The sequence below is a fragment of the Pholcus phalangioides genome, unplaced genomic scaffold, assembly GCF_987345545.1.
Source record: "Pholcus phalangioides strain wild (caught in Gottingen) unplaced genomic scaffold, Ppha-v1.0 ptg000004l_1, whole genome shotgun sequence".
NCBI classification, from domain to species: domain Eukaryota; kingdom Metazoa; phylum Arthropoda; class Arachnida; order Araneae; family Pholcidae; genus Pholcus; species Pholcus phalangioides.
This window is the reverse complement of record NW_028301597.1, coordinates 3,503,914-3,606,163: the sequence shown is the minus strand read 5'-3', so window position 1 is coordinate 3,606,163 and position 102,250 is coordinate 3,503,914. Positions and strand designations below refer to the sequence as shown.

The 102,250-nt window shown below is 37.8% G+C and overlaps 3 protein-coding genes, 2 long non-coding RNA genes and 1 other non-coding gene across 7 annotated transcripts; 3 read left to right on the top strand and 3 right to left on the bottom strand.

Moving 5' to 3' along the window:
• Positions 1 to 3,956: 3,956 nt before the first annotated feature.
• On the top strand, positions 3,957 to 4,029 carry TRNAV-CAC (transfer RNA valine (anticodon CAC)). Its single transcript has one exon. It is a non-coding gene; the product is annotated as a tRNA-Val (tRNA).
• Positions 4,030 to 7,166: 3,137 nt separating this feature from the next.
• On the bottom strand, positions 7,167 to 67,963 carry LOC149086449 (uncharacterized). The gene is made up of 6 exons (XM_089255562.1): positions 67,694 to 67,963; positions 56,110 to 57,076; positions 17,014 to 17,160; positions 14,306 to 14,458; positions 9,389 to 9,531; positions 7,167 to 8,038 (listed from the first exon to the last, which is right to left on the bottom strand). The coding sequence occupies exons 2-6, from the start codon at positions 56,264 to 56,266 to the stop codon at positions 7,883 to 7,885; spliced, it is 756 nt and encodes a 251-aa protein (XP_089111688.1). The 5' UTR covers positions 56,267 to 57,076; positions 67,694 to 67,963; the 3' UTR covers positions 7,167 to 7,882.
• A 1,485-nt stretch (positions 67,964 to 69,448) lies between these two features.
• LOC149086448 (ribosome biogenesis protein BRX1 homolog) lies at positions 69,449 to 81,762 on the bottom strand. The gene is made up of 10 exons (XM_089255561.1): positions 81,599 to 81,762; positions 79,071 to 79,182; positions 77,347 to 77,390; positions 75,283 to 75,353; positions 74,674 to 74,723; positions 73,598 to 73,671; positions 72,052 to 72,102; positions 71,320 to 71,452; positions 71,005 to 71,099; positions 69,449 to 69,696 (listed from the first exon to the last, which is right to left on the bottom strand). Exons 1-10 carry the CDS (start codon positions 81,695 to 81,697, stop codon positions 69,508 to 69,510), a joined length of 918 nt encoding a protein of 305 aa, XP_089111687.1. The 5' UTR covers positions 81,698 to 81,762; the 3' UTR covers positions 69,449 to 69,507.
• Positions 81,763 to 81,974: 212 nt separating this feature from the next.
• Positions 81,975 to 89,617, top strand: LOC149086446 (uncharacterized). The gene is made up of 4 exons (XR_016196090.1): positions 81,975 to 82,204; positions 85,324 to 85,410; positions 86,522 to 86,600; positions 89,505 to 89,617. It is a non-coding gene; the product is annotated as an uncharacterized LOC149086446 (long non-coding RNA).
• LOC149086447 (uncharacterized) lies at positions 85,917 to 89,502 on the bottom strand. Its single transcript, XR_016196091.1, has 3 exons — positions 89,381 to 89,502; positions 88,892 to 89,121; positions 85,917 to 86,095 (listed from the first exon to the last, which is right to left on the bottom strand). It is a non-coding gene; the product is annotated as an uncharacterized LOC149086447 (long non-coding RNA).
• A 1,029-nt stretch (positions 89,618 to 90,646) lies between the features above and the next one.
• LOC149086445 (zinc finger CCHC-type and RNA-binding motif-containing protein 1-like) lies at positions 90,647 to 101,320 on the top strand. Of its 2 annotated transcripts, none has more exons than XM_089255559.1 (6): positions 90,647 to 91,961; positions 94,508 to 94,679; positions 95,125 to 95,344; positions 95,892 to 95,992; positions 100,191 to 100,284; positions 101,007 to 101,320. In XM_089255559.1, the coding sequence occupies exons 2-6, from the start codon at positions 94,567 to 94,569 to the stop codon at positions 101,142 to 101,144; spliced, it is 666 nt and encodes a 221-aa protein (XP_089111685.1). In that variant the 5' UTR covers positions 90,647 to 91,961; positions 94,508 to 94,566; the 3' UTR covers positions 101,145 to 101,320. The 2 variants fall into 2 exon arrangements, with proteins under 2 accessions (XP_089111685.1, XP_089111684.1); XM_089255558.1 differs by having other exon boundaries at positions 91,349 to 91,528.
• Positions 101,321 to 102,250: the final 930 nt, after the last annotated feature.

The window sequence follows — 102,250 nt, the reverse complement described above, 5'->3', positions numbered from 1 at the left end:
TGAGGCAAGGAAAAGTAAACCTACTATTAATCAAGTTCTTAAGTTATAATCACGGAACATCGAGCGTGTGCATATCAACCAATCTGGGACTTCCATTCCCACCCACCCCCCTTTGGCGGCTTTGTTTTCTTACTCTTAATTGTATTGCTTTCTCTTCACTGTGAATAAGAGATATTGAATAAATAATACTGAAATGAATATAATGTTGAATTCTAATGGCTCGCTTACATAGCGCATGTTATACGTTGTACTTGAATTATTTGCTGAATTTTCGTTAAGTATATACGGGACTTCAAGCATTAATTCATTGCACCCGAACGAAACAAGACTAGGATATCTGCAGCCCGGACCTCCGCTCCCCCACAATTAAGTTGCAGCGCTTCACAACGCAACGTGGCTGTAGTGTACGCGGCTTAATATCGATCAATAGTGGGTTCAGTAGTTTTGCTTTCGCAGAACGCGTATTCAACTTGCGCGTGCTCGCTCGTGGAGCTTGTTTTGGAAAGTTTCGTCTTAGGTGCCGAAGGAACTCCGATACGACAAAAACATGTTGGGGGTGGGAAGTTTAGGGTTGCCAGACGTCCGTATATGCTACCCAAGGGCGCATGCTGGGATGAGCTGTATTGGATATTCATGATCTACTGAGGGCTTAGGTGACCTCGTAAAGTTGGTTGAAGGCATGGGTGGGGATACAGAGAGGGAAGGAGATAGGGACGATTCTCCCCTCCCCCGATTAAAAAAAATATTGGCATAGGCAGAAGATGGACATTTTTGTCCCGTCCTCCCTCCCCGTTCGATAAACAACACCTGTAGCCGCATATACTTTTGCGGGGGCGGCTTGAGCCCTTAGGGTTCCGTTTCTATGGGGTATTGTACTTAAATTTTCAAATTTAAAAGTTTTTAAAAATTGAGTTTTTTTTACCCACTTTATTGTGGTTGGAGAGGTTGTTCCCCACATTGTGGTGAAGCTCAACATCCAGCACTATTGAGAGGCTTCATGGCAATGTTTTTATGTGTGTATATGCATTGACATCATTCTGTGCGGAAAGTTTCGAAGGATTAAAATAATTGATTTCTTATTTTTTATTTTGTAAATTCATTCCATTGGCGGAGATACGGAGGGGGGGATTGCCTCTCCCCAGCGTCAAAGGTGGAGTCGACTGATCTATTGTATATATGAATTGACATCATCATCGTGCCCCCCCCCCAGACTTCCGAGTCTATTCCGCCTATGATTCACTCGCGTTACTCCTTTCGTTAAGACCCCTATTTTATTAACACCGCCCCATTTGTCACTACTCACAGCTTGGAAACCACTGATATAAGAAAACAGTCTAAAGCCCCTATCCCACGATTGCTTGGTACCTTAGAGGAGAAATAAAAAATAATTCTTTATTTCTCCTCGATGCTTGGTACGTGACGCAGGGTAAGATAATTAAAGTAAAAGATAATAAAAAGTCTTGGACACGCAAAAACCACAACCGGCGTGAAGGAAATCCCGCACTTTTGGCTCCCTCATCGTGAATAGGAGTTTACTTTAAAATAAAAAGGATTGTAAGAAATGGGGGGGGGGGAAATAGACTGAACTTAATGGTAGGAAGCACCCAGTTACATCAAAATTTAAGTTCGCAAAACAAAAAAAAAATTGTATAACAAAAGATAAACTCGTTGTTGAAATATGAAGTTTCACAGGGGGAGGGGTCCCATCTGACGGAAGACTGACGGGGGGGGGGGGGGTCATGATTTCGAAGATTCTTTAGTGGTGCATGGACTGAAAAAAGGTTAGGAACCACTGCTCTAACTCAAAACTTAATTATTAATTTTTTTTATCAATCCTTTAAGTCGAGGCTTTCCTCCCTGAGGTCAAAATAAAATAGTATTCTACAGTGAGAAAAAAAAAGGAACCACACGCTACATTTGTGTAGCAAAAACATAGACATAAGATTAATTAACGGTTATATTACAGAGTGTTTCAAAAAGAATCATCCTATTTGAAATGCGTATATTACGAAAAATATTGGACACACATAGACACTTAAGATTATTTTATATAACATAGCTAATCAAAGTTTTTTCACAAACCAAATTAAAGGTGTTTAATATGTCTGTACTTTAGTCAAATTCGTCTCAAACTTTTGCAAGCATGTTTGCATTCACTTGCTCTTCTTTCTTTCAAACCGAGCACAACTCAGGTCTATCGCCATAGGCAATTTACTACCTAGTGAGTTGTGCCGGAAGTGTAACTGTGTCCATACCTAAAAGTCTGAGTGCATATGTAGTGTTGAGTTTGATTTTTCAGTGCCGCCATTTATATTTCAGAAGTGAAGTGCTGATATGATTGAATTACATTTGTACTGTTTGTTGGTCTGTTGCTCTCTGTGGCGAGACTTTTTAAAGGGAAATCGGCTCGCATTCGCGCCTTGAAATTGGAAACCACAGAAAACTGACTTCAGCCGACCACCACAGTGACGACGGTTTGCATCCACGGCTGCTGTTATGCGTATCTTCAGTTCTGCTGATGTAGCTGGAATTGGAGGCACATAAACGTAGTCTTTTATAAACACTCCAGAAGAAGAAATCATACACTATGAGGTTGGCGATCTTTGAGGCCAGTCATGTCAGGTCCCGTACTGCTGATTCATCGTTTAGGAATGCAATTGCTCAAAAATTCTCGACCGTCCAAGCTCCAGTGTGGGTGTGCCCCGTCCTGCTGGAAAATGAAGTCATCCGAATCGGTTGCTAACTGTAGTTTGAAAAGCTAATATTGACAAACACTCAAGTGGCGGCCGAAGGAAGAGCGTTAGCGCTACCAGTCGGCAACTGCGTGAAACTCGAGATTTCTCTCTTTCTACCTATACATTATTCGATCAAAACGGATTAAAAGCTGAATGGTTATGAATTTTTCAAATCGGATGTGTGAGATTCTTTTTGAAACACCGTCTGTACACGGGCACCGGGGTCTGAAAGTGTTAAGAAATTCATTAACTCCAGGAAGTTGCATCCTAAGTCCAAGGCATTAGAGCCCCGAGATTTAAGAAATATTGATGCGATTGTAATGCAAAAGCCTATCTGATCCGGGACGAGTGGTGCTAATTACGCGAATGATTATTTCTTAAGTGTAGGAGTTTTATTTGTAAGAATTATTAGTCTATTTCTTGTGGAGTGTGCGTGCGCGAGCACGTTTCCATATAAGGCCCCTTTCACACGGAGTGGACGAAGGTCCTGATCCAACGCGTAGCGTGATTATGTAACACGTTTCTGCCGGCGCGAAATTAATTGTCTATTTCGGTTCACGCGGCGCAAAAGACCTATTCCTAGGAAAACCCGGCTTTAAAGCCTTTAAACGTTTTAATCCGGCGGCCCTGAAAGAACGCCGTACGTGGATAACGTTGTTTAATAAAAGTATTTAGTTTAAAAAAAATCAAAAGATTAAAAACTTAAAAAAATATATTTAAAATTAAAATAATTGAAATTTTCAATTAAATTTAAAAGTTATTAAAGTATTTATCAATTATATTCGTAATGAATTACAGAACGGCTTATAATATTGGTCCTGTCAGTGGCCGCCGTTGTTGGCAGGTTTTATTGTATAAAATTGTAAAGTATGGACAAAAAGCAGTTGAGAAGTTGCTATATCTCAGAAAGAAACGGAGGGATGGATAGACATATTTGATGAACAGGGACCTTCACAACCCTATATCGAAGCTGTACCGAAGGAAAAGATGGCAAAATCTATTGTTCTATCACATTGGTCGTCCCCCCCCCCCCCCGAACGAAATTTCTGGCTACGCCCCTGGACCTTCATATGGTGTTTTTAATGGTATTTATGGCAAATATATCGAAAAAAAGCTGTTCTTTATTAAAACTTCTACCCGCATCCACTCCGTCCGGAAACGGAGCGGATGAATTTTATATCTGCAATGTAGTTTAAACTTAAATATCCAACTTGAGGACATGTTTCCGTGGTGTAGTGGTTATCACGTGCGCCTCACACGCGCAAGGTCCCCGGTTCGATCCCGGGCGGAAACAGGATGCAATTTTTTTTTTTTTTTTTAAAGTCCTTTTACTTTTATTGAATACTTTAAATACAGTGAAACTTCACTACAGCGACTGCCATAAATCCCTCTATAACGATATTTTTTCAAGTGTTGTTAGGGGGAATGCGTGTAAAATCCACGAGTGTCGATTTCCACCTCTTCTGTCGATATAACCTCCCACACACAGCGATATTTCTGTTCGTCCGCAGAGTATCGTAAAATCGAGATTTCACTGTATTATAATATGTATTTCGCATAATCCGATAAAATCATTTTTTGTTTGAATCTTGAATTTGCGAAACACTCTTGTAACGTATTCTTTCACTATTATTCATTAATGCGAATAACGGTGATTCATGGGTTTTCATGATTTTTTAAAATGATTTTTAGTGATGAAAAATTATATACAGTCAAACCTCGTTAGTGCGTCATCCGGTTAACACGTCATTCCGCTTAACGGGTCACGTTTTGGAAGTCCCAATTGTCCTCAGAATTGCTTACTCCGTCTGTCTATTGCTTACTCCGTTTAACGAGTCACTCCGCTTACTAAGTCATATTTTTGCTTTCAAGAGAGTGACTCTCATTAACGAGGTTTGACTGTATATATATATTTTGTCTTTTCACGCTTCTCAAAAGTTTAAAAAAAAAGAATTTTTCATTAGAAAAAACGTATTCTAATGTGCTACGTGGCTGTAGGACGGAATTACGCATTGAGCTAACTCATCGTTCCAGTGAAACCATTTGACCCATTTCTTCATGTGTGATCAACGAGCTCACTTTGAAGTTTTTTAATCGTCAATTCGGTTAATTAACGTGAGTTTTGCGTCATTGAATCGAAGCGGCTCGATCTTTATACAGCTTTGGTTTGAATCGATTCGTCCGAAGAATGTGCTGCCATCTATTGCAGATTCTTAGAAATTAGTTATTCAATAGATGTTACCAAAGCTGATTGTTTCAACTAGGGAGTAGGGTCACCAACCGCCCTCCTTTTTTTTTTTATGTCATTTCAAGTGTCCTCCTACGTTTTGGAAAATTTGCCTTCTCGTCCTCCTTTTCTGGTTTCCGGAATCGTTTTATTTTTCTGGGGAAATTTTTTTTCCCACTTTGAAACACATTTCTTCATTTGCACCAAGGGGCCATTCAAGTATTACGTAAGCAGATTTTTAGTCATTTTTGCCCCCCCCCCTCCATACTGACGTAATACTGGAATGACCCCCAATAGCCTTCGAAGTTCTCAGAATTTTTTCTGTTTCTGCTTTTTTTTAGCGGTTCTGTTTCAAGTGTGGGAAAAATTATTGTTATGGCTGGTTTTGTTGGTTGTAATAGTGGCCCCATCTATTGGAAAAAATTAGGATGAGTGACGTATGAGCAGACGTCCTCCTTTCTCAGTCTTCAGATTTGGTAACCATAAACCAGAGTGAGTGTATGTGCCGTATTTCCCGGGACAGTGCCGGTTTTTCTGGCCATCTCGACTTTTTATTTGCGAAAATGTCCCCATTTTCTAGTTCGGAGTTTTCTTGAATTCGTTATTTTCATCAAAAACGTTGATCACAAAATTATTTAATAACTATGAATCGATTATCATTTTCAGAGGAACATTTTTTTATTCTGTCTGGATATTATGCACGTATTGGCAACGTGTTCGAGTATCTTGCACTAACGCACCCCCTCCATGTAACGCACCAGATAGATTTTATATTTGACGGGCGCTATACGGGTCTGAGCAGTGTCAGTATACAGATACATTCAACAGATTTACATACCTTTCATTCCATTAACGCCTAAGCTGTTGAATTAATTCATTTAACAGATTCAATTCAACATCTTAGGCGTTGAGAGTAACATTAACATTTATTTTTTTACATAAAACATGGGCCCGTGAGTTTCACCAAAAATCAATTTAAGTTTTCCGTTATAAATTCCAAAGTGAGTTTTACTGTCAGTTCTCTAAAAGGCTAAGAATAATTTGTGATTTCTCAGGAAGTTTCAAGCTTAGCGACTCCCTTCGCGCGTTCGCAACTGACTTCCACCAACAGAATTCCCGAGAAAAAAAACATTTGCGACTATTTTTTTCCCGGATTTCAAGAAATTTCGATTTCACACATTAACAACAGATTGGGGAAGGGCGGACTTTCATACTGTGTTGTGTTCACCATCAAAATTCAATTTTACTCCTCCAAATTTTGTCGAGGAATAAAAAATACTCCTTTCAAATCTTGGGTAATTTTTTTAATAATCTTATATATTTCGCTGTGTTTTTCATTAAAAAAAATACTCTTTTACAAAAATACTTCCTCAAAATTTTGTTTGAAGAGAGAGGAATAAAATTACTCTTCAAAATTATTTTTTATTATTCGTGTCCTATAAGGGCGGAATTATACTATAAGAGTTTAATAAAAGATCTTTTAAAGAACTTGAAGAAAAACAACCAATAAGCCTATTGTTTGCATTCGCTTGAATGCAACAAATGCTATTATGGATTGCATTTTTCAAGTCTTGTAAAAGATCTTTTATCAAACTTTATAGTGCAATCCCGGCCTAACAGATGAAAATGATCCCTTCGCCAAGTGTTCGCCAATACGCATCAAATTTCATTGAGGAGTGAAAATACTTCTTCAAATTTTAAGTAATTTTTTTTGAGGCCCGGATTGTACTGTAAAATTCCTTTTTTTTCAAACTTCAAAAATGCAACCAATAACCACATCGGTTACATTTGAGCGAGTATAACCGGTGCGCTATTGGTTTTTTTTTTGGATCTTTCATCAAACTTTTACAGTGTAATGCCAGCCTTAGGCCGGGATTACACTGTAAAAGTTTGATAAAAGTTCGTTTATGAAACTTGTGCTTATTGGTTACGTTTTTCAAGTTTTGTAAAATAAGTTTTATAGTGTAATACCGGCCTACTAGACTTATTTTTGTATTTTTCATTGAATATAAAATACTCTTCTTTTTACAGAAATATCCCTTAAAATTTTGTAGAAGAGTGAAATTACTGTACTCTCCAAAATTATTCTTCTTCGGATAATACTGCCTTCGCCAAAAGGGGGGGGGGGAGAAGAAATCCAGTGCTTGCATTATTCACGCGCTAATGTTTTTAACATTTAAAAACACAAATAAAACACGTTGAGCAGCATTTCAATGTGAGTACTTTATTAGGATCACGAATACAAAAATACACATTCATTGAACAAAAATTTTTAAAACAATAAAAAAAAAACTCTTTTGTATAGGAACCTTTCTCTATGTCTAAAGCCGGGAGAAGTTTGATAAAAGTTCTTTTATAAAAGGGCAAAAATGCAACCAATAAAAGCATCTGTTATACTCGGTCAAATGTAACTGATGCTATTATTAGTTGAATTTTTCAAGTTTTGTAAAAGATCATTTATTATACTTTAGTGTAATCCCGGCCTATAAGGATTATTTGTTTTCACCGGTATATAGTTTCACATATTTCCAGTCGATATTCATTTCCCGAAGATGTACATGTAACACACACACACACAGTGTAGCTGCCGTTCATTCGTAACTTACAAAATCCCACTCGCGAAATTTGCGGATGAAATAAGGCACATTTTAGTCCATCATCATTGATATAAATGTGCACTACATACTCCGCAATACTTTCGGATGTTCCTCGACCTTACACAAAATAGAATTCGAATTTCTTTGAAATTGCATCACTCACACACAGACGCGCGCGAAGAAGAATAGTTAGTACTTGTAACAAAATAAAAGATGAACCCTTTTCCCCGTTTGGATTATAATTTTGAATGGACGAATCATCACCGAGATGAAGTGTTGTTCCCTCTTGTCGTGGACGTTCACAAATTGTGGCGTGCGCCCGATCATTTCTCGTTCCGCAGCGGTTCCATCTCGGCTCCGTCAGACGTTTTCTTGCCGTTCGTCGACGAAGACTTCGAATAACTGGAATGCCTTCGGACCTTGTTATATAAAACCACGTGCAAACCCGAACATGTCAACCACACTCCGAACAGACTGACCTATTAAAACGAAATCGTAAATTAATTTCGATACTAATTACTAGAGCCCGGATTATATGCATTTGCATATTTCGGGCCTTCTTTAGCATTAACGCATATGAATGCATAAAATCAAAGAAGTGCATATTTTTGAAGGTTTATTTAAGCTCACTCAATTTTTTTTTATAATCTTTCAAATAAATATTGTTCATAATGTTTTCAAAACATCGGGTTTTTTTCCCGCCGGTGAAATTTAGTGAATTATTTGTGAAGTATTTTACGAATATATTAACTATTTTATTGTAAGGTTATTTCTAGAGAAATGTCAAAAGAGTGCTAATTTCTTTTTTTTTTAAATAGTGTCGAAGTTCTTTTGTTACTGGAATTTTCGTTATTGAGCAACTGCAACAAACTAGAAATTAAAAAATTTGCAGAAGTTTTTTGCATATGCGGTATATATATATAAAATATATGAGAGGATATGTTTTTGTAAATGAATACATATGCACGAAGAAATAGAAAAGATGCATTTTATAAGCACGTCTGTTTTTTCTTTTTTGCATGGTAATTTTTTTAATGCATATTTTCTCATTTTTTGTACATATTTCGGAATTTTTGACTTTTCAAGATTTTTAATTCATATTTTGGGATTTTTAGTGCATATTTTGGCATTTCAAGTGCTTAACTGTACATTTTGGTAGTTCAGTCGGACCGTTTTCATATTTTGGCATTTTAAGTGCATTTTTTTTGTATTTTTAAGTGCATATTTTCGCATTTTTAAGTGCATATTTTTGCAGTTTTACGTGCATATTTTTGCATTTTTTAGTGCATATTTGCATATTTTTAGAGCATATTTTGCCACTTTTTTAGTGTATATAATCCTGGCTCTAGTAATTACCATGGCCCCGATGTTTTGACCTAAAAAAAAATCTTTAAAAAAAATGACAGTAAAAAATGCTCCGAAAACTCGAAAAAAGCTCAAAAAGTAAAAATAAAAACTTATTCAAATAACAAAACAAATTTCATCAATTCGAAAGTGATTTTTTTTTAATCCGGGGCAACCTGGCATTTTGGCGTCCATTGTAATGTAGAAGATGTTAAAGGGGTGAATTCGGCCCCTTCTTCTGGTTCAGCACCCGGGGCACCAGACTCGCCTACTCTCCCCAAGCTGCGGCCCTGTGTATGCGAGTTATGCAAATGAGCAAGTCGGAGCACCAAATATGAAATAAATCTTTTTGCATCGATAGGTATATGTTACTAGATTAGGTAATTATTACAGGTGAACATTGCCTTATAAGTTTTATATTAGGCATTTCTCTGGATATTTATGAAAGATACAAACTCTTTGAAGATTTGATATAATTTGCGTACCTGTAACCAATAGGCCCAGTCGTGTGCGTAGGTGGACTGAACGCCGACGACGAGCAACAACCCATGCGCGGCGCTCAACTGATCGACGAGCTCTGCCATATTGCCCGATATGTACGCCAGGGGAATGGTGAATAGGATCGCTCCTGAAATTGATTCAAGTGAAACAAAATAATTTAGACAATGATATCGATATAAATACGACAATTTGTTTAGTTACATACTTTCACAACGTTTAAATTGCGATCACGAGAATATTCATTCGTTACTGGTTTCATCTTTAAAAGATAGATGGCAGTACATGAACACATTTCTGCGGTTTCATGAATTTGAACCGATGTCCGACGTGGAAAAGTTTCTCTGTAGAGTTTCAACGTGTGGCGGTACGAAAATTCGGGGAATCTGCCATTTAACGTAGCCCGTCATACGAGCTTCGCTAGGAGGCCTTCTGCCATATATGGTGTTGGATGGGTGCACTGGACAACTAAAAAGCCAACGAAATCCTATTTACTTATAGCTCGTGTGTGCTGAGCGGTGCCGTACGTGGACAGCCAGACATAATTCAGGCCAAAACCCACAATCTCTGAATTTGATGAATTCTTGAACTTTCTTTTTTGGATTCTCATCAGCCAGCTGTCGGGACCCTTCAATATATGGATGTCAAATGGCAGGATCAGTGTAACGCAAAACGAGCTCAATTCCGTTTGGGCCACGCATACACACACAACACGATCCTGCATGTAACCAATTCGTTATAAATTCCCCAGTGCAATAGGTACGAAAATCATGTATTAAGTAGTGGTACTGTACTAGCCACAGAGGCTAAACATATGCGGGCACGGTTTTGTTCGACAATAGTTATTTCCGACAATGTCATTGCCAGGGTTATCAGACAGTTTTGTTTTAATTGGAAAACTATTGTTGCTTTTTTAGTCAGTGTAGTGGCGACATCTGCTGCTGCTGCTACAACTACTAAACCGCATATGTGTCCTCTGAGGCTTTTATTAGTATTTTGATGTTCCTCTGAGGGACTTCTAACGAACTGGTGCATGCGGAATGTGCAGTGTAGGACTTCCAGATTCTTAAATTGAGAATGGAGGAGGATGCCTTAGTGACGTGACTCATCCCAATTATTCCAATAGATGGCGCCCCTACTCCGATCAATAAAATCGGCCACAACAATAATTTTTAAGCACGCTTGAAATGACATCGAAAAGGGGAACTGTTGGTAACTCTAATCTAACGTGAATTTTTGTTTCTAAGGAATGCTTATTATGTGTACAAAAGTGCTGCAATCTAGCTTCAGAATTCGTAAGCAACAACGTGGCATGTCATTTTGCCGTTTTTTTTGTATTGTGCCTGAATTTTTAATTTTGTAAGCCGGATTGCTGTCTGTGGAGAGGCTTTTTTAAAAGGCCAAAAATCGATTTAAAATCTCGCACCCGTATAGTGTTAGAATGATCGCGGGGACCCCCACAGTCACCACGGTGGTGGTCGGCTGAAGTTTGTTTTCTGTCGTTCCCAACTTCGAGGCACAAATATGAGCAGATCTCCCTGTTAAAAAGTCCCGCCGCAGAGGGAAAACAGGCGTACAAGAGTATGCTATTCATATCATTACACTTCATGCATAGTTAGAAAAATTGATGGCAGATGGCAGCACTACACATAACAAGCATTACGCAGAAACAAGCTTTACGTTAGGTTCACAACACGGACACACATTCCAACATGCACCAATTCGTTAGAAGTTTCGCAGAGGAATATGGACGAGGTGCATGTCTGGTTTAGTAGTAATAGTAGTGTTAGAATGACCTCATTCAAACACATGATAAAGTACAACATGGAGAAAGAAAGGGGGAAAAAAGAGAAATAACTATGGTTTCAAGAACAAAGAAGCTGGAAGAAAGAAAAGAGAAGAATGTGAAACGAAGTTTTTTTTCATGGATTCCACCATGAAGCGCGAGAGGCGTTGAGTAGCCGACTGTTATCATTTTTAATGATTTTTTTTGTGGTTTTAATAATTGCATTCCACCGCTAATTATTTGTTTCTCGGCGAGATGAAAGATCTTAAATTTTTTCATAATTTTTTCAGGAAGACACCTAGGGACCCTCTCCTTGTCATACCTATGCAGATCCTGTTCTGGTGGACATATTTCGTTGAAACTTGGTGTATAGGTTATATTCTTCGAGGCGCGAATACGAGAGCCGTTCTCCCCGTTAAAGAATCTCGCCACAGAGAGCAACAGGCCTACAACGGTACAAATCTTCAATTATTACGTTTCACTCATAGTCCAACAAACTGGTGGCAGATGGCAGCACTATAACAGGCATTGCACAGAAACAAGCTTCATGCTAGGTTCACAATACGGACATACACATTCCAACATGCGCCAAGTCGTTAGGAGTTCCACAGGGGAATGCGGATGAGGTTCATGTGTGGTTTAGTTAGTGCATAGGTTTTATGAACCATGGGGGAAAAAGAAAACTGCAATAAAAATTGTTCAATTCTTGATCAGCAGGTGAAAAAGAGGCGATTTTTTATTGCAAATTTTCTTTTCTCCTAATGGTCTTTCCTACGTATCCCCAAGTTTCATCGAAATACGTCCGCCAGAACAAGCTCTACAGTCTCAGTTGAAGTAAGACAGTTCTGAGTAGTGTCATCGAACTCACACCTACTTGGCACCTGTTGTGGTGGACGTATTTCGTTGAAACTTGGTGGATACGTAGCCCATGGATAAAATAAAATTTCCAATAAAAAAGCGCCCCTTTTCACCTGGTGGTAAAACATTGGACTATTTTTTATTGCATTTTTTCTTCCCCCATGGTCCATACAACCCACATAAGTTTCAACGAAAGACGTTTACCAGAACAGGCGCTACGTAGGTCTGAGCAGTGTGAGTTCTATTATAAAACCACCCCGTTTAGTAAAGTGAAGCGGAAGAATTCAGATAGACACACCAACGAGACAGGCCGTTGATTGGACGAAACTGGGAGGTCTTATTCCGTTGATTTTATATAACTTCGCGGTCTTTTTCTTTTGCGTTCATTAAATCATTTCATCATTTGCTTTCGTGAAATCACTTTCAGTAGCGTCAATTATCTTGAAAAGGTTTTGTTGAAGCATCTCCGTGAAGATGATTGGTTCTGGCGGGAGAGGTTCGACCAAGAACACCGTTTACAGGGTGGTGCCGATGCTTTGCGTCAAAGAATTGCAAGAAGATTTTATGTCTTGCTGTTAAATCGCTCTCTCCTCCACGTAGTGTAAGTCGATTTTATAATAGAGTCTTGTGTAAAACACACGAGGAAAAGAGACAAATGAAAAGGCGTGGGAAGGAAATCCCATAATTCAAATGTTCAGTATAGAAAAGTTAAGAACTGAAAAAAGTCTCAGTTTTGTCTGGAGATTGGGCTCCAAGGACTGCTTATACTATATAAATGCTCGGTAGAACTGGCGTTTGTATTGACCCCAGGGGCGTATCCAAGGGTTGAGCTTCTTTTGGTCGAGTTATACTTTCCTCTATTTCTCTTTAAATCTTCATTTCACTATGAATTCCTTTTTTTTTTCCTTACGAAACCGTAAAAAAGAATCGGCTGACCTCGGCCGTGTTTCTTCCAGATAAAGCTATTTAATAAGCTATAATTCCGAGATTGTACAGGGAGGGTCGAGAAGTTATGAGCAGGAACATGTCATGCGAGATACTCACCGAATGTGTGGTGTGTATATACATTTCATGTGTGTGTGGGTTTGTATCCGCTTTTCACTTTCAAGAAAATGGAAGAGTAAAGAAATTTTGTTCACTGAGTTTGTACGGGGACAGGGCCACAACTAAGGGGAGAACAGGCGGATTTGATGCACTGGGAGCCGGAGCAGAGGAGACGCAAATTTCACCATTTAACCTCTTCTTCAACATTGAAATGGGGACACCAAAATGCGTGTTTGTCTGGCTGACCAAGCATCTAGTTGCGGCCCTGGACATGGGCATGTTCGATTTAACCGAACCATAATATGGCTTTCGAAGAAGCGATTAATAGTTTACAAGGCACGCTAAACTAGTTCTGGGCAATTGAGCCCAGCTAGCTGGAAGAAAGTAAATACATCCATGGTTTAGCCATGCCCCCCCCCCCCAAGGGGTGGGCTGGCAAGGCTCCAGCCCTGGGGCCCGGGACGATTTTCATTATTTTTTGTTTTTTCACGCTGTAAATCCATCATAAGAGGGCCCGTGAAAGTCTGGTCGGGGGCCCGCAAAAGATCCCAGCCTAGGGCCCTACTTCAGGATGTGGGGGTCATGGGTTTAGAACCTGTGTTAGTGTTTCACAACCTGCCCCCCCCCCTCCCCCTGTGGTTCTAGGATATTTTGGGGCCACGGGTAAAAATCAATTGCCAAAGAGAACTGTGAAAAAAAATCCGGTCGTGAAGAAATAGTTTGAAGTGATATATGGTGGAGAAAATTGTATCTCTAAATTCAGAATCCAGGAGAGCACCCCAGTAGAACCAAGTCAATCTTAACGCATGTGCTCATACAAGCACAAGGCGTAATGTCTATCAACGGCCCTCATGATTGGATCTGTTCTATGCTTTTCGAGAGTGAATATGTAAGTTGCTACTTCCTTAGTACGAGAGTCCATGATGTTGAAATGCGCAGGAGTAGGTCTACATTCCCCACAAAATTGAAGCTCACCACTCTAACTAAGGGCCCAAAGACAGACCTCACTTAAAACTTCTGTTTATAAATTTACTGAAAATTCAATTCAATAAGTAGAAATCGTCTCGCTCCTGGATGAGGTGGAAGGGGAGGGGACACGAGGCGGTTGAAGGTTAAGAAACGACTGGCCTATACGATATTGCATGTACGAAGACGTCTTTTGAATTTTATTTTTTCTGAGGGGAGTACGAAAACAATATTGCGAGAAAGCATTTACCTTGAAGCAGGACGAGAGGTAACGACACGTTCCTTAATATTTTCCTCGAACGTTTCCAGCAGGTAGATACAAAGGTCACTACCATAACGACCACGGTGACGGCCGCATCAGCTACGCACAGCGCTGCCGTGGCTGTCTTGCAAGCCTTTCCAACTGCAACACAACAAGTCAAAAGAGAATCACCGTAAGAAGATATACATAATGTACTGCATGTTTATATTAGAGAGAGATAGAGCATCACGAAATTCGTCGTTATCGTGAAATATCATGAAAGAGAATTCAATGAATTAATGAAATCGAATGAATATTCGAGGCTCGAAACGAAGAACTTTGATTTTATATTTCAGAATGATAAATTATGTTTCCTAGAACATTGATGAATGAGTTCGAATTCTGTTGCCTTTTTCTCGTTCCAATGTTTTTTTTAGAAGAGAAATACGTATAAATATCGATTGAAATAGAGAACTTACTCCTGGTGCCACCTATTAAATGAGAACATTACTATTTGTTATAAATTCTCCAAGTAAAGCTGACTGTTGGGTTTTATACCAGTGTGCAGCATGAAATAAAAAATATTGTGGTATCATACCATTTTCACGCTGGCCACCGATTGATCAACAACAGATTTTACATGAAGAATTCTAACAAAGTTTTGATTTTATTTGATAGGTGGCAGCAGAGGGATCCCTGCTAAACGATGTTTCTCGAAGGATAAACTGTAATTATTTAGAAAGAGCAGAGAAAATTTTCCTCGTATTTATATATATTTTTCCAAAAGGTTCGCAAATTATTTCTTCCCTTAATGCCTCTTGCGAATGTGGCCCGCAGATTTAAAAACTTGTGTGAATGAGCGTAAACTCACATTGAACCCCATGGACTCGAACTCCAACCCCAGGGCCACAACTAGATGCTTGGTCAGCCGATTCAAGAACGAATTTTGGCACCTCTCTTGTAATGTTAAAGAAGAGGTTAAAATGTGAAATTTGCATTCCCCCCCCCCCCACCCTGGTCCGGCGCTCAGGTAACAACATGCCCTGTCCAACCCAATTTATGAAACGTCGAGAATGAATTACAGTTATTTAATTTATTAATAATTAATATTTGGAACTAAAATTTCTGTCCTAAGATTTCACTTGAGACTACATTAAGTGCCGTATATACCTCATGTGTAAGCCGAGATTTTTTTTTTACAGAAATTTCTTCTTGTATTGGAGAAGGGTCAGCTTATATACGGGTCAGTTTTTAAGGAGAAAAACCACTTCAGAGCAGGACTTGAATACGGTACTTGGAAAATGGATATTTCTCTTCGAAAATAAATAACAAAATTGCTCATTACGTTACGATGGGAGAAAATGCTCGAGATAAATTTCACAAAATACTCCACGAATCCAAGTAGTGTACGTAAATTATTCATATACGTACGGTACAAATATTCTGATCCACGTTTTCTCCGTCCAGGATAATTTACGCAGTGTGTGTTTTCTTTCAATTTTCTCTATTTCACGGCGATATTAACACTGGAAATCGACCCTAATTTGTCTTTAGTCAGAAATGTGGACGGTGTCGATGTTTTCGAGCTCGACTCTGTAAGAGTTGGTTGTTTAAGATGCGAAACTGGTTTCCGAGGACTGGGAAGGGGGGAATCGATCGCATCCATACCTCACATGTGATGGGACGTTAAAAATCAATTACCAACAGTTTCGTTCGAGTTGACTAGCGGAAAATTCACCGTCAACAGCAATGCTCCGATAGGAAAATTCACCGGCGACAATTCGTCACCAGTGAGTGAGTGATTGACCGAATGAGATAGCGAAAAACCACTTTATGGATCAAGGACGTAATATTGCATCCAAACGCCAATGAAATAAATTCAAAAAAGTTCTCTCTGTTTTCTTTTCTCTACCCTTATCACCGCGAAGCTTTGTTACAACCCTACGTAAAGAAAGAGTTATTTTTATCCCTCCGTGATGAATCGTTCTATTATGTACATCTAATGAATAGGGAATTGTTGACGATGAATTTCCAGCACATGGTTTTAGTTCAGCTTCTCACAGATTTCGTTTCGATTATTTCCTTTCAAATTTCTTTTTCTGATAATAACACCGCTCAACACTGATCTTGTTCTCATTGATATTCCAGTGATTTGAGTATGATTTTGGAGGGCTGATTTCGAATCTGTCATTGGTTTTGCCAAATTAGCTCTAGAAAATTAAATTTCAATGGTATTACCATAAGCAGTGCACAAATCGCATTGAAACTGTGCGTTATAAATAAAGTAAATCATTGGTAAAGATATTTCACTGGTTTAGAACCATTTTGGGGCGCTGGATCTCGAATCTGGCATTAGGTTTGCCGAATTTTGGCTCTAGTTTTCAGGATAATGCATACTTTCAACAATGTGATTTGCATGCTGCTTATGCATTACCATCGAAATTTAATTTTTACTTCATCACAAAAACTAGAGCCAAACTGACAAAACCAAGGCCATATTCGGAATCTGCACTCCCAATATACCCTAAAATTTGCTTAAGAGCGTGAATTTTTTTTTTTTTTTGTTCAACAGTGTAATGGCAAACAAAATTTTAAAAAAATAAATAAAAATGTGCAAATGTGTGTGTGTGTTATGACATTGACTAGTCACCTTTATGCTCGAGAATCTTATTTTTATGTTTTACTTACAAGTACTTGCATTTCGTTTCCGTACTTACAGGTGTAAGGGACGGAAGCGTTTCCGTTCTGGTAGTTCTGGAAGCACTGGTCCGACCTTATCTCGGGATGATTTCCGTCTTTATCAGCGCTGTAGACCTTTATGCACCTTGACCACAGTCCAGCGTGGCCCTGAGATACCATTTGACCTGCGAAAGCATATATTTACCAGCCATTGATTATAGGTGCCATGTTTACATATCAGCAAAATGCTACGACAGAAAATAAATAAATAAAAAGAAGAACGCATATTTTACGTTCTATGGAAGTTTGAATGTTTGATGGGTTTTGAATGAAATGTATTTTCCAATCTTTGATTGGGTAATAAGAAATGTTCATCTGATTCTAAAACCTAAGCGAAGTGTTTGTTGTTTTCACTTCTTTCTTTAAAATTTTATTTATCCTACGTGATTTGCACAATTGTTACTCCATGACCACCACTATGCCATCGCACGCATGGGGATCATCATGGACTCGCATCGCGAGGACCCCAGGTTAGATCCCCGCCGTCAGCACAATAGTGGTCGACTGAAGTTGGTGTTTTCCAACTTATTTTTTCCCTACAAAAGTAATTTCATGCACGCGATGACAAATTTGACCGTTAATCTGGGAGATAACCCAGGCCATATTCCCATGAAACGAAAATCGGCTCATTGTCCTTACGAACTGGATACTTCTGGCAATTTTATTCATGCACGGTATATCTGAGCATAGCTCACACTTCAACCGCTTAACGATCATGGACGAGATGTCCCGTTCTAACACAAATGGAACGAATTCATTCTAGTCTCTCCTGATTTTATGTACCTGTTTTCTCATCACCGCGAAGCTTCATTGTAACCCTATGAATTATTTTTTCCTGTCCCCACACTTTCTACATCCCTGTTTAGTTATTTCCATCCCCCACACATACAATGTACCTTTCTACTCTACATATAAAAAAAAGACTCGCATATGAAGAAAGAGATTATGAGGGCGGGAGAAGCAGAGAAACCTACAGTATATTTTCCCCCCTAATTATTCCCTTTCTATTTTCCCCTTCTATTTCTAACAGGTGAACAAGGAAACCAGTTGTTTTAGAATTATTAACGATACATCAAATATATATCGTCCAGATATGTTTCCAAAAGCCTGCACGTGAAAGGGGTTTAAGGTCGATTTGAACAGCGTTTCCCCCCCCCCCCCCATGTCTTACGTCATATATATTTCGAAGTAATGTTCCGCAATGGATGGAGAGGGGGATTCAATAATAATAAAGCGGTAAAATTTTTCACCGTTGTCCCATTAAAAATATCTGTTTTCGATAAATATTCATGTTGGTTTATAGGTTGCGTGGAACAGTCTCTCAACAGGTGTCGGTCGATTGCGACAGCCTTCTCCCCGATTTCTAAGGATTACAATACACCCTTTATCTGCCTTGAGGGTGATCGACCAACCCGCCCCCCCCCCAATTCTCTCCCAAAACCGTTAGGAATTCCGCGCGAACCAAAACTTCATAAAACTGACGAACGGTGATCACTAATAATTAAAACCCAACGTAGTTTTGTGTTTTCATTGTTGAACCGATGGTAACAGCGCCAACCTGTTTTCGTTTTGACATCGATATATTTTTTGGATTCGCCAGATCTGTATATAGATAGCAGCAATAAGACTGCTTATGAAATGTTTATCGTGAAAGCCGCCCTTACACACAGACTATAAGGAACATTCCAATACTTTTCGGCGCCGGTCAAGTTTGTGGGCGAAGGAGGAACCCGTTTACCTTCCTAATGTTCATGTATAACATTTTTTCTTGAATTATAATAATTTTTTTTAAACTATTACTATTATTTTGTGAATGGATGGATGCTTATCCAACGCCCACTCGCAAAATTCCCTTGTTTACGAACGGAGCCGTAACCATGCTAAAGGGAGAGAAAAAAAAAAATGGTTCTATCGCCACATGGTCGACATGGGGAGAATGTCGGCCTCTCTCGCTATTTCTCTCTTGTTGTTTCCCGCGTGAAGATGATTCATGTACACGCCGCATTTATTAATAGGCGTTCCTCGAAAAAAATAAATAAAACGAATGCTCATGAAGGAATGTAATGTAATACACAGTGAAAAAAAAAAATTAAATTTAAACAATAAATAAATTTTGTAAAAAAAATAATCTGTTGTAGATTGTACGTTGGATTTATCTTTAAAAACTGAAGCCAAAAACTTCAGTTTTAACTTATTAAATAAATTCAGTTTTATTCTTCGAATTGAAATTTCGTATTCTTGCATAGGCAATTGTGTCAAGCCTCCATAATTCAGATGGCCGACAGGGTTCTAGCTTGTAGGCTCGAGAATCGAGAGTCTATACCTTTTTATACTTTTAAAATTACGAAAAGGCGGCTCGATAATAGCCTTTGCAGTCGTGAGATCGCGTAGGTATCGCGAGGGACCTGATTTGATCGTTGCAGGTGATGTTAATCGGCTGAAGTAGCTTTTCGGCAGTTTTCCACAGAATGCGCAAATGCTATCACGCAATTGTAAAAAAAAATCTCTTTATAGAGAGCAGCCTTAGCAACATACAAAAATCCAGGCATCTCTGAAACTTTCACTTTCTACCTGGAAGATAGATGACATTTTATTAACATAATATTTTTCTCATCCCTTTCCGATTCAAGCTGATCCATAGGATCCTGTGTCACATCCATAGTTTCTATCCCTCCCAAGGCGTAGCCGAAAATTCACAGGCAACAATTCACCGCCACGCAATTCACCGACATGACAGTTCACCGCTAGGAAAATTCACCGACAAAGTTATAGTGACGGACTCGCGATGCGAGGACCCGGGTTCGAACCCCACAGTGGTGGTCGGCTGAAGTTGGTTTTCTGTGGTTCCCAACTTCAAGGCGCAAATGCGAGCAGATCTCCCCGTTAAAAAAGTCTCGCCACAGAGAGCAACAGTCCTACAACGATAAATCATTCAATCATAACACTTCACTCATAGTTAGAAAAACTGGTGGCAGATGGCAGCACTACACATAACAAGCATTACAGAGAAACAAAAAACTTCACGTCAGGTTTTACTACGCGTACACGCACATTCCCGCATGTACCGATTCGTTGGGGGTTCCGCGGGTGGTGGGGGGCGTGGGCGGGGTGCATGTGTGGTGTAGCAGTAGTAGGTAGGGCCTCCAAAAAATGGCTCGGGGATCCATGATGTTCTTAAGTCAGCCACCTCGTTGGGCAATTTGCCTGTTGTGGCGTTGTATTTGTTTGTATTGTATTGACATTGTAAGTGAATGGATCAGCAGGTGAATGAGCCAGGGAGTGATTGATCAATTGAATTAGGGAGTTGGTGATTGAGTGAGTGAGCAGATGAGAAGGTGAGTCACTCATACGGTCACTCACTCACTCTTTCACTACTTGGTAACTTATTCACTCACGCACTTCCCATACTGTTAGTTTTACTCACTTTGTGACTCAACCCCTTACCTGAGTACTCATAAAGTTACTCATTCTGTTGTCACTCATGTGATTCATTCTCACTCACCCAATCATTCGGTCACTCACTCGGTCACCGAAAGTTACTCATATGGTCACTCACTCGCTCACATATTCACCCACTTTCTCAGTCGCTACGTCACTCACTCGCTCACATATTCACCCACTTTCTCAGTCGCTACGTCACTCACTCGCTCACATATTCACCCACTTTCTCAGTCGCTACGTCACTCACTCGCTCACATATTCACCCACTTTCTCAGTCGCTACGTCACTCACTCACTGGTGACGAATGATGGTCGATGAATTTTCCAAGTGGCAATTTTTCCGTCGATGAACTGCGTAACGGAAAAATATTTGGTAAACCTTCCCGGGTCGGGGCTGATACTACACCCACTTTGGGAAATACTTGTCCACAGAAAAACAGAAGCTTGAACAAGATCACGACGTGACCTTGAAATCGGCAATTTAGTTTTAGGTGGAATTTTCCTCTGTATAACATCACATATGTGAAGGGTGTATTATAACCGGATATTTCGAGAGGTTCAACGATTTATGGCAAAATATATGTTTACATGTTCTCGAACTGTCCAGTATTTTCCTATCCACGTGCTACGATCGGCAAAAATAAAAATGTCTGAACGAGAAATTCTGCCCACAAGGAGAGAGAACTCTCGACCCCATCTGACGTTTCATGTTTGTCAGGAATCAACATCATAATAAAGATTTGTGTGAAGAGAGGACGAGGAAAATAAAATTCTCTCACAGAGAGTACGGACGGGTTTTTAAATGCATTTTGAACTTTTCTTCCTCCTCCTATACTCATATTTTTTGATTAACTGTGACACTCAAATATTGTTTGAAGTTTAAAAAAAGGGGCAAAAACGATTTTTTTTCTTTTCCGTTCTCTCTCGTTAGCATTCATTATTCACGTGGTGTTGCTCCTTCCTTCACATTCCACTACCGAAGAGGAGGAGAAATATGCCTGCTGGAGAGAGAGTGACATCTTCTCTCGGATCACGGTGTCTTTTCAAAATGGACGTGATAAATGGGATCTTCTTTTGACTGTCGTTTTCATGCTCCATCTTTGGGGGGAAAAATAAAACACAGCGTGATTTTTGTTCTTGTTCTTACGAAAACATAAAAGAACTTGTTCTTATATTCCTAGAATTCTAGGCGACCGACGGCTGGATCTCGCCACGTCTGTCTCTCGCGAAACGTGCTACTCATAATGATAAAGAAAAGACATTTTGATGGCAACGAACGAATGTAAAGCATTTTAAAAATTTAGATCATCAAATGCGACTCAGTGACATTCGCGATACCACGACTCACCGAAAAAGAAAAGATTAGCGGTGAATTCTTGAGATTCTTCTTTTTTCCGAAATGTCTCTTCGAAGATGAAGGACTGACACCATGTTCCTGTGAATGTGGCACTCAAAATGGGGTGTTTTTTTCCTTTCTCTAGTACCATCGAAGGATGATAGCCGAGCTTACTTCGTCATGTTTTGAAAATATTATGTACGTTGAAAAATGCATTCATTCCAGTCTGAATTGTTTGTTTACCTTGGGAAACTTATCTTTCATGAGGTACACAAAATATGTCTGTCGAAACTAGAAGTCTTCAAAACTTATATGGCTCATTACACCCTCCCCCTGTCAATGTTTTATTCTTCCCTTCTATATTGCACGGTCTCAACATCATGCCCTCCCCGAGCAAAGTAATGTTCTGGGCCCTCGTATTTACCAACTCACTCTAGAAAATCACAGCACTGTACCAGATCTCACTGATATGAGGTTTCCTGGGCCATGCTTGGGTGGGTTCATTGCGTTATGATGGACTTGGCAATTCTGCTAGATTCTGAAAGCACCATATAGTCACACTTTCTCCCTGCCATATTTCAATTTGAGAGCCGCTGCTGTACATCCAAAGCCTCATGATGATAAAATTCCGTACAAAGATTTTCGAGAGTAAGCATGCGAATTGGTTGGTAGGCACCATTGGCTAGGTAGGAAGCTGCAGGACATCACTTTGCTGTAAAGCCCATGGTGTCCTCCAGACGGCCCTGATTGTACGTGCGTTCCTCGCAGCTGCACTGTTATTACGCGTGTGAGAAACGATTGCTCTCTCATCTTTTATCAATAATTGACACGTGTATGCATTTATTGACGATTGGCGCCGCTTCAGCGGTATCCAAATCTTTCCTTTTTTGGTTCGATTTCAGTTTCGGTTTTCAATATTCCGTTAATCGCAGTTTAGACACGCTCTGCCACATTTACGAGCATGTTTTTCACCAAACGTTTCTCAGATGTTTTCAGACGTCCGAGATGAAAACATAACGTAACACGAGTCATAGACAAAAAAAAATAAAGAGGCAACAAAAAAAAGAAAAAAGCTAAAATATAAAGGAAGGCGAGGTCGAGATGAAAGGTAAAGCCGCCAAGTTCACCCGGATTCCATCGCCAGGTTGTCTGTACACGTCCTTCTTGCACGCAGAAAAGGGAGGTGTGGCCCACAGTTCAAGGCGCCATCCATATTAAGATTACCTCCCTACCCCAACCTTCTTCTCATTCCTCCTCCTTGCAAAGAAATACTCTTACCCGAAATTAGTTTAAAAAAAAGAGAGAGAGAGAGAAAAGTTTGTCTGAAGTATTTATCACTCGTATGTGTATATGTTACGGGGCAAAAAAATGAACCGCGTAGAGAAAAAAAGGAGACGAACCACAGAGAGAGAGAGACAAAAGAGAAAATCCCTCGGCAGGCAATATGTAAATGAACCGAACTCACGTGGGGAGGGGATAAATACGTGTACGTGAAGGGACTTCACAGTAAACACGGATCTCTCTCCAGCGTGTCATTGATCCGCGATTATCACATCTGTTTCACTTTTGCTGCCGCTGCAGTCATTACACGAGCAATTAGGGCTCACGGGTGAAGACGTTTTTTTCCTCCGGTGCAAAAGTGAAAAAACTGAACTCTCGTCACGTGAACGTCGAATAGAAAGTTCTTCATTTTTTGATCCGTAACGATAAATTGACAAGTAAAATAATCGCGATTAACAATTAATGAAAATGGAGTGAGCCGGCTTTTTTTCTCAGCCCAAATACATCAAGGAAATATAATTTTTAGAGGGCAGAGTCATGGTGTACTGTATATCAGGCACCTTCAACACACTCCTCGCGAGCACCACGGTGCTCCTTGAAGCACTCAGAGAGCTCGATGCTTGCGTCTGATTGGGTGCTCGCGAGCACTTGATCAACGTTCCAATTATAACAGCCTTGTTCAAATTGCATTGAAGGATTGAAATCATCCCGATTCCACGCATTCGTATGTCAAACTTGTCAAAGCCAATCAGTAGCATCTTAAACACATTACTTAACCATACAACGCATCTCGTTAACATTCCTCTGGAGAATTTCTAATAAATTGATTGTATACCCCGGAATGTTTTGCGTGTGTGTGCATAAGAGTGCCCCTAACGTATTGTTACAAAAATTATGTAAATAGTCCTAATTTATGATTTATTATTCCATTTTTCATCTGTAAATAGTCATCAACGCATTTCTCTGTAAATCTCGCCAAATTGACGACAAACTTGGCGAATTTAGAAACAGCTCCGAAGATTTGGCGATATCACGACGCCAAAGGAAAGGCATGGATCTCGCAAGAATGTGAGAAAAATTTACGGAATTTTTCCTTTTCGGTATATCAACGCAGCCAGAGCGGAACTGTAAGCAGTTTGTTGTGTTTTTAAATACAAGATTGTTTGTAGTGCTGCCATCAATTTTTCTAATTATGAACGAAGTGTAATGATCGAATAATTATATCGTTGTAGGCCTTTTGCTCTCTGTGGCGAGACTTTTTAATGGGGAGATCGGCTCACATTCCGATCTACTCGTTAAAACGTCTCGCCATAGTGAGCAACAGACCCACAAACAGTACAAATGTAATTCAATCATAACACCTCACTATCTTCCCTTCTGAAAAATATAGATGATGGCACTGAAAAATCAAACACAACACTACATACGAACTCAGAATGTTAGGTATACACACAGTTACACTTCCGGCACAATTCACTAGGTAGTAAATCGCCCATAGATGGTGATAGACCTGAGTTGTTCTCGATTTGAAAGAAAGAAAAGAAAGAGAGCAACACACAGAGGCTTACAATGATACAATTACTGGATCATTACATTTCGTTCATAGAAATTTGGTTAGGCACAGACATTTCAATCCATCGGAATCGCCCGCGTATTGGTGTCGCCAAAACACGGTGACAACCAGGTGCGCATCCAGAGGGGCGATCACCCCTCCAAATATTATTGGGAAAATTCGCCTGTCTAGTAAAATACGGGATGACCTGTTGCACCTACACACTTAGTCGCTTCTCCGACACATTTCTGGATCCACCTGCCTCCGCTCCATTCGTAGCTGTAGATGTCTGCCTTCACTAAAGCGCGGATCCAGGATCCAGAGGTGGCGAGGGGAACGACCGCCCCCTCCCCAGAGCTGAATAATATGGGAGAACTTTTCTGTCCCTTAAAATACGGGACGATCAGACGAACTTAAGCAATTCGCCCCCTACCGTCACATCGTCCTGGATCCGCGACTGGCGACCACATCTTTTTTTGAATACTGAGCACGTGGCGAAAATAAAGTAATTCTTCCATTAGAAATCTTTACTCTATTTCTCTTCCCCCTCCATAAGTTTGTGCGTGTGTGCACACCATGTTACATTACATCTATGAGTATTATATGCACCCCTGGGACGTGGGGCCAAGCAAAGCATGCTAGGCTTTCTCTCTCTCTCTCTGTATAATGTTTTGACAGTACGTACTTGCATGAGTTAAATGCCTATAATCGACCAGAATTTGCTGTTCCTACGAGTATAAACACGAGGCGATGATGATGCAATTACAGGGGAGGGCAACAACTTTTCCCCGTCCATCTAAAATAATAACAATAATGATGATGATGATCAGCTTCATTTTTTCGTCGCATCATATTTTTGGCCTTTGCCTTAAACTGGTGGTGCCCCCCGACTACAGTATTTTTCTACCCCTCGTAACCGTATTATGCGGGGTTAATAAGAGTCGGACGCGTATCTTGGTAACCCCCCCCCCCCCCTCCAGTTGTGTAAAAGATTGTTTTCGGGGATTTTTTTCTGCAAAAAATGTTTTTGCCCCACCCTTGGTGATGCCTCGCGGTTGTTTCTTATGACGCTCGCGATGCCGCTCTTTATCCCCCGTTCCTCCATTATAAGGTACGGGCGTACGTTAACCCTCGGATTCACCATCCGCTCGCACTCGTGTGTTTGCTTCGAGTCAATAAAGACGCTGCAATGAACTAAGAATCCGCGTGAGAAGTTTTCCCATTAGTGCCGGTGGAAACAGTTCAGCACCTTCTGTACACGATGCGCCCATTTCTTTTTGTTTTGCTTGCATTTCTTTTTTTTGTGCCGTGAATCTACCTCTCCCATCGTGGTGACAAATGTGTTCGATATTTCCGTCGTATTATTCACATTACACACTCAATGGCATATTTATGGGGGCGGGGGGGGGGGTTTCAACAGACTATACCCGGAGCGGTAAGTTAGGATGCTAGCTGAGAAAATATATTGAATGGGAAAAGATGGCAAAACCATAAATCCGCCTCTGCCTAGAGAGTGAGGGACCAGGAGCACTACCTCCTATATACACATATGTATATAGGAGGTAGTGTCAAGAGTGACCAAACGAGTGGCCTAGAGCGTATGCAAGCGACCAAAACAGTGTGCAAGCATGTGAGTGAACAAAACAATGTGTAAGCATATGAATTACTAGCTGTTACCCGCGGCCTCGCTCGCGTGTATTTGGTAATCAGAAAATTGCTTGGCGATGATTCCTTCCAATAACATTTGAATCTCTCATGAGCCCCTTGGGTGTTGCATTTCCAGAAATCCCGTCTTGGCGAGTCTCTATATTATAAAATATAATACTGACCGAATTTCATATTTGTAACTTCCAGCGGTTTGGGCTCAGCGATGATTGCCCCCTATAACTTTTGAACCCCCCCCCCTATGTCCCCCTTACAGTACGAATTTTGAAAAATCCATCGTTAGTGAGTTTTCACATTACAAAATAAAACTACTGACCAAATTTCGTAAATATTGCTCCAGTAGTTTTGGCTCGGCATGATTTCCTCTGTATAACCTTTGAACCCCCTTAGAGGTCAAATTTCGAAAAACCCTTTCTTAGTGGGAATTTACTTCATGAAATGAAACTATTAACCAAATTTCATATTAATAACTTCAGTGGTTTTGGCTCGGTGGTGATGAATCAGTGAATCAGGCAGGACATATTATGTATTGTATATACTTTATATATACTGTATACCGGTATATATAGATAAAAATTTAATGTGCACAAGCATGTGACCAAAACAGTGTGTAAACATGTGAATGACCAAAAGAGTGACTTAGAGGTTCTGGCGTATCTACAGGAGTGGGGAAGGGGGCAAGCGGATTATAGCACGGGGCAGTGAATCCGAAGAATAAGCGGTCAAAAAAACTGACTATAATGGGAAATGGAACTATGATGCAGTCTGCAACGGGGAAAGGGCAGCAAAACCGTACATGCACGTACGGGTACAGGCACGTACAACTCTGCACAGGAGCCGGAACTGGGGGGGGGGGGAGGGCTATTTGAAATGCCCCCCTCCAATAAATTTTTTAGAGGCTTAGTCCTCTCATCATTCATCCATAAATATAATTCAAAGTACCCCCTTAACTACCTGTCTACGAGTACGAGTCCCATATTTTTGGATGTCCGGTACACAGTATCCCCCAATACTCTCTTCATGTCGGCGCCTCTCGTAACTTTAACTCTAATTAACCAACTTTAACTCTTTTTTCACCCATGACTCCCTTCAAACAATGTTTTCTTCTCGTGGCCTCCCTTGTCTTATCCAGCGCCCCGCCCCCACCTCATCCATAAGCGAGACCTTTTTCACTAATATTGAATCGATTAAAGTGAATAAATCGATTTAAAGTGTGCCAAAAATTATATAAATAAGTTTGATCTTTGCACTCTTGGGCTTGAATAGGGGTGAGCTTCCCTCTTGTGCAAGTGCTGTGTAGGATCGTCTTAAAACCATGGGGGGGGGGATGAAAGTGATGTTCTAGGGTTCTCATACTTAGCTGAAATTGATGATAGCTTATATGTATATTATTGACATACTCTAATATTAATAAAAATTACATAAAAATAAAATTATCAGATCTCGTAATGTAGATCCACCCCTAGGGAGGGCCGCAACCGAGAGAAAGCAGAGGAGGGTCTTGTGCCCCGGGCGATGGACCAGGAAGGGCTCTCAGTTTGCTTTTTTTACGTTCAAACAAATTTATATGCTGATGGTTGCCAAAATGGGTATCGATAGTGTATTTTTTATATTTCAAAATAGATATACAGTAAAACTTTGCGTCTCTTCCCCTGGTCCATTCTCAGATGAGCCCATGCGTTAAACTGGTCCTGGTTTCACGGAAACATTGGATTGGATCATCCTATATTTTACGGAACAAACAAATTTCTCCCACATATTAATCTTCCATCCATTCTTCCATCTTTTTGGGGTAAATCTTGAAGCTATCCGTTCTTAGATAAGACAACCATAAATATTTTTTATGGGCATTGTATTATATTATATGTATATAGTATTAGATTTTATTATTGCATTTTTAATTGGGGGTTGCTGCATTACAGGAAATATATGACATCCATATTTGTTATGGGCATCTTTTTCTCAGCCACCTCGTTGGGCATTTTGCCTGTTGTGGCCTTGTATTTGTATTTCTCTTGGGAGCCCCCATCCCCCCTTCCTGGATCCGTGCTTGTTCAGTTCTATATAATATGCATGCGGAGAAAATTGCGCAGTGCGTATTTTGAGAACCCCGGGACCAGTGGGTTTGCAGGTTCAACCAAAAACGGAAAGAAAAACCTGAAAAATCTTAATATATTATAGTACACGTAGTTCGAGAGTTACTTTCATCCCGCTGAACTGTGGGAAATCGCTCCAGCTAATATAGCATTCATAAGTTATAGGTGGTGTCAAGCGCGTCATTTCCCGCAGACCTTATTCTTCGCCTTCGGCCCCGATGACCTCTACACACTGATTTATATGCTGATGATGACCATCGCTAAAAAGGAAAGACGATGATGATGATGAGTCATATGAATGCAATGCTGTGGAGGTTGCCGGTCGACGAATTCCTTTGACGTGCTTAATTTTTAAGGGTTGTCTCTCTCTTCGTTAACGTTTTGGGGCCGTTCTATCAATACTAGTATCAACTACATTTAAGTTTCTGGTTTTTTTTTTTTTTTTGTAAAAATTTTTTTCAAGTGTAAAAACTTGACCTACTGGCTGTTTAACTATGAAGGGGTCATTTAAGTATCATGTCAGCATGCATGGAAGGGGGTTCGTGTTTGCTGACTTTTGATGACAAGGAGTTGGGGGGGGGGGGTTTAAATTATGCTTACGTCATCAACCACCATATGGCATCTTACTCAGTATGCAAAAAGCGAGAAAACTTTTCCCTAGTTTGTAGGCACCTGAACTAACATTCTCCCTATTGATAAGTCCTCTACAGAACCACTTTAATGATCTCTAAATGTTCTGCGGATCCTTCAAGTGATCTGGAATTGTGTCAGGTCCACTGAAATGTTTCAGAAATGTGTCGCGGGACGCCTAAGTGCCATGGAACTGTGCCGCGCATCACTCAAGTGATGCGGGTAACTTGAGTGACGTAGAACTGTACTGCCGTGTGCTTAAATGCACTAGAACTGTGCCGCGTGTCACTCAAGGGATCTCTAAATGTGCCACGGACCTCTTAAGTGTTCTGAAACTGTGCTGTGTGTCACTCAAGTGATCAGTGAATGTGCCACAGGCCTACTTGAGTGATCTGAAAATGTGCCACGGGCCGCTTAAATGCTCTGGAATTTCACCACGGGTCACTTAAGCGATCTGTAAATGTGCTGTTAAGTTCGTTTTACAAAATTAGGTTTGAGATAGCGGGCTACGTCAGATAACCCCGAGTGCCGCATTTGGCAAGCGGGCCACGGGCTTAGAATACATGGCTTAGAGCAGGGGTCTTCAACCTTTCTGGAGTCGCAAGCGCTGCATATATCCATCATCAAACGAAGAGCACCCTCAACGGCAAATTTTATATAGGTATGCCTGAAATCTGCAAAATTGTAATCTTTAAATGCAATTTTTGCACGATGTATAATCGAAGCGTTGATCAAGTGCTCGCAAGTATGAAATTGGACACGAGCACTGAGCACTCTTGGTGCTCGCGAGTAACAGGTTGAAGATGGTTGGCATATATATGTGACGGTAAAAAAATGCATTCTTAGACTTCAAGCCTTCAAATAGCATTGAAAAATTAACAGAAAAATATACCATAATATTATATAAAAGTATTTCCTTCCGAAATTTTAATTTTTTCAAAAACTTTTTTAATCGTCTGTTGGGGCAAAGTTTTGCTGACTTTGCCCCCCCCCCTCACGTACATCTCTGATCTGAATATGCGTAGGCGGTAGGGAGCAGAGCTGACGAAGTGTTGCTGACGGGGGGAGGGGGGGTCAGGGCCGTCTTAAGAGCATCATGGGGGCCCCGGGCCAAGTGACTTTTCTGAGACCCAACCTGGTAAATTCTAGTAAATTTTAATCAGATCTCATTTTTATGAGGCCCTCCACTCTTGAGGCAGTGCCCGGACGGCGTTAAGACGGCACTGGGAGGGGTCAGAGTTTTGCTGACTTTTGCTAACAAGGGGGGGGGTCAATAATGGCTAAAAATCTGCTGACGTAATACTTCGACGGCCTAAACCGCATTCAAATATAGATTTCTTCAATTTTTATGAATTCTAAAGTATATACGAACTTCTGGGACACCCTGTGAGTAAATAACCATTCAAATTAGTATTTTGGATTCCCAGCGGCGTACTATGATTATCCAAGATTATTAGAACTCTACCTGCATTCATTATAAATTGATGAATCACAAATGTTTGAAAGCACGACAAGCATTTTCTAATTTAAGTTTTAACACACATTTACGCCGGAAAAAACCTGCAATTTAAAAGCGTAACAATTTCTATACGGAGCTTCTCTGTGTCTACCTTTTCATGAAAATAGAAAAGCAGAATCTCTCTCTCTCTCTCGTCCATTTTTATTTTTACGTGAGAATATCTAATAGCGATCGTCAAAGTTAAACTTAATCCTCGCTTTATGGCGATAAATCAGCTTAAACCTGAAACGGAGGCAAGAGTCTCGGTTCGGTTCATTGACCATCGCATCGCCTACATCTTTACGCAGGTCGAGACCTCTCTTCCTCCAGGTGCACATAATATCCACAACATAATACAAATGATACACACACAAAAAGTACACCACGATTACACGCTCATATACTTTACATTGGTTATTACCATACACTTTTGTGTTTTTGATCCCGAAGTGTTTGACAACTTAACAGTAATTGCGACAATATAATCAATTGAAAAGCTTTCCCATCCCGAATGCCATCCGATGTATCGATTCCTTGTGTTTTAAAAATTATAATAACGTAATTGATGGGAACTCCGAGTGTGATGACAAATAAACAAACCCAACATTCTTGTGCTTGTCGTTTTATTTAGTAGAAGGACAAGGGAGGAAGCTAAAAATGCAGTAAGCGCAAAGCTTAGAGAATGAATGAATACAGGACTTTTATTCCGTTATCGAGGTCTCTTTCAGGCCAACTTCCTTGCAGAGTCTGGAACAAAGTGTGTGCACCCAGCAGTCTGAGTGCGTATCCAGCGTTGTGTCCGATTTTTTTCAGGGCTGCCACCTATATTTGAAATTGTGAGTAGAAATAGTTGCGTTGGGTTTGTTAGAGAAAGGCAGAATGTTCCAATTCTCGTGAGAAAGCATCTATATCCGTGACAAAAGTAGTCTCTTCTGTTCGTTGGTATTCTTATCTAGAAATGATGTCCACGTATGTTGGCTCGTATGTCCATAATATAGAAGAATGGTTTTCCGATTGGCAAGAAAGTCATCCGGTGGATTAGTTTGCACCATACGTAGTATTTTCAGATCTGCGACCATTCTAAGCCGTTCCAGCGAATACAGTCCCAATAGCTCCAGATTCCAGGATTTCACGATAAGATTGGCCATTGATACCAATTATAATCTTGGTAAAGGCAGAGTAACCCTTAGTTGTGTGAGACAGATGCGGTCGCACCGGGCCCGCGGTTTGAGGGCCCCGCACTCACAGTAGTAGAAGTGAAAACAAAAATATATTACACATGTCAAATATATTTTTTGTAGAAAAAAGGAAGAACAATATTTTCCACAAACAACGAGAGTGCTCGTGTCCCGTAAAAATGACGGGACGAATGGTCTGCGTGTTTAAAAACATAGAGTGGCACGCGCATCAAAATAGTCTTGATTATGGCACGGCTCGGAAAGTGGTAGGCCATTCCTGGCTTATAGTGTGATTATATTCTGTGACGTGCAGTTCGAGCTTTTAGCTGGTAAGGGGTAGAGATCCAGAAGGAGCTTTATTTCTTCTTTACAGGTGTTTTAGGTTAGGGTATTTATGTGTAAATTTATATAAATAAAGGGTCGGTTATAGATTTTGAAGACGTGTTCGTATGAAAAAAAATAGAAGAGCCAAGTCGCCTTCTTCGAAAAAAAGAAAGGAAAGATAGAGAGGATCTCGGAAAATTTTGAGACTCGGATTTTCGAAATTCCGCTGAATCAATTCCTCGTCAGGTTTTCGTCTAAACAGCTTTTTCTTTCAAGAATATGCTACACGCACATTATTATTATTAACAATGCCTGAAGGTAAATATGCTTCATGCGGTATAATATTTCTTATCGGAGTCATAAACGAGTTCGAAATTGGAAGCCGCAATCTACGGAAGAGGGAGGAGACTAAAGCCGGCAATGAATTCCTCCCCCCCCCCCAACCTAAAATTAATGAGTTCCGGGTAAAAAAAGGTGACACTCCGTAATTTAATAAACACATTTTTTTGGCTCTAATATTCCTTTTTTTCCCCATAAAAAACATAGAGACGACTTTTTTACGAACCGATTTTTCTTTCATTATTATCATCATTATTATTGGCTTCTCGGTACATATATGTGAGGAGTAAAATGTTCGAAGTGGGGACAAAAGTGGCCAAATTAAACCTGTTTTCTAAAGTCGTAAATGGGGTCTCCACCCATTTCATGATGGACGAGAGGAACAAAATGAAAAATAAAATAAATAATGATATTTATAACGTTCATACAGCTGGAGGAAAAGCAACATCCGTAACCGAGTGAATATTTATCTATGCATTATAAGACCCATTGAGCGATTTCCCCCTCCCCTCCCCCTGGGAAAACGATTCCAGGGACTATCGTAATATTACGAGGGCCGAGACGAAAAAATTAGTTCCGCTCCATGATGATAAAAAAGAGGTCTTTCTTTCTTTCAAACCGAGCACAACTCGGGTCTATCGCCATGGGCAATTTACTAGCCAGTGAGTGTGCCGGAAATGTAAGGGTGTGTAGCTGTGTAGCTAACAATCTCGGCGAGTGTCTGATTTTTCATTGCTGCTATCTATATTTCAGAAGTGAAGGTTGAATATTTGTACCGTTTTTAGTCTCGTTGCTCTCAGCGGCGAGACTTTTTAACAGGGAGATCGGCTCACATTCGCGCCTCCTAGTTGGGAACCACAGAAAACCCTTTTCAGCCTACCACCACTATGGCGCCAGTGAGGTTTGAACCCGGAAAAAAGAGGCCTGTACCAGAAAAAAATATTTACAGGCTGGACAAATCCCAGTCCTCAGGTCGCCATGGCGGCCAAAAAATCAGTATTGGCGCATAACATTTTCTTTGTGTAGTTACTAAAATGCAGCATAAAATGTTTGGAATTTATAGCAGCATATCTGCTAACATATGAAAGAGGGTCACTATGACCAGAAAAAGTCAAAAGAAGCGTTACGTTGGATCTTCTTCTTTGGTTAAAAAATTTTGGCACCTCAATTTTTTTTGCGATTTGCGCCCAGCCCTGTGTTATACATACATAAACTATTTTTCGATCCAAGGACAAAGATTTTTTTCTGAGATAATATTCCGAGGTGAACTCGACAAGGAAAGTCTACTGTCATCGTTGGATGGCACACTGAAGTACAAACTTAGCTGCCGCCTCTCCAGCAAATATTCCGCAGCAGAGCGAGATCATTTCTCTCAGCCCAAATACATCAAGAGACATTTTCAAGATATTATGCCAAGGTGAACTGAAAAGAACCATCTCACTTTGATACCGCCACCTGAGGGCTATTTGTTGAAGTTAAGGGAGGCTGGTCCTTACTTCAGTGTGTCATGCTACAGTGCGTGTTAAAAAGTTCGTCTATACTGTATATGCGGGCTGTGCGTTGTCCGTGAGTGGTTTGCTGAAATTTCCCATCAAAGTGTACGGATGTCACGAAATAGTTCACGAATATTCGTCGTTTGACTCGCAACGCACACTAGAATCGCAAAACGTCAAACTTTCAAACTTGGGAAGACGTCCTGACGGTTTGTACATCAAAAGCCCCGTTTACATGTGTAAGATTGGGGGTTGCTTTGGTGATTATTATCTGCAAGGCAACTTTTTATCCCCGTAGGGAAAAAAAAGAGGGACGGAGATCCCTCAGAAGTAGCCTATCTTTTTTTGGGGGAGGGAATGGTGGGTGACTTCCCCTTCTGTAATCTTTTGTGCCGCGAAAGCTACTTTTTAGCTCCTTTGTCCGCCGTCTTGAACCAACCACTTCCGTTCAACCCCACGTGACCAGTGGTGACTTCCGGAAAAAAAGTGGGAAAGCCGGCATAAAGAAAATTCCATGTAAACGGGTTGTAGCGACCCGGTAATTTCCCTGGATACTTTATTTCCCGTGTAAACGGGGCTAAAGGGACTTCAGCTTCGTATATAATATTTTGCACAGTGAAGGCTGTGGCGCTGCGACCACGGCCAGATTGTGTCATTGTTTGGGTCCACCTTAGGTTGTATTGGTCTTGAGCTAAAGCAGCTGCCCTGGATTGTGTCATTCTAAGGGGGGGGGGGTCCATGAAAGGGAAAGTAAGGGACAGTAGAATGTGTTTCGGAAAAAAAAAATGAGGGAGGAAAAAACTGAGAGAGTGGCCATCGCTTAGATCAGGGGGATTTTTGTTTCCGTTGGAGTTTAATATCCTCTTGTATAGGCCTCGGCCAATCAATATTGAATAAATAAATAAATAAAATAATCAAGGGGTGCTCGGGTCAAGGTCGCCGTAAGAGCATCATGGGCCCCTGGGCAAAGCGTTTTTTTTATCTCCTACCTATGTGGCTAGAAATTGCCGCCTACCATTTTACATGCTTACTCTCGAAAATTTTAACCAGACATCATTTTCACGAAACCCCTCTGCACTTGATGTGCAAGACGACACTGCCCACGTCCTTTTCCTCGTATGGGCAAACGGAGCATGTAAGGGCCGAAAATATATCTGCCTCTCGTACTTCAGGCACAGCCCACATTTCCTTCTCTCTCCCTGCGTACGCCTTTGCCTAAATTCTATACAAGAGGCCCCAAAAATTGATATTTGCTCATGGTCCAAACTGAGAAACAGGCAATGAAAGAGAGACACAGAACCTGGCACTGCCTTGGGTAAGTGTTAATTGAAAACGCTGCTTTATATATATATATATAGAATAAAAATAAATTTGAAAATACAACCTCTAAATTAAAGTTTACTGTGGGATTGGATCGTGGTATGATAATGAATGGTAATTATGTGTGAACAACCTCACGCGTGATCAATGGATTGAAGGAGGAAGAGGGGACAATCGTATCTCACGGTCCGTTTCTATTCATCGCCGACCAATCGCCGCGCCTTCGATAACGATGATGGAGGGATGGTATCGTGTTGTTGTTGTAATTCGTTTAATTATCTTTTCCCACCCAGCAAGAAAGGGAAGAAACATTTTGAACATCGTAATCAGGTGACACAATCGTTGACGTCCTTGTCGTTAGTTGACTCCGGTCACGTGGGAGCGACTCTGTTCGGGTACACGATGATCAATTTCTTTTCTTTCGATACCTGTATCGACTCGCCCACAGTGAATCGACCAGCGACGCCATCGAGTCCACACGTAATTGTCGAGGCACTTTCGATAATTATTTATTGTTGTTCTAATTATGCGCTTCTGCTGTTTTTTTCCTAGCTATAAATAACACTTAACTGCTATTATGGAGATATTTACTGGATTTCTTCCCCCCCCCCACTCCTCTCTCAACAACGTGATAATTAACTTGATCAACGAAAAAAAAACTTCAAGAAATCGGTCACATAATCAGCATGATATTCTGAATTAGGTATCTTTAACCGGTTGCTGGCAATCACTGAAGTGTTTTCGATTTTTTACTTCACTTGTAAGAGAAATTGACACTCCAATTATATATAAACACCTCATTCAATTAGCATTGGAGGATTCGCGGCGTCGTGAAAAATTGTGTTTAAGTCACGTCAGAGTTATAGGTGCTCTTTTTCTGATGATTGGCATAGACCAGTGGTACGAAAACTTTTCGGGCCAGAAACTTGCGTGACCATATGACTTCTGTTTTACCTGACATTTTCGTAATTTCGAACGTCTCACTATTTTTATAAAATCTCCCGCGTTTTCTCTCTTATTTTCAATGAGGCTTACTTGAAATAAACAATTAAGAATTTTTTTCATGTCATAATTATCATAAGATAATTTATATCAATTAATTTTGGTCATATGTAAACAAACATATTTGTCAAACATATACGTTTTGTTTGGTGAATAACACAAATTTTTACCCATTGTATTTTGTGGAAGCTCCCTACTGCACGCCATCGGCGATTTTTCAACAATTTTAGCGATAGTTGGCTAATGTGTAAAAAAAACAACTAAATTTCATTTTTAACTAATCAGAATCTTTTTGTTGCGAATAAATGCTCTTAAACTCATTTTATTTTGGTACTAACAAGGCCAATCCAGAAGAGTTGCGAACAACAGCATAAATTTGGCGGCGACTGATGATTAAATGTCTCCTCTCAATATAACGATAAGTCCTCTACAACGATATTTTATCTTCGTCCGAAAAGCATATAATATCTACTATATATCGTTATATAATACCTCAATTATTAATGTTCAATAATAATTATTATTGTTATTTTTGTCTTTTAACGATATTCTACGGTATTTTTTACCACTAAATATAGAAAAGTATCCAAATAACCTTTAGTATTCAAATACGTCATTCATGTTGCAAGGGTTTGCTTAGTTATTAAAATTGAAAAAAAAACCACTTTTTATACGAGCATCACGTCCTCAAACACCTAATTAGAAAGTTGTTGCCCTATTTCTCTTGATGCCAAAAAAGAAAAAATCCACGTTACTAAGTGCAATGTTCACTGAAATGCTTGAATTAAAAAAAAAAAGGAAAAAAATTGGGAAAAAAACAGGATAAAAGGCGGGTAAAACGCGTTTTACCTCCCATTTTTCCCCCAACTTCCCAAATCAGCTTCTAGAAAAATCACCGAAGCTTAACAAGAGCAAATTACTCTTAGGTACTTAACGTATTTTCAAAATTATAAACGGAATATTGCAAATGTCTTTCGCCACCGAAATCAGTTTGAGATCGATCTGATAATACGATATTTTTATATATTGTATCATTCCATCGCCGAAGACGATTTCTTAGTCGATTTTTCGAGACATTCTTGTCTATGACACGTAAAAAATTCACTGACGGTTTCAAGATTAAAGACTATCTCGATGCTGTCGATTTGCTCGTTTGGTTTCAATTTCTTTTTTTTCCTTCCTCTTTGCGTACGTCTCAGATATTTACGCTCGAATACGCACCATAACGATCATGCATACATCTCTCGCCGTAAATGGATGTTAGACTACGATATTCAATATTTAAAAGGAAAAAAAAAGAGGGGTGGGGGGAGAGAATAGATAAATATTCAACTATATAACCTCAAATACTCGTGTATAATCAGAACGAAATTTCTCACATTAAATTACAGCTTTTAGGACGATATCCAACTTGAAATATACATATAATACATCTCGATTCGGAAGACATCAAAAGGAGAGAATGAATCGAAAACGAGATGAAATCTCTTTTCGTATGAAATTAAACGACGTATAAATAGAATACATCCTGGAAAAGGTCCGATTTTTCCGACCGATAACACAGAAAAAAAAAAAAAAAATGGACGTCTTCTCGGTGTTGTAGATCGAGAAGGGGGGGGGGGAAGGGGTTACCCCCAACATTTCTTTTTACTTATTTTGTGCCTGCCATGAACTTTGGCGGTCGGGTTTGAATAATAATAACAATAAAAAGAGCTGCAGAGTCTGGCAGAAGCAGCTCATAAACATGCTAAAAAGGAACAGGTTCGTGCCTATAAAAACCGGTTATTAATGGAGATTGTGAGTTATTGGTTCCAGGCAAATGCGACGTTTCGCTAATTTGACAGTGTTTTCCCAATAGCCCTCTTATTATTAGTCCGGCAACATTACCTGAGACTTCTCTCTCTTTTATTTCAGATTTCGTTTTCAATTGGTGAAAAGAAAAAGTCTTCATTCTCTCTGGTTTTTTTTTTCTTTTCTCTCTGCCGCGTTACGGTTATATTTAATTAATGACACTCAAACTGTGACTGTTGCTCCGACGGACGTGTAGTCATCGCAGTTTGTATTTCGATGTTCGCGTGGGCGGAAGCGGAGCCTCCCATTTCTGCCCATCTATCTATCCATGGACCACACACGCAAGCAAGAAAAGGATCGTGGCTGGGATCCGTCACGACAAAAAGTTTCTTTTGACTCTTTTCCCTTTTCTTCTCGTCTGAGGTCGATTCCGTGCGGCAATTAACGACCGCGCTCTTTATTAATCGTCGGTTTCATTTCAGTTCTAATGGGCAGTAAGATGTTGGAACTCGTCGAGATTGAAATATTTAATCAAAGTTGGAAGAAGAAAATAAAAACAGAAACAGTATAAATATGTAAGTGTTTTGATTCACTTTGAATACAAGCACATTGCAAAAGGAGCGGATATTATGGAATAGTCGGGTAATATGGATTACGGGGTTTACTCTGCTTTCAGGTCGCAAAATGGAACGGTGATAAACTACTTCAAGATGTCCCCATGCTGAGCCGCAACTAGATACTTTGTCAGTCGGCACCCTGGACACCTCACCCGCCAGTTCCTCCCCCCCCCCACCCCCCAGTTACGGCCCTGTGCTCTACAGTAAATGGTGTTCCACCTTTAGAAGACTGCGGACGAGATTTGAAAATGTATCGCGGGCTATCTAATCAAGTGATTTGGAACAGCATCGCAGGTTACTTGAGTGATTTGTAAATGTGCCGCGGGCCGCTGGAGTTATCTATCTGGAACTGTGCCGCGAACCACTTGTGTTATCTGGAATTGTGCCGCGAGTATTTTAAGCGATATAAAACTGCATTGTGGGCTGCTTAATGGCTCTGGAACTGTGCCACAGGTCACTCAAATAATCTACGAGTGTACTGCAGTTCACTAAAGTGATCTAGGTATGTACTGCATGCCACCTCATTGATTGAAAATGTGTCGCAGGCCTTTTAAGTGATCAGGAGCAGTGCCGCAGCCCACTGAATTGATCTGTAAATGTGCCGCGGATCTCTTAAGTGATCTATGAATGAGCCACGAGCCTCCTGAGTAATCTGGAACTTTACCGCGAGTATTTTAAATGAAATTTTGGAGTATTTTCTTAATCATTATTACGGTATTGCTGAATTGTTGAGCGAGTATTTTGAAGGTGAACAACGTTTTTTTTTTAATTTGGGGAACATTCTTTCAGAAGGGTGAACACACAGGATTACAAGTGCCTGACAATCCTCCAGCTAAGATTTGTATGAAACGTTGGAAAGCCGACAAAAGTTACTGTGTGAATTAAATATAGAACGTTGTTTTTTATCTCTAAAAAAACCACCGAATTTCTGTCATGGACACTTTTTCAGCAAAAGTTGAACAAGAACCGCAAATCGTCAGCAAACAAAAAAAAAAAAAAAATTCTGCTGACCCATCCCCAAATTAGAAGTATCCAATGTTGAAAGAATCTGTTGACAAGCCTGCAGTAAAAGGGCGGGGGCGGGGGGGGGGCAGGAAATGGAGGCTTCTTCTTGAATTGCTAGGTAGATTTTTGACGTGGTAAGAATGAACGTTGCACTTATCGTGTATATTATCATTGCCACCGTGACACCATGTGACTTGTGTGTGGGTGTATATTTTATTATAAACCCAACATATTTCATTCAGAAAATACAGGGAATTTGGAGCTTAAATATTGTAGAATACGGAATGTTGGCAATTTTCACCAAAAACTTGATTGAAAGACGGCGAAATCACCAGTTATTGCTCATAAATTATTAATTAAAGGGTAATGAAGAATTTACTGGAAATTGCAATGTAGTCCACGGGTAAAAAACTTAGAACACAACAAATATCTTCAGATGAATATTTATATTTATACGTCATTATCATAATATAATTTACAAGTGATGAAAATTATCTTCATTCATAATTTCAATAGAGAATGCCGCTTGAAATATGCTTCGTTGAAAAAAAAAACAACAGAAAATAGTACAAAAAAGTGAGAATGACCAAAAACACGGGAATATCACTAAAAATACGGGACATTCCTGTGTAATATGGTCAAATATGAATTGTTTCAGACATTATGCTGGTACGTCAATCACTGGCCTTTCTTCTCAGTGTGAAACCACGGGTTGTTTTATCTTGATTAACAGTAATCCAGGGAAGTGGGAGGGGAAACAAGAGATCAGATGAAACGGGACTATTTTGACCTAAGGATGAATCGGGAAAGGACGAAACGGTACCTAGCCCGAACTGGCAGTTCGAAGCATCTACCCTACCGATATGGCCCCCACAAAGGCAGAGCCGACGACCCTATCTTGTCCCGGCCCTGTGGCCCGGAACAATTGTCATCACGTTTTTGTTTTTTCATGCTATAACTTCACTATAGATGGGCCCGTGAGATGGCTGGCTTAGGGGCCACCAAAGATCCCAGTCTGGGGGAGGGCCCTTTTCCAGGATGTGGAGGCCATGCTGCTAGCCAGGCCATGCCTACCAATTATTGTATTTACTCTCTAAAATCATAGGATAAATCGGATTGGCCCAATGCATTGAGACAGGGACAACCTTGCAGATAATTTTTATCATAGGTGTTTTGGTTTTGTTTTTAATTTGAAAACAAAAGTGTGAAGGGGGAAGAATTAGGGATCTCTCTCTCTCTCTCGGAAAGAGAGGCTTGGTTGCTAGACGTCTCATACGCATGAAATTCAAGGACGTCCCCATGTATCAATTGTATATTAGGGAATTATTGGGGAAAGGGGAGGGACCTTGAGCATTCGAATGCCGATGCCTATGCGCAACACATTGTACATAAAATGAGCTTCTGTTGATGCGCGTACATGATTTGCATCATGATTATCGAATTTGTTCGGAAAACCAGAACGATTTTGCTAAAAAGGTGACAAAACAAGAATTTTTATGGGAATTAGAAGGTAGCCACAAAAGATGTGTTGAAGGTGCTATATCTTGTAAGAGCGAGACGTATGGTCTGCATGTTAGATTTCTCAAGCGCATGCGAATATTAAAAACATTTTTTTATAGTGTCACGGCTCAGGAAAAGGTTGGCCACCCCTGCGTTAGAAATAATTTCTGTGGTCAGATGGCAAGATGTTACGTCACTTTTCCCAAAAAAATGAGTTGTTCACATTCTGGTGTCTCGTTCGTCAAAATTTTGTAAGGTGACAAAATTTCGTCCATCTCTTTCGGTTTATGAGGCACCAACGGAGGCAAATTGCAATAAGTCAAAAAGCCACAGTATCACATTCTTGCAAAATATTGTTTACAAATTTGCCCTCGTAAAATTTTGAAAAAGTGACTTATTACATTTTGCCATGTGTGCGCACAGTACGTATTGCTTATTCCGAAAGTATAGGTCATATAAGTTCCAGGTGAACATTAGTGCTCCCCGGTGAGCTTATCAAAAAAGTGCTCCGCGAGCTAAAAAAGTTAGAGAACCACTGCTCAATGGAATTTCCAACGAATGAGTACATGTTGAAGTGTATGTGTTGTGAACCTAACGTGAGGCTTGTTTCTGTGTATAATGTTTGTTACAGTGCTTCGATCTACCATCTATTTTCCGAACGATGAGTGAAGTGTAATGATTGAATATTTGTACCGTTGTAGGCGCTTCCGGTTTAAAAATGAAATGCTGATACAGTATTATGAGGTGTGCTTTCTTAATGCAAAAGTAATTTTGTAAAAAAAAGGAAGTGGCTCCAAATCCAAAAATTTCGTTCGCTCTATGTCCTAGAGAAATACGTAATTGATTAATAAAAGGAATGCGCTTCAATGTCATATATTATAAGGAGGAAAACGTCTCTTGTGAAAAGTGCTTTCTTTATCTCATAGAAACGAAACAAAAACCACGTAAATAATGAAAACCAAAGTTTCTTGAATAAATGGGACGTGGGGGGGGGGGGGGCGGTTGAACACTCCTCTCTCTCTATGAAAGTTCTTTGGAGTTACAACATCCTTATAAATAGCAGCTGACCATTAGACGACTGACTGCGTGCCTGTAAACACTTCACATAATGACGCTCAGTGATGAGGGGTTCAACAGTTTCGCTGCAGCAAGAAAAGAAAAAAAAAATTGTTATGCCTCCACAACGAGAGAACCACTTAAATCGCTCATAATACGAGGCACATATAAAAAAAAACATGGAATAAAAGACGAAGAATGCACATTATCGAGCTAATGTAAGTAATGACCGGAGTATAATTACTGCGAAATGTAATCGGAGGGGAACAATCTACCGATAAAGAGCCTTGCATTATGTTATATGAAGATGTACAGGGTGGTCATAAAATAACTTTGCCGATATACCAGCCTTAGCGGCCGCAATAATCAACGAATGCGAATAAAATTTGAGATATAGGTGTTTCTAAGTATGCGCTCGAGAATGAAGAGAAAAAAGGAAACCTCTGTCGTAGTTACGGTTACAGCGACAAAATTTCTTAAAATTCAAATGGCAACACCAACTTTTATGTATTGTTAATTGATCGGCGCCACGAAAAACCATAAATGGCGTTGGAACGGTATCTTTAGGCGTTTTGCCCCAAGGGTGGGGGGAGTGATAGGATTCGGGGCTCTAGTCCTGGGTCCCGAGACGATTCTTATCATTTTATTCTTTTCCAGACTATAAATTCGCTGTAAAAGGGTTTGGGAAGAATCAGGGAGCCCATTAAAGATCCTAGTCGGGGGTCCTGCAGCAGTGGGCGGGGGGGGGGCATGCCTGTAGAACCATAAACGCCGGCGCACGATGCAGACAAAGAAAGAAGCTCTCACCAAGGGGGTTGATGCACTAACTTCTCTGTGGGGAAATTCCAGCGGCAGTAATGTGATAGCATTGATCGTTTCCTCGTGTTTCTTTGTCTGCCTCAAGGTGCCGTCGTTTATCATGATACAGGTACCGTTGCAACGAAATTTATTAACATTATACAACGCACAAAAGTGAGTGTTCCCATTTGAATTTTTCTAAATTTTATTTCTGTATCCGCAACCGCGAGAGCTAGGTGTTTGTTTTTCTATATATATATATACTCATGCTCTAAAACATCTATATCTTAAATTTCATTCGCATTTGTTGATTCCTGCCGCAGCTAGGGGCTAGTATATCGGCTAAGTTATTGCATGATCACCCTGTATGTTCTTCGTTGTTTTAAGACACAGATTATTTTGCGGCTGAAATCAGAGTGGAAAATGGACGGACATTGAATGAACAGAAAAGCCGGTCGATTGACATTTTCGCCGGCGAAAATCTACCTCAGGAATTATAAGACCTTTAATTACGATTCCCGAAACTGGTTTTCGCAATTGTACAAAGACATTATGTCCGTAAAACGTTGATCTGTCACTCATTAAGATATTAACGCGGTCATAACGGTAATACCGATGGAATGCAAATAACTTAATTTCTTCGCGTTATACGCTATTAATAATTCATGCGCGTATCGACATTAAAAACACGATTTCACGCGCAACGGGGCGAAATTCCATGTGTGTGTGCCCGTATAAATTCACTCCGAGTAGTCGAATTGATACCTAAGCCTTGAGGGGGAACTCCGCTATCTGGATGGAGAGATCTCTGGAAGACATTACCAAAAAGACAACATTTCTTACGAAAGTGTTAAACTGATTACAGTGAAAGAAAAGACGGAAGAGAGAGGGAAAAAAAACCCAAAACTTAACAGGTAATTTCTGAGAACATCAATAAAACTACTTCCAACAGCAACTTGCATAATAATAACAACAACAACATTTGCAAACTCGCGCTGACAGCATAAACAGGAATGATAAAAAGAAAGGCCGTTTCATTTTCTTAGGCCCATTTATTTATGGTGCAACATTCCAGCGGCATCGCCCTTGTCGCCTACCAAACAGAATAACCAAAGACAGCAGCCATTATTTTCTACAGACTTGAGGAGGAGGAACCGAGACTTTCTTCACATTTTTGATGGGGTCAAATCTCGGAACAATAAACAATAAATAACAATCTTGCCGATTTTGTTATTTTTCTTTACGTTAGTGCCATTATGTAAAACAGAAACACTTTTGCGTAATACTCGGAAGGGAACGTTCGGTTTTCTTCTACTATAATGAGTACTGCATGAAGGGTGGCCATGTCACAACATCCGCATTTCCCAGGACATTTCGGCAAATTTGCGGTCCCACTGCCCCGAATTTTATTTTTCTCGAGGAAGTATGGTCAGCCTAACTGCGAATATTTTCTCGCGTTTTCAATTTTTTCCCGCCTGCCCTAAGCTGGGAATCTTCTCAGATTGCAAGCACCGAAGCACTCAAAAGTGCCCAATGTCTTGATCGCAACTGAACTATCCCAATTAGTTAGATTCAATACTTCACATTATGTTGTGATGCTTAGTTTAAGAAAACTTGCCGTATCTGTGCTATTCTTCTGATGACCATACATAGCAAACAAGGGAGGCTGGAGAAAAAAATCTCTACCAGTGCGAAACCTATTTTTGGCGCCTCCCGAGTACGTTTTTTTCGGTCAGCAAAGCTTTTTTTTGCCCTTGCAAATCGGCACTCCTCCTAGAGTGGTACCCCTTGCACCCACACGGCCCAAGAGTCGCTCTTGGTAGTACACAAATGCAAATAGTGAGAAAGTACTTTTCGTATTAATTCCTTATTTCTGAAATTTGATTATACCATGGGCGGGGACTAGAATTTGCCCTTCTAAAAATATAGGAGGAGAGTAGAAGAGACGCGCTTAGCATAGGATTTCACCATTTTCACACTTCACTCAAAACTAACTAATGAGTCAGCCTGGGGTTTCAAGGAGCTATAGCTATAGCAAATTTCCTCGGAACATGAACTGGGCCGTGTTTCGGTTGGTCAACCGTAACCGATTGCTGTTCCCTATCTTGGTTTTTTTTACGATTTCTGATGTATCATTTGAAGCGGCAAAACTTGTTTTTCTGTTCAAAAATGAACGACGAGACCACACTTCTTTACAGGTACCTGGCGTATTCCCATACGGGGGATTCGTTAACATTTCAAGTTCTCGGAACTGTCATTGGATCTCGAGGAGTTTCAGTGGCACTTAAAGTAGTAGACCCACATCAGTTGGTAATGGCTGACTCAATTACTATTTTCAATATAATTTTGTCTGAAAAATATTTCACGACAAAAATGGTCAATCTTGTGATACTCTCTAGTGTAAGGGTGCTCAACCTTTTATAGAGTGTGGGCCATTTAATTGGTTTGGAAATGTGTCGCGGGCCACTTCAGTTATATGGAAATGTGCCGCGAGTGACTCGGGTGATCTGAAATTGTGTCACGGGTCACTTAAGTGATCTGGAAATGTGTCGCGGAACACTTAAGCGATCTGTAAATGTGCTGCGAGCCGCTCAAGTGATTAGAAATGTTCTTGCGTCACTTAAGTGATCTGCATATGTGCCGTTTGTGTAGTTTAAATGATCTGGGTATGTGCCGTTTGTAGCTTAAATGATCTGGAAATGTGCCGCGAACCACTGAAGTAATCTGGAAATGTGCCGCGAACCACTGAAGTAATCTGGAAATGTGCCGCGAACCACTGAAGTAATCTGGAAAAGTGATATGATAATCTTTCGTGGAGAACTTAAGTGGTTTGGTTATTTGTTGCGGGCCACATCAGATGACTCCGAAGGCTATATTTGGCCCGCGGGCCATGGGGTGAGTATGTATGCTTTTGTGCCAAGGCAAGTTTTGGAATAACTGGTTTAACGGAACGACAGTTTTCATAATTAGCAATATCTGCGTTTATGAAGATAAAAACAAAAGAAAATTGTTTTCAGAGACATCACATCCAAGCATTCGTTGAAGTATTGAAACTTCTCCAATCAGTCACTCACTCTTTTCCGGGTCTAGGTCAATTCGTCGCGATCAACTTGTCGCACGACAATTCGTCGCAATCAATTTGTCGCAGCGTCAATTCGTCGTGCTACAAACTCGTCGCGGTACAAATTTGTCGCAGAGTCAGTTCGTCGCGGTACAAATTTGTCGCAGAGTCAGTTCGTCGCGGTGAAAATTTGTCGCAGACTCATTTCGTCGCGGTACAAATTTGTCGCAGAGTCAGTTCGTCGCGGTACAAATTTGTCGCAGAATCAGTTCGTCGCGGTACGAATTTGTCGCAGAATCAGTTCGTCGCGGTACAAATTTGTCGCAGAGTCAGTACGCCGATCAAATAAATTTTCAAAATTAAATTTTCACCGTATAAGCCGCACTCCCGCTTTCTGGCGGGATCTCCATTTCTCGCAGCGAGGGGCGTTGGGCGAACACACCAAGATGATAAATTACGATAAAATAAATTTTCAAAATTAAATTTTCACCGTATAAGCCGCACTCCCGCTTTCTGGCGGGAACTCCATTTCTCACAGCGAGTGGCGTTGGGCGAACACACCAAGATGATAAATTACGATAAAATAAATTTTCAAAATTAAATTTTCACCGTATAAGCCGCACTCCCGCTTTCTGGCGGGATCTCCATTTCTCACAGCGAGTGGCGTTGGGCGAACACACCAAGATGATAAATTACGATAAAATAAATTTTCAAAATTAAATTTTCACCGTATAAGCCGCACTCCCGCTTTCTGGCGGGATCTCCATTTCTCGCAGCGAGTGGCGTTGGGCGAACCATAGACTTAAGATATAAATAGACCGCGCACGCTATTCATAAAACTTGTCGAACGTGAAGAAAAGATGAGCAGTATTGTCGGGGAAAGAACAGGTTCTGCGCTATTACATTTGGCGCGTTTTCGCAGAAGCTAGGATGTTGCTGTAACGAAATTTGACTCAATTCGATCAAGTTGATGAAAACTTTCCTTCATTTTTTCAATGAATTTCACTCATTTTTATGTGAAATATTTAGGGAGTATCAGATTTGAAAAAATAAATTCTATAAAATAAACAAATATTGGAAAACGGAATTTATTTATTTTCCATTAAGTGATAATTCTTAATAATTTCTTAACACATGGGTTTTTAAATTTTAATTGAATATATAATATTTGAAGGAAGTGAATATAAACAGTATAAATTTCATGAAATAAATTTTTTTGGCACAGTTTTTAATAGCTTTCTAAATATCTATACACACACAGGAAACAAAATATTGTATACAACAAATATATAATGTTTATGTTACTGTAAATTTGATAAATCCGTAGTGCGCGTTATCTTCAGAAATTATGCATAATAGTTGGTAAATATATGCATAATTACCAATATTTTTAGTAAGTTTGATGAATTTCGTAGCATTTATCACTTTTTACGAATGAATCGAATAATTCTCAAAATGAAGTTAGTAAGTTTAATGAATATGGAAAATATCCATGCTGAAATATCACTTTATTTCAACAACTTAGTTCTGTCCGTATGAGATGCGTGCACTACACATATTTCGCCATAAAAATTAAATTAATAATAAATGCGAAGATAGAGAGAGATTTTTTTTCATCGGCTTAGTTCATGTTGGCTTTTGCTGTATTTATCAGCATATGCAAACATAACCGTTACGAAGAGGGGTAAAAATACTATTATTTTTAGAGGTTGTTATGCATTTTTATGCAAAACTGCAATTGTCTAGAGGGGGGGGGGAAGTTTTCCTCACATTCTATTTAAATAGAATATTTTTCATAAATTTCTCCATCTGAAAAGCATATTTTCTTCCAAGTTGAGCAAAACTCGAATGAACTCACTAGCTCGCCAAATCTCGCCAAATCTTGCGGAGACGTATATTTCAGTTAAAACTTCATAAAACTCACAATTTCAATCATTTATTGCCAAAAATTCTATTAAAACATTTAATAATGATTCATGCCATTTGAATTTTACCAAAACTTGGAACTTTAATTGAATTAAATCCAAAATGGAGTCGTTAGAAACTGAGATTACGTCAGAAATCCATTGCATCGTCAATTTAATATTCCAATTTTTAATTTATAAGAAGGGGAATAAGCAAAAAAGTATTCCTTTGTGAAAGGATAATGTTCCTCCTTTCCTAAACCGTTCAGAACATCCGAAAGCTGCACACGTGGTGACCATTCTAATGAAAAATAAGACAGCACTTGGAGATCGTCATACGAACAGCCATAAGGAAAGCATTGCCAGCGAGATTCCCTGACCAGCCTTTCGACCGGAATCACGTGACTCCGGATCTTTGCTTCACATTGTAACCCCTCGCGCGCACTCTATAGTATTATTACTCTGTGGGGCGAACACACCAAGATGATAAATTACGATAAAATAAATTTTCAAAATTAAATTTTCACCGTATAAGCCGCACTCCCGCTTTCTGGCGGGATCTCCATTTCTCACAGCGAGGGGTGTTGCGGGAACACACCAAGATGATAAATTAGGATCAATGCCCATCCCAAAGCACAATTTGCCTAAGGGGTCATTCAAGTATTACGTCAGGATCGGGGAGGGAGTTTCGGATTTGTTGACTTTTGATGGCGGGGGGGGGGGGGGGGTTGAAGGTCGCTTACGTCATCAACCACCCCTTTTTGAAGATATGAAATATTCTAAGCTTCTGGTGAAATTTTGCTGACGGGGGAGGGGATGGGGGTCAGTGTTTTGCTGATTTTTGCTGACAAGGGGGAGGGGGTCAAAAATGGCTGAAAATCTGCTCACGTAATACTTGAATGGCCCTAATTCACTATTGAATATGTATCTGCCATGTAGGGAATACATCTTTGAGGAATTTTTTACCGACAATATATCTAAGGCTAGCATTACACTATGAAAGTGTTCTAAAAGTCCTTTTATAAAACTTGAAAAATTCAACCAATAAGATTATCGGTTGCATTTGCTCGAATGTAACCTATGAACTTTATTGGTTGGATTTTTTGAGTTTTTAACTTGAGCAACTTATCCGGTGCAAATTAAATTTTGAAAATGTATGTGATCGCAATTTATCATCTCGGTGTGCGCCCCAACTCCCCTCGCTACGAGTAATGCAAATCTCGAGAGAAAGCGACAAGTGTGGCTTATCCGGTGAAAATGAAATATTAATTAAATTAAATTATTAATTATTTCAGGTTCTTGTGGAGATACTGTAGTGGTTAATGTTGGTGGGAGTCTCGATTCCACATGGGACAGATACAAGTTTACACTTAAAGACAGCCTCCGCTGTACTGTAATTTGGGGAATATCATAAACACCGACATTTTTTTACAGAATTTTAAAATTTTATCATAGAAAAAATGATTTTTTTAACATTTACAATAATTAAATAATAAAACATTAATATCAATTGTAATTTTAATTTCGATGTAATTTCGATGATTTTTTTCGAAATGACAAAAAAAAAAATTTAGTAAACTGTGTGCATTTCTTGATGGAAAAAAACTTTTCTTCATGTTTATTTTTTCACGTATGAGACAAAAAAACCTACATACAGATCGCGTGACGAGTTGACTCTGCGATAAATTGACGTCCCGACGAATTGGTTACACGACAAATTGTCACTGCGACGAATTTGTACCGCGACGAATTGGCTCTGCGACGAATTTGTACCGCGACGAATTGGCTCTGCGACGAATTTGTACCGCGACGAATTTGTATCGCGACGAATTTGTACCGCGACGAATTTGTATCGCGACGAATTGGCTCTGCGACGAATTTGTACCGCGACGAATTTGTATCGCGACGAATTTGTACCGCGACGAATTTGTATCGCGACGAATTGGCTCTGCGACGAATTTGTACCGCGACGAATTTGTATCGCGACGAATTTGTACCGCGACGAATTTGTATCGCGACGAATTGGCTCTGCGACGAATTTGTACCGCGACGAATTGGCACTGCGACAAATTGATGCGCGACGAGTTGAGCGCGACAAGTTGATTGCGACAAATTGACCGGCTACGCTCTTTTCCAACCAACGAGCCCTATAACGTTATTCGTGTCTAAAAGATAGCGGCGGCCCATCGAGGCGCCAACAGATGCTGACACGTCTCGAATATGCTGCACTGCTAAGTGAAATTCCATCATCTTAGAGATTCAAGTCATCCGCTTAAATTGTTAGTCGCTCATTTGATGACGAAGCACGAGCTCGTGGTCGGTCATCTTGACGGACGCGAAGGAATTCACCAACAGGGATGCAATTTCAAGGCAATGGACTCCATGTGTGTGCGAATTCTTTCTTATCCTTATTCTTTGTTGTTATTATTATTTTAATTTTCACGCAGCTGCTTCTTCTCGTCCGTATATTAATGCTTCATCGGCGATAATAATAATAATAAAAAGTCTTTTGTGCATTTTACGAAACGCATATCTAATTAAATCTTTCCACTTCATTTCTTCCAAAAAGGGAAATAATAAAAAAATAATAATAATGGCAAAACTGAAAAGAACGTCGAACAACACTTCATTAGCATTCGTCCTGCATTCTGTTCTTTCATTAAAAAAAATAATAATAATACAGGGGGGGGGTGCATGATTCTGGGTGCTTATAGAATTATTTCAACCCTTTCGTGACCCACTGGGGGCAGATGAAAAGAGTGTGCGGTTTGGTTCGGGCTAACCTCCATTTCGGCTATATAATACGTTTTTTTTCTCCTAGTTTTTCTAAAGACCTGATAGGAAAAACTTTTCTTTTTCCTTTCTTACTTTCGAAAGCTGTTATCCAGTTTTAATGGTTTAGGTCATTACGACGAAGAAGCCGGCATACCAAATGCACCACCCACAGGTAGCGAAGTAAAGAAGCGGATATTCTTATACATATAAATCCCCACACACACATCCAGCATCTTTTACTGACGATCCACCGAAAGCTACACACCCAATCGGTGGTACAAGGCATCCATCTATTTATACGTGGGAGTAGAGAGAGACGGAGATATATCTATAAAAGCGAAAGAAAAAGGTAATGGCTCCGTTCGGTAATTGAGGTTCTCACAAATCATCGAAAATATTATTAAACGCTTTCTCCCTCCACCACTTTTTCTTACCTTGCCCTTTTTTTAACGTTTGATGGCTCTTTGCAGATGAAATCCAACTATTCTTGCGAAGGATAGAAGGTTCTCATCGTTACGATCAGTTCGTTAACGATGGCGCGAAACGACTTCCTCTTCCGGTGTACTGTGTGTGCCAGATAAGTACTTTTTTATTGTCATTCGGACACATCCGTGTTCCATAGTATCATCATTATTATTATGAGATCTGGACACTAAGATATAGCTCCCGAAAGCTTAGAGTTATCTCGGTAACGAGGAGGTTGTAAGTATCGTAAACCACTAGTTCCGCGAGCCCTGAATAGAAAAACGCTAGTGAGAGAAACAATGTGCCTTAAATCACCGGTTTGGACATTCGCTGTGTTTCTTTCACCATCGTATCATAATGCACAATGGAGCTTGCTTACATGACAAAATAAAACGTAATGATCGTTATATGTTGAATGGAGGGAAAGGATGCAGAAACGGCAGAAAATTTTAAATTCAAATTGCTTAGAGAAGAAAGCTTTTCCGTGACCAGCGACGACGGAGACGAATTTAGCGATGATAAAACGCAATTGACTCTACAAGAAGAATTCTGATCAAGGTTGTCCGACCGCAGTTCTCTTTTACAGAAACCAATCACGTGATTATTATTATTATTTTATACTGTTGCGAGAGAGGGTCATTTTTTACATTTGCTCGTGTGCGTGCAATGTTTAAAAAACACATTTTTCTTCGGCAAACGAACAGGACAAAAGAAAATCCCCGCATTTACCGTAACAATATTGCTATCGAACACGGAAAGCTTGACCAAGAACAACATGCAATATCATACCGCTCAGGTATTTACTTCATACATAAATATGATTAAACCACCGGATGAATCACGTTTCTTGCTGTGTCTTCATGTACGTTGAATCACAATCTGAGTATAATTCAAGGTTATCCAAAAGTAACGCAATCCGTTATGAAATATTTAGTTTTCAAAATTCTACTGATTGTAAATGAGGAGTTTATTTTCAACGGGGAACATTCCCACAATCATTAAATTTGCAGTAAAAATAAAAAAACCTTTTCTTTCTCCGGAATTGGCTGCTTTACAAAAGGGGGAAAATACCCCAACAGGTAGCATACGCGATTGGTATTATAACAATAAGTAGTATTAGAATAAATGGTATTATATAAGTGTTAATATAAGAATATTTAAATATTATGTTTCTTGAACAACATTCAAGAGAGTTATCTATATTTATATTTCAGAAATGTTGTTCAGTTTTGGAAGAATATTGATGCTATTGTTTTGATTAGAATTGGAGCTGGTCAAGTCTGAAAATTTTTTTAATTTCCACACGCTAACTGTTGATTTCAAAAGGTTTCACCTAACCAAGGAAGGTATCCTTACTACTATCTCGTGAGTGACATAAAAAACACGATCATTCTACAGCAGAACCTCCCATAACAAACACTCTTTTTGCATCGACGGGACTTAATGTATTTTACTATCCATTAACGGTCACTTCGTTAGCGGACAAAATTTTCGATCCCATGGGTGTCCGTTATCGAGAGGTTCTATTGTAAAATGTGACTTTCAAAGCGCTTCTGGAAAATGTGCCGTTTTGAAAAAAAATCCCTCATCGCCAGTAGGACAACTCCTTTGTTACGTTCCCCTTTTGAACGAAAAATACCGAAGTGATTGAACAAGTTGGATATGCTCTCTTTTGGTAGAAACAACCAATTTTACATTGTAATTTGTACCAAAAATATTCTCATTGGAAATAACCCTGTTGCATAATCTGACAGAACTCATAACAAAGATTCAGGAATTGCAGAAAAATGCATTTCGAAAAAAAAAAGTGCAAATGTTCTCTTTTGAAAATAAGCTCCTCAAATGGTAACACACTGTACTGTCCGAAAGGGAATATATCTTTTTGATATACTGATATTCTCAAAAGCTCTTAGTCTCATATGTATCAAGATGTTTTTTTTTCTTCAAGAAGCAAAGAATGTTATGTGATTGAGCAATATTTTCAAATTTCCTCATTTGAGGCCATTTTTGAGGCATTCAATAATGAATTTCCTAATGTTTCTGCACCCAACAATTATCCGATTAGTGTGTATCATGTTTCCGGAAACTGGAGATGTTGGAGACCGGAAAAAAATAAGCGTCCGTCTCTATTAAGCCAGCTAGATTTCGAAAAAAATTGTAAACTCGCCTTCAAAGCGGGTGAGAAATCTAGCATCACAGATGGATTTGTCATATCCTCTTCACATCCGAGCCAAAACTGACAGTTAAAAAACCCGTTTTTTTATTGATTTGTATTTATTGTGTAAAAATGCCATTTAAAAAAGAAAAAACAAATTAACTAATTAATTTAGGTCGATATATTTACTAAGACCATTTGAGCTCGGTACACATATGTATACCTCAGGACTCAACTTGAAAAAAGGAATCATTATAAAATCATTTAAAACCGTTAAAAAGAAGAATCTCTGGAGCGATATAGGGTACGGGAGTGTCCACAGAACCCTCAAGATATTGAAGTTGATCTTGTTTGAGTTATTAAGGGCCGTATTCACCGACATGGTTTAAACCTGTAGTTACAATTTTTGGATAAGAGATCAACATAGATTGGTTAAAACCTTGAATTTAACCAATCCGCGTTGATCTCTTATCAAAAAATTGTGGCTATGGCTTAAACCATGTCTGTGAATACCGCCCTCAGGAATTTAAACTCGGGAATAGAAATTAATTTTGATTCAGAGCTGACGACTCTCAGAAAGTACAGAGAGCCAACAGGCAGTTACATGCAGTCGGTGTAGTCAACATTCTGTATCAGAAATTTGAAAATCAGAAATTTTTAAAATCAGCATCTTGGACCAGAAAAATTGAAGTCCGTCTTCAATTTTTGGTTCTCCCACAACCATTCAGAATCATTGTACGTCCTGGTCTAATTAACCCATCAGAGTATTAGATGATCAAGCGAAAATTCTTTGAGAATGAATGAGAATTCTTGAAATGGAATATCGCTGTTTCGAATGATTAATAAAGACCAATATTTATAGGTGGGCGTGGTAGCCCAGGTCGATAAGATACTCGCCCAAAGTACCAAAGGATGTTTAGAGGTTTTGCGAGTTCGATACCCGGTTTGTCCTTGTCAAAAAACTTTCCTGAGACAGGGGTATAACAAAAACGGCGACATAACCGCAGAAAAAATTGCTACCGCCGGGAATCCCCCATCGAGAGGTTAGCGCACCAACCTCTCGATGAGTATAATTAAATCAAGCCCGCGTTCGGAATCGGCAATATATTGTAGGTCGCAGTCTAAAATTAGCCCTTGTGTGCAGAAAATGACCGTGGTGCGACAAAAATGATTAAATGATATTTATAGGTCTCACGTGGTGTTTCGTTGAAGCAGTTGGCTAAAATTTACGACGAAAAAATGCGTACACATACTGTATATTGGCCTTTCAAGCACTCAGACAACATTTTATCATCACAAGAGAGAAAGAAGAACCGCTGAGGTAATATCTAGGCTTAAAGAGCATCAGTCCCATTTTTACATAAAAATCTCATTCCATTGAAACATGTTTCAAATGCTAATGGGATATAAGCCGAGTATAAACATAAATATACTACTGTATATACGTATAACCGAGATCACCTTTGCTTTCCTTTAATGGCCATCAAGTATACGGAAGAAGAAGAATATATTACACTGCAGATAGCCTGAAAATCGCTTCCAATAAAAGAAGAAAGAACAGAGAGACAGAGAGCCAACATGCTGACGTAATATGAAAACATGCGCGGATAATATTTTAACCTTGCGAGATAAAATTTATTTTGTGCCTCCTTTTTTTTAAGTGATGAGATTTTTCAAATGATGGAAAAAAACTGAAATTTTCTAATATGTTCTTGTTTTCGCTGGCATTTCTAGTTTGCATTGATTGACTTTCTTTCGTATTACAGCCAGGTGCGGATCCAGGGAGATGTGTCAGGACCAGTGTTGCCGACCTGGTCATTTTCCCCAACTAGATCTGGTCTTTTTTCGGCCGGTAGGAAAAATGATGGATAAAATTAATCCTGGTTGTTCAAGCCCAGTTTCTAATTGTTTTTGATGAAGAATCTAGTTGGAAAATGTTTTGACTGTTATCAACACTAGTCGGGAGGGGTGACTCGCTGTGTAGGTTCATTGGATCATCCCGTATTTCACGGGATCGATGAATTTTCCCTTATTATTCGACTCTTGGTAGGGGCGATCGCGATCATCTCTTCTGGATCAGGCATTTTCAGCTGCGAATTAAACTGATTCAGACATCTTCAGCTTCGAATAGAGTGCAGGCAGGCATCTTCAGTTGCGGATGAAACCGATTCAGGCATCTTCAGTTGCGGATGAAACCGATTCAGGCATCTTCAGTTGCGGATGAAACCGATTCAGGCATCTTCAGTTGCGGATGAAATCGATTCAGACATCTTCAGCTTCGAATGAAGTGGAGGCAAACATCTTTACTTTTGAATGAAGCGGAAGCAAGTATATTCAGCTGTGAATGGAGTAAGGGCAGGCATCTTCAGACGAGAATGAAGCCGAAGCAGATGCCTTTAGCTGTAAATAGAGTGGTGGTATACATCATCAGCTGTGAATGGAGCGGTGGTAGACATCATCAGCTATGAATGGAGCGGTGGTAGACATCATCAGCTGCGAAGGAAACCGATGCTGACACATTCAGCTGCGAAGGGAGCAGAATCAGACAGCGAATGGAGCAAGAGCAGGCGTGGATCTAAAGTGATGAGTCGAGGGGGGATTTTACGGGACAAACAAATTTGTCAATATTATTTAGCTCTTGGGAGAGACAATCGCAACCCCCCCCCCCCCCCCCTTGGATCTACGTCGAATTCCAGCGGCAACTATGGGAAACGCTGTTTCTAAAAAATGGGGAAAAAATAAGCACTGTGCATAAGTGGTTTGGAAATTTGATATAAACAAATAGTTACTCACCATCAGGTGGTGGTCTACGGCTGCTCAGTTCGGCACTAGTTCGAGTCCAGCTGAACTTCAAGTCCCAAGACGTCCAATACGTGCTAACGAGAGTCGTGATCTGTCCGGCAAGGAGTGCCGCTTGCACGAGCACAAACAGGAACGCCAATAGCTTCATTTTTCGCGAGAAACACCAGAGGTCTCGTGCTCTAAATACAGTCAGTGGATAACACTTTGAAAGATTTAATGGAAGCAAATGTTGTGAAGAAAGGCGAACATCACCGGAACGGAATTTTATTTTTTTTCCCTCGTGTAATTCCCACCTCCTTTCAATCAAATTTCGGAAGGTAGTGCCGACAACATTTCAATGTCAAGGAAAGTTCTGCAAGAGTAAGCACCACCACCACCACCGCCGTTTAATGCTTTCGCAGTGTATCTTCAGGTGACTATTAGACTCGAAAAAGTAACATTTTTGATTCCGATTTCATAAGAGGGCTTCTGGTGCACAGGCCGTAATTACGTTCCCTACCTTCTCTTCACAGCTCAGGAACGTCTTCTTTTTTTATTATTTTATTTTGTTCTCTGGTAAGATTGGAGGGTGGACCCCTGTTCTATTCTGTGTGTACATGCGGTACCCCCTTTGTAACGGTTGAGCGGTAATTTGTCAACTGATGCAACAAGAATGCGGACCTCTATCTTCGAAGCAGAAGAAAGAAAAAGTTTCTGAAACAGTGGTCAACACCTGCTCTGCAACTTTTCAAAGTTCACTCGTTCGCATGATGAGTGTGTTTTTGAAGCAAATGCCGTAATCATTTTCTTTTCTTATTTCTCTCCCTTTTTCTTAGCTTTCAAGTCTCCTGTAACTTCAGAGCACTTCTTATTGTCTCGTCTCTCTCTCTCTCTCTTGAAAAGTTTTTCTGATTTTTCTCTTCTATTTATTTTTTTCCAAACACAAAACTTCTCAGAAGAACCGCCAATCTTTATTCTCCTTGAAATGAAAGAGAAAAAAAAAATTATGCACACAACACATACATATAATCTTCGAAACATCGAACTGTTTATTTTCTTCCATATGGTTTTATCTATAAAAGTATTGCTCTTGTTAGGGATTTATCAGGGAATCTCGAAGATTTCTGTAAACACACACACATATTGGGTACGAAAGTCGGTTCACCAAATGAAAATGACTTCATATATAAGTGGGTTGACTTATATAACGAGTAATCCCAATGCCCTAGTTATGCTGACAGAGACGTGTAAAAAAAAAGTGATATTTATAGGCGAGACAACGTTAAAAGTGGTTGCGTTATAACGAAGTCTTACGGTAGTTCGTATTTTCTGCGAATAGCGTCGAATGCTCTGCAGACAGTGGCGTCGGAGTTGGGGAGTGCTCGAGTACCCACTCACGATCATTTTTAGCACGGGTCCTAGCACCCCGGAATTGATCCCGAATCAAAATATCCTGCATGAAGCTGAAGACGAGCATCCACGGGTACGAAACGCTTCTGACGCCTTTGTCTGCAGAGCTAATTTTGCAGGAACAATGTGCAGTCTTTCTATCCCTGTATGTTCAGAACAGAACTAAATATCGACTATTTTATTCAGTTTTTGTAAGCAAAAAAATTCTGATGATTAGAATGTGTGGAATATCATAATCACTTTGTGCCTGATTAGAACAACACAAGCGTGTGAGAACTAACTCCATTTTCAAGATGAAACTTTGGGCCCTCCGGAAATATCAGGTCTGAGTCGCAGCCTTAAGTTTTTTTCGTACGGTGGGCAACTGGTATTTCGGGGAGGGAGAGGTAGGGACTATAGTGATAGAACTTAACCATGTTTTCACAAGTATCAGTCAGTCTCTCACATTCAACGTTTTCATCAAGGCATTTTTATTCCGACCTGTCTGCATTGTTCCTTGTGGTCCAGCATCTGGTGGAGCCTCTTTAGTGTCGATACCATTAAAAACAGCTGCATGGTAAATATATGCAGTCACATATCCACAGATACTGTTATTATTGCGAAAATCCCCTTTTTGAAAAAAAAATTGATAGCAAACCCAGGGCCGTCTTAAGAGTATCGTGGGCCACCCCCCTGGGTCAACTGATTTTTCTGAGGCCCTACCAAACAAATTCTCGAAAATTTCAACCACATCTCATTTTTGTGAGGCCCCCGGACCGTGCCCGGGTGGGCCCATGCCTTAAGATGACACTGGGAAAACCCCCCTTCTGTGCATAAAAAAAAAGTTATTGAATTCTCAAAAGGGAAAAACAATGAATGATACTTGCCTTTTATGAAAATTACAGAATATGAAGGTTGTGTGTGTGTGTGTGTGGGGGGGGGGGCGGAGATGAGCGGTCACAATGTATATTTAGTGTTATAAGGGGACGTCGCGTCGAAGGTGCGTCTCTTTTCCGTGAGGTGGCGGAATATCCATTAGCACTTAATATTGGAGGGGTGTCCAATTAAAGCACGAAGCTACGGAGCTTAACGAAGAAGATTTTATTTCGAAGCCCACTCAAAACAGACAACCGTACAGAACGGAAGCCACATTCCAACTCACGTTCTCTTCTCTTGGAAGATAGATTTTCTCTTCTCACCTTCTTTTAGCAACGCATAAACAAACAAAACGCATTAGGTGCTGTAAGGCCACAGAGAGTTAGTAAAAATATCTATACTGGGAAAATAGATTTGTTACAATCTCCCCCTCTGGCTCCGACGACGTCTCGGCGAGGAGCCAGTAAGAGCCATCTTTCCTTTGGGTGTAGTTCCTGACGAACAGAACGGGACGCTCCGGGCAACTGCTGACACTCTTGTCTCAGGTCGAAGTTCAGTCCTCGAGTCACACCGGTTCTGGGGACGTCGACTAAGGTTCTGATGCACTTTTGAAGCACGCCACTCTCTTGGGGTTCGGGTAACCACGGTTGTGGTCTCAGCATCTCGTAATGGAGTCAACTCCCTTTGGAATCGGTACTGCTTTGCGGGATTCAAGACGAGTTCTTGTTTCCTCCCGTTCAGGAAATCTTCAGCTTCCTGGGTAGATTCAACGTTTTCACTGATCTTATCCAAAACATCATTCCCACTTTGGGACTCGCGGAGAGTCCGTAAACTCTTCTCCACTACAATGAAGTTCAACAGCTCACACTGCTTGGCTCCTTTACCAATCGGGCTGGATAGCTTATCAGCGTGGCTGCCTGGACAGTTACGGGCAATATGACCACGATTTTTACACTGGTAACACACTATCTGATCCCAACATCTTCGGGCAACGTGTCCACGTCGACCGCAGTTATAGCAAGCATGCCTTCCTCGCGAGGTCGAGCGAGAATTTGAAACACGACACTTTTCGTAGTCTTCTCCAGGGCCACCTTTGCAGCGGTATACCCTGTCATCACCACTCTTTTTGATCTGATGCTTGAGAAAAGGTCTTCCTCCCCCTAAATTGGAGCATCTATGGGATTCTTCTGAGAAGGAATAAAGTTCTCGCTGCTCAATGAAAGATATCGGGCCTCCCCCTGGCTTAAAGCATCGCTTGAACTCCGGCGGGAATGAATCAAGTTCTCGTTGCTGAGAAGTAAGGTGGGTACCTTTATCTTCACGAAGTCGACACGAGGGTGACTCAGCAGGTAGTGCCAGGAGAGCACTGCTTTCAGATGGGCTTTCGACGAACGGATGTCGCTTCTCAGGAGCTTCAGAGAAGTACCACTTTCCTTGCTGGACATCCAGGACGATACCAGCATCACTGAGAAAGTCGGTACCCAGAAGGGTTCGGTTTTCTCTGGCCTGTGGTAGCACCATCATCTCGGTGGGAATCACTTTACCTTGGACGTTAATGTCCACAGTCGTAGTTAGGACTTCGGCTCTACGAGCATATCCATCGGCTAGTCTCATAACGATAGTCTTGCTGTAAAAGGGCAAACCATGTTCTTGTAGGAGATGATATAGCTTCTCCCCTGCCACCGAATGTGTGGCACCCGTGTCAGCACACACTGCTCCACGCTTATGACAGATCATGACTTCGATAGCATTTCTTTGACGTCTCTCAGTTGAGAAACTGTAAAAGTCCAAGGCGTCGACACTAACTTCTGGGGTGTTCGTGGCAGGACTGCACGTTCGACATCGGGACTTGACGACACCAGGTTCTCCGCACCCGTAACATCTTAGGATATGACTGCTACTGTCATCTTTCGATTCCGTATTAGGATGGGATGATAAACTGTATAAGTCCAAAGCGTTGACACTGGGTCCTGGTCTATCCGTTGGAGGATTACACGTTCGGCATCGGGACTTGGTAACACCAGGTTCCCCACAACCATAACATCTGAAGACAGGATGACGTCCTGCATCTTCCGATTCCGGATTCGCACGTTGATTAGAATGAAAGTCTCTTTGTCGCATTGGGGACCTAGGGGGTTCATGTTGCTTTGACTGCAACTTCTTCCTCTCACATTGGATGTCGCTCTTTTTGTTTCGAAGGTTATCATAAGCATCCAGCTTCTCCACGATCTCTTCAGGGGTAGTCCACTCGCTCCAAACATCCAGAAAATGTTCTTTAACTTCAGGTGGGATCCTCTTCTTCATCTGATCCGAAATCATTAGATCTTTCAGCTCGTCAAAGTTTCCAATGTTCAGCTCGGACAGCCAGCCTTCAAAGTAACTTTGGATCTCGAAATGATAGTCCTTCCAGGTACTTCCAGGTGCTTTTCTGTGAGTAGAGAAGAGCTGCCGGAACCTTTCCGCACTCAGCTTGAAACGGCGTAAGAGAACCTCCCGGATGTGGTCGTAATCATGAGCCTTATCTTCAGGTTCTCGAGCAATGAGTTTAGCAACTTCATTTGGCAAAACTCCCAGCAGATACGCAACCCAGTTCACCTTCTCCACTTTCAAGAATTTTAGCTGTCTTTCAAACAACTTTAGGAATAGCGACATATCATCTTCACTCGGATTGAAATTCGGGATCAACCTCTTCACGTCGAACTTGGGCTGATCGATGAGAGCGACGGATGACTCTTCTGCCGGTTGCGAGAGTCGTTGAAACTCAAGCTGCAACCGCATCTTTTCAAGTTCAAACGAACGTTCTAGTGCGATTCGTTCTTTCTCTCTTTCTTCGGCTATTCTGGCTCGTTCCTTTTCTTCGGTGATTCTAGAGCGATTTTCCTCTCTCTCTCTTTCTTCGGCTATTCTGGCTCGTTCTTCTTCTCTTTCTCTTTCTCCGATAATAGTAGCCAGCAGGGCTTTCACGAATTCTTCCTCATAACCGGAGGACTTTGTTATTATATGCTTGAGATCTACTACACGCGAATCATTCGGAACTTCCTCTCCTAATTCTAGAGCGAGTAGGATCAAATCACGTTTCTTACCTTTGGCCAGGTAAGCCATTTCTTCTAGGCACTATCAGGAACCTCACAACCGAGTTCGAATGTCCGTTTCGTACTGCCTTGAGTTCGAGCCACGACGTTGGGCGCCAGTTTTATAAGGGGACGTCGCGTCGAAGGTGCGTCTCTTTTCCGTGAGGTGGCGGAATATCCATTAGCACTTAATATTGGAGGGGTGTCCAATTAAAGCACGAAGCTACGGAGCTTAACGAAGAAGATTTTATTTCGAAGCCCACTCAAAACAGACAACCGTACAGAACGGAAGCCACATTCCAACTCACGTTCTCTTCTCTTGGAAGATAGATTTTCTCTTCTCACCTTCTTTTAGCAACGCATAAACAAACAAAACGCATTAGGTGCTGTAAGGCCACAGAGAGTTAGTAAAAATATCTATACTGGGAAAATAGATTTGTTACAGTGTCATGAATGCTTAAAGTTTTCACCACAAACATACTCACTATTTCGTATGTACGGTACTATATGCAAACTGTTAAACTTGTAATCTTGATTACGCGCCGATTCCACCAATAACAAGGGTGCTCAACCTTCAGGAAGGTGTGGACAACTGCATTGGCTTGAAAACGTATCGCGGGCCACTTAAGGGATCTGTAAAAATGCTTCGGGTCACTTAATTGATCTGGGAATTTGTCACGGTTTACTTAAGTGCTCTGGAACTGCGCCATGGGTCACTCAAGTGATATAGGAATATGCCGCGGGTCACTTACAGAGTCATGTGGAAAAGTGTCTGGAACTGTGTCATAGGTCTCTCAATATGTCGCGAGTCACGTAAGTGATCCGGAAATGTGTCACGGGTTGCTTTTAAGTGCTCTGGAACCGTGCCGTGGGTCAGTCAAGTGATCTGCCAATATGCTACGACTCTCTTAAGTGATCTGTAAATGTACCATTTCAGCTAATTTTTACGGAATTGGGTTTTAGGTCGAGGGACACTTCAGATAACTTCAAGAGTCACATTTGGCCCGCGGGCCATGGGTTGAGCGTATAAAGACCTATAGTGATTACTTCTGCATTATCGACAATTATCACACAATTTCAGGTTAAGAAGTGTGTCACAGTTTGCGTGTTCATTTCACAGATACTTTGAACTTCATTTCATTAAATTGTTGTTCGAGCGAACGAAGGAAAAAAAAAAAGACGAGAGAAACGGTCGAGAATCAACCGTACGAGAAAGCTCTAGTAATGGAAGAAACTATCTCCCCCCCCATCGATAATAGTGTTCGGACTATTAAGATTAATATCAAAAACACAACGTTCGGAGCACTTTCACGATGTTCGCGATCGTAGACGGGACACCATACATGGTTATCGGTAATGATTGTGGACTCGGATGATCACCTGTTCCCCCTAACTCACAACGTGACGCAGCATAACCAGTGCCATTAATTAATTCCTGAGAAATCGTAATTATACTAATGACTTATCACTCCACTTAATAACAGGCTTTCGCTCTGGAATGCATGTTCGGCCCGAAACCGAACGATGGTCGAGTCGAGCAACGTCCAGCGAGAGAATAAATCACGTATAAGAGCCCGAGTGGCGCGGAAAACCCAATTTGAGCAAGCGTAAATGCACTTTAATAAATTACCCGTCGATTGATGATTGCGTATACCACATACTGTTGTCTCTTTGCTGCATTACCGGTGCAGAATATCAAACAGATAGCATACGTATGGATATATACGTAGGCTATACTTTTCCGGTTTCATTTCATAAATGAAAATCAACAAGATGGCTATCTCTGATACAGCAATGAAATATGCCGTTCCGATTATTTATAGAAATTAATTATTATTCTGTCCTGAGGAATGAGAGTGAATGCACGGGGACATTTGGCTGTAGCAATTTATACTATATAATTAAAAATTAAATTCCCCTAATTCTTACATGGACGTTGATTATATAGAAGAACACAACTTATAAGAGTGTACTATGTTAAAAGGAATTCATCTTGTGAGCAGGGAGTGCACAATCTCGGGCTCGCGGGCCAAATCCGGCCCGCCAAGAAGTTCCATCCAGCCCGCGAAAGGTGTTCCGGTAGAAGAGTATCAATACACACACAACACGATAAATGCCTAGGCCGGCCATATTTCCTTCATGAAGATACGGGAAATCGCGATCAGTACGAATTTATCACCTATTATCACCAACAAAAATTGTAAAATGCAAGTGAAGTTGCTAGTTATAGCCAAGAAATTTTTCAAAAAAAAAAAGGTAAGAAAAGTTGAAAATTATAGCCAAAAAAAGGTCAAAGGCGGAAAAGACAAAATTAAATAAATTAATAAAAGACAAAATTACGAGAACGCCAGAGTTACGAGAACACACAAGTTTTATGGCCCGCGTGCGGTAGAATTACAGCATATATATCTGATCCGCGGACTGAAAATGTTGCGCATCTTGAGTATCTTATTATTCAAACAAAAAGTTTATTGCAATGTGACAGAAACTAAAATAGTAATTTGTTCAATGTATTATTTGCTTTGTTATCAGAGACGTATAGATACCACGGAAAATTATCACTAAAAAGAGATTCGGCAAAATAATGATTATGTATTTGAGAAAGTAAAATAGAGAGAGACGAGAGAGAGAGAAAAATAAACTTTTCTCTCTCTCGTTTGTTCACACGACTATTTCCTCTTTGACTGCCCCAGCTTCTCTTATCACGCTCTTCTGGTATAGGAACAAATATTGTGAGGTACATTGCACAAAAGAACGAACATTTCCTCGAACTCACGGAATTTCGTTCAAATGCAATCGTGTACTCGGTTTGTTTGCACATCTGAGGAACACCAAGAATGCAAGACCGGGGAGAAGCTATTTTAGCCATCAGTAGATATAAGCGCCCGAGTGGAGTGGTGGTAAAATGCTCGTCTACCCAGTGCCGTCTTAACGCATGGGCCCACCCGGGCGCGATCGGGGGACCCACAAAAATGAGATCTGGTTGAAACTTTCTAGAATTTACCAGGTAGGGCCTCGGAAAAACCACTTGGCCCAGGAGGCCCATGATGCGCTTTAGACGGTCCTGCATCTACCACCGTGATAAATATAACAAGATATTTAACGAACTTGAGACGACCACCGATAGATGGGGCCTTCATTTCCAACCCAACACGTTAACGGCAGCGAATTGCAGTATACAGACGTGGCTGGAGTTGGTGTGCGGTTAAGAAGTAGAAATAAGTACTACGCACAATCATTGCATATCAATGCTTACGAGAATTTGTGAACATGAAATGAGAGAGAGATCATATCTATATATATCAATAAAAAAAAATGGGGAAGATTAGGTCTATGGGCATTTTTTTCCCCGATGCAAGGGATAATTTTTCTGCTCTGAAACACTTATCACAAATGTTTGAACTGAGTGTGTGGCACTGTGCATTAGACAGCTGAAACTACGTAATAGAAATTTCGTGTTTCATCGACTTTTTACCACCACCACTCTCAAACCAGAACATGGCTCTCACTCTGCCCCATGTTCATCATTCGACACGTTAATAAAAAACGAATCACTGATTCGAATCAAAGAATCATAACAGTTATGTTTTTTATTTCATAGATGGCAGAAATGGTTCCAGTTTAAGGATTTTTCTCAATATAATACATATTGTACTGTATAATTATTTCCTAGAAGGCATATTTTGGCTGATAAAATTTTATTTTTACCCGTTTTTTGCTGCTAGACAAAAGTAACAAAAAATTGCACCATTTTTTCATGGTGTTTACAGAATTGGACGTTTATAGTCTGAGAATGACTGAGAATCAGTATTATCCTAAAAATATAATTGTAAAGATAATTTCACTCCCATCCAAAGTTTCAAGGAGCGATTTTGTAGAAAGAGGGATATTTTTTTTTAATGAAAAACAGAAATATAACTCAACTAAAAAGAAATTACATAACATTTGAAGGATTAGAGAGATATAGATGGCTTTTTTCTCAGCCAGAGATATCAAGGAAACAGTTATTTTCCGGATATTATGCTGAGGTGAGCTCGGAAAGAAAAGTCATCACGTCTCCGCCGGGACTCGAACCCAGGCCCTCTTGCATGCTTGCCCGGTATGCAAGAGGGCGGTTCCGTGGCGTTTGATCACGCGGAACCCCAGGGTTGAGCGGAACACCAGATGGAAATCCGTGACTTACACCATGCGTCCGGTATTTTACAGGACGTTCCAGTGCTTTTGTCCGTTCTGATTCCATACGATTGTCCTGTTTTTTTTCAATGAAGGTTATTCGAATTTGTAATCTTCACTTAAAAATGGTGAATGAAGATAACTTTCATAACATATAAATTATCCTATGATAATTATGACTAAAAATATAAATACTCATCTTAAATTCGATTCACTGCGAGGCCCAGTTGTCCTCCACTTTTCCATTGATTCATAATTATCAGCGATCTCACTGCGATTTGTTGCAGCCCTTTATTTCACCGACTCTTTCCAGATGTCCAGTATTTTCTTCGACTACATAAAATTACCCTAAGCATGATGGTCTAATTTGGATTTGAACCCATAAGAATATCGCTAATATCAATAAAAACATTTTTCATTTATATAGAATTAAAATAATCAAGTCTACCTGCGGACCACCTGTACCATCGTCGCGGATCATAAGTTGAGAAACGCTACTATAAGGCCTATTAATAAGTAAATTTGATGAATAAATAAAAAAAGAAGTCTATACGGGGCTCCACCATAGAAATTGTAAACTGAAAAGCATGAATCAATGCTCAGTACTATAATTGAGTGACGTGCCTGACTTATTTTTTACCTATTTTGATTCTTATTTTTCATCATAGTCATAATGAAAAGCATTATAATCTCGTTCAGTATTAACCGGCTGAAATTTTTAACCCTTCGCAAAAATACTGTTGATACAATAGAGAAAAGATCCTTTCTAAAAATTTCAAACATCCCTTTTAGTTAAATTCGAGCCCTACAACGTTTATACGCGTCCAGGAAAAAAATTACTTTTTTTCAGTCTTTTCAAAAAAAAATTTTTTTTTTCTTTGTTAGAAGCTACGAGTATTTATTCCGTTATTAGAAACAACTATTACAAAATATGAAATTTTAGGTAGATGTTGAATTAGTTATCAATTAATCCGGTTGATTTATTATCTCTCTAGAACGAAGGCATTATTATGAATATTGTGACTTATTGCATTCAAGCAATTACGGTGCATAGTGCCTTATTTGCATCTGGAGATGGTAAAGCTTAAACTAGTAGGGGAGAGATGCTATTTATATACTTGAGGCTTCTGAGGTATAAAATAACGAAAGTAGCTTAAAAAAATGAAGAAAATACAAAGTTTTGTACATTATAGAGTAAGATGACATTTTGGTCTTTAAAAAAAACGATACACTTTACAGGGCATTATCATTTCTTCGTACATAATAAGCACGTTGAAATACCACAAAATTCGCATGGATAACAATTGATATGCACGGTATATTAAATTCATAAATGTGAATTACATGTTTATATGCACCCAGATTTGATTTATCTAAAAAGTGTTTATTAGCATCTAAAAAGAATTAAATATCTTTCCGAAATATGTGTCCCATTAATGCTCGAACATTATTATTAAACTCGTGTTTATCTGAATCTACAATTAACAAAAACACACACACACACAATGGTAATATTATCAATTACAATACTCTTTCATACTCAAGTACGAAAGTGTTCTTTCCCAAGAACATTGTGTATGTTATGAAATTTATGTTTCGATTATATGTGTTACTTAGTTCGTAATTCAAGAGAAGAACATTTGACTAAAATATGCTTCTACAAACTTTAGTAACAACTTCAACAATTCATAAATATATTTACTTTTTCCTCATGATGTTTGTAGGATTCTAAATGAAAATATTAAATTTCTCATGCAATATTCTTGTTCCTATTACAAAATTTGTTCTATCATTTAACAATCCGATATTATATTCCCTTTTACCCGAATGAGTTATTTAATGTAAAAATGAACCAATATAGAGATAAGGGTTTTCCCCCTCAGAAAGGAAAGATGCACAAATTTCAGACATTCAATTTTAGAAAAGCTACATTTCTTTTTCAAATTTTAAAAATATATACTGTATGTATTTTTGTCCAAACTGATCTAAATTTTTCTGCTCTCTTCATTCCGAGCTACGGAAAACAATTATGAATATATCTGAATGGTTTACACTCCCCGCGTAAATAAAAACAAACTGCAACTAACCTGAACGAAGCCCTTCTTTCTTCAGGTGTTTCAAGGACTTTCCTTCGCAGGTGAGTTGCGCTCGAGTTGTTATTAAGAAATGATATCACTACTCGAGGAATTTTCCGAAGAAAAAGATGCGGAGTTTGGAAGAAAGGGGAGGGGCTCGCACTAGTGGGCGGGAGGGGGGGGGGTGTATCAGACAGCGGCCAGTAGTTCGACCAACAGATTGTCTCGGCCGTAGTAACATGTGCAGACGCTTTGATTCTCAGCCTGCACGTGTTTTTTCCTCAGATGCGGCTGGCTGGCAACAAGCTGTTCAACCACTGATTTCGACGACCCCTAGCGAACGACGGCGGTTCTCGCCCGGGAATCGTTCCTATTTCGTCGATGCACATGTATCATATCAACATGCAACAAAAAGCTGTGTGTGTGTTTCAATAATATTAATTCCCCTTTTACAAAAAGCACAAGTGGCATTGCATCTTTTTAAAGAAAGTCGATCTTTCTTTCGATGTTTCACGAATTTTTATGAATAAAACGAGCAACAACCGAAATCAACATTTCATTGGGAGTATTTAATTCAATTTTAAAAAAACCGAAGAAAATGAATTTTTTGCCGCTCTAACCGAATATATTTAAATTTTTTCAGAACAAAAATATGTTTCTCTGCTATACGCAGCAGTTTTGCTGCTTTTTAATAATAGTGAGGTAGCTACAAACTGCTAATGCAACCATATAAAGAGGCATCATTTGAACTAATTATGTATGAGTAGAAGTCTAACCTTGATAGCTGAAATTAAATGAAAGAAACCTAAGTTTTTTTGAGCATTTACCAAAGCCCAACTTCCGTGAAGGTACCGTATTTTCCTATCTTCGACTAATTCACAAATTAAAATTGAAACATCGGTATTTCTTAGTGAGGGTAACCATATACCGTGACATATTATTTGCAGCTTTTTGAAAATTAAGTATTTTTAATAATTATTTTATGATAAAAATAAATTTTTATAGATAACATAGTCTAGACAAAAGTAGATTGTAATATTTTTATGCTAGAATGTAACCAACAATCTCATATTTTTTAAGTTTTCATATTTAGTTAATGGAATTTTTGCACATACACTGCTTAGGATAGCATTTTTTCATGTGGTAGTGAAATTTGCACCTATGGATTATACAATAATGAAAAATTAGTTTGTTATATAACTGCCCTGCTCACTATTTTTACTTTTTTATTTCCCACTGAAGTTGGACTTCAAATGTTAATTTGTTTGGATTGTTATAAAATACGATTTTGTAAATAAGGAGGCTTTAGTAGGCTTCAAGACTTTGTCTTGTTTTATCTAAGGGATAAAAGGATAATTTGGGGGTGGGAGGATTGAACTGCCATTTTTATTTCATCCTGTTTAATATATCTTTGGGTCATGAAATTAACGAACGTATATAACGAAACATTCTGGCATCAGAGCCAGGGTGCTCAGCACCCTCAGTAATGTGTGGCAAAAATTAACCCAGAATCAAAATTTCCCTACATAAAGCTACAGACAGGAACCCACAGAATCCAATGCCCCTGATTCAATGATTGATTCACATTTGAATTTGGTTAATATTTTGTCAAAAAAGTTCAACACCTCATTTGAAGATTATGTAGAAACATAGTTACACAACATGCAAGTGTTAGTTCTGATCCCAATCACTGAAAATTATGAATGAAATGACAAATGTTTATCAGAAAAAACAAAACACGTGATTAACTAAATAAAATGATGGAAATTTTTCATAAGCACAAGTTTTTATTAAATACATTCTGGTATTTACAAAAAAAGAAACCCCTAAGTTTTATTGCGATAGAAAGTCATCTTTTGAATTCCTTTAGCTTCTTCTGCAGGAATGGTTTGAAACACTTCATCTAAAGGATCGAGTTTATAAGAATCCTTCGGTCTCCTCATTGCAAGTGATTTCTTGGCAGCTAATTTATTTTTATACCGACTGGCAGCTTCTAGCTTCATCCTCCGACGATGCTAAAAAGTTACATGAATATCAAAAACTAAATGAGCTTTTCTTAGGAAAATAAGTATTTCCAAACATTTCAAATGAAATTTTATAGAAATTTCAAAATGGACATGTATCGATGCTAATAAAAAGATTACATGTAAAATCACATTTAACATTAGCCACACAGTCATCTGAGCAATGTCGATGCTTGTTTTACAAATTTTACTGCCTTGAATTAGTAGCTTCAAAAATCAAATGTTTGTTACTGGGGGAAGACATTCAAAGAAATGGCATATTGCTTGGAGCCAAAGGATTAATTCATAAAATCAAAAGTCAACTATACTTGAATTTTCATAGTGTGGTTCGTGGGTAAGTATTCAAATGCATAAAGGGTGCTGTTTACTGATTTTTTTAGTTGAATTGCTTGAAATTTATCTTTTCATCAACTCGACAAATTGCATCCCACAATGTGATTCAATGCTCTATATTAGTGTTTCCCAATGGGAGCAATATCAACCCCTGGGGGACAGTAGAAGCTTTAGTACAGGATCCTGTGGGTTGGATTGAGTTGGGGGCGATGTGAAGAAAAAAATTTTGAAGAAGGGACAGAGAGACAAAAAGTCTGGGAAACTATACTCTATTGTATAAAAAAAAAGTTATGTATAGATAGATGAATTCTAAAATACAAATATAGCAGATAGACTGAAAATCCCCATGTCTATGCCCACCATTGAAATACCCATAAACATGCAGATTTTCTGCTTTTCTCTCTCTCACACATGTGCATCAGACATAGTTGATGTGTATACATACACATCAAGTCCAAGCAACTCGTTAACAGAGGTTAGAAATAAAAATTAAGTTTTTTTTACATCTGAAAGATATAAAGAAATGACTTTACATACCACAGACGTGAAAAAACTTTTTTACGCCAGAAAGATGTTTTTTAAGAATTTTATGTTAGACGTAATGTTAACATAAAAATAGACAAATGTTTTGCAATATAAAGATTTTAAGGTTTCATCATGAATAAATTGGAGGAAAAGTAAAAAGCTCTTAAAAAATATGCTTTAAAGCAGTGTTCATCAACTGTCAGTCTCAGACATGAGTCAAATTGGGGCATGAGCGATTTGCCAGTTTATTATTCCCCATGATGTTATTTTTCCTTATTTGCTTCTCATAAGTCGTGTGTATAACAAGGCCATCCACTTACAAAAATAAATTAACCAGGCTGCAGACTTCAAAAGGTAGAGAACCACTGCTTTAGAAGAATTCACAAAACACAAAATAACAAAGTAATGATTTTCAAAATTGCATAGCAATATTGTACTTACAAAGCTTGGGGTTACGTAGTTCACATTTGAATATAAAACTGCACCTGAGAAACTTCCTTCAAATACTTTGATGAGATTGAGAACAAATCTTGGACCTTACAGAAACAAAACCAAAGTTAAATAAAATAAAATTTATTAATAGATTCACTTTGATTGCACACAACAAAAGGTAATAAATAATAATTTTTAAAAAAGAAATTGCAACGTAAAGTTAATAACTTTTATAAATCAGTTGAATGAGCTTGCCAAAATATCAATTGCTGGTTATGTAGTTATTATGAGAGGATTTTATAGTCATGTGAGTAATTATCATACCTATCTCAACCAGTGAGCCATCATTTTCTATCTGGTAGTTTCTAAACCATATTCGGTTGTCCAAGACTGCGAAGTTGAAAACATGATCAATGAATGGTTGGCTTTTGGGATGGTTTCTGGGTGTTCCAAAAGTCTGAAAAATGAATAAAAGATTAGAAATATCTAAATTGTCTATTATATTTAGTGATAAGTATACTTAGCTTCAAGAGTCAATAGGGTAATAATTACATTATTATAATGATCTTATATATATATTTTATATACAGAGGATCCCATTTATGTTTTCCCACTTAGTACCACTTATTTTCATGGTTGCAAATTTCACTAATACTAATTGAAATTTCCGTCTAAACCTTCCCTCCCCCCCATAACATTTTTCCATGGTTTTTTTAAATCGCTGTATGCAAGACATCATTGTACCTAAATTTTTTAAGGAAATGCTTATAAGTTGAAATATAATAAGTTAACATCAAGAGAAAATTTTTTTTTGGCAAAAAAAAAAGGTATTCCTGTGCTTTGATGTATAGTTAAAAAATTATGATTTCAAGAACACTCCAAAACAAATACCTCATGATCTGTGTAAAAAACATTAAACTACCAAATTAATTACATATTTACTCGACTTTTAGACTTTATTCAACAGACAGCAAAGACAGTGATCTCTCTTGTACATACACGAGACATCACTGTACTTATAAAAACATTTTATCAGTCAATGCAATTTTATCTAACCTGGATGAACATTTCTTTCAGAAGTTGAAAATGTGGAGCACTATCAAAACTCTGAAAAAAAAAATTTCAAAAAAATAAATCCATGATTACGAAATTATTCATGTAATTTCATAAAAAAAAAAAAATAAATAAAACTGAATAAATTAGAACAGTTGTGGGAAAAAAAATTCTCCAAAAATTTTTTATTTTATGCATCCCGATGAGCTTTTGAGAATGTGATCTATAGTTTAGAACTGATTCTGAATGACCGGACAAAGGCATTCATACCTCAGATCACATTTGTCACACCAGCCATAATTAGACTGATTAGACTGAGACCTACAGAATGTTTATCCTTGATTCTGATTGAAAACATTCAACATTCATACGACTTGATGAGAGGTCGATGTGCTTTCCCAACATCAGGGTACTTCCTGCAGTAGTGATATGTTCTGTGGTCATCTTGTCACCATCTCTGCTGTACCTATGTATCAGTAAGCATTCTGACAAGGACTAGTCAATCATGCCTCTGTTGAAATTGAAACCCATATAGACCAAAGCTGGTGCACTAACTGCTGTCCCACAGCCTGAAGAAAAAATTAAACCCTAACCAATCATTTCAAAATTTTTAACTGAATTGGTTGCAAACCACTTGTTGAAAAAGACTGAAATACAGTGAAACTCAAGGCTTGAAAAATCCCAGGTGCAAGATTGCCATGGCAACTTAATAAACTGATATTGAGGCCTAAATTTTTTTTTCCCCGCCTAAAACACTGTGATAAAAATAGAGTAATATTATTACAGAAAATATAGTTATACAACATATTCAGTGTATATCTTTATCAAGCAAAACTTGATTTCAAAAATAAAAGGAGGAGAGTAATGAAAATTTCAATATGTAAAATCTGACAGCCTTGATTTCAGAAAAATGTACCACAGCCAGTGCTGTCTTTAAGAGCATCATGGGCCCCCGGGCCAAGTGATTTTTCTGAGGCCCTACCTGAAAAATTCTCAAAAAATTCAACCACTTCTCATTTTTCTGAAATCCCTCTTCTCTTAAGGTGCCCGGGTGGGCCCATGCGTTAAGACGGCACTGACCAAAGCAACAGAAAATATTACAACAATTTCGACTTGTAACATGCAGCAACTTTTATTCAGCATTCAACTTTTGAGGGGGGGGGGAAGTAATCCTATACATAACCTGCACATACAAATTTCTGGTGGCTGTATATTGCCATTAATGAAATCCTTAAGAATGGCAGAGGTTGTTGGTGAAATTTTTTTTTTTAATTTTTGGAATGAAAGAGATTGGATAGAGAAAAAATTCCTTCCATTTGTATCTATATGCCATCTGATATGTTTAAAAAATATTTTTGCATATCATTACACTAAAAGGAAAAACTTTTGTAATATTTATTTTGAGAAAAAGCTGCAGATAATGTGTATAGTGCTGTACCAAAAGAAAAAAAAAACATTTTTTAAAGAGTATTTTCAACAGATTAATTTTTTAATTAATTTAATTAATTTTAACAGTACTAATAAACTATGTATTGTAACAAAATAATACTTTGTCAAATGACAAGATGGGTCGTGATCCTTTCAAACAATTTCCTGTCAACTTCAGCTCCTCCATAGTGTGCACTAAAAAAAAATAAAAAATGAAATTAAAAACTTTAGTCAAATAAATCTGAATTTGACAGAGTGAAATTTTAATACTGTTTCCTCCTTTAAAAAAAAAAAAAAAAAAAAATAATAATAATAAAATAAAATTATGCATCATAATTATTATTTTCACATACATAAAAACAAAGATAATGTGTTGTGATAATAACACCTCCGCCAGGGTTTAAGATCCTGGGGTTTCCTTTCACAAAAAGCAAAAATGGGGAGAAAAGCTTTAGCAAAATGCTACAATGCTAATGTAATGATTGGTGGTTAGATGTCTATTCGTTCCGTACCTCCTGTACACATTTTTGCAAAAGTGGCTACCACTTCTTTCGCATTCTAAGATTTTCTGTCATATTTTGCAAAAAATGTGACCATAGCTTAAACCCTGACCTCTGCTTAGCTCTTGTGACTTAAAACCAGTTTTGTTATAAAATTTACACTATTGCATAAGATTTAAAACAAAAATGTGTCTTTAATACGCAACTTTATTCTTTGTAAAAAAATTAATAACACATTAACTGATGACATTTTGTATATCCAAGTTTTCTAATAATTAAAATCTTCAGTTCAAAAATATTTGTGGAAATAATTTCAATCACATTATAAATATAAAATACAATTAGCTAAACATGAATATCAAGAAATAGATTTCAAAAATATTTGTTTTTTGGTTTCATTTCAACTTGAACATTAATAACTTTAATACTATTGATGTCTAAAAATGCAAGAAATCTGTACTCTCTTCTGTTATAACCAAACCACACATTTTCAACACCGAATTGGTGCATTTTGGCATTTCTTTCTGTATGCCTTGTTTTAAAAAACAAATTTGTGGACATTGAACACAAAATACTTAACAATAAACAGGAGGCATAAATTCAAAGAAGATTAGATAAGACAAAAAAAGGTGCCAAGTGGTATCATTATAGAGGAAAAGTATCAAGAAATTTCATCTGAAAAACATTTGTAGCCTACCATTTTCAACAAGAAATTTGGCTGATGGTCCATCAGGAACATTAGAAATCCTGAAAGGAGGGAAAAATAAATAAAACGATAAGAAAATATTTAAAAATGTTGGCACAATATTTCAAAATGTTACATAACTTACATATGTCATCATGTGATGAAAGACTTCATATATTGGTTTTCTCATCAAGAAAAATAAAAACGAGAAAATTGGGAATAAATAATACTAAATCAGAGATAATAATACTAAATTTCATTTAGTATTAAACCAATTTATTAATAAAAAGTTTGGTGCTTCACAATATATGCTTGCTGATTTCTTGTTGCTTTGCTTCGTGGTTGTTTGTCTAGAATTATGAACTAAAATACCACACTGATTTAGATAGATCTATTTTGAACAAAAAAACACATGAGCAAAACTACATGTATGACTTGTCACCACGATGGTTAGAATTTGACTCACTTTTGCCATCTTACAAAACTGTAATAAGAAGAATAATTGATAAAAAGGAAGAAAACAAATAAACATGATCCACGACTGTCCACAGTTTATAAAACTCATATTTTGTTTTCTTCTCCTCCCACAAATATATATTTGCACTAAAATAAATTATTTACCACATATAAAGATCCTTGTGCTTTTTATTCTCCAGGTAAATGCAGTGATTACAATTTTTCATTTCACACATCTGTAAAAAAAGAAAATAATAAAAAAAAGGGGAAAAAAGCATAGAAAAACTGAATATTTAAACATAGTATTCTTTTCAATGGCAATAATTAACATGCTTTATCATCTCCAAATTTAACAAGAGATAATTTGAATGAAACAAAATACCTGGGAAAAATAAGGTGAACTTAGCAAAGATGTTCAAAAATCATACAAAATTGGTCTATAAATAATTACTTCAAGTAGTAACCATTTACACATATAAAGACCACAAACAGGCAAAGAAACCCAACCACAACCAGGCGGCTGAAAAAAAAAACCCATAAAAAATATGGTTGTCAAAATATCTAAAATATAGGCTTAGCAACCCAAAAAAGTGCTAAAACAGTAGACTCTCGATAATCTCACTGTCTGTTAATCCGGCTGTCCAGTAATCTGGTGTTTTTTGGTGGGTCTTCGAGCACAGGAGAGAAAAATATGGCACTGCATATCTGTGGGTAGAGGTTTATTATTCAAATGGGCCTTACAACTTCCAGTAATAAGGTGATTTTTGCAATCTGGCACACCCTTGTCTGATATATGCCGGATTAGCGTGAGTTAATCTGTACTACTTATAAGGAAAATACACGGTCCATAAAAAACTATGGTTGTTTTATCTAAGTGGATAGCCGCTCGATTTATTGCAACATGAATATTATATTTCTTTTTAAACGTGCCCGTTGTGGTACAATATATGACACCTGGGGTGAAAACAATGAAAAATTTTGAATGCCTTTATTATGTAGAGGGGTATTTGCAAAAAAGAAAAGGTTGCATTGTTTCGCCCATTGAATACATGTAAAGACATTCCACTCCTCTCTAATTGGAGATAAGGAGGCGCACCTTCACGCATGTTCCAGCGTGTATGGTACAGTCCAACATTAGCCAACAACTTTGACTTGATTGTAGTGGTGATAGACAGAGGTCGTGCTCGGGTTGAGAAGCTGTTTTGATTTGATTGAAGTGCCAGACCTTCAGTGATATAAGGTAGAAAGATGAAGCACTTCAAGAAGATATTTTAGCCTGTGACTTAGATTACTCTAAATTTTAGATACCACTGTATTAGTTTCTTCTTTTTATATCACAAAATTTTCGCTAAAATCTCAAAATGGCAATAATTTACTTCACATTGAAAACATTATTTCCTTAAAACTAGAGCTCAAATTATATGCGTTTGTATATTTTCGCCTTTTTTTTAGCATTAATGCATATAAATTAATAAAATCAAAGTATTTTTAGTTTAAGTGCATATTTTTGAAGGTTCATTTAAGCTCACTAAATTTTTTAAATAAATATTGTTCGTAATATTTTCATAACATCTGTTTTTTTCCCGCAGGAGAAATTTAGAGAAATAATACATATTTATAAAGTATTTTACGAATACTAACCGTTTTATTGTAAGGCTATTTCTAGAGATATGTCAAAGTGTTAAATTTTTTTTAGAAATAGTGTAGAAATTCTTTTGTTACTGGTATTTTCGTTACTGAGCAGCTACAACAAACTAAAAATTAAAAAATGCCTGAATAAAAAATATGTAGAAATTATTTGCATATGCGGTATATATATACACGAGGGGATTTTTTTTGTAAATGAATACATATGCACTAAGAAATAGGAAAGATGCCTTTTAAAAACACATATTTTTTTGCCTGGTGATTTTTTTAATGCATATTTTCTCATTTTTTGTACATATTTCCAAATTTGACTTTTTTTAAAGATTTCTAGTGCATATTCTGGGGTGCAATGCATATTTTGGAATTTTCAGTGCATAATTTGGCATTTTAAGTGCGTATTTTGCCACTTTTTTAGAGCATATACTACGGGCTCTACTTATAGGCTAACAAAATGTTAAATAGAGACTTGTACATAATCCAATCAACATAACCATTCTTTTCCTTTAGCAATTTTTTATTAAATGACTTGAATAAGTAAAGAAATTCACTTTAAATGCATGATTATAAACAAAATCATCATACCTCATTTATAATGTTCAGATTGACCTTCTTCTTCAATTTAGATTCTAGAATTGATAAACAAAGAAATACATTAAAATCAACAAAGAAATACTTGGGGCAGGGTTGGCAGGTTTTTGACGGTTTAAACCGCAGTTTAAACTGTCACGTCAAAAACCTTCCATCAAAAACCTTTGTCAAAAACCTCAAATATTGCTTTTCGATATAAAAATTCCCAATGAAAATGCACACGTTAATTGCATGTAATGTTTAAAGTGACTATGTTATACAAAGAATAAATATTTAATAAGATTCTAAAATAGTTTTCTACTCCCGACAGAATTATTTTGGACAATATATGTTTTTTTTTTTTCTTATAAAATTTGAATAAAGCATAACATGAACATTGAAGGGAAAACTGTGGAACGATTAGACATTCTTTGATTCAAGATGATTCTTGACCTTCCAAAATTTCTTCAACTGCTTATATATATATGCATTGATATAAACTATCTGCTGTACTCTTTTTACAACAGATAAGTGTTTAAAAAAGTTTATTACATCATGTATGTAATGTTGATTTCTGTTATTATTAAATTACCTAGATAACCACTGATACTTAAAACAATACTCTTATTGCACATATCATTGAAATATATCTAGCGATCAAAATACTAAATTGTAGGACTAAAATGTCATTTAATTTGGCAATGCTAGCTTGTATATGTCAAACTTGGTTTATTCTTACTTTTGCACTATGATATGCTACATTTACTAGTATTTATAATGCAATGGTTTTCCAATTGAAGCTGTATTCAAACATGCAAAACAAATGCTTTGGGTATCAAGTCTTGTCAGCTCTGCTTGGGTTGAAAATACTCTTTAAAGCTGTGTGAATCTAAGAATCTAATCACCCTGATCTAAGAAATTCTTAGGAAAAATTAAATGAGTTTAGTTAGTGCATTAACAGATGCTGCGTTAGAAATTTTATATGGAATAAAATTTTGGGCAGATCAGAAAATTTAAAATATCAAAATATATATTTTTCCTCAGTAATTATAATTCTGAATATAAAACCCTTTAATCTAAATGAAAGTAAGTATTTTGTTATTTAACATATCTATCAAGTTAACAAAAACTATTTGACATCATTGACAGTAAGATTTTGATAGTTTTAATACCGAGTTAGTTTCTGGGGTCAAAAACCTAACCCTGATGCCTTATCATACATATTTTGAATAAGCAGCTCTAATCCACTTAACAAATTGAACACAGGTAATGAGTAGCTTAGATAAATAAACCATAAAATTATATTTTATATGTTCTAGACTCTTATGTTGAAGAATTCAAAATTGCAAATTATAATTAATATTTTGTTTTAATTATTGTAATAAATTAATGTTTAAAAATAAAACATAGTAATATGCCAAAAAGTAAGTTTTTCATCATGTTGTATACCTATTATGTTCAAAACATTATCAAAAGGCATTCATTTAGGTTTTTGACGGTTTTCGACAGTTTTTGACGGTTTAAACCAGTTTTTGACAGTTTAAACCAGTTTTTGACGCTTGTCATGTCAAAAACCAGTTTTTGATGTCAAAAACCCAACCCTGACTTGGGGGAAACATAATAATACAAAATAATGTCACTTGTTTAATCAACATAATTTATATTAATTATGCAGTAAAACAAGAATTAGATTTCAAAATAGAAAAAGGGGGTGGGGGGAGTGCAATATATTTTCTTACCAGGCTTTGCATGAGGTAATAACGTTCTCAAATTCACCAACAAATGCCGGTCGCGAAAAGAGATACCCCTAGATGCAAGTACCAGTACTCTCTGTTTATTGACCCACTTTGGCTAAGGAAGAAAAATAATCAAAATTGCAAATAAAAAATAACAATTCCTATAAGCTTACACAATGAAAATAATGTTGCATCAACACTCCAAATGCAATTTCCCAATCGTCCGACACTGACAAAGATTTTTCAAAGAGATTCTTTGTTAAACTGCTCTGGAGAGCCGTGGAGGTGGAACATGTTATACAACCTCTGACAATAAAGTTCGGTGAATGAAGTCAGAATGTCCAATCTGGCAACACTGGCGAAGCAATGCTGCACATGTGTAGCGGCAGGTGTCGACCATCTGCCATCGTTGTTAAGTTGAGTGTCGTTTGTGTTCCGTGAAAGACTTGTTTTACAAAGTGCTTGTTTAGTGCGTTGGTTCTTAACTGAGAACAGGAAAATGAACGAACAACTGAGGATGAGTCCTGGTGTCTCAGGTACGACCCTGAAACGAAACGGCAAAGCATGGAATGGCGTTCTCCTGCATCACCTCGTCGGAAAAAGGTCAGAGCAGAAAAATCTATCTATCTATCAAAACTATGCTAATCACCTTTTTTGATAGTCAAAGCATTATCCACAAGGAATTTCTACCTCAGGGAACGATGATGAATGCTGCAAGGTACATTGAAATTTTGACCCGTTCCATGAAACGTCTACGCAGGGTACGACCTCAGTATGTACAACAAGGTTCATGGTTTCTTGTTCACGACAATGCTCGCCCTCACACAGCCAATATCGTCAAACAGTTCCTGGCAAAAAAAGGGGTGGTGCAAATTGAACATCTACCATACTCACCAGATCTCAATCCTGCAGACTTCTTCCCATTCCCACGACTCAAACTCGCTTTGAAAGGAAAGAGATTTGACGATATTCCTGATATCCAACGAAACGTGACGAGGCTTTTGAACTCCATCCCAAAAGAAGACTTCTTGCAAAGCTTCCAAGACATGTATAGGAGATCTCAGCAGTACATAGTAATGGGAGGTAACTATTTCGAAGGACAGTAAGGTAACTTTCGTTAACATTTCATCTACGTTGATGTTACAGGACTATTCACCGAACTTTATTGTCAGAGGTTGTAATACAGCTGTTCCGAAATTTGAAACATACAGACTTCTTTTCACACACGTAGATGAGAAATTTTATGTTACCTAAAACTACATAAAAACGTGGAACTTTAAACGTTACTTAGCAAGGTACAGCTTCGATATAGGGGACACGCCAAATTGGCGACTTTTTTCCGGCGATAAGTTGCCATCGTTGGCGTGCTCTGGTTTGTCGTTGTTCCAGAATATTCGAAGAATTCTGCGAGGCAGTGGCGCTGGTGGTTGTTTTTCCGTGTTCCTAGCGTCCTAGCGCGTCTTTCAAACGGGTTTTACTGCCATTTTCAAACTGGTTTTCTCTTTTTTCCATTCTATTCTCTCTCTTTTTTTTCTTCCAAATGACGTCACTTAATAGCCGCGGCGTTTTGAAAAACCGTTGGGATAGTTCTTCATATTTTCTCTTCCTTCCGTATATACGATGTAGTGTGTGTGTCGGATTAATTGGAATTATTGGAATTCCGAATTATTTTGGATATATTTTCCCTCAGGTTGTACCTTTAATATTTTCCAATATTTATTCTTTTCCACATGCAGGATGCCCCTGCATCATTATTATTTTATTTATTTATTTTACCATTGTTTATTTATAAGAACCCGGATTCCCGAAAAGAGAGTCCGGATTTTAATTTATAATACATAGAATATATTTAATTATACAACATGCAGGCCCGTTGTTTATTTATAAGAACCCGGATTCCCGAAAAGAGAGTGCGGGTTTTAATTTATAATACATAGAATATATTTATTTATACAACATGCAGGCCCGTTGTTTATTTATAAGAACCCGGATTCCTGGAAAGAGAGTCCGGGTTTTAATTTATAATACATAGAATATATTTATTTATACATCATGCAGGACCGTTGTTTATTTATAAGAACCCGGATTCCCGGAAAGAGAGTCCGGGTTTTCATTTATAATTATTTTTTTATTATAATTATGCTTGTTGGTTTTAGCATTTTTATGCTCGCTCAATTCGGCTGTTATTTACGTTTTCATTTCTCTTGTGTTTCATGATATTTTTCATATTGTTTTCTATGCTGGCGATTTTTTTTTTCGGCGCTCGTAATGTGTCTAACGGCCTTGGCGACTTCTGATGGAGTCGTCGGACATATTTGGCGTCGAAAAAAAAAGTCGCCGAAAATCGCCAACCTGTCCCCTATACCGAAGCTGTTCCCTTAGCAATTTAGAGATGGACAAAACAATGTACTGTGACTGCATTTTCCTCCAGATTTCAAGGTTTACACAGAGAAAAATTTGAGTAACGCGTGAAAAAGCTTTTAGTCCTCTAAAAAACTATTACGGAAATAGCACCCTGAAATAATACTCACCCTTTTTTGTTGCACATCTCCCAAGAAATCAACGGCAGATTCATTTATAGATTCATTTTCGACGGCATTATTTTCAGCGACACGCTTTCTCTTGCCCATGTTTTACAACAAGCGAAATGGTATTTTCACGTGGGTAAACAGCGAATTATACGGACGGCCCTGACCACTCGACAAAGTGCATTGCTCAAAATTTTGATAAAACAAAATTCACAGAATAAAATAGACATTTTTGAATTTTAGAGCTTGTATTTTCTATCTAATAATATTTTTATTCGACAGTATGAGTTTATTTCAAAATATGTTTTGTGATCCAAAGAATAGGAAAAAAAAAGGGGGGGGGGAAACAAGCCAATTCATGGGATCGGTCACGAACGTCTGAATTAAGAGTATTTTTCGAGCTCGGACTGAAACAAACTTCCCAGACCGTTATAAGCGAAGCGACTTAAGATTATTATTAAGCGACTTTCCTTTAATACAGCTTTGGTTATAAGCTTTTCAATTAATTTCATTATGGCCCAACTGGAACTCATGAAGTATTTGATGGCGGAAGAAAAAGTCATCAATGAAAAACTGAATTACTTCAAGAGACAGTTGCATCGCCTACAAGTAATTAATTCTTTGATAATACTGTACAAGTATATTTTCAACATTTTGAAATGTGATATGGAATTTTTTTCTTGATTGAGTTTAGCGTGATTTTGTTCAATTCATAGTAAAGATGCTTTTCAATGCAATGATCAAATACTTTTGTTTCAGCACTATTTTCACTATATTTGATTTCTTCTTTATTAAAGCTTGGTTGGAGAATAAAAACTTGGAAAAAATGACGAGGCCTCCTCACACGGAGCGATCGCGGCAAAATTACAACGATATGGGCGATTATACGATTGGCATCCGCCAATATACTTCGGCAGCATTGGGGGGGGGGGGGGGGTTCGGATTACCTGACTTTTGATGACAAGTGGGGGGGAGGGGTTTGAATGTTGATTATGTCATTAATCATCCTTTAATTTTATTTTGTGTATTTTTGTGTGCATTTATTTATTCACTATAAACTGAATACTTGGCCACACTTGGTATGGGCCCACACATTACACTATAGTGTCAACACCAGATACATCTTCAATAATTCCGTAAAATTGCATGGATAGCCAGGGCTGTCATTTCAACTTTTTCCAGGGGTGGGGGGCAAAGTGCATGTACTCAATGTATTTATAATTATATATATATATAATATATAATCTCTCTCTCTCTATATATATATATATACCATGTACTAAAAATGGTATATACAGAAATATATATATTTCTATATATATATATATATATATATACACCATTTTTAGTGTATTTTAAAAGCCCGGGCTTCCCCCTGACCCCCCAAATGACGGGCCTGGTGATAGCTAAATAGAAAGAAAGTATCTCAAATTACTCAAATGGTTGTTTTTAAGCAACCACCTTGACATTAGTGTGATCAACATCGCTGGAATTTAGAGAATCCATGATGAAGACTGCTCGCACCAACTAGCAATGGCAATTTGTACCACCCCATTAATTAATGCTAAAAACTTAGAACACAAGCTAAAAATATAGTGTGTTAATTATTCAGTTTATTATGGAAAAAATGATCCCTGTGCATTTATAGCAAAGTTCACTACAGAGCATCAGACAGTTGTGGTCAGACTCACTATGTATATTCTCGAAGGGCAATTTCAATCAGGAATCATATACAGGATCGACCTTTGAAGGGGTGCACAAAAGGCTTAGGGAGTGGAGCAAAACAAATTATTTTCCTTCAAATAGCATTGAAATTAACTTAAATTTATTGTAACATACAAAAAGGTATTTTCTTTCAATATTTTCATTTGTTTTAAAAAACATTTTTTGCATCAAAAATATTTTTGCGTTAATCTTCCGTGTATATGACTCTGCTCCCTGTATGCTGCAGGAAGTAGGGGAGTCATAGTTTTACTTACTTTTGCTGATGGGGAGGGGGTCAGAAATTGACAAAAATCTGCTGATATAATACTTGAATAGCCTTTCCAGGACAAGTGGATAACGATCCTGTTTATTCAAGTTTCATTACCATTTTTCAGAGGTTTTTGGTTGGACCTTTTGAATTCCCTTCTAAGTCCAAAATTTCCATAGAGCAGCACCAAATTTCTACATCATGCTGCGGAATCAGCATTTTGGTAAACAATTTTACTAACAAAGTGTGATCTCATAAACTTAAAGGCCATCCTGAGCTGTAAACACATTGGTAATACACACTCTGGCATGGATATTTGAATTTTTTTTTTGCTCAAAATTTCCATCCCTTTATTAAGTCATCCACAAAATTTCACAATTTTCTGCTGTAGGCAGCTATGAAATAGGGTTCTTAATTATGGACACCCTATATACAGTCCTCTAAGAATGAGATAACAATTGGCATCACGTCAGAAGATTCTTTTCTTTTATGTAAAGTGACTGCACATGGAGAATTACACATTTGTGTTTTCTTGTTTGGCTTCTTCAGTGCTATTGAGGCCTACTTTTTGGTAAAATTTCCTACTTTTCCAGTTTTGTCCTACTTCTTGTCGTACTTTTCCTACTTTTTTACCAAAACCTATCAACAAAATTTGCATAATTGATTTTAATTGAGGGAATCATCGATATAATGCCAAATAATGCAAATGTAGTAGATTGCAATTAATGATTCTGCCAAAGCAGAAATTGTATAATTTTTAAAGTTATTTGGGAGGGATGTATGTGGACCAATTGGTTTATTAATTTTTCATTTGCTTAATTTGAGGGTTCAACAAGTAGAGTAGTCATTAAAAACTTCTGCCTGGTTGAAAAAATAATAATTTTGTAGATTCCTGTATATAAAAAGAACATTCGGGAAAACCAGTTGTTGCTTCATGGTCTTGGACAGTAACTAACATTCATCATTAAAAATTATGGCAGTTGGATACATGGGCCTATTCTAGGTTTTGTGACTCTGATGGTACCCAATAACATTCAATAGGTCAAGTTTTCAGGATATAGCTCCATCTGTGTGTGAAGTTTCAAACTTTTTTTTTAAATTTATCAAAAAAAAACAAACAAACTCTAGGCCCATGATAAGTATTTCAGAGCGAACCCAACTTTTTTATGTCAGTTGATTTTTTATTAAATTTTAAAATGTGTCCTCAAGTTTTCACCCACTCCGTAATATTCTTATATAGTACAATGCTTCAATTTCAATTAGTATTTAGTCTAATAGAGTCAGCACTCCATTTTTTAAACCTCCAGTTTGCGAGCTGCATGTTTTTACAATATAATCTCTTTGTCTCTCAAACAATATACTATTCCTTTAAACATCTTTCTTATTTACAAACACATGATTTCATGAATCAGTTTCTCACGTCTGTGTGAGTAGAACCTGAGTCATTATGCAATAAGTTACATTATACGGGTTCTTAATAATCAGCATCGAATGTATGTTACCTTTTTAATCTTGATTCCCCATATTTAGTCTAGGGATTTTTTTAATTTTTTCAGTATTTTCAAATTTGATTGATTCTGTTACCATATTATATTATTTACAATATGCTGTGTGATTGCAGTTATAATAACTGTTCTTTTCAGATTAGAAGTTTTATTACATTCAGTATTCAACATTTACTTTAATAATTGACTGTGCAATAGACCATTAAACGGTGCATATAGATTTTATATTTGATTCAAATGTATTGATATAGTTACAGGAAGTTAAACTGTTGGAAATCCAGCGGAAAGAGGCTGAAAAACTTGGCAAAGCATCAAATAAATCTGGTGAATCAATTGAGGTATGTTCAAAGAGGCTATTGAGTTTCAAGGTTTACTTTGTAACCAGTTTTTATTTTGAAATCCTTTGTTTTAATTTTTTTTCATATGTTTACAGAAGAGAATATCTAAATTGGGTCTGCACAAATCGAAAAAAATGTACATGCTTAGTCTACATATAGAAATCTTACATATAGAAAACGTATTATCTAAGGGGGTGCAGGAAGGAAAATGATTGGGAACCACTGATATAGTTGAAGATATACTTTTTTCTCTGTGCAAGCTGAAAATAAAATCTTTTTTTTCAGCAATAGTTTAGAATTTATTTTTCTGTTGTGAAAGATAGATGACACTCAGACATGGATCCAATAGGTGGATAGAATCTGAAAGAGTGTGGATACAATACAGGTTAATATTCAAAAATCCTGCAATTTCTGGACCAGATGTATAAGGGTTGCTGTCCTTTACAGAATGAAAATTTGACACTTTAGTAAACAGCAAATGAAATTTTAATACTATCCCACTAAATAGAATGGTTCTACAGAATTTTGGTTGAACATCTGTTCTTTCAGGAAACTGATGCACAAAATGATAAATTTGCAAATGCGCTCAAAAAATCCAGGACAGGGATCTGAAGGGATCGGAGTACAGATGGCTAGATTTTTTTCATGTCAACATGTACAAGCTGTACCAATCTGTCATAGAATACTGTAGGGAAATTTTGAAAGGAAAAAAAATCAAGAACATATATTTATATGCCTGTATCATTTTAAGAATTTCATTTCAAGAAAGCAAATAAAATCATAAATAGATGATTGAGCAGGCCACTAAGGCCATCATCTAAAAACAATGAGAGCAGTTTAAAAGTTAAGACTGCTATGGTTAAATGATAGTCACCTTTGTCCATACCTATGCAAAAAATAGCTTTTAACTTAAATTGTGACAAGATTTAATGATATTTTTGTTAGTCTTAAGCTAAGGTATTTGTAAATGTGGTTGCTAGTTTTGTGGAAAGGATAATTGATATTATTAATTTTATGAGCCTACATTATATTTCTTTCATTTTCATTTTATCTGTTTTGCATTCATTGGAAAATTTTACTTTGTCAAAACAATGCATATTCTCTTATCCAGCCCCCCAAAAATGAAGAAGAAGAACAGAAGTTCAAAATTGGCGAGGAGTTGGATTTAGATGTGGATGACACAGTGAAAGGTGAGTGACTGCTAAAAAACATTTTTGTTTGTTTTTCCCAAAAAATTTAGTTTTATATTGCATTTTTTTTATAAACTCCATTTTCTAACTATATTAAAAAAAAAAACCAGAAGAACTTCAGTTTGTTCAGCACATGCTCATAATCCAAAACACTCGTAAGTGCTTTGAGATATGAGTGTTTTGGCAATCTCAAAGCACTTACTTATAGGATAATACTTATGGATAATACTTACTTATAGGATAAATAATAGAAACTGAAATGATTCATTTCATGAATGTCTCCCTCGCACCAGCCATTATTCTTTTCAAAGATAAAGCTCAGATTAATTTGTTTTACATTATTGTATTTTTACTTATTTTATATTGATGGCTTGAGTATTTTCTAAATGATACAGAAGAGCAGGCAGGGCCGCAACTAGAAGCAAAAATATACTCTGTTGCCTGGTGCCAGTGTCCATTTTTGGCAATCCCCCCCCCCCCATTGTAATTTTGAACGGAAAAACAGTAAACTCATCACCCTTCCTGATCCAGCCCACCTGATTTTACCCACTAACCCACGTTTAGTTAGGACCCTTAAAGCAGGGGCTTGAGTTTGAAATCCCTGTTTTCATGAACACAGAAAAACAGTCTATCATGAGCTTCTGCTGTGAATGTCATTATTAGGGCTCGGATTTTTATTACCTAAAAATCGTAAAAATATGCAAGCAGTGCAGTTATGACCTAAAAAACACAAAAATATGAGGGGTATATATATATGGGTAGTGGCAGCTACCAAACTAGACAATTTTGGGGATAAAAAAATTTAAAAATAATTTTTACTTCAAAATATAATGCAAAAAGCAACAGTTTATAGAGCTTTGGAATTTTAGTGACAGGGAGTGATGACAAAACCAAGTCTGCCCCTTCTGACAAAAATCCCTGTGATGAAAATGCATTGATTTTGAGTCGAATGAATAAGATCTTTCGTACATGCTCAGCATGCCATTCAGAGTTTCCCTTCAGAAGCATAGCAAGAAGATCCTCCGAGAATGAAGAAGTGGCTACTTGGAATGCAAAAGAATTTTTCCAAAAAAAGACAAAAATTTGCATTGTAAGTGCATATCACTACTATTAAACCATGCATGCACCTCATCCATATTCCTCTGTGGAACTTCTAATTCATTGGTTTATGTTGGAATATGTGTGTATATATTTTGAACCTAACATGAAGTTTGTTTGTGTAATGCTTGTTGTGTGAAGTGCTGCTATCTACCATAAATTTTTTAACTATGAGTGCTACACCTCTGTGGTGAGACTTTTCAATGGGTGGGGATGGGGGGTGCTTGCATTCTTGCCTCAAAGTTGGGAATCATAGAATACCAACTTCAGCTGACCACCACTATGGCAATGTTGGAGGTCATGACAACATCTATAGCACTGAAAAAAATGCATACAGATAAAAATTCTCACTGATAAATGACCAACAAAAAGTCCATCCCTTAAAAATTTCCTAAAATATGATCATTCGATCATTTTTGTCTCACCACGGTCATTTTCTGCATGCGAAGGCTAATTAGACCGGGACCTACAATTTATTTTCTATACTCATAGAGAGGTTGGTGCTCTAACCCCTCAATGGGGGACTCCCGGCAGTAGCAATTTTTTGCTGCGGTCAAGTCACCATTTTTTTTGTTGTAACCCTGTGTCAGGAAAGTTTTTTGAGAAGGACGAACTGGGTATCGAACTCACGACACCTCTAAACATCCTTTGGTACTTTGGGTGAGTATCTTATCGACCTGGGCTACCGCGCCCCCTAAAATATGACTGATCACTAAAAAATGCTTAAAATATGACCAATAGCTTAAAAATACTCAAAACATGACTTGTCATAAAAATCCAAGCCCTAGTCATTATAATTGGTAATAGCATCTTAACAAATTCTGCCTCATGCGGATGAAGAAATGGCCTGTCTAAATTATTGAAAGTTTCATTGGTATACATTAGCAGCAGAGTGGGGGGGGGGGGAGACGTTCAAGCAGAGATTCAATATTTGGCCAGAATGTACCTGGATACACAGTGCATACAGCAGTGTGGGGATTTTCATTGTCCATAGACACTGGATAGATGTCTAGAAATTGGGACTTGATAAAAATTTTCAACATTTCAGTGTAAAAGTATCAGTTTTACCACTGCATATTTTTGCCACTAAATATCCACTTTTTATCCACTAAGTATCTTTTACCATTGAGATAAAGATGAAATGTCCAATGAAGTAATTCAAAATAGAAATTAAAACACCTAATGTAACTAACCCCTTCTTCAGTAAAAAAATAAGAAAATGGTCTGTCATTTTCCATCTGTGGTGTCAGGGTGCCCTGTCACCCAGGTTTACATGAGAACACATCCAAGGCCATGTTTATCCAGAGCATATATCAAGTGATTGAATAGCATCTGTTTCTTGAACATCACATGAAAAGAATTCAAAAAAATCTGTCCTGGAACTTTTCTGAACCGTCCTCCTAAGCTAGAATGACTGGTGCTCCTAAATTCAAAATTAATTCACAGTTATAAAGAAAAAAAAGGGAAAATGTTTCATATATATATATATATATGCTGCTCACACAATTTCCTGTATTATACTTTTATCCTCTTATTTAAAATATTTTCCCTGGTTTAAAAAAATCAGATAAAACCAAAATTTTTATTCATTAAATCATAGAAAATAGTATCATGGTTAAGATTAACACATATGCACTGGGAAAATTGAGGAATTTGCTATATCAGGTTCAAAGTATACAAACCCTTTTTTCTTTTGCTGGTATGTGCAAATAGCCTTTAAAATTAACTGGTTTCATTGAAATGCTATTTCATTTGTTTGCAGTTTTTGTACATTATATTTTGAGTTTTATTTTCTTTATTCTCCAGCATTTGCTACTATGAAAAAGGAATGAAAAGCAGCCATCCTAGGGAGAAAGCACGAAAACTCACTTCACATTCATTTGTTTTTAAAGAAATAAAAACTTTTATCATTTGTTATACTTTCATTTCATTCCAAGTCATTTTTATCAGGGTAAAACTATTTGACACATTGTAGGCAGTTCACTAATTCACTTTTCCCAGATTAGGTTTGAAATTGAGTGTTTGAATGATTCTAAATGAGGCTTTTTGGATCATGTGATATCTCCCTCTTTCTTTGAGTGGGATGCAAACCATATCCAAGGTAACCAATATGGCAACTCATGAAAGAGAAGTCTAGCTTAAAGAATTTTTTTTTTGTGATGGGCGCTAGATATTTCGAGGTGTTAGATAATGTTTTGAAGTTCAAGTTATCTATCCTCTTTGTTTCTGCTTTAAAAAAAGCTCAATTGAAGCGGCAGAATTTCTTCAATGTACTTTATGTGCCCATAATTGATTTTAACATGGATTATACATTCAAAACTATGTAGATTGATGCAGGCATGCTATGATGATATTAAAAGGCAATATGGAGACATAAGTTTCATTATGATGCTTGAGAACATATGAATAAAAAGTTGAAAGCATTGTTATTGCATGGATATCCAACTCTAAAGTATATATATAGTTCTGGCTAATTATTTTATATTTAATTTTATGGGCTTCACATACACCTCTATGCAAACTCAATATTTCAAAAATTAAAAATTCATTTAAATTTTTAAAATTATTGATATGTGGCGGGAAAACCCCACTAAATTTCCACACATTTCTACACAATCAGCAGTTTAAACATTGCTTTCTATGAGGATCAACTTGTGCTAGTTCCTCAAAGTGATGATGATTATGACATCTATTCAAAACCTCATAATTCTGAGGCCGTCTAATAAGAGGCCAGAGGCATGCAAAAAGGCCTTCAAGGCAGATGAAAATCTTTCTACTACAAAGAATTATGTCCCCCTTTGGGTGGAAATCGGGGGGTGGGGGGAACTGAATGGCACACACATACAGTAAACTCTTCATTGAAGAAATATTTTTCACACAGTGAAAGAATATGTCAGAGCCGTACAGCTTTCGGGTGACACTACAGTGAGTCAAGACCGACCATATTTACATCAGTAACGTATGTTTACAGATTGTTTTGCACTTGCGACGGTCGGTTATCTAGACCAGTGGTTCTCAATTTTCGGATGCCTGCGGGCCCCGTTAATTACATTTTTGTGGGTGGAAGGATCAGACATACACACTTCTAATGGAAAATATAGGAAAAATGAAACAGTAAATCACTCGCGGCCCGGTTTGAGGGATGTCAGGGTCCGGCCGTTGAGAAACACTGATCTGGACAACCATTGACACGCTTTTTTTTCACCATTTAATACGCTTTGGTTTGCTCTAAGACGCCTTTCATATATTGTATAAAGGGGTTCTAGTTTGCTTTATTTAGAGATAGTCTATTATGTCGATAGTGGACTGCAATATCGTTGAGGCCAAAGCGCTTGAAGAAAGGACCGCTCTCTTCGAGTTGGTTGAGGCCAAAGCGTATTAAAGACTATTAATACGCTTAATAAAGATTAATGACGCTTAAATAAAGATTATTAATACGCTTTGGTTGAGGGTCTGTCGACAAAAGAAGTTCGCTCGACTTTAACCAAAGCTACATTGAGTTTCAAGCGGCCTTGGCTTTAACTAATGATAAAAAAAATTGAATTATAACAAAATTTGCTGCCATCTATGGTTTAGAAATAATACCAGTTGATAGTTTTTCATTTGCTTCTTGAATAATAGATGGCAGCACAAACTTTTTCTTCTTTGTTATACATTAATGAAGTGGAAATTTTTTTAAGGTCTGGAAACTTTGCTCTGCTCAGGCCGTCTATGTTATTATTTCGTGTACTTCTCTTCGTATTTCATTTTTTTCATCTGCTGAACATTCACTAAATATTCACAGTATAATCTGCAAAACGTGATGTTTACAACCCGTCGTAAGACCCTCGGTAGGTGTAGTGTAGCAGACGCTGAATATTATTCTCAATTTCGCTATATATATATTTCCCGCCCCCAAGGGCCGTAACTAGGCTGGAGCAACCTGGACCCCGAGCCGAATGGGGGCCCCTCACAAAAGTTTATACTTGTTTTACAAAATAATAATAACCCTTTCAAGTGGGCCTCCCTAAGGAAGAGTCCACCCCAGGGCCACGAGAAGACATGCTGCGGCCCTGATTTTCCCCACCTCGTAATTGCTGATGCACATAAATCATAGCAAATTCTTGTGTGTGGTGACAAAAAGCTTTCTCTTTGTGTCGATGGGTTGGCAATTTCTTTGGTGAGTAAAAGGTTCGAAGGGATGATGAAAATTTGTCAAAAGTGAAAAGTACGCAACTAAAGAAATCGCCAACGAAGAAAAAGGGTTGTTTACACACGCGCCAAGTATGTTTTTAGTTATAAGTTGTTAAGTACTTTAAAATATATGCAGATATTATGGACTCTATAAACGGTGTTTTGTTGTCAAATGATGTTATTGATAAGAAAAGAAACCGGATTCTATTTTTTTTTCCCAGTTAAGTATGCACATGTGCCAGTGATTATCGCCTTCGGAAGGGTGTCTTTATGCTCTTTGCATAGTTTATTTTGATCTTGAGAGTGAACGTCTTCACACTTTATCTTTTCCCGACAGCTTGAATTCCTTTGAAATATAGAATAGTGAAGTAGTTGGAAAACACAATTTTGTGAAACGTTGTAGACATGAAAACTACCAAAAGAAACTATGTAAAAATCAGAATTTTTGAAATAGTAGAAGTGTGGCATCCACATCCGGCCGCAAAGCACCTAGGCTGGTATCTTTCATGGGGCCTCAATAGTGAATTTATAGTGGGACAAAATGAAAAATGATAGAAATCGTTTCAGATTCCCCCTCGTGCTACCTTTGGGAGGGCCATAAGTAGGAGCTATGAGGCTTCAGGGTAAAAGAAGTTGAATCCGAAATAAATATTTTTTTGACGTATCGCCAGGAGGTGAAAAAAATTGAAGATTCAAGGAAATTAGACATAGATGTGAAGGGCACACATACCTCAAAATTGAAATCGTTTGGAATTTTTCCTCACGCAACTCCTTATTAAATGTACCGCCATCTATTGGTAAAAGTACAAAATCTAGTATTTAACATTAAGAAAAGTGCTGCACTGAATTTATGAAAAAAAAATTATTATTACTTTTTTGTTTCATGAATCAAAGCAGAATGATTTTCATTGTTCTGCAACGAGTCCTCAGCTGACTGAAACTGTTCTGCAGGAAAAACTACCATGATAGTGTTTTCTACACAGAAGAGTTCCTTTCTTGAAATTCTTACCGTTCTGCCATATATGTCATAATTTTCAACATGTTCTGCTCTCGGGCCTTAGAATTTTCTACGAATGCGAAAAAATTTCCTGCATGCACAGATTTTGGATGGCTTTTTTTACAAATATGGGAAATTCCTCTTGAGTTGCATCACTAGTTGCGGGAAAGAGAGCCGTTAGCTAAAAAAAAAACAACTCTCCTGCTTTTGCAAAGTTCTGTGCATGTGCTAGTTGGGCATGGCCTTGTACAAAAATTATCCAATGAGCATCTACTTAAGTAACACTGGGACAGTTTCTTTAAACACTTGGACAAGAGAGAGAGAGAAAATTTTTTCAGTTAAGTATTGTCCCGTGTAAAACCACTGTTCTTGCAAACAGGCCTTGAGACTAAATACCGGCATGTAATTAACACTAGAAGAGCCGAACATTATACCTATAAGGGCCACTGGCAGTTATTTTGACTGATGCTTTTTAGTGCAATATATTTAATATCTCTAAATTTTTAGAATAAAAAATAAGAATTATCCTACATGGTTAATTTGTTAATTTTAAAGAAATTTACCTTTTCTTAAGTATGCATATAGGTCTTGAAATTGTTTTCAAACGTTAAATATGAAAATTTAGAGGGCCAAGATATACCATAAAAAAGACAGATAAATATTTTGCATTTACATCACATCATACATTGCTCCATGTTGATGATGTCCACCTTCCTATATGTATATCACTGTCTTTTTTATTCACACAACTTAGTTTTTTGCAGACGCTATAGGTAACACATTATTATGCCACCATAAATTTGTACTATCGAGAAAAACTATAAGGGGCACTATTAAAATTTCATACTACAAATTAATTTATAAAGAATATGCAATTATATATATAAAACAAAAACACATCTTTACATTTCTTTTTCATCAGTATTATCTGATTCAGATCAGTCACTTCTGGAATCACTACTTTCTCTTTCATATACCAGAAAATCATGATCTTCATTGTCAGATATTGCATTGTAAGTCTCCTCAGCCTCAGATTTATTGTCTGAAATATAATTTAGTACTGATAAAATATCATTATTTTGTTGTAATACATCCTCCTTCTAAGAGCCATTTCTACACACTCTGAATGAATCAATGTTTCCTAGGAAGCTTTCGAAGCAAATGGTGGCATGCAAAGTTATGAAATGTCAAACTGAAACAAAAACAGCTGGCCAGGTGAACGATCACTAAAAGGATTCCCCCCGTGGGGGGGGGGGGCTCCTCTGGATTTCTTTTTTATTTTAAAAAATTAATTAAAAAAAATGCTTCAGTTAAAGATTTATAGATGGCATCTCAAGAGAGATGCAAGTAGGAAAGTGAAATTTTTTTTCGGCAAAAACATGAAAAACAACTATTCCTTGAAATTTCATTATCGATGAAGGTTCGCAAATATGGTTTGTACATGGTTTTTTCCCGAGGTAGTCTGATTCGTGTCTGTGGATTACACGCAAGAAATTATAGTTGTATTTATGGTTGATAATTGAGGATCGATGCTCTTGTATTCAGTAGACAAATTACTTGATCAAATGAACCAAGAAATTTTATTCATGTGCTATTATTGATACCGACTAACTTTTAATATTGTTCATTTTTGGTCAAGCACTGCTTTAAAGATAGACCAGTCAACTAGATTGCTTATGTACTCCAGCTGTTTGAAAAATGAGTGGTGGCCTTTGTCCGAGCAAAAGTACAGTATATATCGGAAATCTTCCATTCTCGTTGACCAATAATGATGTTCACAAGCTTCTTGAGAAATATGGTAAAGTTGTCAAGTAAGTTGGTTGCATTGATTGTGGTTGAACTTATTACTACAGTTGACTCTTAATTTTATGAACCTCCAATTTATGAACTGCACATTTTTTCAAACTAATCTTCTGGTCCCAAACAATATATTATTTCTTCAAATTCTTTTCTATTTGCGACCTTTCGATTTTACGAACCATTTCATGTCTGTACAGGTTTGTAAACACAAGTGTTATAATATTGCGTATTATAATAGTGTGTGTTTTATAGTAACAATATAATTTATATATATATATGTTATTAATTATATTATTACTATATATGTTATATTATATTCTCTGCATCCATAAATCCTGTTAAAGAAGAACCAGCCACGATGACATAACCGAGAATCGTCTAACTGAAATATATACCATTTGAAAAATTATTACATTGCTTTATGCAAACAATATTTTATCAATATATTTCTTTTAGAGTTACGACAGTGAAAGATAAGGAAACACACAAGAGCACTGGTGTTGCATTTGTCTTATTCTTAAAGAAAGAAAATGCTCAAAGCTGTGTTCAAGCGTTAAATGGAACACAACTCTTTGGAAGAACTTTGAAATGTAACATCGCCAAGGACAATGGTAGAGCATCCGAATTTATTCGGCGGAAAATTTATAAGGACAAATCTCGTTGTTATGAATGTGGGGTAGGTTCCGTTTAATGAACTTTATATAGCAGATTAATATGTAAATTATGACTGGTTAATGATATTATTTTAATTAATGACCAATTAGAATAGAATTTTCCTGTCCTGCAAAATAGGGGTGCATACATTTCCATGTGCATTTGCTTGATTCACTTATAATTATCTTCAATCAAGACAACATTTATCATTAATAATGAGTATGTCACCAAAGTTGTTAATTTTATTTTTGCAAAATATTGCATCTTTCATTTTCTGTGTTGTGTATCAATTTTTCCTAAGATTAAAAATTTATTAAATTATCCAAAAAATGTAATCAACCACTTTAAAATGAAAGTCAAAGTTCATTGAATGTAATTCATACTTTATTCAATTAATTACCTCATTGATAATCCAAGTTTCTTAAGGTTTTAGCCCATCATGAGTTTGTTAATCTATCATAAGTTGAGAGTTGACAAACGGTTTCGTGATTTTTATACAGGTATTTGAAAATGATTGTTTGCCTGAAAATTTTCCACCAGTTGATTGTTTTGTGTTTGAATTTCTCCAGGAAGTTGGACACCTAAGTTATTTCTGCCCTCATAACATGCTTGGAGACAGAGAACCGGAGAAGAAAAAAAAGAAAAGAAAATTCAAAGATGAAAAAGGGGAGTAAGTATCCAAATTTTGTATCTGTGCTTTAGAATTTTCAGTGAAACAGCATATAGCAACAAACATTCATAGTTGTTGCACCGTTAATGTTGAAAAGTTATTTAGCAGGCCATGGCCAGGTAGTTGCAAGAGCTAAAAATAAATTTTCAAAGCTGTATGAATCACAGCTTTATTACAGGGAATTATATTACCAGCTTCGCACACAAGCATGTATCATACATGATATGCATATTAGGATGGATCAAAAAGTATAGGAAAATTTTTTTCTTCCACAATTACTTTTGGCTTGTGGTGGGAAAGTTGTGTCTTGGATGACACGGTTTTCATAATTTTTTTTATTTAAATCCATTCTTATCTTCCGGTGCCCCAAGCGCCCCAAAAATAATTAAAAATTGAAATTTTGATAAAAATTTATAAAAAATGAATTTTTTCGAAATTACTTATGGCCTGGGGTGGGAAAGTTGTGTCTTGGATATATATATTGCATAATATTTTTATTGAAATTCACTCATATCTTCTGGTGGAAAAGTAATCCAAAACTAGTTAAAAATTCCATTTTCATGAAAATTTATAAAAAAAAAAATTTGAAATTACTTTTGACTTACATGAAGTATAAATTTAAAAATCAAAGCAATAAATCATAAAATTTATAAAAATTGAACTTAAATGATGACTTTTTAATTGTATTAATTTGAAGATTTACATATTTCTAAATGTTGTAATGCATTTTGGTATTAAAATGTTTGATAAGGCTTCTTGATTTTACCTTATTCAATATGAAGCAGTGTCTCTTCTCTACACCACTTTCTGACGCCTCAGACACTAGGTGAATGCATCTTTCAACTGCTTGGGTATGGCATGAATATTTCACTATTCCTTGCAACTTTTACCATGGCTTCCAACGTTTACTATTCTAAATAATTTTATACATTTAATAATAAACAATAAATGGTTTTTCATCCTCTGCCTGTACTAATTTTCCCTTGAAATCGACTATTTAACTCATTTTTTTATTTTTTATTCAAAATTTGCATAAAAATATATTTTTGGTGAATATTTAAGTGTCTTGGGGCACTGGAAGAAATTAATTGAAGTTGAAAAAATTTTGCATTTATGCTAGTAGTATGCTTAAAAGACAACTTTTGCACCCCAAGCCGATTCTTTTATCAACATTTCAATTTTTCGATCCACCATAATGCATATGTACTGCAACTGTATAATGATAGTTATCAAGGACGGGCTTAAGTATTTAGCAGCTCAGTGCAAAAACAGCTTTGCGGACCTCTAAACAGTTTCCCAATCTCTCAGTGTCCACAAACACCCTGGTGCATGCCAGATTTACATTGATACCAGAGAAGTAAACTGCTATTTCATGTTTCATGGCCATAAAAAAAAATCCATTTGACAATAAATTTGGATGATGGTGCTCACTTCTTAGCTAAAAAATTGTGAGTGGAAATTGTCCTTAGACACATAACAGTTGCAGGGCTAGAGAACCAATTATCTACCCAAGGCTGCAACTAGATTATTTAGTCGGGCAAGCATGCATTATTAGGTCAGAGAGTTTTAATGCCTGAATTTTAGAGGTCTGGCCCCAACATCCTGCAGAAGAGCCCCTAGGCAAATTTATAGTGTGAAAAACAAAGCGATAAGAATCGGCCCGTGCTAGAGCCCGGTCATCCCCACCCTTGTAGAGGTCGTGGGCAGAATTTCGAGCTATTTGCTTTGTTAACGTTTAGTCAAACCAAAAGAAAATTTAAAGTCAAAATTTCATCAAAGTATTTTTATCCAGTTTTGCGGCCCAGTGGAGCCGCACCCTTCGCACCTGCCTAAGTCTGGTCCTGGTTATAAGTATGCAATTTTTAAAAATGCAATAAATCAGCCAAAATCTAAGTGAAATTCAAAATTTTCATTTAATTTCATTCAACATATACTTTTATTTAATAATGAAAAATGGTATTAAGCATATGTCCACCTCCACTTCTTTGCAGGCACTCATCTGATCGTTAAAATTAATGATAACTCTTTCGCAGATGTCCTGTTGATTCATTTCCTTCAATGAAGTTTGTGCAAAGTGCTTACTTGGGACATTGATCAAGTGCCCACGAGCACAAAATCGGACACGAGCATCAAGCACTTTGGGTTATTCAGGGAGCACTGTGGTGCTCGAAAGCTATGGGTTGAAAATGTCTGTTGTAGGGAGTTCATATGAAGATCTTTTTTCAGTATTTAATGCACCAAAGATGTTGACATACCCAGCTGTTGTGAATGACAGCAAAGTGACTGCACAAGACTCGCTTGCACACTGTCTTGCACTGCTGCAGTGTTTTGTTTGTGTGATTTTATAGTTGCAACTTACCCAGATGCTTTGAATTTCTGTACCAACCTTGAAACTGTTGTTGCGGTTAAGGACCTTTGCACATCTCAAGATTGTGCTGTAACATCCCGGTCGAACCCCCAATTTATAATGTCCCTTTAAAGGGTTACACATGCCGGTACGAATTATCCTAAGTTAAGGCAGACAACAAGTTTGTTTTGTATCACTTCAATTGCTTTATTACACTTAGTTAATGAGAGTATATTACATTAAATTAAATTCGCTCGTTGAGAACAACCTTTTTTTAAGTTAAGTTTAATTCATTCATTAAGAACATTTTTTTAAAGTTGAAGTCATCTATTCCAAGATTCGTATCAATAAAAGTGGATGGGTTTCACCATTGAAAGTCCATATCCATTTAGATGGATTATTCCGTGCTGACGAATTATTTCGATTATATGCATTATCCATTTACATCCACTTTTTCTCTCGCAGACTAGAGACTCATTTACTCATTATCACGGTGCATGTCCATTCAATCCATTAGAACCAACCGAAGAGTAGAGTTCCATGTTTCAAGACAAGTCACCAGCAGCCAATGTTAGGTAGAAGATCTCACGATCACAAATGAAAGTCCATCAGTGTTTGGCCACATAAGCGTCGGAAGTTGGAGGAAATACTGGACGTTTCCATTAGCACCAAGTTAGAAGCTTCATCAAGAATAAACCGCTCGGGTTTCATCACCCAGTGAGGGCGGCCAATCACCAAACTGAAAACCTGTTATAAAACTTATTAGATTTTCATTGAAACATCTTCACCGGAACTGCCGGGAACAAGAGAACTAGTTATTTGTTATAACATTCTGTTAAGATTTCATTACCAAAGCCAAGATAAACTAGTTTTAGTTACTCAAGTTGTAAAAGTTGTAAATCAAATGAGTGCTGAGAAAAAAAAGTGATCGTGACAGTGTACGGCAGGTATTTAAAGGGGAAACCTCCAGCCGCACATGTCTAGACAAGCCGACATGGCTTCAAGATTATTTCATTTACATATCGTGATCGCAAGCTGGCAGCATCACGATCGGGCTTGATCCCTGCCACACGACCACCGTTGCTGATGAAAAACAACAAAAGTAAACATCAATATTTTTAAGTGATGATAATTTCAAACTTTTATGCCGGGGGGGGGGGCGCCCGTTTACGGAAGTCTTCCCATAGCACTCCCCGTTTTTGTAATGAGTTTTCGCAATAAGAATGCATTGCTCTATAGCTACAAAATGGAAAAATGACAAATGGTGTTCTAATCGCAGTGATAATAGATAACGAAAATGATAGGAATAATGCTGCCAATCTTCAAACCAAAAAATCATGCGCAATTAAAAAACTGTGTACTTTATGAAACACCCTTTAAATCCTAGCAGTTCATTAAATTCTACTTGTCAGAAACTACTGTAGGTTTTCTTTCATTTTTTGTAAATGTTATCCTACTCTTTCAATATCTTTTATCTATATTAATAGCAATTTAAACTAATGAAAATTTGAATGATTTCATTATATTTAACCCCCCCATTCTTACATCATTCTGATTCACTACCATTTTGAGAGTTGGATTTTGTTGGAATTTTAAAAGCATCCTAGTCAGTCTGTATCTTATATATATATGTCCAATATGTACCTACATGTAGCTTTTGACATGTTGTGGGACTTTTACTGTTGGGATGAGATGTTGTACAAGAATACAGCTTATGTCAAGTTTATGGAACCACAGAAAACCGTAGCATGTTGCCTTGAAGGAACAATAACAATTCATTCCATTTGTTAAAAGCTTCAGAATGTTTGCCTTTTTCTTCTTGCTCAGTTGGTTTTTTGCAATTAATTCCAGATATGGAGGAAGCGAAGAAGAATCTGAAGGTGAAGAAGAAAAAGAGGAGGAAGATCCAGCATTGGAAAGTCTTGGTGCTGCAATCAGATATCAGGTAGAATTTTATTCTAATTGTTGTTTAAAATGCACTACAATATGTTAACCTGTACCGCGTGTGAACATTCCAAAGATAGGTTCGCACTGTGTGTGCTCAGGTTTTTATGCAAATATGTCTAGCTTTTGTTGTTTTTTTTTCTTTTCTGCCTGTAACTATACTACCACAACTTTCCACCTTACGAAATTCTTGAGGCTTGGCACAAGTATCGCTAATGTACCAATGCAAAACAGATTCTCATGAGGAGCTGATTTATTGTACGTCTTGTAACTTGTCATCTTGTCCACATTATAAGGGAATTTGATAGATCCCTCAGGCACAACACATAGCACATGTAGTGTAGACTCAGTTTAAAGATTTCCATACTTTATTGGAATTTCATTATTTTTTCCACTTAATTTTTTTTTCTGTTTGTTAATAATTTAAAAAAAAGTTATTCGGCTTTGATATTGAATCTTCTCGTCATGTATAACTTTGTGGGTTTAATTCTATTTATGCAAACTACAATATAGGTTAACATATTAAACCTATAAATGAAATTATACATAACAAGTTGAACCGTATACTGTAGTTTGCATGATAATTTTTTTTTGAAATGCAGAAATGCAGTATACAAATATCAATCCGCAGCATTTTCAAAATATGAGTTTATGGTAGAAGATTTTAAATATATACTATATTGAATTTATTTACTATATTCAATTTATTTGTATGCATTAAAGCAAGAAAAAATGGAACAAGAAGAATACAGAGCAAAAGTAATATCTGGAGAATATGGAACTTCATCTGACACAGTCAAGAGAAAAAAATTCAAGAAAAGTGAATACTTCAGTGATGAAGAAGAAGAAGAGATAGATTAGCTTTTTTTGGGGGGGGGGGGAAGGACAGAAAATAACGTGTTGGTATTTTCATTTTATTACATTCATTATTATGTGTGTGTGGATTCTTCACTTATAAACGTATTGCATTGTAAATTCTGTTGTTACATTAAAAAAAGTCTTATTCGTAGTATTGAATAAACTATCACTTCGGATTATACTGTGATTTAGAAATTTCATGATATTCACTACTAATACTATAAAATTCTTTTGATTTCCACACAAAGATTTATACAAAACTTGAATTTATTCACATTTAAAACAAAATATTTTAGGTGTTAAAAAATTAGTAAATTTTTTTCCTCATTTATAAGCACCTAGAGATGGGGGAAAAGGTCCAGTTATAGCATTGGCAACTAAATTTACCTGGCAATCTACTTTATGACTTTCACTTACGATTCCTATGTGAAATGCCTTTGTTACAGTCTTTGCTATTTAATTTCCTGTACATTTTCACCAAAAATACATCCACCAAAAAATTGCATTTTGTCCTTCATCGAGATTAAATAATCAATCTGAAGTACAACTGCAAAAATATTTACGATTTATGCCAACAAAAATTTTTATTGTACAGATTTTCATTAAGAAATTTACATTAAAAAAATGGTCCATCGCAGCTTGCTGACTAGTGATGAGTCCTTGAGTTATGACTAAAACTGTGATTTTTTTCCATTGAATGTGAATAAATAAGTCATTAAAGAAAAAATCAAAAACATTCATGTAAATATCGCAGCATAGATCAAGAATTTCTAAAATGTTTACGTTTGAGGCTCTCTGGGGAATGAAATTAGAATATCTCATGGTACCTCATATCAATATCCATCCATTCTGCTGACACCTTAAAGTTCTGTGATGCACAGCCTGCAGTCAACTATACAGCTTCATCTTCGAAATGCTCCGCGGCACTCCACAATAACATATCACTATTATAAGCTATATTAAACGAAAATCACACTGGTGTAGAGCAGACATAAAGCTGTGCTTTACTTTTTCACCCTTCAGGAACCTTTGAAATAATTTTAAACAAAACTAAAATTCTTTCCTATTGCTATCTATCACAATAGCAGAAGGTATTGTAGCACGACTTT

What these genes read in the sequence shown, in the direction of transcription:
- LOC149086448 (XM_089255561.1), bottom strand. Translation starts at nt 81,697, where the DNA reads ATGGGCAAGAGAAAGCGTGTCGCTGAAAATAATGCCGTCGAAAATGAA. An exon ending in CACAAGGATCTTTATATGTG is followed by an intron (nt 74,724 to 75,282) that starts GTAAATAATTTA and finishes CCCTCCTTTCAG; the next exon opens with GATTTCTAATGTTCCTGATG. An exon ending in CAAATTTCTTGTTGAAAATG is followed by an intron (nt 73,672 to 74,673) that starts GTAGGCTACAAA and finishes ATTTTTTTTTAG; the next exon opens with TGCACACTATGGAGGAGCTG.
- LOC149086445 (XM_089255559.1), top strand. Translation starts at nt 94,567, where the DNA reads ATGAGTGGTGGCCTTTGTCCGAGCAAAAGTACAGTATATATCGGAAAT. An exon ending in CTCGTTGTTATGAATGTGGG is followed by an intron (nt 95,345 to 95,891) that starts GTAGGTTCCGTT and finishes GAATTTCTCCAG; the next exon opens with GAAGTTGGACACCTAAGTTA. An exon ending in GTGCTGCAATCAGATATCAG is followed by an intron (nt 100,285 to 101,006) that starts GTAGAATTTTAT and finishes TATGCATTAAAG; the next exon opens with CAAGAAAAAATGGAACAAGA.
- LOC149086449 (XM_089255562.1), bottom strand. Translation starts at nt 56,266, where the DNA reads ATGAAGCTATTGGCGTTCCTGTTTGTGCTCGTGCAAGCGGCACTCCTT. An exon ending in CGCTTCCGTCCCTTACACCT is followed by an intron (nt 14,459 to 17,013) that starts GTAAGTACGGAA and finishes GTTGTGTTGCAG; the next exon opens with TTGGAAAGGCTTGCAAGACA. An exon ending in ACTGGGCCTATTGGTTACAG is followed by an intron (nt 8,039 to 9,388) that starts GTACGCAAATTA and finishes TCGTTTTAATAG; the next exon opens with GTCAGTCTGTTCGGAGTGTG.